Below are 144,179 nucleotides of genomic sequence, written 5' to 3' on the forward strand. Positions count from 1 at the left end.
AGGTTGGAACCCTGCGACGGTTACGGAGAATCGTCAAAGTTACTTTTCTATCAGTTCTTTACGAGCTAAAAATGACATAAACAGAATTTATGTATATTATATTTAATCGATGTCGGAAAGAAGATATTAAAAATAAAAAAATAAAAATTTCTAAACATTTAAAACGGAACTTATATACATACTTTTTGTATTACGCTTTCATTTTCTTAATAATTTCAGTCATTAAATAATTAAACACAAAAATATGAGGGAATACATAATAGGGAGTTAGCCCTACGACGAGAGCCGCGTTCGTCGAATCGACTACCACTCGCGAGCGAGAGTCGCGCTCGGGTTTAGTCGTGCCTTAGAATCGACTACCATTCACGGACGAGAGCAGCGCTCGGGACTGGTCGTGCTTAAAATCGACTACCACTCGCGGACGAGAGTCGCGCCCGGGTCTGTTTACGAGCATGACCTTTCGTTCGACAAACCAAGTTTAATGTATCTTTGTTAAAAATAATCGGAATCATGTCGTGTTTGACATCATTTTAATCGGGAGAGCACAAGGAATCGATTGGTGTTACTTGCGTGAAAATCCGTTTGCGAATAAGAAACTTCAATTTTTTCTATTTAAATCCCTAATGCTATCGTTGTTTTTTATGACGTCCTTGTTCTCGGGCGTCGAGCTCGAACGCGATGGTTTCAAGAATTGGTTTCTCGGTGGCACGTATCAAACGAGGTAATGGGGATAAACCACGGCTCTCGTCCGTGTAGACGAAACGGCTCTCGTCCGCAACATTACTGTATCACGCGCGACTATCACCGTGATCCATATTGTATTTATTGTTTATAACATATTTAATATACAATTATTAACTATTAATAATAAATATGTAATTAAGTTTGTGTAATTTGAAATATTAATTTTAAATTAATCAAGTCAGTGCTATCTATTTACAAGGTGTATTAGTTTCTAATGTATTAAACATACAGAGAAATCGTTTATGTAAAATTTATTCTTTTAAAATATATAAAAAGTAAAATCACTTTGTTAAATGGAATTTACATCATATTTTATGATGCTTATTACATAGTCCGTTATTTTTCAGAATTTTGTAAATTTCGTTATGCGTTTATTAACTGTTAAATTATAATTAATTTGCATTAGATTAACACAAGTTCTTTACACTTTTACAAATCAATTTTTACACGACTTATTTTGCACGTCCACCGTATAAAAAGAGATTCAGGACTACATTAAATTTAGCATTTACGCTTAAAATTCAAAAGCAAAATTTGTCATTATAACTCTTATTAGAAGTTAAATGCATGTGAACTAACATGTGAAGTATTGTATAACAAAGGTATTTAAATGTTTACAATAGTTAATTTTAGAACCTTTCTAAAGCCTTTGTTGAAGCTAAGAAACTCGGACATTTAAAGTCATGAAAATAGTTTCATTACCGGAATACGGTTTATAGGATAATTCTTTTGGAATCAACGCTATTATTCTTTAAGCCTGCAGTACTGTGTGGAATGTTTTGCGATTCTTAGTGATTTTCACTTTCCGCATCGTCTTTCCACATCGTCACTTTCGACGTCTGAAAAACATAACGACACAGCGGGTGGTAGATACCCTTTCTAGAGATATGCATTCTTCAGTTTTCGTGCAGTCTTCGACCAAGTCATAAATGTTTCGAAACGAAAGCAGACTGCTCTTTAAAAATACGCAACGTCTGAATGCTGCACAATTCTTTGACATTTTCTTCAGTCTCGTTTCAGCATCCAAGTAATGCGTTGTGCAGAGCGTTTAGAGAAGAACTTCTAAGAACTTATTTAGTGACTCTTGTTAGATTTATTATTATACCTTAATTAGTGTATATAAATTTTATTAATAATATATTAGTGCTATTTTATAACTTAGTGAATGTATTTCTTTAGTGCAGTTGGTTAAGCGACAATGTTACGTACATATGTAAATAGTCCCAATAAGTTCTGTTACATATGTCGTGTAGTTTTAAAGAATTTACGAAGGTTCATAACAGAACCAATTAAGGTAGCCTACGAAAAGTATTTTAAATGTAAACTGGAAGATGTGCCATATGTTGCCATATGTAATAGATGTGCCATATGTTTGCTAAGGTGGATGAGAAATGGAAAATCTAAACTGCCATTCAATGTACCTACGGTTTGGAGGGAACCGAAAGATCACTCAACCAATTGCTATTTTTGCTTATCCAATATAGATGGATATACCTGCAAAAATAAAAAAACACACATAATATATCCAAATATACCATCAGCTCTACGACCACTGTGGAGTGAAGATGCAACTGTAGCTGCAACAGAACCTGTTAATGTAACTGATCCTGTCGTCTCAACCTTCGCTGGAATTGTAAATTCTAACGAGAACACATCTGATGAAACGGATCAGGAACTTTCATTAAATAATAATATACACCTTATTAACCAACAGGATTTGAATGATTTAGTGCGCGATTTAAATCTACCAATAGGCAAATCAGAACTTTTGGCTTCTAGGTTACAACAGTGGAATTCACTCACAACAGGTGCAAATGCAACCCACTTCCGGAAGAGAAGTGAAGAATTAAAGAAGTGCTTTGTTTCGTGTGAAAATCTGTGCTATTGTCCTAATGTTAACATTTTATTTGACACATTAGGTTTTCAACACAATCCCAAAGAGTGGAGAATCTTTATAGATTCCTTTATTAGAAGTTTAAAAGCAGTATTGTTACACAATGGCAATCAACATCCTTCAGTACCGATTACATACGGAATAAAAATGAAAGAAACTTATGAAATATTCAAAACGCTTCTTGACAATATCAATTGTGAACAATACAACTGGAATATATGTGGGGATTTAAAAGTTATTGACTTGTTGATAAGGCTTCAAAGTGGATACACGAAATATTGTTGCTTCTTATGGGAATGGGACAATCATGACAAATTAAAGCACTATAGTACGAAAACATGGCCAGAAAAGAAAACCTATAACCCAGGACTGAAAAACATAAAATATAAAAGTCTAGTCAACAGAAGCAGTATATATTTACCACCACTGCATATTAAACTAGGAATAATGAAGAATTTTGTGAAAGGGATGGACCACAATGCAGCTGCATTTAAATATATACAGTTGAAGTTTCCAGGCTTATCGAAGGCAAAAATAAAAGCAGGCATTTTTATAGGACCACAAATTCATGCACTCATGAAAGATGAAGAATTTAGCAGAACAATGTCAACTAAAGAAAATAAAGTGTAGACAGCATTCAAAGATATATGTGAAAATTTTCTTGGGAAATATCGATCACGAAACTATAAAATCATTGTGAAGAAACTAATTGAGGCATGTGAAAAACTAGGTTGTAATATGTCCCTCAAAATGCATTTTTTGCATTCTCATTTTGACTTTTTTCCTGAAAATCTTAGTGATGTGAGTGATGAGCATAGTAAACGATTTCATCAAGATATATGCGTGTTCGAAAAACGTTACAATGGAAGAAATACCACGGCGATGTTGGCAGACTATGTATTTAATGTATCTACATTATTTTCAGTATTCTTAGTTTTATTAGGAAATAGTTATGAGTAGACAGCAGATTTTTATGTAAAATAAAATTTCAACAAGTACAAATAAGGAATTGGAATTTGAAAAACAGTATATTTAATGTTCCAAACATTTTAACTTGAATAATACTGTTGATATTTTCTATACTGCGGCATGTGTTATTCGTTTCGTAACTTCTTTGCATACTTAACATTGCCGTAAATGCATAATACAATACCGGAAATTCTCTCTCTTTATGTTGAGCGGCAGTGCAGTGTACACGCTGGCCTACCGCGCCGCGCAATTGAGTACCACTGACGGCGCCGTCCGTTTTACTAAACTATTTCGTTTCCGTATTCAAAACAAAACGGAACTTACAACTTCTGTCGATTCTTTCCGAGGGAAAAATGTCCGTTGCATTGCGTGGTGGGGCCAGATTTTCTCCTAGACCCTTAGCTTTTTAATTAAATTGAAAAATATTTGCCAAAACTGGTGCATTTCGGGTGTCCTTTTGCCTTTGATCTTTGTTTAAACATATTTAAATGTTTATAACCCAGTAATAATGCATATCGTTTTATTCGGGAATGTCCATAGAATAATCTAACACAAAAATCAACTAAATAACTGTAGGATGTTAGACACGTTTAGTTTTAAGCTTATTGTTAGGTATGATAATTTACGACTGGGTCGCGTCGCACGTTAAAGGACTGCAGGCCTGGCGAAGCAAACGGCGCAAGGCATTTTTCCTCGACCAGATGGGGAAATGTCGTTAGGTTTGGAAAACCCACTCAAGAGGCCAAAAGAACGCAAAGCGTGGGGCAGTTGACCGAAAACCTCGAAAGGAGGAACAACCACGTTGTATTGGGCGAAAGGCCATTTTTGTCGCGTTGTTGGTAGATTGTCATTAGGTTATAAGTACGATTGCGGGTGTGTTACATTTCAAATATATTTAACTAACTCTAATTTTGATCGCACTGACATTTGTTTCCTATCATACCATCTAAAATAATCCCACATAACTATTACCGTTTAAACACAATAATTGTTCAAACTTTAAAAATTGCGTTTGTTTTCAAAATCAATTTTTTCGAAAAACGAGGGTGTATAAAATAATAAAATAATAAAAATCTATAAGAGACGAGTATTGAATGTTACAAGTCCAAAAAAAAGTTAGTTGTACAGTGGAAGTTCGACGGCATATCTGCCGATGAACTCTCCGAATTTCTGAAGTCGTACGAAAGCGCCGCAAATTTAATTTCGCGACACGAGTAACAAATCTTCTTGAATACAGTTATCGGAACCAAATTGAAGGGTAAAGCCGCGAGAGAAATAGAATATAGAGAGATCAATGATTTCGACGCATTAAAATCTATATTAGTATCTTTATTAATGGAAAAGCGTGCGAGAGGTGCGGCAGAAGCAGAGATTCATGCATACCGTCAGAGAGACAGAGAAAGCGTTAGAGTATTCGCCTCGAGAGTCGAAAAGTTAGTAAATTCGGTACGCCGACGGGCATTAGCTGTTTTTAGTCTTGGGCTGAGTATAAAATTAATGACGATAATAAGGTCTCGAAAATATGACTCCCTTAATGCTGCTATCGCCGCTGCCATAGAAGAAGAAAGGGCCATAGGCTTTAATACCACGAAAGGATTCAAAAGGTTCGCTAATCATTTTGCCAGTAGCTACGCCAGGCCCGGTGAGAGAATAAATACGGTACGTTGCGAAAGATGCAATAGGACAGAGCACCTAGCATAAAATTGTTACGTTCCGTCTCAACATGCCGCGTCAGAACTTCCCCACACACCATACACAAATCAAAAGGGAAACACAGAGAGTTTCCATGTGTCATTAATGCAAAAAAACAGGGCACGTAATTAGGGACTGCAGAGCGAGAGAACGCGCCAATGATTGCAATTTTTCGAAAGGTTCTCGAGGATTTTCGAGCGGTAGGCGCAATCCCGCGACTCGAGGAGCTAACATGGTCACGAGCCGAGAGATAACTAGCGTAGGTCAGGAAACCTCGCGCACACGTACGTTGACCGAGAGATAAGCGACGAGCGAAGGACAAGCAGCGAGCCGACAGTAGGATCATACCGCGTAAGCACTATTACTTCCGTAAAGAATATCGTAGAGATTAAAGCGCCAGAGTTACTAAGGAGGAGAGCGAACATGATGGTGGACATAGGAGCCGATGTCACATTGATAAAGGTAGGAAAGGTGCTGAGCGAAGTGCGCGCAGAAGACGAAGCGATAGCCATACGGGGTATAGTTGACATGGAAATCAAAACACTGTGCCTAATACAATTAAACGTATAAGTCGGAGATAAAGTTATAACGCACCTTTGTCAATTGGTACGGGACGACTTTCCCATAGAAACTGACGGAATTTTAGAACACGATTTCATGACTAAACATAAAACCGGTATCAAAGTAAACCAATGTCTAGATCTACACGGAACCGATTCCCCCTTCGTAGCAACGATAACGTAATATTGAAACCAAGATCAGCAACTATTATCCTAGTAAAAGCTCGAGACATAAGGAAGGAATTGTTCCAAAACGATCCATAACACCAGGTGTGTTCATAAGAAACATGTTAACAGTACGCAGGAATGGCAGGTGTCTAATATCTGTCCAAAACACCATCTCAGGAGGAACCCTTGTAGACATACCGACAGTAGAACTAGAAAAAGAAGAAATTACAGGCAACGGCAAACCTGCGGTCAGTGACGATCGTGACACACAAATGCACAACGTACGATTTCTGCAAGATAGGGAGAGAGCGCAAATCTTACGCGCTAAAGTTAGATTAGACCATCTAAATAGAGAGGAAAAAGCCAGCTTACTAGAACTGTACGAGAAATACAGTGACATCTTTCACCTAAAAGGAGATAAATTAGGACACACGATCATGGCACAGAATTCAATTTCATTAGTCCAAGGTACCAAACCAGTCAACGCAAAGCCGTATAGACTACTACAAGCGGTTAAGGGATACATTTCATAAACTAGGATTTCTCTTAGGTAAATGTATAACAAAATTTATTAACTAAATCTATACAGTTAATAGTTAAACTTAAGATAACTAACACTAGTATTATGACTAATACAGTCTTTAGAACAGAAAAGAAAAGAACAATAGTCTGTAAGTATTTTCACGAATTGATTTGGTAACTAGCACTGCTTATTTACGGACCGAATGCCCTTCAGTTTAAGATAACGAGGATATGCCAAGGAGCTGGTTGAAGCTGCCTCGGAGTGGTAATCAAAAGGGCCTAGGATCAGATATGTCAGGGCGGTGACATTACCGACAAAATTAGGCAAAAACAGAGGTTTACGCGCTGACGCTTTACGTCCTTATATTGAAAGATTTTGAGATGGAAAAGGACTCATTCGATAGAGGAAGGTTCAATCTAGCTCGCGCTGGTCATTATTTAATCAGATTCTGCTGATGTTCAGTAATATGACTGTTCAAAGTAAAGCAAAAATTGACAAATTCACAGCCATGAAATCTAAGCATTTTTAGCTAATTTAGAGACCGACTCCGGCGTCGGCGTCGGAATCGGCGTTTGTGTCGGCGTCGGCGTCAGCGCTAGCTTTAGAGGAGGCATGACGACAAAACGTACGTAGATCATAGACGATCTTATGCTAAAGCGCTAAGTAATTTATCTATTCATTCTTTGTTCAAGAACGAAATAAATTTCGTGAATAACATGTGTCTATTTTTCATATTACAGTTTTGGGATTTTAAAAAGAAAGTCCGTAAATGGAAGTACGGGAGAAGCCGCGGTCGGGGTCGCAGCGGCAACCGTGACTCTGATGATTATAAATATATTAAATTAATGTATTTTTAGTAACGTCTCCTCTTATTTTGTATATACCCATTTTTTTTTTTTTTTTTTTTTTTTTTTTTTTTTTTTTTTAACGTAGAGAAATGCCTAACGCACACCCCAGGGTGGGGGGATCCCGGGATAGTGTGGGGCTTGCACCCACTAAAACTCCACGGTGGCCATCTTCAGCGCATGAGGGGGACTCCGGGAACTCTTTCGAACACTACCGGAGCCCCCCGCGCTACCTCCGCTGCTACCAGCGCGGCGGAGTTCCTTCTTCGGTGGGGAGTCAATCCTCCTCACGTGGCCGCGGACGCCTCGCGCTACGCGCCCAGCGCCCGCGATCACTTCTTTTTCCCTTTTTGGGATTGGCGCCGCCGAGGGGGCCACACCCTCGACGACGCCCCTTCTGGACCTTTTGAGAGGAGGCTACCGGGTCCCCAACCCGGTGACCTCAGGCCCTGGCGGTCCCGCGCGCGGCTGACGGGCTCAGTAGCCGTGCCCGCCGCGGCATTGTGCGCGGGAACCGCCTGTTGTTGCCGGGCGGGTTAGCGTTCCGCCCGGACGAGGGACGCGCGAGCAGGTCAGGGGGGACCAGCCCCATCTGTGAGTGGGGCGGCACGTAACCGCCGCCCCGCCGCGCCCCTCTCCATTCTGCGCATCCTTCTCGCATCCATCCTGGTCCGCATCCTTCCGCGACATAACTTCCTCGCAGAAGGAGGCGAACGCTTGCCAGGCGCCGCGATCGTAGGCGATCGCGGCTACCACGGCTTGAAGGGAGAGGTCGCCACCCATCTCCCTCCGGAGCGCCCGCCTTTGAGCCGCAAAGGCGGGACACTCTTCCAGCGCGTGTTGCGCAGAATCCAGCTCCGCGCCGCACTGGTGGCACCCGGTCGTCGCCTCGGCACCTATCTTCTCCAGGTACTCTCCGAAGCATCCGTGCCCGGAGAGCACCTGGGTCATTCAATAGGTGAGCCCACCATGCCTACGGTCCAGCCAGCTATCAAAACTGGGCAGGACCGCCCCTACCGCCCGCTGTCGGTCGGCGCCGCTCCGCTGGAGCTGACGCCGTCATATTTCGCGGGCGGATCTTTGGGACTGGCGCTTCATCTCAGCCTCGACCGCCGCGTCCGGCGGGGCGTCCCCAGCCAGGCGGAGGGCTTGCAGTCGCCGATACACATCGGCGCTTGCCTCCGCCTGGATGTCGAAGGGGACGACTCCCGCCAGAACCGCCGCCGTTTCGTGGGGTAGGATGCGGTAGCCACGCACGACCCGGATGGCCATTAGCCTCTGCACGCGGCGCAACTTGCGCCGCGCGCTCCGGCTGACCACCGGGCCGCGGGCCCACACGGGACATCCGTACAGGGCCATGGCCCGCACCACTCCCACATATAGGCGGCGTACCTTCGCGTTGGGCCCCCCTAGGTTGGGCAAAAGTCGACTAAGCATGGTCGACGTGGTCACAACCCGGGGGATCAGCCAGTCGAAGTGCTCCTCAAAGCGCCAGCGGCTGTCGATTTCCAGGCCGAGGTACTTGAACCTTCCCTCGACCTGGATGGGGGCATCACCCACCCAGATCCGAGCCCGGGGGGCATGCCGCGACAGAGGCAGTCCGTGAAACCAGACTACCTCCGTCTTTTGCGGCGAGATCCGGAGCCCCAAGGCTCGGATCCTGGCGACGACCAGGGCCACGGCCATCTCGGCCAGGCGGACGGTCCTCGTCCATTCCCTCCCCACGGCAACGATGAGCGTGTCGTCGGCGTAACAAACCACGCTCGTGCTGGTGGGGAGGGGCCCGCGCAGCACGGAGTCGTACCCCAGGTCCCATAGGAGTGGTCCTAAAACGGAACCCTGAGGCACGCCCCCGCTGAGCATCCTCCGCTGGGTATTTTGTATATACCCAGAGCTAACCCTGACCTAACCCAGACCAAACCGGAAGGAAGAACGAATTGGAAATAATTCGCCACATATACATACAAAGAGATTAGTAAAATCCTTTTACTCTTATTGTTTGTAAGTAAATTAATAGGAAATCAACATGAACTTGTTTTAATTGTTTTTAAAGGCTGGTATCAAGAACGTAGAATGTGTAAAACTTGTAAGTATATCATGTTTTACATTCAAGTTATATAAATTCGAAAAGTAATTTTTATTAAACTGATTTACTTTTGCAGATCAAATCAGAGTTTACACTCGAAATATTTCGGGAGTGACTCGTGCCGCTCAATGCCGCTTACGAGTGATTTGCACCAAACCATAATAGCGTTTTGGCGTTTTAGAAACACGAGAGTAAGATATGACATTTGCCTTCTCTCTCGTCTTTCCGAAGTTATCCGAAGTGATCCGAAGGGCCGAATTCACGTACATACGGCTCGTATAGTAGTGTGTATAGTGGAGGGGGAATCATAGTGTAGCTCCATCTCGCATTCATTAGGCAGCCACATGTCTGTGGATAATTTTATTTCTGTAAAGAAAACTGTAACGGCAGATACCAACCAAGAAATCTCGTAAAGTCACGTGACTATCCTAAGCCCTTAAACTCTAGAACGCCATGCTGTTGCTAGTGCCGTCGTATTTATCTTCGAAGATTGTTCCCTTCTCTTGGAATCGGTAATTTCCCTTAGCGGAGAAGAAGTGTTGTATCGCGCATCCGTGCTTCGGAACTATTGCAGGATACTCGTTCCTAGTGGGCTATGATGTGTTGGTACATGTGCATGATAGTGTTTGCACATGCGTACCAAGAGGCTCGCCTGCTGATAGGTTTGCAGTGTCATCATCCTGTCGCCATCCTGTCGCTATGTTGCTCAGATGATGTCTTGATGTTGTGCGCATGCGTGGATGGAAGGGTCACCTATATATATTTATTTTAATACTTATTTTATTCTTAACGTTGTTAATGGAAATTGTCTAATTAATTAGATTGTTGAAATCGTTGCAAGTTGTTACACTAAGGACAACATCAAAGTCATTCTCAATGAAATGAAAACAAACGTATTTATGTATTATTGTGTTCTACAAGATAGTAAGTTTACTTTCGTCAGTATTTGTCCTAAGTTATCCTTCGCTGAACAGTAGTATTTTTTAAATTTGTTATCAAAATGGAAATGTTTCTGTTAATTTTACTCTTCCAACGGGTTTGGACGACACGATCAGAGCCTTTATTTTATCTAGAATAGCGTATTACAATTTCTCGTATGTTTGTAACGCGGTACACATACGCTCCGTTCTCTTTTGTTTTCTCTACTGTGTTTATACTCTTGTAACGCCCCACGACTCTGTCTCTGTCTCTTCCTATTTCACTCTATCTCTCTCTACTATCGCTGTCTCTCTCCATCTTATTGTAAACATGTCTATCTCTTTCTATTTCTATCTTATTACTGTATATAAGCGCGTATTCTGTTATCCATTTACTAATAGACATTTTTGTATTACGACACACATTATATATTATAGATTTTAATTACATTCTCATATAAGTATAACATATTTCGTACGTTTTCATATTAAAACAGTCACTATTAGAATAAGAGCGCCATTAGAACAACTGCGCATGTGCGAACTCCGACTGGCGGGTATATAAGGAGCTGCGAAAGCAGCAGGAACACACTTCTCTCTGGCATCAGGTTCCGAATAGACGAAGATCTGGGAGGCAGCTGAGATACTCGTCCAGTGAGATCGAGACCGCTCCTTTAGGGGTAGCGACCGTTTTCCAGAGATCAAGAGTATTCGATGCTCCTTTACAGGTTCAATCTTGAGTAACTTTATGACAGGTGCACTACGACGATTCTAAGCAAGTGCAGTACAGGCGACATCTTGGAGGTAGCTGATATACTAAAGATCGAGACCGCTCCTTTAGGGGTAGCGACCGTTCTACCAAATAGTAATTGATGCTCCTTTAATATAGAGTTCGTGCTTGCCGTAAGCAGACGAATCGCTTGCCAACAAGCGCTAGAAGCCATTCCTAGTCGGACGCATTTCTAAGACCGCTCCTGAAGAGTCTTTTCTCCAAGGTAGCGACTGATGTAGAAAGGATAACGAAGGGCTTACGGATGCTTAGGCAATCAAGCAAAGATTATATGTTTCATGAAACCTTGAGACCGCTCTTAGGTTATAGCCACCTATAACTTCGGCAGCGACCAGGGCATACGAGACAAGATCTATTGCACACACACACACACTTACACTGCGTATCGTCTAAAATAGAGGATCCTCTACCGCAATTAATACGGATTAATAATTAATAACAGCATAATTACTCTTGTACACGAATGTAAAAGCTTAGACACATAACCTAATTTCTATTCACGAATTTTAAGCATAGACACATAACCTAACTCTCGCGTTATCGAGATAAATGATAGAAGTATATCGCATAACGATTACGATCAACATAACCTCGTCTGTACATAATAATTAACCTTATTTGTTCTTATAAATATTTAACGAATTAGAATAGGCATTAGTATTGTATTTACGTTAGAATTAGAATAGGGTTTTACTGAATAAATTATTGTCAAGAAAGATCTAAGCTTTGGATTTTAACTCCTTAACCGCACGCCACACGAACCCCACTTTTCGTCCATCGGAAAGCCGCTCTTCCATGGACAACGTAGCATCGCTTTAGGGACGTTACACTCTCTTCGCGAATCCCGACTCGCGACACACGCTGTACAATACAAATGTATCTACATACATATTTCCTAACAGGTTCAAAATTCTTTTGATATGTTTATGGTACGAGACGAGTGCAGGATCGACCTATATCGACCGTCTAAGAGACTAGAACAGCTCAGGTGCTGTACAAATAAAAGGAAATCGACCTCGAAGTGTGGTTACGGATAACGTCATTACTGCAGCATTGGCACTGGTTATCGTAGGCCCTCTTGCAAGCAGTAGATAATTTACAAGAGAACGTGGAATCAGTCATACAACTATATTAAATATTTTATATTGTTATAAGTTCCATCCATACTACATAATATTACATCAAGATTTATACGGAGATAATTTCATCAAACGACTGAACTTCTGCAATTGGATTCGTCAGAAGATAGTTGACAATGTTTCATTTTTATCTAACGTCCTGTTTTCTGATGAAACAACATTTACAAATACTAGCAATGTAAACAGGTGTAACATGCACTACCGGGCACCTCAAAATCCGCATTGGATGAGAACAACGGTGTTTCAATATCCATGGACCCGGAACATTTGCTGCGGCATTATTGGAAATTTTATTATTGGCCTGTACATTTTCGAAGGACGTTTAACTGGGCAAGTTTATGTTAATTTTCTACGCAATGTATTTGTTACGAGTCCAGACGAGTTACGTAAAGTAACTATGAAAGGGCTCGATTCAAAGCTCCTTCCGTTGACCTTTGACTTTGCCTGGAAGTCACCATGTAAGGGCCGATAAGCACTTCCGTTGCACCCAATTAATAGATTTTCTTCGAAATTAATATCTCTCAATTTTCTTGGAAACTCTGCGATGCAACCGAGTCCCCACCATTTTCCCTATAGATTTTTGACTATAAAAAGGCTAAGAAACTCGGTCTAGCGGGCTCACTCGTAATCCAGTTTTGAAGTTAGTACGTGGCTTAGACTGGAAAGCAAGATCGAGCATTAGTTCTCCTTCAAGCAAAAATCTTTGAGTACAGTACGTAAAAACTCACTGTAACGTAGTCTTAACGACGCGTCCCCCGCATACCTCTGTGCGTAATCGAGAGAGAGAGGACTTAGTTCCGCGACACGTAAAATCATAAACACTTGTATTCCTTCGAGTCAACTCAAACGTGTAATTATATACAGTTTTATAAGGTTTGTTAAATTGGATTTAGTTGAATCAAAACCTTTCCTAAATCCAATAAGAAGCGAACGCGTAAACGATCCCACAAATAATATATCTTTACCGCTCGAGATATATATTGTAAATTTAAAAGTTACGAGGCTATATTAACATCTTCGCAATCCTTGCGAAGGTCCTTTTCCTAACCTATAAGTGGCTCCCGGTATTGGCAGTTGCGCACTGGTTCGTCCACATTCGTGAGGTGGCTCCCAACGAGTGCAAAGTTACCCGTTGGTTCGTCCACGAAAAAATAACAATATTCCAAAAACCCTGACCCTCGATCAGACCATCTAGCCCTCGGCTCGTAACATACTACTCCAGTTATGCGAGGAAGTGCCTTTAAATTCACGATGCGTTATGTGGACGCAACATGACGGTACACTTCCGGACTATGCGCTATCCTCTTGAACAGCAATGAACGAAATCTTTCGGAAAGGTAGGTAGGTCGAAGAGGTCCTGTAGTCTGGCCTTCTTGTTTGCCGGAATTAACACTACTTGACTACTTCCCATGGGGTGACATTACAAACTGCGTAATGTCCATTAATTTTACGACACGTGAAAATATGAAAGTCAGAATACGCGAAGCTTGTGCTAAGATAAATGTTGAAATGTTGCGCAAGGTTGGATAATCACTTCAAAAAAGAATTGTTAAGTATATTGAAGTACAAGGTAATCATTTTGAACACGTACTAAACTAGAAATACAACGCAATGGCGTTAAATTATTAATACTTAAAATAATTTCAATCACTTCTTTGACATTTTCTTACAAGTTTGATCTTGAATGACCTTTTGTAGATAGTTTTCAAATTCGACTTAAAATAAGCTACGATACTAGCAAACAATAAAAGTATGGCTCCATTTGAAAAAATGGTCATAACTTTCACCTTATCTTTGCGCGCCCATTGGGAAAAATAAAAGTCCCACCACATAATATTTCCCTCGGTGCTGAACAACTTTCATCTGAAAATTTTTGGCGTATAATCAATATTTTTGGAGATATTCGTCTGTAACGCTTTATAAATTCCACCCTGTATATACAGGATATTCGGCTACATATGGGAGAAACTTTAAGATACGATTCCAGAGGGTCAAAATAAAACGAAACTCGAGAATGATGATTTGGTGTTTAGGGCTTAATTAGTTATTTATAAGCAATTAGAAATTTGGCAAAATCCGCGTGTAATCAGGTACATTGTCTTACAATATCGGTCGTGCAGCAAATGACAGCTGATCGAATCGTAGTGGTAATCATTGCCATTGAAGCAACGAATGACTTACCTGATAGAAAGACAGCAAAAATCGACGATACTTGTTTTGGCTAGGGCTAGATAATTCTGCGATGTGCTTTGTAGAAAATCGAAGGGTATTGTTCAATAATACAAAATGATACATTTTATATATAATATAATATATTATATTATATATTATATAATATAATATTATATATATATATATATATATATATATATATATATATATATATATATATATAATATGATATAATAGAAGGTTACAAGAATATTGAATAATAAATAAACATATGATAGCGATACAGGAAACTGAAGATACATACGGCAAGTTGAAGGAGACAGAGTCGTAATGGAAGAGTGAAAGATGATAACGATGGCGTAGAGGCTAGGAGGCTTAGAAAGGGAGGCAGCGGCATAGCCGCAGGCATTATATCAGTAGAAACATGACCTTCAAGTTAGACCAAAGGAATAATAAATAACAAATACTACAGATATAGGATATAATGAATTATTTATTATATTTTACTTGACATTCCAATACATTATACAGGTAAAATTAACATAAAGGCGTTACTATTTAGTTACTACCTTTATTCGCCTTTTGTAGTTTTCAAATCTGAGCTATTATTCTTAGTTTGTACATTAGTATCCTTGCAAGATACATTATCCACCAATATATCAGGTGTAATGCGAAGTTCTAAAATATGACATACTATGTACAAATAGTTATAAATTACGTAGAGTGTAACAAGTATACGTTTTAATATGTTAAGGGGTTTGGGGTACCCCATTTGGATCACAAAATGTCCTATGACATAGTATTCTATCTGTATTCGTTTTGTAGTAATAAAGCTTTATATTTAGCAGTATATTCTAAAGCGAAGGGCAGCTCGTAGATATTAATGACACAAACACATTTAGAGTTCGTTAACCTAGTGCATTCTGTTGCTTGAGAATGTTGTCTTTGTTTTGGAAGGCCCAAAATTAAGAATATCATAGACACAAATCCTTCAATGGAACTCCTACTGAGGTCATACTGGAATAGCTTGTAGTCTTTTGGTGTACGAGTGAGTTGGTATGTTTGGCGATAAGAATGACCCCCACCTTCGCCCCGAAAACATTAAAAATGCATAGTTTGCGCCACGCTTGTAAGGTGTCTTTAAACCTTTCAAAGATTGCCATAGAAATAAATGAACTTGCCGAGAGCTTTACGTCATATAGATTTATGAAATCATAAATAAGGGGGGCAAGTACTCACTATCGTAGCTTGTGTAACGCCCTATGGTCTTCCCTCTTACTCTATCTATTACTATCTCTCCCTATCTATCGCCATCTTTCTCTATTTCATTGTATTTATTTCCTTCTCTTTCTACTAATACCTTATTATTATATATTACTGCGTATTATGTTATTTTAATACTAATTAATATTTTTGTACTTTATTTTATATCATATACTATAGGTTTCAATTATATTTTAATATAAACATAACGTATGTCGTACGTTTTCATTTACGATGTTGTGTGGTCTTTAGGGATTTCGACCGGAACCGGGGACGAATTCGTGCCCGTGGAGCGCTACGGCACTCTGCTGGTAAAGAAATGAAACAATTTAGAACTCAAACTAAACTGTTATATTTGAACCAAGAGAAAACACGTCTGATCCGGTCAAAGGACTGGGGCGAAGAGAGCGTATCAAAAAATGGTTTCTGACTCAATCTAATACATGTTTGTTAATTTTTGGTATCTTAGTAACAAGGAACCAATTACATAATTATATTATAATTAATAAACTCCAATTCGTTAAAACTATCGTCAGCATTTATTGATTTCTTACTTTCGAGTCTTTTACATCTTGGCGCTGGATATAATTCCTTAGAGAAGGGGAAAAAGGTCAGATTTGAATGTTTAAATAAGTGTTTCTAAGAAGATATTGATTTATTCTTTAGTCTGAAATATTCTGTAGAGTAATCTTCATAACTGGTTTCAAGCATATAAACTTATTCCAACTTCACCTTTGACGCCTTCTCTATTACATTCAATTTGAACTTCGCGCCTTGAAGTTATTGTCACACGTTGTCACACAACAACGATTAGAATAAGACCGCCATTAGAAATAAGACATTACGCATGCGCGAACTCCGACTGGCGGGTATATAAAGAGCTAAGAAAGCAGCAAGAGACACACGTCTCCTTGGCATTAGGTTTCGAACAGACGAAGATCTTGGAGCTAGCTGATTTACTCGTCCAGTGGGATCGAGACCGCTCCTTTAGAGGTAATGACCATTTTCCAGAGATCAAGAGTATTTGATGCTCTTTTACAGGTTCAGTCTGAAGTAGCCTTATGACAAGTGCACTACGACGATTCCTGGTATGTGCAGTGCGGGCGACATTTAGGAGGTAACTGATATACTAAAAAATCGAGACCGCTCCTTTAGAGGTAGCGACCGTTCTAACAAATAATAATTGATGCTCCTTTAATATAGAGTTCGTACTCGCGAGAAGCAGACGAATCGCCTGCCAACAAGCGCTAGAAGCCATTCCTAGTCGGGCACATTTCTAAGACCGCTCCTGAAAAGTCTTTTCTCGAAGGTAGCGACTGATGTAGGAAAGACAACGAAGGGCTTACGGATGCATAGGCAATTAAGGCAAAGATTATATGTTTCATGAAATCTTGAGACCGCTCTGAGGTTATAGCCACCTATAGCTTTGGCAGCGACCAGGGCGTGCGAGACAAGATCTATTGCAGACACACACACACACAATACACTTCACTTTGTACAGAGGATCCTCTACCGTGAATAGTATAAATAGTTACATAACCTAACTCTCGTTCAACGACATATATATAGTATGTCCCACGAAATCCTGGACAGTCGATTATTTGGTAACCTATTAAAGATACAAAAAAAGTTTTTATATGAAATTGAATGGCAAAAGGGGGCTGATTTATTGGCCGTAATAATTTTTTTTTTATCATTATTGTTTACAGAGATATGAAAGTTAAGTTTGGTTTTTTAAATGGGATTATATATTTTTTGTTTGATCAATAAATAGTACGTTTCAAGACGAATTCAGCAAACATTAATACATACACCTTTTTTCAAATAGTTTTTAAGATATTACACGTAAAAGTTTACTGATTTTCGGTACAAGAAAATCTGCGAGATCAGGAAGCACAGTAGGAGGTCTCGATTCTCGACCACACTTAAAATGCTACGGGTTAAACGGGTGCCTCTCGAAACCGATACGAAGAGACTGGAGTAGGAACGACAGGCCTAAATTCAGTTTGTGGCAGGTCAACAATGTGTTAAAAATGCCAAAGCAACCCCTTAATCGTAGATAAATATCAATAGTATTTTCAATTAGAAAGTATGCTTTCCCATTCGATGAAGTACTCACTTAGGTCCAGAAATGCCTAGATCTTTAAAAGCTCAAGGCCTCGTCGAAACCCGGACACTGACTTTAAAGGGGGTGGGTCACTGTTACATCGGTATTTTACAAAATATAAAATCGCGTGTAACTAACAAACCAAGCGTTTCCGAGAATATTGCATACGAAGTTTTCGGTTTATTTTCTTGTCTTCTACCTGCATCTCCGAATTTTACCACGAAATTAGAAACACCCTGTATATACATATACATATACATATACATATACCACGAAATTATTTAAAATAGTACATGTAGTAACACCCTGTATATGTATATGTATATGTATATGTATATGTATATGTATATGTATATGTATATGTATATGTATATACAGGGTGTTACTACATGTACTTGGCGTCGAGATGCTACCGCGTCTCTAGATTTATAAATCAATTCCAATTGTTTGTATATAGTAAATAGTAACTATTGAAGGATAATGATTTGTAAACCATCTTTATTTGCTACATTTTCATCGATGCAAGGGTCACTCACACTAAACCTCTCGTATTGTTTGCAATAAGTGCAAGACGTTGCGAGTCTTCATTAGCAATGTTATTATTTATACATTTAGTGAACAATAAACAACATGTATCGTAACATAATGACAAAAACAATATAGGGATATATGTTTTTCGTAAAACAACTCGTTTTAGGGACCACATTTCGCAGAAAATGCAATCTAACTAGGAATATTATTATTTTGCTTATAATGTAAAAATTCAAAATTCTATTTTAGCCGTATTGTGTGTCCTGGTTCATAGTATTTGCATACAAATTTGCAAAACGATCCATCAGCATGTAGTCAGTGAAAACAATGATAATATACTACTTTTTAATATATTTTTTAAATAAATTCTACAATCCTGCAAAGTTTCATCAAAACCGGGGATTTTCACCTCGCGATGTTCCCTTATTAGTAAGAATCAGAATCTCGGCTGGTTGTGGATTCGTTTGAGTTTTCCTGATGGGCATTATTGTAATATGTGCATACATATATGAGGGAACGAGATAAGCGTGAGCGTGTGCGTGTGCGTGAGCGTGAGCAGTGTGGTGCATGGCGGGAGAGCGTTGCGAGAAAACGTGGAGAGTCACGAAAAAAGGGCGACGCATTTTCTTTTCCCCGTTTTTTGTATTATTGCTTGCCAAGTAAAAATCTCAGTTAGTACGAAAGGTGGTATATCTGAAGCTCTCACACCATCCAATCCTACATATATGTGGCAACAGCGTAACCAAACTTTCAATACGTTTTGGCAACTAAGCCTTTCTTGCGTCTGTATTCGTGTATTTGATGAATCCGCCATTCAGCTGTCAAATTATAGATTACATTTACCGACTGATCTGTATTTTCATCGATACTGATGGTAATATGATCAAATTGATTGAGATATACCATCAACGTTTCTAATAGTAAATCGTTGAACTATTTTTCTGTCAAACCGGGCGTATAACGAATATTACGCTTTACGCCTTCAAGTAGTGTGAAATTGAGGAAAGTCGCATTTCTACGATATTGTGCTAGTTCATAGAAGGGTGTTCTAGTGTGCTATGAGTGAAAAAACCATTAAATCGTGAGATATTTGCAAAAATGTATTGTTGCGAGCACCGGTTATGTCTCCACGACCTGCTACGCTCGCAACGAAGAATAGGAAGACGTTCGAGGAACGGCAGAAGAAGACAGAATTCTGACAGCTGTCAGAGAGTACAGAGCCAAAGCCAAATTTGACACAAGAGCTGTTGTAGCTCGTGTGAATATACGTGCGCTTAGCAGCAGAAACTGCGGAGTCTCAATACCTCCGCGCCGAGCTAAGCGAATTCACAAGAATCGGCAAAACGTGACGGCTTCGGCCACCCTCGTTTTGCCTCCAAAAAAGAACGCGGATCGTGGATACGATCGAGGAACGCAGTGCACTTTGGTATAGCCTGTCCAGCGAACCACACGCGACAGTACCAGAGCTAATTAGTGTTTGAATAAAAAGTAGTCAAGTACACGGTGAGTTCCAACTCTTTAACCTGGCCAAGGACCCAATCATCCTATCTTCTTCCCACCTGACGGCGATCGGAGGTAGAGCACGCTAGCTCTCATCAACGAACGGAAGAGGAGCAACAGGGCTTTGTATATAAGATTAGTCATAAGATTGATTGTAAATAAACGAAAAGTGTTAACATAATTGTGTAATGCCGCGACGATTTCGGGATAGTAGTACGCGCGGAGAGCCGGCGGCGGCTCCCCACAGACGTAACAGTATCTTCAACAGCCATCTTGCTAGTTTACAACAGTGTAACGCCCCACGACTCTGTCTCTGTCTCTGTCTCTGTCTCTGTCTCTGTCTCTGTCTCTGTCTCTGTCTCTGTCTCTGTCTCTGTCTCTGTCTCTGTCTCTGTCTCTGTCTCTGTCTCTGTCTCTGTCTCTGTCTCTGTCTCTGTCTCTGTCTCTGTCTCTGTCTCTGTCTCTGTCTCTGTCTCTGTCTCTGTCTCTGTCTCTGTCTCTGTCTCTGTCTCTGTCTCTGTCTCTGTCTCTGTCTCTGTCTCTGTCTCTGTCTCTGTCTCTGTCTCTGTCTCTGTCTCTGTCTCTGTCTCTGTCTCTGTCTCTGTCTCTGTCTCTTCCTATTTCACTCTATCTCTCTCTACTATCGCTGTCTCTCTCCATCTTATTGTAAACATGTCTATCTCTTTCTATTTCTATCTTATTACTGTATATAAGCGCGTATTCTGTTATCCATTTACTAATAAACATTTTTGTATTACGACACACATTATATATTATAGATTTTAATTACATTCTCATATAAGTATAACATATTTCGTACGTTTTCATATTAAAACAGTCACTATTAGAATAAGAGCGCCATTAGAATTAGAACAACTGCGCATGTGCGAACTCCGACTGGCGGGTATATAAGGAGCTGCGAAAGCAGCAGGGACACACTTCTCTCTGGCATCAGGTTCCGAATAGACGAAGATCTGGGAGGCAGCTGAGATACTCGTCCAGTGAGATCGAGACCGCTCCTTTAGGGGTAGCGACCGTTTTCCAGAGATCAAGAGTATTCGATGCTCCTTTACAGGTTCAATCGTGAGTAACTTTATGACAGGTGCACTACGACGATTCTAAGCAAGTGCAGTACGGGCGACATCTTGGAGAGTTCGTGCTTGCCGTAAGCAGACGAATCGCTTGCCAACAAGCGCTAGAAGCCATTCCCAGTCGGACGCATTTCTAAGACCGCTCCTGAAGAGTCTTTTCTCCAAGGTAGCGACTGATGTAGAAAAGATAACGAAGGGCTTACTGATGCTTAGGCAATCGAGCAAAGATTATATGTTTCATGAAACCTTGAGACCGCTCTTAGGTTATAGCCACCTATAACTTCGGCAGCGACCAGGGCGTGCGAGACAAGATCTATTGCACACACACACACACTCACACTGCGTATCGTCTAAAATAGAGGATCCTCTACCGCAATTAATACGGATTAATAATTAATAACAGCATAATTACTCTTGTTCACGAATGTAAAAGCTTAGACACATAACCTAACTTCTATTCACGAATTTTAAGCATAGACACATAACCTAACTCTCGCGTTATCGAGATAAATGATAGAAGTATATCGCATAACGATTACAATCAACATAACCTCGTCTGTACATAATAATTAACCTTATTTGTTCTTATAAATATTTAACGAATTAGAATAGGCATTAGTATTGTATTTACGTTAGAATTAGAATAGGGTTTTACTGAATAAATTATTGTCAAGAAAGATCTAAGCTTTGGATTTTAACTCCTTAACCGCACGCCACACGAACCCCACTTTTCGTCCATCGGAAAGCCGCTCTTCCATGGACAACGTAGCATCGCTTTAGGGACGTTACAACAGTGTCTGTTTCATGCTTGCAGCTTGTAATTTTAGATTTTTCTCAACGTATAGTGTTTATAGGTGTTTAAATGAACCAGACCACTCTGTGGTGAAGTCTACCCGTAGGTTCTGTAACTGCGAAAAATTCATTTATGCAAGTATCGAGACGTAAAGCGTAATTTGCGAAACCGTTTGTCTCTGCCCCCTTAAAGATTTATAAAAATCTAACCGTAAGAAATACAATAAAATGCATTAAGACTATTTTCTTCTATTCGCCTCCCCAATGTATCCACAAAATGATAAAATCGTCCAACTATTAGTTTATGTGAACTTTAAAACATTATTACTGCAACACAAAGGTAGTTCGTATACTATGTTATACATTTTGTGATCCAATTGGGATATTATGTCATTCTTTAAAATATTTCAACGTATATTCGCTACATCCTGTATAAATCGTTCATTATATCTTTCAAAATATTACCAAACTTTCCTGGTTCCGTTTCCACTGCTTGAATTACAGTTGTTCTCAATTCGTGTTCCACCTCTTGCGCAAACTTGTTTAACTGAAACAGCATTGAAATTGTGATAATTCTTTGAATTTGTACAATGTATATTTTTAAAGATGTATAATAGAGGTTATGTTAATTTGGATGAAATTATATGCCAAAGAAAGAAAAAAGAAAAATGAAAAACCATAAAATATGCTTAAAATATAAAAGAAATGCGTTTCGGTCTATTTTTACATATGACCAGAGTATCATTCGTGTTTCACGAGAAATTTCATGGAAAACACTGCCCACGAAACACCTTTAGAGACACGAACAGTACATCAGGCACAATGGCAGTTATGCCGTAGCCACATAGGAAAGCACATTTATGTCGTAACCTAATTGATGACATAAGATTTATTGATGTAAGTCAAATATTGTGTAAGAGTTGGGCTTAATACAAAAACAATACATATAGTGCAAAAACATTTGTTAATGCTTGTGTGACATTTGTAGGTAGGTGAAAACGTAGGTTCCAAACAAAGTGCTATATTCGATAGTGCAGTGATAACAATAGTAGCTAAAGTAATCCATTCTACATGAAATAATGAGTCGAAAATGTAGAATAAAATCTGTTTCTACTAGAGTTGCTTGAAATAGGTAATAGAGGTACATAGATACCCGATTACCAGCGAAACATTGGAATAGATCTGGATATTTCATGAAATAGGCATAAGAACAGCACTTGATTTAGGGATAACCTACAATACATGTATGTATTATCAAGGCACTTTATTGCAGAGTAATAAAAAAAAAAAAAAAATTAAAATTTTGTTCGGAACGTAATAATAGCAACGACTTCGATAGATTAGCTTGTCTTTTCAATAATAATAATAACATAATCCGTTGTAATAGTAATAGTAACAGATATAATGGAGATAAATTTTGGTTGCACTGTTTATACAGGGTGTTCAGCTACAGATGAGAGAAATTGTAAGACGCGAATATTATTTAAAATAATTTATTTAAAAATTATGTAAATGAAGTGTAGGACTAACTTTTTTTATGTATTCGGTTAAGTCCGACCATAACTACTCAGCAAGATTGTTGGTACAAATGAAAACTAATCGCTAGAACGCATTATTTGCATTTGATTGGTCATCCTGGAAACTTGCCTCGTGGGCCCTCTAATTTGTTAATCGGAACATTCCCCGTTTTGTTCTTTTTTTGTGCGGTCCTTACTTCCACCGATACATGTTAAACAGGGCCTATATTCACGAATCGTCCTATTAACATCGTTTTTTAATCTGTTTTAATATTGCCTCGTATTAGGTAATTTTCCGAAAAGTATCCCCAGGTTTCCTTCCAATTCCTTTTCGAATAATGAATTTAATTTATTAGCTGTGGTAAATCTGCATCACGGGATAACTGTATGAAATTTATGATATATTCCGCTACTAATTTATTGCATGTTTGAATTGATACATTTAAACGAAAACGTGAATACTTTGGCATTAATCTGAACCTAATGAAATCAAACGACGTATTGGAATTTGGCATTCATGAATCATTCCATAACGGCCGTAATAAAATATATCAAGAAAACAGAAAATATTAAATTGTTTGTCTCGGTTGTGCATACGAGCAGCCTCGACACGTAACATTTGATAAACATTAGTTGTGTTTTATTTATTTTTTTCTCATATATCGAATACACTGTGAACTATTCATAACAGGAATTAAAATCAGTAATCTGAGTTAGGATTGTTGCATGCTTTTTATCATTTTTATTGATTGTTAAGACACATATTGTTGGAGATATGGGTTTGCAATTCGCGCGCGTGTACGAGAAGCGGTTGCGTTTTGCGGACGCTGGCGGTGCATGCGTTTTGTCTCTCCGCGTTCGAGTCTGTTGTGGTCTGATCGTCGATTGTTCGAGTGGTTGCAGCGGTGCGTAAATCACATTGTTCGAAACCTACAACTCTAACACATATTTTGAATACCTTTATATTTTCTTAGTTTATGGAACTGCAAGGCCTGCATAAAACATTTGACGACCATTCACGGTTGAGGTTATTACCGTAGGTTCTTCAGTGCCTTGTAGATTTAATTTAAATGTTAATTGACCGCGCGAGCCCCTCTCTACTACTATTTTCCACCTCTACTAAATGTAAGGATTTGGAAGTTTTCCTTGTTAAAGAAAGGGCGAAGAAGGCTCAGCTCAGCTTAGAAAGTTAACCCTGTAACACTCTTTCAATAAACGAATTGTACATTTATCCGAGAACTAGTTTATACAGGATGCGGCATAAATTAGTCCCCACAATTTTTCAGTCCCTCGGATAGTCTGACAGAAAAGTGTTTCCTACCAAAGTTAATCAATATTTAACCAACAAAAAATTGCGGTTTTCTAAATTAAAAAAAAAAATTGATTTTAAACAACAAATCAAGGTTGCCGTCATATCTTCAAATGACTAACTTCTAACTTCATAATATTCTAACTTCATAATATTGTAGGCGACGTCGAAACGAATTTAACGACCTGCTATACGATGACTTTCAGATAACCTTGAAAGAAAATATCGCCATAAATCAGTTGCAGAATATTTGAAATAATTCGGCAATACGTTCTTACGAGACGGGAGGCGAGCAGCGCGAGTTACCGTCGAGGATAGGTATATTTACAAAGAATATAGTGGTGATGTGTTGGTTGGTACACGGACGAAACTGATGTGAGATCAGTGAGCCGTTAGGATTATTGTAGACGAGGACGGGCCTGATGTAAAATCAGGGAGCCTCTGAGGATAGGTGTGCTTGCGGACGAAACTGATCGGTGATCGGTGAGCCGCAGGAGAGTGAGTTTGTGAACGTACCTGATGCGAAATCAGGGAGTCACTAGGATCAGTTTTACAGACGAACTCAAATTAAATTGAGGTGCTATTAAGAAGGTTGGCGAATTCGAACAGACGAGCCTGATGCGAAATCAGAGTGCTGTAAGGAAGTTGGATAATGTACAGACGAATCTGGTATCAGGTGGCTGTAGGAAGTAGACGAAACTGATGTAAAATCAGTTAGCTACAGGATAGGTTAGCTTTCGTGGACGAACTCGAATAAATCGAGGAGCCACTAGGTTGAACGCAGTTTCTTTGGAAGTAAGGGTATGCGGACGAAACTGATGTAAGATCAGAGAGCCGCAGGAAATGTTAGTGAGCCTCGTAATTTTTTAATTATTAAAAGATACAACTTGAGCGGATAAGGGCTTAGGGTAGTCACGTGACTTTACGAGATTTCTTGGTCGGTATCTGTCGTTACAGTTTTCTTTACAGAAATAATATTATCCACAGATATGTGGCTGGCTAATGAATGCGAGATGGAGCCACACTGTGATTCCCCCTCCATTATACACACTACTGCACGAGCCGTATGTACGTGAATTCGGCCCTTCGGATCACTTCGGATAGCTTCGGAAAGACGAGAGAGAAGGCAAATATCAAATCTTACTCTTGCGTTTCTAAAACGCTATTATGGTTTGATCCAAGTCGCCCGCAAGCGGCATTGAGGGGCGCGAGTCACTCCTGAAATATTTCGAGCGTAAACTCTGATTTGATCTGCAAAAATAAATCAGTTTAATAAAAATTATTTTTCGAATTTATATAATTTGAATGTAAAAGATGATATACTTACAAGTTGTACACTTTCTACGTTCTTGATACCAGCCTTTAAAAACAATTAAAACAAGTTCATGATGATTTCCTATTAATTTACTTACAAACAATAAGGGTAAAAGGATTTTACTTATCTCTTTGTATATGTGGCGAATTATTTCCAAATAGTTTTTGCTTCGGGTCTGGTCTGGGTTAGGTCTGGGTTAGGTCTGGGTTAGGTTTGGGTGGGGACAGATCGGCTCGGTAACTCATGCGAGAAAGAAGCGTGAAAAACTTAGAAAAATTTTATAAGTACGTGAATTTTGGAGTGGGGAACCCGGCTTAGAAAATTTTATAAGTACGTAAATTTTGGAGTGGGGGAACTCGGCTCAAAATTTTTATAAGTACTAGATTTTTGGAGTGGGGTAACCCAAAAGTGAATGAAAGTGCGTTAAAGACACTAAAATACTGCGCGAGGAGAAGGACAGATAAATACTGTTAAGCTATAGACATAGCCGCGAGTGCGAGAGAGACGCTCATAGTGCGCGAGAAAAGAGATAGCTTAATACTGCTAAGTATAGGCATAGGCGCGAGTGCGAAAGAGACGCTCATAGTGCGCGAGAAAAGAGACAGCTTAATACTGCTGAGTATAGGCATAGGTGCGAGTGCGTAAAGGACGCTCATAGTGCGTGTGAAAAGAGACAGCTCAATAGAACTGTGCATATAGTGAGCTGGGAGTGAGACAAGGACAGACAGAGGCGACGCTTAGTCATCGAGCGGAGACGCCAAAGGAGCGTCCGCTAGCGACGGGAGTAAGCGACCATCGTCAGTACAAGTGAAATAGAAGCGTCTCGAGTAAGAAATATAATTTCTTTAATAGAAATATATTTTTTCGTAGTCTATGTGGTCAGCGAGGAAGGCCTCGCGCGCCCTTACGAAGTGAACAAGTCCCCCGTCCAGATATCGGACTTGTTCACTTCGTAAGGGCGCGCAGGCCCCATAGGGGTCTGTTTTGACCCCAGCGTGTGGGGTATCATTGGATCCGGAATTGAACGGGGAACGCGATTCCGGAAGTCCCCGCGCGATTAGACTAAAACCGGCGGGGCTAGGACCCAATAACTTAAGGTTAGGTACGCGAAACATGTGTGCTAGGTGTGCATAAAGTTAGGTACGGTGAATACTTAATAAACAGAAGGAAATAGTGTTATGGAAAAAGTGTGTACGTTACTCCCCAACCATATAAATTAAGGACATAGAACTATAGTTAACTAGTGAGATTAATTAAAAGACTTGAATAGAGAGACGGATTGAAAAGAATACAACTGTTACAAACTGCGTTTGATAAAAATTTTTGATCCATATCGGGAAGATTTAAACTGAATAGTGTCGATAATATAGAGCGAGACCTGCTTTCTTTGAACTTAGAAAAGGGGCGATAGCCCCAAAGGAGGTATAAAATGGACGCGTACCTCACCAAAGCTAAGGAAGGAGCGGGAATAGGAAGGGAAAGAGATAGGAACAGGGAAAGGGAAGGATACGATAGGGCGGTGGAAACGGAAACGGAGGTAGATATGACTGACGCGGAGTCGATAATATCGGGTTCCTCCAGAGCCTCAGTCTTCTCTGGTGCGTCGGTAACGTCGGCAACATTCGGGGTAGGAACGACACAAGCGGGGCCTTCCTTATCGACCCCTACCACCCAAAGGTTCCCACCATTGGTGAGTGGCTCACCCTACCTGACGCCGATAGGAACCATCTCAAAAGAAGGAAGGGAAGGAATAGATACAGGCGCGGAAAAAGCAAGCAGAAAGCGAACAAAGGAGGGGGATCGTGAGGATGAAAGCGAAGAGGAAGCGCAGGACGGAGCGAATAAAAAATCGAGAAGAGAGTGGGACAAGATAGGATCCAAAGAGGCGGGAAGATTTATGGTGGAGGAGGGCATAAGTGCCCTGCATAAAATCCTAGAGACACTAAAAGGTGAAGCTAGGGATGTAAAAATCTTCTGTAACGAACACAGTAAGAACGTCAGAAGCTCCATTCGAGAAAAAACTATCCTCCTAGACAGCCAACTAGGGGTAGCAATTACGGTGCTCCGGAATGTCGAATTAACCATCGAAAATGAAAGATTACGTGAGAGCATCCAACTGCGAGAAATAGGGACCCAGTCTTCCCCCCCGGCAACCTGTAAAGGGTGTGAAAAGCCCAGGAAAATGCAGGAAACGGAATCGGAGTCGGAGGAGGAAAGAGAGAGGGGGCCAAAAAGAGAAGAGAGGAGACCGATAAAAAATAAAAAGGCTAGAGTAAACAAGACAAAAGACAGAAAGGAGGAGGAAAGGGAACAGGTTCGGGAAAACGAGAAAAAGAAGAATACAAACGTGGAGGCCAGAAAGGAAACAGAGGGGAGAAAGAAACAAGAGGAGGAGTGGAAGACCGTGGGAAGAAGGAAGAAAGGAACAGAAAAGGAAAGGGAAATGGACGGGAACAGGAAGAACCAAGAAGAGGAAAAGAGGAAAGAAAAGGAGAGGGAAAAGAGGGCGATCAGGAAACCGAAGCCACAGAAACCGCCGAAAAACGAGGCGGTAGTGATAAAAACGTCAGAGGGGAGGACGTTTGCAGACCTCTTCAAACAAATTAAGAATAAAGCAGGGGACAAATTGGAGGGAATCAAGACAGTCAGAAAATCCAGAGGAGGAGATCTGATAATCGAAATGGAGGAGAACGCGAACAGCAGCAAGGTCGCGGAGGCAGTCCAAAATTCCTTGGGGGAGGCCAGTAGGATCAAAAGACTGGCACCCAAAGAAATTTACGAGATTAAAGACCTGGACCCGACGATCGAGAAAGAAGAATTAATAGACGAACTGGTGAAATAGTTCAGACTGGAAGGAGGTGAAAGGGCGTCAGTGGAAGTCAAAACCTTGAGGTTTGGCTACTCAGGCACGAAAACAACGATAGTCAATCTCCCGACCAGCATCTCAGAAAAAATGCAGGATGGAGCCAGGATTAGAATAGGATACACTAGTTGCAGGATAGTGAAAACATTTAATCTGGTAAGATGTTTCAGGTGCCATGCATTCGGCCACATGAGTTATACCTGCCAGGAGAAACTAAGGGGAAGAGAGGTCTGCAGGAGATGCGGAGGGGACGGCCACCAAATCAACAACTGCCAGGCGACGAGATGCTGCATCCTGTGCATAAGGGCAGGAATTCCAGCAGCAAAAGCAGAACATGTGGCAGGGGCGGCAAACTGTCCTCAATATAGGGCATACATAAAACAACAGGCGTGGGGGAGGAACGAAAGGCCTTCCAAATAAAGATTTTACAGATAAACCTCAATCATTGCAGGCTAGCGCACTACTTGCTCGCCCAGACGGTGGTTGAGGTTAAAGCAGATGTCGTCCTAATCGCGGAACCACTATACAATCCAGGAAACTGGATATTTAGCAGAAGAAACGGGGCCGCGATTTGGATCACCGGCTTGAGAGGACTCAATAGCTTTGAGGACGGAAATAGAGAGGAGGAGGATTTCGTGGCAGCAAGAATTGGGAACCTCACGCTGGTAAGCGTTTATTACTCACCTAACATAACTAACGAAGAATATGCCAACAGGGTGAAGAAAACGATGACCTTTGTTAATGAGGAAAAGAGAAAGAGAAGGAGAGTCATTATAGGGGGAGATTTCAACGCGAAATCGCCAGCGTGGGGTTCCAAAGAACAAAATAAGAAGGGGACAATACTCTTGGAGGAGCTACTAAAAGGACGAATCTTCCCCATTAAACCACTGGGAGGACACACGTTCGAGAAGGGGAACGCTAGATCGAATATCGACTTTTTAGCCACCCAGCGAGACCTACAGAAAAGAGGAGACTGTACCTCCAAGGTAATCGACAAAGAGACTGCCTCTGACCATAAATATATTTTATCGACAGTGACGATACAAGGAGAAACGATTCGGAGCAAAGAAACGACGCAGAAATGGAAAGTGACAACGCTAGACACAGAGAAACTGAAAAGAGCCTTCGACGAAAAAATTAGAACGACAGGTCTGGAAGGGAAAAGTAGGTTCACAAGCAAGGAACAGAAAACCTTCCTAGATTCCATTCCGGAGGTGTGCGACCAGGCGATGAAAAAAGCAACGGACGGAAGGAGGGGAGCCTCGAACCCCTGGTGGACTAAGGAGATAGGGGAGGCAAGGGGGAGAGCCCAAAAACTAAGAAGAGAAATGCAAAGAGCCAGGAGAAGAGGAAGGGAAGACGAAGCCGACGCGGTAAGCTACCTCTTCAAAATAGCCAAAAAGAAATTAAATACATTAATTTCAAAAGAAAAAGACAGGCTATGGAAGGAGATTTGCAATTCGGTCGACACAGATATATGGGGGAAACCATATAAGCAGGTAATGAAACAGGCCAGGAGAAATTCACCTCCTGCTGACTTGTCGCCGGAGTTTGCAGGTGAAGTCTTGAAGACCCTCTTCCCACGCCTGGTTAATGAAAGGGACTATACTTCAGAAACAAGGAGAGAAGTAGACAGAATAACGGACTGGAGAGTGGATCATACCTTCCCCCCGATCACGAAGGAGGACATTCTTGAAACTGCGAAACACCTCCATCCAAAGAAAGCTCCTGGACTGGATGGAATTCCCATGATAGTAACCAAGGGACTGGCAAACTACAAGCCGGACTGCTTCGCCGCGCTACTCAATGGAATAATCCACAGAGGAGAGTGGCCTGAGGAGTGGAAAACAGCGAGAACCATCCTCCTCCCAAAAGAAGGTAAGGACCCTGCGACTCCCTCTGCTTACAGGCCAATATGCATTATAGGATCAATACCGAAACTGATGGAGTACGTCCTCCGGGCGAGGTTGCTGGGAGAACTTGGAGAAAAGCCATTTGCGGAAAACCAGTATGGTTTTGTTAAGGGAAGAGCAACAACAGACGCGATGGAAAGAGTGAGGAGAACAGCGAAAAGGGCGACGGAGTTACAGAAATTTGCAGCTCTGGTTACTCTGGACATCAAGAACGCCTTTAACTCGCTGAAATGGGACAAGATCATGGAGGAACTAGAAAGAAGAGAAGTCTCCAACTACCTCGTCCGGATGGTAAGAGATTACTTCAGAAACAGATTTATAAATTATAGTACTCTAGGATCCAGCATAGAACTGGAAATGCAGATGGGAGTCCCGCAGGGTTCGGTGATCGGTCCTACCTGTTGGAACTTGGTCTATGACGATCTACTAAAATTGGAACTACCCGGGAACGCGAAGATCATCGCATTCGCAGACGATGTTGGTATAACGATCGAAAGTAGAACGGTCGTAGACCTAAAGCAAAAAATCGAAGAAGTGATAGACAGGATCCAGACTTGGTTAGGAGAGACGGGATTGGAACTTGCAAATGAAAAAACAGAAATAATGTTATTAAATAACAAGAGAGTCGAAGAGAATTTCTTTTGCAGAGTGGGAGGAGTGGAAATCGCACCCAGTCCGGAGATCAGATATCTAGGGGTAACATTCGATAGAGGCAAAACATTCAGGAGCCACATCACTAAGGTAACAAACAAGGCGGTCAAGACGATGGCCGCTTTGAGCCGCCTGATGGGGAACCAGATGGGGACAAGCCAGAAATCGAGAAGACTCCTATACAACACCATGGAGTCGATAATATTATATGGAGCACCGATTTGGGCGGGGGCCATATACAATCAAATAAATAGAACTCTGATTCGTAGGACCCAAAGGATAGGTTTAGCCAGGATCGCATCGGCGTACAGGACAGTCCCGGTAGAAACCTTGAGCGTTCTTACGGGAATAACCCCGTGGACAATCAAGGTCGAAGAAAGGAGGGACCTGTACGCGTGGGAGAAATATTTCCTGGAGGACGTAGAAGAGAGAAGACGACCGAGGAGAGCGACAGCCACGAGATATGCCGAGGGAGTCTACGATGAGGAGCGTATAACGATCGGCGGAATCCAGATGACGGAAGACGGAACTCCGAGAAGACCCCCGGACATCGTCGAGGCAAACCTAGACATCCCAGAAGGGGAAGAACAAGAGGAAGAGAGAAAGAAACTAAAGAGATGGCTGAGGAAGGAGGCATCGAAGGTCTCTATGGAAAAATGGCAACGACAATGGGAAGGAGAGATCGTGGGGAGATGGACGTTTAGGCTCATCCCCCACATCGAACCATAGAAAAATAGAAAGCACGGAGAGTTAAATTTTTATTTGACCCAGGCATTAACAGGACACGGAGTCTTTAACTCTTTCAGGAAAAGAATTGGGAAGGCTCCGAGTGACGAATGCTGGTACCATCGCGGCATTGCAGATACTCCAGAGCATACACTGGAAAAATGCGATAGATGGGAAACTGAAAGAACCATACTGGCAAATGAAATAGGAATACCCAAGGAACACCTAGACATGGTTACGATAATGAAAAAGATAATCGAGGAAGAGAATGCCTGGAATGCTTTTTCTAAGTATTGCAAAAGCATTCTGAGAAGTAAAGAAGAAGAGGAAAGAAGATTAGAAGAAGAGGGAGAAGAAAATATACCGACAATCGACGTGGAAGAAGATCTGGAGTCCGGAGACGCTTGGAGGATGATGGATCTTTGAAGAAAAGTTGGACGTGCCTTAAAAAGGGCACTGCGCGTCCTCGGGCCCCGGCTGCTCAGCCTATTTAATGGCTGTTTGCAGTCGGGGCGGGTACCGCTTCTGTGGAAGCGAGGGCGGATGGTCCTCGTCCCGAAGAAAGGAAAGCCCGCGGATTCACCCTCCGCGTACCGGCCCATATGCCTCCTCGACGAAGTCGGCAAATTGTTCGAGCGTGTGCTCGCTCGCCGACTCGAGGAGGCGGTGTCCCGCGACGGTCCCGGCATAGCCGACTGTCAGTTCGGCTTCCGTGGGGGAAGATCGACGCTCGACGCGATCGATCACGTCAAATCCCTCACGGACACGGCCGTCTCCCAGGGTGGGGTTGCGTTGGCGATAAGTTTGGATATCGCCAACGCATTTAACTCCCTGCCCTGGGGGGCAATAAGGGTGGCTCTCCGAGAACACGGGGTGCCGCCCTACCTCCAGGCCGTGATGTCGGATTACCTGCGGGACAGGGAAATCGAATTCCCGGGCCGGAACAACACCCAGCGGAGGGTACTCAGCCGGGGCGTGCCTCAGGGTTCCGTGTTAGGACCACTCCTATGGGACCTGGGGTACGACTCCGTGCTCCGCGGGCCCCTCCCCACCGGCGCGAGCGTTGTCTGTTACGCCGACGACACGCTCACAGTCGCCGTGGGGAGGGATTGGGCGAGGACTGTCCGCCTGGCCGAGATGGCCGTGGCACTGGTCGTCGCCAGAATCCGAGCCTTGGGGCTCCGGATCTCGCCGCAAAAGACGGAGGTAGTCTGGTTTCACGGGCTGCCTCTGTCGCGGCGTGCGCCCCAGGCTCGGGTCTGGGTGGGTGATGCCCCCATCCAGGTCGGGGGAAGGTTTAAGTACCTCGGCCTGGAAATCGACAGCCGCTGGCGCTTCGAAGAACACTTCGACCGTCTGGTCCCCCGGGTTGTGGCGACGTCGACCATGCTTGGCCGACTCTTACCCAACCTAGGGGGACCCAACCAGAAGGTACGCCGCCTCTATGTGGGAGTGGTGCGGGCCATGGCCCTATACGGATGTCCCGTGTGGGCCCGCGGCCCGGTGGTCAGCCGGAGCGCGCGGCGCAAATTGCGAAGCGTGCAGAGGCTAATGGCCATCCGGGTCGTGCGTGGCTACCGCACCCTACCCCACGAAACGGCGGCGGTTCTGGCGGGTGTCGTCCCCTTCGACATCCAGGCGGAGGCATACGCCGATGTATATCGGCGTCTGCAAGCCCTCCGTCTGGACGGGGACGCCCCGCCGGACGCGACGGTCGAGACAGAAATGAGGCGCCAGACCCAACGATCCGCCCGCGAAATATGGCGGCGTCAGCTCCAGCGGAGCGGCGCCGACCGACAGCGGGCGGTAGGGGCGGTCCTGCCCAGCTTTGATAGCTGGCTGGACCGTAGGCATGGTGGGCTCACCTACCGCATGACCCAGGTGCTCTCCGGGCAGGGATGCTTCGGGGAGTACCTGGCGAAAATAGGTGCTGAGGCGACGGCCATGTGCCACCAGTGCGGCGCGGAGCTGGACTCCGCGCAACACGCGCTGGAAGAGTGTCCCGCCTTTGCGGCTCAAAGGCGGGCGCTCCGGAGGGAGATGGGTGGCGACCTCTCCCTCGGAGCCGTGGTAGCCGCGATCGCTGGCGATCGCTGCGCCTGGCAAGCGTTCGCCTCCTTCTGTGAGGACATTGTGACCCGGAAGGAGGCGGACGAGCGCGAGCGGGAGGTCGCGGACCCCGCTCGCGCAGAAAGAAGAGGGGCGCGTCGGGCAGCGGGGCGGCGGTTACGTGCCGCCCCAGTCACAGGTGGGGCTGGTCCCCCCTGACCTGCCCGCGCGTCCCCCGGCCGGGCGGAGCTATTATCTGCCCGGCACCAACAGGCGGCTCCCGCGCATAATGCCGCGGCGGGCTCGGCTACATGAGCCCGTCAGCCGCGCGCGGGACCGCCTGGGCCTGAGGTCACCGGGTTGGGGACCCGGTGGCCTCCTGTCAAAAGGCCCAGAAGAGGCGTCGTCGAGGGTGTGGCCCTCTCGGCGGCGCCAATCCCGAACAGGGAATAATAAGTGGTCGCGGGCGCTGGGCGCGTAGCGCGAGGCGTCCGCGGCCACGTGGGGAGGCTATACTCCCCACAGAAGAAGGAACTCCGCCGCGCTGGTAGCGGCGGAGGGAAGCGCGGGGGGCTCCGGTAGTGTTCGAAAGAGTTCCCGGAGTCCCCCTCATGCGCTGAAGATGGCCACCGTGGAGTTTTAGTGGGTGCAAGCCCCACACTACCCCGGGATTCCCCCATCCCGAGGTGTGCGTTAGGCATTTCTCCACGTTAAAAAAAAAAGAAAAAAAAAAAAGGGGGTTAGGTTTGGGTTGAATTACAGTTGGGCGCCTATGATCAAAAAACCTATGATCAAAATTCAAGCATAGTGAAAACGATTTCCAATGAATTTATGTTCGATGAAAAGTATACGTAATTGACTTATCTTTTTAAATGTGTTGCAAATATTATTGCCTCCTTTCTTCGCGTTCTACGGCAGGATTTACGTTTTTGATACTGGCCTGTGAAAAACAATTAAGACAAGTTTATAATGATTTCCTATTAATTCACGTACAAACAATAAAAGTAGAAGGATTTTACTTATCTTTTTGTATCTGTGGCGAATTATTTGCAAATCGGTTTTCCTTCGGATAAAGTAAGAAAGAAACACCTGGAAGTAAAAATTAGTAGGAGAGTGTGAAAAAACCCTCCACCACCCCCGTCAAAGACGGTCCTCATCACTCTCCATATACACTTATTTGCAAATATATACAATTATAACTTGAGGCCATGGAACAGCACTTCATACGCGCTGATTCGCACTGACAAGTGCGATTGCGACTTTCAATTGCAATCGGACAGCACTTTATATGTACTGATTTTCACTCGCTCGGAGGCGGAGTCGCAATACCACATGGCATACTTTTTTACGTATACCATGGAACAGCACTGCATGCGTGCTGATTTGCACTCGTTTGTGCAATTGCGACTTTCGATTGCAATTGGACAGTACTTCATATGTACTGATTTTCACTCGCCCGGAGGCGGAGTCGCAATACCACATGGACCTTTAATTATAATATTTTGTTACCTTTTCTTATCCATCATTAGATGTACTTTGTTTTTCAGTTGTACGTCTAGTTAGTTCTTTTACGTACAGAGGCTCTCTTATCGGCTGGCCTCTATTGTACCTACTATCTACAATTTCTGCTAGCATACAGTCTTCGTAGAACCTCTTCAATTTTTCTTCCATTTCTATTTCCCAGAATTTGTCGTTTCTTTGTACTTTTGTGATTTTCATTCCTTTCGGGGTCCATAAACAGAAGAGAGCATCTTGTTTATTCGTTATGTGCAATTGTCCTTGCACTTGATAATAATAATAATGATTTTTATTCATCTCTTCACCCCGATAAATCCGTCGTATCGCAGGAAGCTGCTGTATTGCTTCGGTAGGCGATAAATCCTTTGCTGATTCTGGACATTTAATTTCAATTATAGTGTCATCTTCCATGAGACCGTCGGGCGTCGCACCCAAATAAGGAATAGGGATTCCCAATTCTACTTCTAGTTGCCTCAAGGCATTCACCTCGTTCTCTTTTCCGTATTCCAGGGAACGTAAATTTTGTACTTGCGGATACATTATACTTTTCAAAGTATTTGTTCGCGGCGTGTCCCTTCGTAATCGGCATATCTTGCCGAAATTAGACGCAGTTAATAATTTCTTTCTATAGGCCATCCATTTTTGACTATTGGCCTGATCGCGAGTTTCCTCTTCGATCTTATGTCGCATCCTTTGCCATTCGCGGAGTGTTGCCATGTGCCTCTCACACTCAGAAGAGTACACTGTCTCTTCCATGTCTGGCTTTTCCGCACTAGGGCCGTAATCCTTGTCGCATGCCTGCTTTTCATAGCGCGAGGAGGATGCTTTCGCTTCTCGTGCATATTTTATTGCCATCTGCGATGCATGTTTACGTCGTTCTTCTAGTTTTTTTACGATAGTTGTCGGTTTCTTGCCCATTGTGGCACTCAATCGGCTCATCGCCTCCTTTGAATTAAATTGGACGACAGCAGCGGAGACTCTACCCTGGTACGAACCTTTTCGTCCAAAGTTAATCCTCTTGCCTCCGATGAATTTAGCAATAATGTTGTTGAAGCTTTCTACAGCATTATTGTTTAATGTATATAACAAACTTTCAGCTTGAGCGAACAGCGGCTGCATCGCCTCCTCAATGCTTTGGTAAATACCCGCTTCTTTCAGTTGCGGAACGTAATTGATTTGGTTGGGGTCAGAATATTTGTTGCAAAAATATGCCAACTTCTGACACTCCTTGTGTTCACCGAAAACGTGGCTCGGTACATTTTTCAAATCTTCCTTCAAATTTTTCATTTGATCAACGAGACTTATTTTCTCCTTGAATCGATATTCTGCAGCTTTGTGTATGCCTGTGCGCAGGCGGAGGGCATTCTGTTTTACAATGCCTCTCAGTTCCTTGTATCGACCTTTTGCAACGATTTCGTTTACTTTTCTACCGAAATTACGTAGAAGGTGATTAGTGCATTCAATTTTCCGAACATGCACCATGTATTCTTTATATGGATCATTATCCAGTATCTTTTTATATACGCTGCTGTCGCCATCGGCAACTAATATAGAGTATATTAGGCCGTGCATTTCTACGCTGCATTTGAATCCCTCCACAATAGCAGCACTTTCCATGCCTGTTGAGGTCTGATTGCGACCCCAATTTTTGAAGCAGCGATGCTCGCGCGCTTCTTCCATCTTCTTAGCTGCTGTGTGGCAAATCATGCAGAATTTATTTTTTACACTGATAAATAATACTTTTTTCGTATGGTATCCAACGATGGCTCTTACACCGGAAGGAGAATTATAATCTCCACCCCGATACGACCTCTTCATCCAGCTGCCATCTGCGACAACTGCGATCCACGGTATATTAGATTCTGGATGTACGTCGCCTCTTGCTATGGCCAGTTCTCTCTCTTCTTTTCCAGCATCTTCCATTTCTCGATGTGCGGCCAGTTCGAAGGCATCGATTATATCATCTTGACATTTCTCGTACATTCTTCTGGACATACACGACACGTTCATGCCAGACATTATCTCTTCTAGTTGATTATATCCGCCGCCTGTTACCATTGTTGTGGAAACAGCGCTGCGATTGATGTCCATAATGCCGTCATTTTTTCGGAGACATGATATGCGCTCGTTCTGATTGCATATTTGGCACTGCACGTTGTAGACTTTCTCAAGTCCGTTTTGTTGGAATCCAACTATTTGAAAATGTTCGATGCCGCAACTGATATTTGAATGTTTTGCAAGTTTTTTTATCTGTTCGAAAACATATGCAAAATCAACAAAGTCTATGCCTTGTGAAATTGGTTGTTCCAACTGTTCTGGTTCTACTCTTTCTACCATCCAGTTGCATTCTATATCAATATCATTTTCATCTTCATTCATTTCTTCTTCGGTTTCCAACACTTCGTCCAGGATCGATGTTTCTGGCATCTCATTATAGACTGGCTGCTCACACTCATCCGGCAGTGGTGTAATTACTTGAACTCTCCTATTGATGTTCAGGGGATGCTCTTCTCGTACATCGAAGTCAACTTCCATAATCTCTTCAATGATTTCGATATCTTTGGAATTTCTTGAATTTTCTCTAGATGCTTCGCCTTTGCCGTAGGCACCGGTAGAAGCACCTGTTTCTATACCGCATACGCTCTGATCGAGTGGTAGATTTAGCGTACCATTATCTACGTTTTCATTCATCGTAAGGTACGCTGCATTCCTGAGGCGTTGTCTGCAAATAAAGTTTGGCTAATGAGCCTGTGGGAAAGGAGGTGTAAATGAAGTCGCTTTCACACATATAGGTTTTTGTCGATCGAGGATTTTATTGATGCGCGTCTTTACTCGCTGGCGTTCTGGAACCGACTCCTCGAACCTTTTTGATTTTCCATAGCCCCTGCCGCGTATCCTCTCTTTCTAACACTCGAGGACTACGCGACAGTTAGGCGGCGACTTATCGCGCTGGGGCAGAACGGCGCCGCGAAATATATACAATCTTAATCTAATTACCGTTCTGCCCGGGCGTGAAAGGCAGCGATTGATATGTCGCCGAATACCGAAAATGTGACGCCATGCGCGTGCATGGGTCGCCACAAGCCATATGTGCATACACAGAAATAGATAAAATATGCAGCAGAAAAGAAAGAGTAAATAATTCTGTTTAAATATTCTGTGTAAATGATAGTCATCACATGCTATACACATGCAGTGTAATTCGAGGGTGAGTTATTAAAATAGCTCCAGGTAAATGATTATAAGGATGAGGAAAATAGCAGAATATATGTATATAAGTAATTTTAAATCGTATATATCGTACGAGAAAGTCAACAGAGAATGCCTTGCGATAGTAAAAAGTTGGCCTTCACTGTAGTAGTGTGAAGGAGTGCAGGGTATTTGAAGTGCCATAAATATTGTTGGGACCAAGGTTACGAGTGAGTTCTGGAAAATGTCCCGAAGACTGGGCCCAGGTTAGAAAAAATCGTTCTTTCATGAGGAAAAGTTTCGAAGTAAGCGCGACGGATGAATAGTAAAATGCGATACACCCATGCTGTCTCTCATTACATTGTGAATGAAGCATACGAGACATTAGAAATATCGTTGAAATGAATGGATAAAGGCAATAGTCACCATTCAATGGTGTGGCGTACAAACGAAAAGCAAACAGTTTCGCTTGATTCCTGTTAAGCTAAAACAGTCAGCCTGTTCAAGGGATTATTTTTGCAATCTGTAGCTGAAGGTCCATGCTCAGGTCACGGGCAGGTCCGTCAATATATTTATGGCTAGAGAAAAGTCAGGATAATAAAACGGTTCGAACGACCTATCCTAAACCCAGACGCACATTGACACGCAGGCGACGCGACGTAGCATAGGGCAGTATAGGCTGTGTAATGGTAGGGAGAGAGAGAGAGAGACAGAGAGAGAGCGCATAATTAGAAGGCAAGCTAGTATGGTATGGACTAAATGACGACTTGAACAGTATAATAAACCCTGGACTTCGAAAAATCCGATTGTTTCGAAACAAAACTCTCCAAGGATCACTTATTGGACATTGCAAAACAGAAAAAAGTTTTCATTTCTAGAATAGTGCAGGTACTATGAGCCATTCACTATGTATAGTGAAGTACAAATCGTAGTAAAAGTTTAATTTACCAGTTTTAAAATATAATTACGAATTTACTTGATTTTCTTGCTTCTTTATCTTTAAAAAATGCGAGATACATATTAGAAGGAATTGTTCGATACGTTTCTGGTCTTTCTGCTATAGAAAGAGAACACAACCAAAGTACAGATGGAAAAGAGATGGACGGCACAATAGGGATGAAGTGAGGACACGTGTTGCGCTACGCATAGCATGCAATATCTGTGTAAAACGTCCGGGATAGTTCTTGATATATTCCAACAATATAAATATTACAATATTCAACAATAAAGAGTATCATGCTATTACTGCATTACAAACTACTGCTCTCATGCGAATCTGTAATTAAAACGTAATTTACCTTTCTCTCCACCTTTTCTTCTTAGACAAACGCTTCGTATTCGTTGTAGGTTGACGGCCTTTTCTCTTTCCTTTCACATAGCCCTTGCCTTGTCTTCCTTCTTCGCTTTCCTGTGTTACTTCCACATTCATTTTGTCCACAATCACACACAATCACACTATATAACTATTCACACGCGATTAACACGAAAGCAGCGTATGTAACAATTCATACGCTATTCGTATTTCAAAGCTCGAATGCTTTGTACGACTTTTCTGTAATGCATAAAGCAAAGAACTGAGCTGTTCCTCCAATGCCCAATGCTTTCACGGATTTGTTTATATTACAGATCGCTAAGATACTGAAAGGAAAACACAAGAGCGTGTTCAAGAGCACAGACACACGCGTCTCTCTGTTGCATTAGTATCAGTGTACAATGACACATTTATATAGAATAGATATGTACGAAAATACGTTTCGGACGGAAATACGCATAGGAAAGAATTGTTTTATTATCCCATGCATATGCATACGACCAATTTTGTTTTTCGGTACTTGGTTTGTAGGTGATCTCTACATCCTTTGACATATTGTACCCCATATCCCCACATTTCATCTCGCTTCATCAATCTAGACCTAACCCAGACCAACATCAATATTTTCCCCTCTGTTATATTATAAATATAACAATAAGGAAGGTAAAGTGATTCTTCTCCACTTGCCTCGGAATGGAGAGAGACTCCATATTCATGCTTGAAAATATCATAAATTTTCAAATTGTCGCGTATGCAAACCTTTACGTGTACCGATGACGTATCGCTCGGGCCATGGTGCAAGTGAGATATAAAATAGTGAGTGAGTGAAAAAGGCGCTTTGAATCCTAGAATCTTATGGGGAAAGTAAGAATCAAGGGTTGTCCAGCGAATTCTCTCCTTAGGTAGGTATGTATGTGTGTGGGGAAATTGGAAAGTGAGGGAAGATATACCGAGTGTCTCATTATATTTCGGTATACCTTGGGTACCCGAGAGAACTTAGCAATACATTACAATAGGACACCCCTTATTTCTTTCCCCCACTTTCCTCCACCTCGCGCGAGGAAATTCGCCAACAACCTTGCGTGGCAAGGTTCTGAGCGACAGAAGAAAAGTGACCACGCAGCAGAAAACACTGTAAGTACCTCTACGTTTACTATCTCTATCTTTTCCACTATATACAAGTTTTAAATTTTATGGTCAAAGGTACATTGTATTTAGGCATATTTCGTGTGAACTAGCATTACTGCTATTGTATTTTTTCGATTTGTTGTGCAAAATCTGCTGTGCCAGCCAAGATGTGTTGGATGTCCGTTTTACGCGCGCTCAATAATTCATCCCTTCATTAGCAGATTCAATAACAAAGTAATGTTATAATTCTCTCAAAATATGCCTAAAGAAAGTACGTTTGGGTCTGCGTTACATGGGTTCCTTTGCATACATTTCTTTGACATACTTTAATTAGTTTAATATAAATTTTGTACTTTGTTGTTTGGAAAAAAAAAATAAGAAATTGTATGTAAAGAATTACGTGAACACACAGCAATTGAATAAAAATAATACCTTCATTATATCTTGTATCTATTTTTAGATGGAAAGTAAGCAAACAGATACGTCGGCGGCAACGACGGCGGTGGCAACGACGCCGACGCCGACACCGATGCAGACGCAGACGCAGACGCAGGCACAGACGCCGATGCCGATGCCGACGCCGATGCCGACGCCGGCGCCGACGACGTCGGCAACGACGCAGCCGCCATCGCTGGAGTCGTTGGTGGCTTTAGAGCAAACTTTTAGGAAAAAGGTACGTAGATCATAGGCGATCTTATGCTAAACCGCTGAGTAATTTATCTATTCATTTTTTGTTCAAAAACGAAGTAAACTTCGTGAATAACATGTATCTATTTTTCATGTTACAGTTCCAAGAGTTAAAAAAAAAAATAAGGAAAGTGACCTATGGGAGAAGCCGTGGTCGGCGGGGTTGCGGCGGCAGTCGTGGCCCTGGCCAGGGTGGACGAGGGGGAGGCAAAAATCTTATTATTAATTATTACAATTAAATAAATTCCTGAAATTAATGTATTTCTACTGTCTCCTTTTATTTTGTATATACCCAGACCTAACCCAGACCTAACCCAGACCTAAGAACATATAAATATTATAAACAATTTATATTCTTTATTTTTAGTTTATTATTGCATGTAGAATCGCTCTTTCTCGATTGTATCAGCTTGTACATAAACTTGTTTTAATTTAATTTTTCATACAAAATACACAGAGAATGTCATCGTTTGATCTTTAAACTCATCCCTCAAAATTTCATAAAAATTTTTGAAGATCTCACCGAAGAATCTCCTTCCGAGTCGAAACGTGAAAGTATCTATAATATCAAAAAGGCTGCTTGTGCCGTGTTGCGCTTGCCGAAGCGTTTCAAGCTTCTTTCCGAATCTTTCCGAAGCCGTCCGAAGCAGTCCGAACCGCCGAGCTCACTTTCTGTTCGAACCTTTACAATGTCACTCGGAATGACTTTTCATGGGACTTCTTGTGGGACATGAACGAAACACGCAGCTCGTATAGTTGCATGTGTAGTGGTACGTCAAATTCTCGAAACTCGCGTGCCAACTCAGGGCAGCACGGGCCTCCTGATTAGGCGCCGCCTGGTCTGTTCAAGCGGAACTAAACTTGTCACTTTTTTACTCTGTTTTATCTCTAACCTCGCAAAAAGCACTGCAAAATCGCGCTGACGCTTTACGTCCTTATATTGGAAGGTTTTGAGATGGAAAAGGACTCATTCGATAGAGGAAGGTTCAATCTAGCCCGCTCTGGTCATGATTTCGCTCAGAACAATCCCTAAATTAGCTAAAAATGCTTAGATTTCATGACTGTGAATTTGTCGATTTTTGCTTTACTTTGAACACTCATATTACTGAACATCAGCAGAAGCTGATTAAATAATGACCAGAGCGGGCTAGATTGAACCTTCCTCTCTCGAATGAGTCCTTTTCCATCTCAAAATGTTTCAATATAAGGACGTAAAGCGTCAGCGCGTAAACCTCTGTTTTTGCCTAATTTTGTCGGTAATGTCACCGCCCTGACATATCTGATCCTAGGCCCTTAAGCCCTTAATTCCGAAGCCTGGTGTAGAACGATGCGTAGCGCGCGCCAGTGGACTGCGTAGCCGGTCCCTACGTGTCCGTATGCGTCAGCCGCGCACTAGGTTCTGTGTGAGTGGGGCCGCGCACGCTCATTCCTGCGTATATGTTAACAATTTCATAGCGTCTAAGCAGTGCATTTCCGGACCATGGTTCCTTTTAGACTTCTTTGTACTCGACGCATACAGCACATTTATGTAATAAAAAATTTTAACAATTTTTTTTATTGTTATAAACAATTTTGCGGCAACTTCTTTTTTTAAATGTCCACCGATCCAGAGGTCTACTTTCACCCCTAGAAGCCGTAACTATTACTTTTTTATACCCTGTACATACCATGCGTATGTGTTCCGTCTCACGCACGTGCGTAGACTGACGTACAGGTAGGGACACACTATTGTCACGTCATGTGTAATCACGTGCTATCGTACAGCCCATGAGATCACGTGCCATCATGGCTAGGAACCACATTTGTATCACGCTGCTAGTGTTACGAGCCGAGGGCTAGATGTTCTGACCGAGGGTCAGGGTTTTTGGAATATTGTTATTTTTTCGTGGACGAACCAACGGGTAACTTTGCACTCGTTGGGAGCCACCTCACGGATGTGGACGAACCAGTGCGCAACTGCCAACACCGGGAGCCGCTTGTAGGTTAGGAAAAGGACCTTCGCAAGGATTGCGAAGATGTTAATATAGCCTCGTAACTTTTAAATTTACAATATATATCTCGAGCGGTAAAGATATATTATTTGTGGGATCGTTTACGCGTTCGCTTCTTATTGGATTTAGGAAAGGTTTTGATTGAACTAAATCCAATTTAACAAACCTTATAAAACTGTATATAATTACACGTTTGAGTTGACTCGAAGGAATACAAGTGTTTATGATTTTACGTGTCGCGGAACTAAGTCCTCTCTCTCTCGATTACGCACAGAGGTATGCGGGGGACGCGTCGTTAAGACTACGTTACAGTGAGTTTTTACATACTGTACTCAAAGATTTTTGCTTGAAGGAGAACTAATGCTCGATCTTGCTTTCCGGTCTAAGCCACGTACTAACTTCAAAACTGGATTACGAGTGAGCCCGCTAGATCGAGTTTCTTAGCCTTTTTATAGTCAAAAATCTATAGGGAAAATGGTGGGGACTCGGTTGCATCGCAGAGTTTCCAAGAAAATTGAGAGATATTAATTTCGAAGAAAATCTATTAATTGGGTGCAACGGAAATGCCTATCGGCCCTTACATAGTGACTTCCAGGCAAAGTCAAAGGTCAACGGAAGGAGCTTTGAATCGAGCCCTTTCATAGTTACTTTACGTAACTCGTCTGGACTCGTAACACTAGAAACCATATTTGTATCACGTTGCTAGGAACCATATTTGTATCACGTTAAACCATTTTCGTGTCATCAATGGAGTGTGAGACATCAAGTAATAGTTTTTCTGATTGGGAGGAAGATATCGAAAATTTAGCAGGATTTGTATTTGCAAATAAACGGCAGAAATCAAAATGGGTGCATGATATAAACACAAAAAGAGAATATTTAGGAGAATATAGTCATTTGGTAAAAGAATCAGAAGAACATCCTAACAGATACCACATGTATTTTAGAATGAATAAAGACGAATTTGAATATTTACACAATTTAATTGAAAATGATATAAAAAAGCAAGATACGCAATTGCGCAAAGCGATAAGCATTCGTGAAAGATTGGCAGTATGTTTAAGGTACGTTTAACATTTTAATTGTAGTAGAAAATAATTTTCATTAATTCATATTATTAAAATATTTATTATTAGCAGCAGTACTTGGAGCAGCATAATCCATTGTAAAATTTGGCGATAATGTATAATTATCTGAATTATTTAATTCCGGATAAGAAAATGGCACTTGTGCAGATTTTGATGGTGTGAGTGTGAATGATCACGCAAGAGAGGTCGTGCGAATCGACAATGTAGTTGTATGTAACCATGCGTCATGTGAGCAAAGATACATTATGTTTTAGTTATTAAAACTATTATTCGTTAAAGAAACTTAGTTTAAGTGTAGTTATTAGTGTAACAATAAAGTGCGTTATTATAAATCATACCAACAATGTGGTAGCAGAGCGTGGTTAGCTCAAATCCAAATCAATGACGGAAAACGCGTCGCTTTCCTATAATAGAAAAGAAGCACTAAATGATAAGAACTATCATGTATGGGCATTGAAAGTGAGTGCCGTATTGCGTGCGAGACGGTTATATAAGCAAGTTATTGAAAATGAGGAACCACCTATTAGCCGACAACCAGAATCTGCTGAAGCCAAGGCTCGAGAACAGTGGGAAATTAAAAACGATGAAGCCTTTGGCATCACTATCACAACCTTGTCAGATGATCAGGCAGGGCAATTTCTAACAGAATCTAGAGCAAAGGTAATATGGAATGAACTGAAACGTATGCATGCTGGAAAAACAGAGGACAGAAGAATAGACCTTGCAGTAGAATTAAGGAACCTCAAAATGACAGGTAATGAATCAGTTATAGATTATATTACACTCGCCAAGAATATTGCCTCTAAAAGCGCTAGCATAGGATTCTCGTTTGAAGAAAGAGAAGTAGTATATTTTTAGGATCAAAATTAGAAGTTTATAAAAAAAAAGAAATAAGTCGGGTATGACCCAATACAATTGTATTCCTAATCACAATGTGAGGAACAAAGTCTGAAATAGCACTTAAACAATCAAACACTCAGCTCACAAAATCAGGTCCGCACACGGAGAACGCTAATTCAACAGTGTCCGCTTCAGCGGCTCGTCCTACCCTTCCAAAAAAAAAAAAACATGATCTAGGGTAGGTATATTTGGTGGGCAGAGGGGCGCTGCTTATAATATCATGTAGTGCGTGGAATACATTCAAAATTTGAGAAAGTTGCAAACTAAGTCAGGTCCAATAAGCTCTGGAGGAAGGAGGGCAAAAGATTGCACTAGATGCAAGCAACGGAGAGCACCAAACGTCTGTTAATTGGAAGAACGAGAAGGCATTGAAAGCATTTACATACAGGAAAAAGGAGACTAATCGAAGTCAGTGTTGTTATATTTGTGGAAGAAATAATCATATTGTAAAGGATTGCTTCTATAAAAATAACAAAAATAATGAGGTAAGACAAAAACAAAAAAATTGTAATACTGGAAACAGGTATCATAGAAAATACAGAGAACAAGCGAGTGTTGCGATAAGGAAAGAAGATGAATATTGCTTATGCACCTGGATCGAGAGACCTGCGAAAGAAAAGGTCGAAAATGAAAGAAGTGCAGCGTGCGATTGGGCATTGGATTCTGGGTCCACATCACACATGACACCCAATATACTGCAAGAGGCAAAGCCTTATAGAACAACTATAGGTCTAGCAGAAAGTAATAGATCTATCGATACTGAAGCAATACAATAGTCATTGTAGTTACTTTTACCTAGCAGAAGGTATGAGAAATCTCTGCATTAATAATGTATTATATGTGCCGTCATTAAGAAATAACCTGCTGTCAGTTAGCCAACTAATAGAATCAGGAAATAGAGTTATTTTTGTAGGGAATATGTATGCCATTAACCCTTTGCACTCGAAGTTTATTTTGAGTCATATTACCAGCAACTCGAAGCCATTTGAGTGAAAAGATCATATTCACATGTAAGTTCATGATATACGCATTGAAAGAAAAGTCATCGTTGTATGTTATTATTTTTTTTAATTGTTTATGGATACAAATGTTAGGATATATAAAAAAAATTATAAAATTATTACATTTTGTAATTTTCCAAAGTGTGATACCTCTCGAAGCAATTGCCAATATGTAATCTTGGCTTCTCTAGACAGGTATCACAAAAATAATGGGTCTGCCGTCTTTCGCCTGGAATTTTTCTATTCGAACACACTACACAATCTTTCTTGGTTCCAGAACGTATAATATGTAGGTGGTTGTTGAGCCTGCCCTCCGTATTTGGTGTATAAGTGTATTCTCGAGATGTGCTGTTTTGTCGAAAATTCCCAATCAATTGGTCCACCAACAATTTTACAAACTTCAAATGTGACATTGGTTTTTCATTATTTATTTTTTTAACAGAAGTGTAAAGTGTAAAAGAAGTCATTTGTCACCAACAACGAAACATCTTACAACTAGTTTTTACGATTTGTTCTTGTTCTTATGTTAAAAACTGAAAACTATTTGCATTGTCTCCGTAGCGGAGCCCTCGAGTTTGAAGAAAAATTTTAAATGGCTCCGCTCCGGAGCCCTCGAGTGCAAAGGGTTAATATGTTTACAACATAACAGCGCGGCGAAGTATCAGGAGCAAGGAGCGAGTAGAGGTGTATCGCCCAGCCGTAGCGAGCCGGTAGACTCGCACTTGTTTTGGGAAAAAGCGTCGTTCGTCAAGGATCGACAGTCGGTCGTTGAGTCGTTAGTCGTCGGTCGGCCGCTGCCTATCGAATAAACATATTTTTACTTTCATTATACCCGAGTTTTATTGAACGAGGCCCCATCCTACATTTTCAAGAATAAAGGTGCAAAGATAATAGGAAAGATGAATACTGTATTAGGAGAAACAGAAGAAAAAGATGGTATGTATATATTAGAGACGAAATTGAAAAAAGGAAATAACTTGCCATGCAAGTAGAGGAAGAGATACATAAACAGGAAGAAACCTTAAATCAAGGATGTAGAATGACGGAGAAGGACAAAACGCTGTGGCACAAATGCTTAGGATATAAAGGGTGTAACAAAAATGTCGCAGTTCCTTAAAAGGGGTGATTTAGGGGGTGATTTGAAACAACTTTTTCCTTAGCGCACTTAGCGAAAATTCGTCAAATGTATTAGACTAAAAATCCACTCTTGACCAGTAACGTGCACGTTGTCACAACCTTCAATATAAAATATTTATATTGGTAATTGTTTAAAATAAGAGCCTCCCCACCGATTTCTTTGAATCTTTTTTATATCATGTATCTTCAGACGTGGAGTAATTTTTCTAAATGAAATTATTGTCGCTCACTTCTCGTTTTCGAGATAAAAATTTTTATATGCTTGAAAATTATGGTGGCAGGCCGAGGGTAGGTAGGAAAAAGGGAGTTTGAGTTGGGTTAGAGCTAGGGCCAGTGAAAGATATGGTTCGAATTGGTTAGAGCTAGGGCCAGGAAAAAAGATGTTTCGGGTTGGTTAGAGCTAGGGCCAGGAAAAGAGATGTTTCGAGCTGGTTAGAGCTAGGACCGGGAAAAGAGATGTTTCGGGTTGGTTAGAGCTAGGGCCAGGAAAAGAGATGTTTCGAGCTGGTTAAAGCTAGGACCGGGAAAAGAGATATTTGGAGTTAGTTAGAACTAGGACCGGGAAAAGAGATATTTGGAGTTAGTTAGAACTAGGACCGGGAAAAGAGATACTTGTTACGTTAAAAGAGAGTTGTATTACGTCCCCGTAACTTTTGACAGTAGTTACTAGAGCCTATATACAGTATGTCCCACGAAATACTGGACAGTCGATTATATTATTTGCTAACCTATTAAAGATACGAAAAAAGTTTTTATATGAAATTGAATGGCAAGAGGGGGCTGATTTATTAGCCGTAACAATTTTTTTTTATCATTATAGTTTACAGAGATATAAAAGTTAAGTTTGGTTTTTTAAATGGGATTATATATTTTTTGTTTGATCAATAAATAGTACGTTTCAAGACGAATTCAGCAAACATTAATACATACACCTTTTTTCAAATAGTTTTTAAGATATTACGCGTAAAAGTTTACTGATTTTCGGTGGAAGATTTAGGCCTGCCGTTCCAACCACAGTTTCTTCGTATCAGTTTCAAGAGGCACGGTTTAACACGTTGCGTGCGGGGGTAAAAAAATGGTCGAAAAAGTTTTGTCCGATTGTATGCTAGCGCGCGGCAACACCGCCGGGTCAATACTTCTCCGGGGAAACGGGCTCAACTCGATAGATCTACCCTGTCGCGCGTCGAACGTGTTAACCCGTAGCATCTTAAGTGTCGTCGAGAGTCGAGACTCCCTACTGTGCTTCCTGGTCTCGCAGATTTTCTTCCACCGAAAATCAGTAAACTTTTACGCGTAATATCTTAAAAACTATTTGAAAAAAGGTGTATACATTAATGTTTGCTGAATTCGTCTTGAAACGTACTATCTATTGATGAAAAAAAATATATTTAATCCCATTTAAAAAACCAAACTTAACTTTCATATCTCTGTAAACAATAATGATAAAAAAAAATTGTTACGGCCAATAAATCAGCCCCCTCTTGCCATTCAATTTCATATAAAAACTTTTTTCGTATCTTTAATAGGTTACCAAATAATCGACCGTCCAGTATTTCGTGGGACATACTGTATATATATATATAGATATAAGCACAATTTTATTTCCGGTTCGGTTCCAAAAGGTCTTAACGGAAACACTCTCGCGCGACCGAATTCGAATTCTTTCGTGGCCCTAGCTCTAACCCAACTCAAAGTATTTCTTTTCCCGGTCCTAGTTCTAACCAACTCGAAATATCTCTTTTCCTGGCCCTAGCTCTAATCAACTCAAAGTATTTCTTTTCCCGGTCTTAGCTCTAACCAACCTAGCTCTAAACAAGCAGTGTTTACCAGACTAAATCGCGTTACGTTAACTTTACAAATGAAAATCTTTATCTTCCCACCTAATAGTAAAAAATATATGTGTAATATAAATATAATTATAAGAGGTTAGTATCATAATCCATGCATCGATTTTGCTCTAAATCTAATAAGATCTTGAGATGTGAATATAAAATTTAGATATAAAGTTTCATTGAAATTCATTCAGTCGTTTGAATGCAATTGGGTTAATAAACATATGCGGTTTTTAAAAAAAAGCTCTTTTTTTATTAGTTAAAACGTAATCAGGGGGTCTTAAAATGAGTTTTTCTGCAGAAAAAAATTTTCGAAATTTTTTTTCATTAGAATACTTTTCTAAGTTGGAAACTGAAAATATCCAGGCAATCGGAAAGCTCGCGCAAGGTGCGTGCCGCTTGCCGCTTGCTAGCGATTGGGATTTAAACATTTCAAAGAATGAGAGAGTGCGCATCACGATCCACCTTCTCTCTCGACCTCTCGAAGCTGCCCGAAGTTGTCCGAAGCTGTTTGAAGCTGCCCGAAGTGCCGAGCTCACGGATACGCGGCCCGTGCGTTAGTATGCGTAGTGGAGGGGGTAATTCTCAAGATTTGCGTCCTCAGTCTGGCAGCACAGCTCACCACCGTACTGGCAGCAGCGGCTCCCAACCGACCGGGAACACCTACCGGGAACAGTGGGTCCTACCTCGCGTTCCGAACACCACAATAGAAGCGCGCCCGGACACTACCTCGCATTGCGCCGTAATAAATCAATAAACCTGTTTTACTCTAAGCTCAAGACTTCTCTCATTCGTCTATTTGAACCCGGCGACCGACTGAGTCGGCATCTACGTTTTCGTCCCCTGCAGAAGGGGAATGCTTCTGGCGTACCGTAGAGACAGTCAGTGATCGAACCGAGAATGTTTCCCTTACCTCGTGTACCCCCCAATCACCCAAAACTGTACTTTCGTACGTTTGCGCTCGACTATAATTCCAACTCAGTTTTCTCGAAAACGAAGTACGGTATCAAAAAAGTTGTTACATGTTTTCGACTTATTTTTTTTTTATTTAAAAACACTGGTTTTCTAGTGAAATTGAAAGCCCAAAAGATAATTTTAAATTGACGTTTCGAATGTTTTTTAAGTGATCGAACCGATTTCACTGGTTGATCGATTCTAAAACATTCCAGAGTCCGTTCTGTTAGTGGTATGCATCGGTCGTTAGATTTCCATTACCAAGACTCCTTGATGACTCGCGGCTGTTGCGTCGCAATGCCAAGACATTCGGCAGACATCTAGGACCAGTACCGCCGTTGTGCGATGCTGATTGTACGTGTTTGATATGTGTTGCCTAGCTTATAACTTTCGACCTTTTACTTCGTCCGACGGAACAACAGCATAGCATGTAAGTTAAGTTTATCAAACTTAATCAAATTTCGTTTCAAAATACTGACGTGAAAAAATTTTAAAACAAAATCAAAACTTTCATCCAATAATGCCAACACCCTATATTTACTTTTTAGTCTTTATACTACTGTACGCTACTAAAGTGACTTTTGTGTATACAATCTACATATGTACTTCGCATTACTAAGGTAAATGACCCAATACCCAGACGCTTAAGATATGATATGTTCCAATAAGCGAATGACCTAACTATGTATGTCCGGACATTTGAATTGCATTCCAGTAACTGAATACTATACTATCTTTTGTTTCCTATTGCTTTTTATTAGGTACATTACAGTTTAATACTAGGTCTACCGACAATAAATGTATGCATTTGTTTCTAAATCATACGAGCACAAATAATGCATAATTAGAGAAAATAGAATTCATGTACAAATATATAGACATTTTCATTTTTATTCGGTATTAGTTGAGAATAAACTTAAAGTTTTCTCAGAATAAATCGTAAATTAAAAATAGCTATACGGTCCATTTTGACTTGTTTAGTAGTTCTAGTGTTAAGCTTCAAATTATTGTAAGTGAACTGAGGGATAGTACTCAGGTAGGAGGGTATGATCCGCTACTAGATCATTTACCTTACACCTACTTATATACACGTTACAAACAATTTAATGTTACCATATAGGCAGAAATAGCTACCGACTGTTTAATCGGATCAATTTTTGAAGATAAGAAATTAACTGGTAAATCACATTAAATTTTTAAAGGAAAACTTAGATGAATTATTAAAAGACATGTTACTTGAAATCATGAGTCGCATGTGGTATAAACGATGGTACTCTTCTTTATTTTAATTAACTAACGAAACAGTTTTCAAATGAGCATTTTTCAAATAAATAGATCGGTCGTGGAGAACCACTTAACTGCCCGTGTCGATTACCAGACTTAAATTCTCCGGATTTCTATTTCTGGGGACATCTACAATTTTTAGTTTACAACAAACCAGTAAATAATGTTCACGAACTACAACAACGTATTGAGCAAGGTTGCCAGCAAATTAGAACGTTACTTAATAGTTTTGAATTATATCGGATACATATTCATATGAACTATTCTCGTATTTTACTGAATTAAATTTGACCCTGAAATTATTCCTACATATTTTAGAGCACTCTAGATATGTTTACACAAAGTTCATGAATTTTTCAATGCAGATTTTTTAAGGACACGTAAAGCTTATTTAACATATACAGAGCATAATGTGTTACGAAACACATATGTCCCCCAAATATTACTAACACTTTATTCGTAATATCGTGATACTTAACCTAACCCAGACTAACTAGGCTGTGAATGACTCTCGACTTCCCTTTGCTAAACATTCAACCCTTAAAACTAATTGTTAGAAGAAAGAAAAGAGAGAGAGGTGTGTGCGTGTGTGCGTGCGTGCGTGTGTGTGTGTGTGCGTGCGTGCGTGCGTGCGTGCGTGCGTGCGTGTGTGTGTGTAACAGACGAAAACCAGATTTAAGGCAGAAGTTTCAACTGGCGGAAAAGAGTAATACAATAGACAGTTGAGTGGTCCGCTTGGGTCTGGCACAGAACGGTCAACCAGACTCCAGCACGGCCTTGGAAAATACCCATAAGCTAGGAAGGCACATACAGAAGTACGACAAACTATCCTCTACATTTCCTATAAATCTGGCCGCCAAATGTTCTACCTATCAAGCATGCTTGCTCACAACCGTGGGAAATTCCGGCCAACATCTGCAAACCTTTCATATTCGAACATTCGTTAAGGCGTAGTGGCAGTACCCTAGCTGTCACGGTAGGGTACTCCAATTTAAGCTGAAAATATTGTGTGACATAATGTCCGATCTGCCTGCGTTTTGTAATAATACTGCTTTAACACGTTCAGCGCCACGTCAGCCATCGGTGGCTGACAACAGACTTTTCGTTTAGGCCGCGTCAACCACCGCTGGCTGACAGCGTACAAATTTCAGCGCTTCTAAGCGGAGCGCGTGGCCTCACGCAGACTTGTTTAAAAATCAGCCTGGCGCTCAACGTGTTACAGTTAACGTATATATATGGTACATTAACTTTCAATAATCACAGTATTTTGTAATACTTCAAACACATTGGGAAGGAATAATATAAGAATACAGTTTTTGTACAGCCTGTTGTATCTCTGACAGCCTACTTTTTATAAAACTTTGACAATCTTAAATGTTTGTGGAAAAAAACACACAGTATGTTTCTAAACAGCGTGGGAAAAATTTGAGGGGTGATTCTACAGATCAAAATAAGACGAAAATTAAGAATAACGGTTTCGTGTTTGAGACCTCGTTTGTTAATTATTAGCGTTTAATAATCTGGTGTAAAGCACCGGAAATGAGCCCGTTTAGTTACTGGGAACTTTGCGGTTGGCAGTTTAGGATATGCTGTCGATTCAAATCGGCAATGAAGGTTACCAAAGACAATTGAAGGTGAAGGTTAGTGTCATAAACCAATTGTGAACATTATTTTAAGTAAATATTCGCAGTTAGTTATTTAAAAATACGAGTACCACGTCGTCATGAAATAGGATATATTTTACTTTTTCAAGAGAACATCAAGGAAACACCTCTAACTTTATCAATTTTTGGTAATACTCGCTAAGAAAAGCAGACTGTTGGCTATTTGTACAATAGGCATAAATGCTGTGGGCGACTTAAGTCATATAGTTCGTTTAATTTTTAATTAATAATTCGAATGTCAAATATTGAAGAACTTTCTTCATCCATCGACTTGGTTTTCGGAGAGCCTAAGCCTTCAGTTAAGCTAAGCGCCTCTGGAAGAAAACGCAGATATGACAATATCAGGTGCTGTGGAGGCCACGGACCTGTCTGGTTGTCCAGATGGGAGGGGAGGTGAACCCCTACGTGGCGCGTCCCCAGGTGGCGGATAGGGGAAGCCTCGGGCCCGGGCCGGTGGGCATGACCGAGAGGTCGTGTCTCCCGCGTCCCGGAACCGGGGTCGGGGCGAAAGCCCCCGCGGACCAAACACAGTGTGCGTGCGTGTGTGTGTGTGTGTGCGTGTGTGTGAGTGAGTGAGTGTGTGAATGTGAGTGTGGGTGGTGTGAATGGGCTGCGGCCGGTGGTTCGTGGATATTCCCGGCAGACTAACCAAGGGGTGGAGTAGTAGCCCCCCAACCGGGGTACCTGGGTGAAGTCTGTACCTAGCCTCTGCGGTGGAAGATGCGTAACAGTAAGTCCTGAAATTATGGCAAAGGTCGTCTGAAGCCGCATGCGAAATGTGGAAAAACCGCTCCGCAGGTACTGACTGGAGCCTATGTCGGGGTTGAAGCGAGCTTAACTGGGCGCAGGTATGGAGGATTACCTGGTCAGTATTTCCTCATACCCCGTGCGACGGGGGGCAAACCGTCGCGCCGTCTAGCCTGAAGTTAGGGTACGGGGCCCTTTGGATGGGTACCCGCCCTCTCGATAGGGGTGACGTTAAACCTTTTGCATCTTATATGGCGCGGGCCTATCCCGTAATATTTTTTGTAGAGTCACCAGGTGTCAATAGGGTTGACCACCCGACAAGCCGCTTCTCGGTTTTGACATCTATAGTTAGGGTTCTTCTTTCCCGGGGAAGTACTCCCACTGCGGTGGGGGTCCCATGATGGGCGAACCGGAGGAATTTTCACTGCCAATATGTCGAACTTAAACGAAACATTGGGGAAGGGGGGTAAGTCGCAGGGCGACTTGAGCAAGGTGCGCAGCTCGTCAGTGGGAAACATCCCAGTGACGGTAGCGTGCGCGAATACAGAGCAGGGAGGCAGTTCTTCCTCGGACGGAGGACTACAGGAATGGGTCGAGAAAGTTAGATCCTCCAGGCCTATGTCCGAGGCAGGGTTCGACAGGGTTGCATCGGTCGAACAACAAACCGATGCGGAGACCACTCCTGCGGATCCGGCACGAGACGCACGCATCAGTTGGGCGCTCGGACAATATCTTGGCCCCAACTGGAATAGCCGTGTCGCTGGGGGGAGTGACGTGGGGAAGTCAGGAGTAGAGGACAGGGACAAAATGTCCTTGACCGCCTCCGATGAAGAAGGGAGTGTTTCTTCCCGTCAGTCCGCGATGTCCCTAAGATCGGGGACATCCGTCGGCGGCCGCAAAAGGCAACTGCCTACGGCGGAGGCCGATGAAGATACGACCGCGGGAGCAGAAAAGAAACGGAGCCGGAAAAAGAAGAGGACGGACACCCTGCCCCCCATCGAATCTCTTAAGGGAGAGTGATGGGAGAGGACACGGGCTCCCTGGGCGGGATCATCAGTCACCAGCTGACAGAAGTTGAGAGGGTGGCGAATACTTCGGGCAACCTCAAGGGGACGTTCGTGAGGACGCTGCGAATGGCTGCCCGCATCGTTAGTGTCGCTGCTGCAGAAATACAGCAGCGAACTGTAGCTACCGCCAGCCAGACAATGCTCGAGGAGCAAAACGTCAGGCTAACGGAGCAAATGCGGGCTATGAAAGCCGAAATTGTAGGGCTGCGGCAGGAGAGGGAGTCTGCCTCTGCGGTTGGGAGAGACCCCACACCCGGCGGCCAAAGAAAGAAGGCCGTGACGGATGGGGAGCTTATGCCCCCGCAACCGTTGCCATCGCCACCCAGCACCGTCGATCCGCCCAAACCGGCGTTGGACCAGGCCTCATTAGTAGAGGCCTTATGGTCCAAAATGGAGACACTGGTGGAGAAACGGTTTAGGGAGTTGAGGGCTGAGATAACCCTCCTCGTGGGCAAAACCGCCCCCCTGACAAGTGCACAGGGGGCGGCACCAATAAATGTGCCAAGGGCACCAGCTGCTGCCGTCATGACACGGCCGCCGCCGACTGCGTCGGGGGAAACCCCAACGCAAAGAAGGAGGAGGAGGAGGAAGGAGGCGAGAGCAAGGGCTCTGGCGGCCGTTGACGGGCGGCGGGCGCGCCCCACTATGACGGCCGCGATAGCGACGCCAGCCCCTCCCACACCGGCAACCACGGGGGGTCCTCCCCCTCCCAAACCTGCCGCTGCCGCGAGAAAGAAAGCGGTGGCTATGTCCGGTAGCCGGGCAAGGAAGCCTGTGGAACCAGCGGCGGCCGAGACAGGGCCGAATCGGGAGCCGACATGGACGGAGGTGCTCGGTCGGAAGCGGAGACCGGCAGGACAGGCCGCTCCCGCTGACGGACCGGACGGCTCCCGTAAAGTGGGGCAAAAAGCCCCCAAACGGCCGACGGGCGCTGGCGGGGCTCATCCCGCTAGCGCCGCAAATGGCCCAGCGAAGAAGGGGGCTCCCCTGGCCCGCCCCACTCGGGCGCCGGCAAGGCCACCGAAAACGACAGCCATAGCGCTGACCGTGGTGGAGGGGGCCGGCGCCGACCTCGGTGATGCCCTCAGACAGGCAAGGGCCAACATTAAGTTGGCCGACCTGGGCATCGCCGAGATCAGGACAAAGCGGGCCGTCACCGGCGGTATTATACTGGAAGTCCCAGGCCCGGAGGGAGCCCCCAAGGCGGATCAGCTGGCGGACAGGCTCCGGCAGCTTTTCGCGGCTACGGAGATTAAGGTCGCAAGGCCGAAAAAGACGACGGAGTTGCGGGTGACGGAGTTGCGGGTGACGGGGTTGGATGACTCCGTCACCCAGCGGGACGTCGCTGTGGCAATTGCGACACATGGAGGGTGTCAGGAGGGGGACATTAAGATGGGCCCCATCCGCCGCTCGCCCGTGGCCCTTGGTACGGCATGGGTGCGGTGCCCCCTTACGGCGGCCCGCAGTTTAGCAGCTGCGGGAAAGCTGCGCGTGGGCTGGACCATGGCCCGTGTCGATGTCCTGGCGCCTCGTCCCCTCCAGTGCTACCGCTGCCTGGAGACGGGACACGTCCAGCAGCGGTGCACTGCGACGGAAGATAGGAGGGGACGCTGCTACAAGTGCGGCGCCACGGAACATCGGGCGGCGGAGTGCCGCGCGTCCTCCCCAAAGTGTCCGCTGTGTGCGGGCCTGGGGAGGCCATCAGGCCACCGGCTGGGAGGACCGGGCTGTGCCCCGGCCTCCAAGGGCCGACGACGTGGAAGGGCACGCTCAGTGGTGCCAGCGGGGCAGGTGGAGGGCGGCCGGGATACCGCTAAAGCCGCCCCTCCGACGTCCTCCGAAGTCCCAGTCGGGGAAGGGAAGGAAAATGTGGTCGCTGCAGAGGACCCAGCCACAGACCCATACAGGGTCCGGTAAGAACGGCCTGGAGAAGGCCATGGAAACGATCTAGAAATGGCTACCCTCCTCCAGGCCAATTTGAAGCGCTCCCGCAGGGCTCAGGACCTGTTTGTCCACACCATGCGGGAGCGATCAATAGGACTGGCCGTCGCTGCCGAGCCGTACCATATACCCGACCTCCCAGACTGGGTCGGGAGTCGGTGCGGCTCGGTGGCTATTACATGGAACTGGCCGCCCGCATCTCCCCCAGTTACCGTTTTAGCGGCGGGGGAGGGTTGCGTGGCGTTCAGTGGGGAAATATCGCGGTGGTGGGCTGCTATGTGTCGCCCAACTGTGACCTCACCTCTTATGAGGCATACCTGGGCGGGGTGATCGCATGCATCGGTCGGTGTATGCCCCGCCCGGTAATCGTTCTGGGTGATTTCAATGCCCATGCAACCGCATGGGGCAGCCCCAGGACGAGCCGGAGAGGTGGGGTCCTCTTGGACTGGGCGGCCGGGCTAGACCTCCGGCTGATTAATAGGGGCCGAGAGAACACGTTTGTGGGGCCGCGGGGGGTGTCCATCATCGACTTGACGTGGGCATCCGCTTCGGCTCTGCGGCGTGTTTCGGGATGGAGGATGGAAACAGGGGTGGCGACATTAAGCGACCACCTCTATATCACAATGGAGGTGGTTGTCGCCGCCCATGCCACCCGTCCAGATGGCCCCTGGCAGCCGGGGGACCGACGGTCTCGCCCACCACCGCGATGGTCCACCAGAAAGGTGGACCAGAACCTCTTGGAGGCGGCAATACAGGCAGCGGCCTGGCCGGAGGTACCGGTTGGGCCCGTCGGCGACGTAGGCGAGGAGATGGTCTGGTTCGCTAGGGCAGTGGCAGCGGTGTGCGACACCGCTATGCCCAGGGCCGGGCCTGCCTCCCGCCCGGGCGCGGCGTACTGGTGGTCGCCCGAGATGGGCGGCCTGCGCGAGACGTGCGTCCGCTCGCGGCGTCAGTATACTCGCACCCGCCGTCGTCGGCGCGCCGACCATGAGCAGGTGGCGCGCTTATACGAGAGCTTCAGCGAGAAACACAGAGCTCTACAGCGCGCCATCAGGGACGCTAAGACCCGGGCATGGCAGGAGCTCCTCGCGGGGTTGAACAGGGATCCGTGGGGGCGCCCATACAAGATGGTAATGGGCAAACTACGCCCTTGGGCACCTCCACTAACGGAGACCCTGGACCCCTGTCTCCTAGAGCGGGTGGTACAAGCCCTGTTCCCTGGCATAGACCGGGAGCAGGATACCGCCCGCCACGACCCCTCGGAACCGCCAGTAACGTGGTCCGAGGAGGAGATGGGGGTAACACGCGAGGAGCTGGCCGGGGCACTGAGACGGACGGCGCCACGAAATGTGGCGCCTGGTCTCGATGGTGTTCCCGACCGCGTATTGGCCCGGGCAGTAAGCGTCCTGAGCTCAAGGTTTCGGCGGCTGCTGGGGGGTTGCCTTCGCACGGGCACGTTCCCCGCAGAGTGGAAGCGGGCGCGGTTGGTCCTCCTCAAGAAGGGTGGACGGCCCGCGGACACGCCTTCGGCGTATAGGCCGGTGTGCTTCCTTGACGAGGCGGGCAAACTGTTCGAAAGAATAATTGCTGCCCGCCTCTCAAACCACCTGTCGACGGTGGGGCCGGGTTTGGCCTCCAGCCAATATGGCTTCCGAGAGGGACGATCTACGATCGACGCGATAATCCGCGTCAGGTCCCTCTCGGAGGAGGCCGTTACCCGGGGTGGGGTGGCGTTGGCGGTGTCCTTGGACATCGTCAACGCATTTAACACCCTTCCCTGGGGAGAGGTACTAGGGGCCCTCCAACGTATGCGGGTGCCCCCGTACCTGTGTAGGATTATCCGGTCCTACCTGAGTGACAGGTGGATAGAGTACACCGGCCGAGATGGCGACCGAAGGAGGCGTAGGGTCGTGCGCGGTGTTCCGCAGGGGTCAGTGTTGGGCCCCTTGCTATGGGACATCGCGTACGACGGCGTGCTGCGGGCCCGCCTCCCCCCCGACGTAGGCCTGACGTGTTATGCGGACGATACGTTAGTGCTGGTCGGGGGGGTGAGCTTTGGGAGTGCCATCCGCTTAGCGGAAATGGCGGTGGCAGTCGTCGTCGCGTCGATCCGTGAGCTGGGCTTACAGGTCGCTCCCCACAAATGTGAGCCCATATGGTTTTATGACCGGCCTCGTCGTGGGGAGCCCCCGCCCGGCTTGCGGGTCAGGGTGGGTGAGTCGTTTGTCAAGGTGAGGGCGCAGATGAAATATCTGGGCCTGACCCTCGACAGCCAATGGCGCTTCGCCGATCATATGGTTCGCCTCGTCCCCCGGGTGGAGAGAGCGGCGGCCGCACTGGGCCGCCTCCTCCCGAACCTCGGGGGACCTGCGGAAGGAGTTCGCCGCCTCTATGTTGGGGTGGTGCGGTCGATGGTCCTCTATGGGGCCCCTGTCTGGGCCCCAGACCTGATGGCCAGCAAACGCAGCATAGCGATGCTGCGGCGCCTACATAGGCGGCTGGCCATCAGAGTCATTCAGGGATACCGCACCATCTCGTACGAGGCGGCGACGGCCCTGGCGGGACTCCCGCCCTTGGAGCTGCTCGCGCAGCACGACCGGACTGTTTACGTCCGGCTGCGCGCGCTCCGGGACAGCGGGCGGCCGCCAGAGGCAGAGGCGGTCCGCGAGGCGAGGCGTCTAGCCCGGCGTGCCCTGATCGAGGAATGGACCGGGCAGCTCGAAGCTGTCCGTGCCTCTAAAAGGGCCGTCGGGGCTGTCCTGCCGCACTTTGATAAGTGGCGGGACAGAGCATTTGGTAGACTCACCTACCGTATGACGCAGGTGCTCTCCGGGCACGGTTGCTTCGGGGAGTATCTATGTCGAATTGGGCGGGAAGCGACGACGATCTGCCACCATTGTGGGGAGGAACGGGACACGGCGCAGCACACGCTGGAAGTCTGCCCAGCGTGGGCAGAAGAGCGCCGTGTCTTGAGACAGGGGGTGGGACACGACCTCTCGCCGGAAGCCGTAGTAGCATCTATGGTGACGGGCGAGAGGCCGTGGAAAGCAATGGCCTCCTTCTGCGAGCAAATTATGTTGCAGAAGGAGGCCGCGGGGAAGGGCCAGGCCCGGGCCACGGGCGAGACAAAGGTCTCCGCCCGCCCCGGCGCAGTAAGGCCCCTAGACACGAGTCACGGGGAGGGGAGCAGTGGCCCGACGCCGGCCCGAACCACAGACGAGGCCTCAGGCCCCCGAGGGTCTGACTGGCAGTGGGTCATTGCGGGGTCGCAGACGGCTTGGGTTGGGGGCCCAAGTCGCCATTGCACAGCGACCCTAGGGGGGGCGGCGGCATGTAGTGTGGCCACTACATGTCGTCGAAGTTAGATGTGCCGCAAGGGAAGGGAGGGGAGTCACCCCTCCCGGGATGCGCTTCGGCACGGCTAGGGGGGTACTGGAAGTGTTCTTCGGAGTTCCCAGTGCCCCCCCGACACGCCTTAGGTTGGCCACCGTGGAGTTTTAGTCGGTAAAAGTCCGACACTACCCCGAGCCCTCCCCAAGGGTTCGGGGTGTCCTATGAAAAAAAAAGGTGCTGTGGGGGGTCCTTCATTCATTCAATGGTATCTTTACATGGTGTTTCAATACTCACGAATGAGAGAATCGTGATGTATGGATATGTGAAGTGAACAGACAATTTACATGAAGATAGACATATTAACCCTTTCTATCTCATGGCAAGTGTTTTGAGTTGGCCTATAAATTGCAATAAATAGACAAGATTATTATTATTGAATTATATTCATTAATTTTAATTGAATTTTGGATCTTGTAGCGTTGTCGATTGTAAAATTTCCAATCAGCTGTTCGACGGTGGGTGACCTTACCTCTCTCTTACTCTCTTACTCTCGTCAGTATGATACTGCTGTTTGGGCAACTACTGCTTGAGGCCTTCATGTGGGCTCATTTTTGGTGCTTTTCGCTAGATTTTTAGATGCTTATAAATAACAAATGAAGCCTCAAACGCAAAATCGTTATTCTTGATTTTTGTCTTATTTTGATCTCTAGAGTCATCCTTTAAGGTTTTTCTGTGCTGTTCAGAAACACCCTGTATATAACACATACCGATGAGGTGTAGATTAAGAGACTGTCAGCAGCCAGCTGTTCGAAATGACCTAATGATTGACAGTGCAGGGAACGTTTACAATAGAAGTCCCATTACAACCCTCTCACACAACTAAATGCAGTAGATCAACTGATGCTTTCTATATATTTGTCTTACAAATACATGCACAAACTACTCTTCGTTTTAAGACATAGTGCTAATTTTAATGCATTATTACTGCGAAATAGAAACAGGTCGAACAGTATGTCATAAGACATTGTTTAACCGAATTTGGGATACCTTACCATCCCTGAAAATATTGAAACGAATCGTTGTTATATCTAATATGAGTATATAGACAAACACATCATCAATCCAAGAGATAAGATTAGTGAAACGATTTCTACAATTTATTCTACACGTTCCTATCTATAATTAACGAAATTGGTAGTAGATTTTTCATAGTAATGATCTCGAATAAAAAATGGACTAGTGTATGATTATAGGATAAAACAGGAATAAAAATTACAACACACCTGCATAAGGAACAACATATATTTCGATAGATTTTTGTATCATAATGTAATATTGTTGAGCTAATACAATTATAAAATAAATTCTTACCTCTTGTATTGCAGCTGGATTTGTAATATGTAGATATTTTCGATATTCCTCATTTATCTTATGCCTTGTAACTAAATAATATTTACAATAAAGTTATTTTCTCATGATATCTTCTAGTAGTTACTATCTTTACTTTACCTGTCATTGCATGTTCATCATTCTTGAAAATATTCATCCGTGTTCGATGTAATTTTTTAAACGTATGTAATACCTGCAAAATTCAATTTTGCTTAGTAAGGTATACGTGATATAAATAATATAGCAATATAAAGCAATTATAAAGACATAGTTTCAGTGATCTTATAAACAGCAATATTTATTTGGTATAATCGTTTTAAAGTCATATAATAAATTCAAGATCATCATTTATTGTTGCCAGTCTGTTGCTATAACATATGAAGTCAGAGACAGACTGCACAAAATTATTTTCGTTTCGTTAAAATGATGAGCCGTAGCTGCTAGCTTGCAACGCGGCCTATTCAACACCTTTAAACTAATTATTATACTAGCGAAATTTCTGAAGTTATTGATCTCTCTTCTAAAAATTCTTTTAACAAGTGCAACTAGCCTTTTATATTCAATGAGATCTTCTAAACAATAAAACTTTTTCCATCGCTTAAAAGCTTCCCTTCTAAGGTGTTTAATATCATTCCTCAACCCACCACGAGACAGGTGTTACGTTCCGAACAGAAAAATTTTTGAATTTCTTCTCTTTTGACCACTACGTCGTATTACGATAATGCTTTGCATTTTGGAAATTCCTGATCGGGCATATTCCGAGTCTTTGACGTCCAAACTTCACAATTTTATTACTGTCTTTACCCGCTCTCTGTTTGAAATCGTCGTCGGGAGTCGACACCGTGTGTGTACATGTGTGAGAACTTGTATGAGTGCTATGTGTGTATGTGTGTGCGTTCTTCTGAAGCCTCGAGAACGTAAACGTTAACATCTTTGTCAAAACGAGAAGTATTATACATCGACGTTCAAAATTTACAGGTTTTCAAGAGCTAGAATCAATGTAATTAGAGCGTATGCGATCTACACCTTTATTGCAGAATTGTATGCGTCGTTGCCTGTAATGCTTGTCAACACATATTGCAAATTGTTCATGGAAGCTAAAAGCATTCGTATCTCGCATCACTAGAGTGTAATGCGTTTTGTAACGCGTCGACATGTTATAGAACTCGAGATGCTTCTTCACATAACGACGATCTAGCATAGACTTTTCTTTTCGTTTTTGATTTAAACTGTGATTTGGCAATTTTTCTATATTGATTTCTGTAACGGCGTAAGTTGCACAGACTACTTCATTTGATGTTGATTCTGATTATATAATAATATTGATTTTGATTTGGTATTCTGGTTGCCTTTGTTATAATATTACCAATTTGTAGTACACGTGCTCGCCATGTATATTCACGTGTGTAACGTCCCCTCCTACGCCTGCGCCATTGCCCTAGACTGATTCACTACTTCCTACACCATATACAGGGTGTAACAAAAATGTCGCAGTTCCTTAAAAGGGGTGATTCAGGGGGTGATTTGAAACAACTTTTTCCTTAGCGAAAATGTAAGATGAGGGTTCGTTAACGAGTTATTTACGAAAAACACCGGCCAATGAGAGCGCGAGTTTGCCGCCCGAGCGACCGCGGTAGCGTTGGGTACGCGCGCTAGATGCTACGGTTGTACTCCGAACAACAAAGTCGTCATACATCGAAGAAAATAGCATTAGTATGAAAACTGAAACCGACATAATAAATAATACCGAGTCCTTTTTTTGTGTATCACTTGAAGTGAATAATTACTTAAAATCGAGGAAAACTACGTGCAACGTAAAAACACGAATATGTAAATTTCTTATTCGCATAACGTATAAACGAAAAAGCAATACAACGAAAAATAAAGGAAGAAGAGGACAAACTTCACCTGTAGTTTGTAAACCTGTGTCACTGGGTCACTGTACCGATCCTGATCATCGACAGTCGAAATGGTTTACGCTAGGGCACGCGTTTAGGTAATTTATGGCTTTGTTGCTTTGGTTTCGAAGGAGACATGATCTCGGAGTGTCCGAACAAGGAAGGTCTGAGGTGCTTAAACTACGTGGGGGGTACAAGGAGCTTCTTTGGAAAAATTCTACCCTACCATAAACCATTTCGACGGTCGATGACCAGTATCGGTACAGTGACCCAGTGACACAGATTTACAAACTACAGATGAATTGCATTTAATTCATTAATGATTATTATTTTTTAAATCTAACGCAGACTACTTTCAACGTTTCTATCTTCAACGTTAATTCTCCAAGTCTCCGTTCATTTCTTTTGTTGCATTGCTTTTTCGTTTATACGTTATGCAAATATTTTCATACGAATGCTATTTCCTTCGACGCATGCCGACTTTCTTGTTCGGAGTACAACCGTAGCGCCCAGCGCGTACCCAACGCTACCGCAGTCGCTCGGACGGCAAACTCGTGCTCTCATTGGCCGGTGTTTTTCATTAATAACTCGTTAACGAAGCCTCATCTTACATTTTCGCTAAGGAAAAAGTTGTTTCAAATCACCCCCTGAATCACCCCTTTTAAGGAACTGCGACATTTTTGTTACACCCTGTATATAAACATCTCTTTCTTTCGCCTAATGCACTCCTTTTCTACGATAGGTACTCTACTCACGTATAACCCTCTTCATTGCGTTCATAATATTTCATTAATTACAACTAACTTCAGCTATTACTTTTGGATACTTTTTTCATTGCACGTATTGTAGAATTTTAAGATATCTAGAGACGCGATAGCGTCTCGACGCCAAGTACATGAAGTAACTGTGTATATACAGGGTCTCCAAACTAAGTGCGGAAGCCGGAAATGGGAGATTCCTGGGCGAGTCTGGTGAATGATTTACGACTCGCGCGAAGGAAAACCCAAGCAATGGTAACCGGTTTGGGGGGCGGAAAGACCCACGAGATCACGCACAGCGCGGACATTAAATTCGGGTCAACACGATGCACTGCACAGGCGTTCCGCACAAGTGCATACATCGTACCGAAAATAACGTCTTACGTCCCACCGTCAGTTCACATCTCAGATGCTGAGATCTTGAGTGAACTGACGCTTGCAGATCCAGACCCTGCATCTGATCGACCACTTGAGGTGCTCATCGGTGCAGAGGTATACGCCAGTATTATTCGACGAGGATTCCGTCGAGTAAACAAAACAGGACCGATCGCACAGGAGACGGCCTTGGGCTGGATCCTGTCTGGGCCGATCGGCGCAGCCAACTCTTCCCCAAATCCCGTGAGGACGCTGCACTGCAGCGTCCTTGAATCGTTGGACAAAGCGATACGGCGATTCTTGGAGATAGAGGAGGTGCCCTCGACCTTGGTGAACACCAAAGCCGAGGACGAATCCGAAGAGCACTTCGTAAAAACCGTCGCGCGAGACGCGACGGGAAGGTTCATAGTTCGGTTGCCTTTTAACCATTCGAACCCGGACGAGCTGTTGGGCGATTCTCTCCCAATAGCTCTCTCCGCGTTGACAAGGTTGAGGACAAAACTGGACCTGAACCAAACCCTCGTGAAGGAATACAGTGAGTTTCTCACTGAATACGAGTCGTTAAATCATATGACTCGGCTCGAGTCAGTCGATAACATGCGACTCTATATCCCTCACCGAGCGGTTATTCGCACGGAGAGCGCTTCGACGAAGCTGCGCGTCGTGTTTAACGCCTCCAGCAAAACAGCGGGCGGACGCTCGCTGAACGACCTCCTCCACGTAGGTCCAAAATTACAGACTGATATCACCGCCGTATTAACGAGGTGGCGTCTGTACGAATACGTATTAGTAACGGATATCGAGAAGATGTTTCGACAAATTCTCGTCGCTAGAGAGGATCGTCGTTTTCAATGCATCGTATGGCGCACCCCCTCGACCGAGCGACTTATCGCTTACGAGTTGAATTCCGTCACATATGGTACGGCGTGCGCTCTGTACCTTTCGATGCGAACACTTCTCTAGCTGAAAAAACAGGACGGTACCCGCTCGCCGCGCCTGTCCTCGAGAAGGACGTCTACGTAGACGATGTGTTTATGGGAGCTCCCGACAAACCGTTGTTGGAGAGAATCCGTAAACAAACGTGCGAGCTCCTACAGCGAGGTGGATTTAACCTTCGCAAGTGGGCTGGAAATTCGTCAGATTTATTACGAAATATTCCACAGAGCTCGCACTCACACGCAGTCGACCTTAATTTGTTTGACGATTCCGAATTAAAGGTACTCGGTCTGCGATGGATACCATCTGGAGATTTTTTCTATTTCAATCTGCAACGGTTTCAGCCGTCTGCAACACCGATAACAAAGCGCACTTTGTTTTCGAAAATTGCAAAACTGTACGATCCCCTCGGCTGGCTTTCGCCAGTCATGATCCGTGCGAAAATTTTGATGCAAGCCCAGTAGGTGGAGAAAATCCAGTAGGACAAGCACGTTTCCGCGGAGACGCTCAAAATGTGGAACACATTTTGTGCCGATTGGAGCAGATTAAACGATTGGAAATTACCCAGATGGATCCGATATGGAGCCGATGCAATCTCTGTGGAGTTCCATGGATTTTGTGATGCATCACTCGCTGCCTATTCCGCCGTCACCTGCTTGAGAGTGACGACGATGAACAATGAGGTGTTTACATCACTTCTAATGGCAAAAACGCGAGTGGCTCCGATCAAAACGCAGTCAATCCCAGTTCTTGAATTGAACGGGGCCGTACTGCTCGCTGAGCTTATCGTGCATCTGAGAAAGTCGCTCTCACTGCCGATCGATCGTGTTGTCTGTTGGACAGATTCTACGATCGCCCTCGCTTGGCTTAAAAAACACCCATCAACATGGACGGTTGTGGTAGCCAACCGCGTGTCAAAAATCCAAACGTCTCTTCCGAGCGCTGAATAGCGTTACGTTCCAACACGCTGAAACCCCGCGGATTTAAATTTGCGTGGGATAGAGGCTGCAGATTTTCTGCAGTCAAGACTGTGGATGTGTGGACCAGGGTGGCTGAGCGGACCGGAAGTGGAGTGGCCAGCGATGTCAGCTTCCGTGGAGACCACTGAAAGCAAGCGCATAGCGCATGCACATGTAACGACTCCGAAACCGGAATGGAAATTTCTGTTCCGATTTCAAACGTGGAGAAAACTGTTGCGTGTAACGGCGTATTGTCTCCGCTGGCGAAAACAAACGCGCGCCGATCAGGGGTCACCCACCAGTCGAGTAATCGAAGCGTCAGAATTGCGAATCGCAACTGAACGTATCGTGCGTCATATACAAGGCACGCATTTCTCAGAAGAGTACCGGTGCTTGAAAAAACGCCGAGAAATCCGTGAGAAATCTCCGCTAAAAAGTCTAAACCCTTTTCTCGACGAAAATGACGTCTTGAGGGTTGGTGGACGACTGTAGAATGCGACGCTTGCATGGGAAACCAAGCACCCGATAATACTGCCGAAACATTATGTGTCAACACTCATAATCCGGCAGTGCCACGTGGATACGTTGCACGGAGGCTTGCAGCTGACCTTGCATACTGTGAGGCAAAGCTACTGGATTTTCGGCTGCCGAAACGCAGGCAAAACCGTTATCAACAAATGCATGCGATGCGTGAAATGGCGAAGCAGCGCCTCCACGCAAATAATGCAGCATTTGATACCGGAACGCTGCAGGCCTGCAAAGGCCTTCGACAACTGCGAAGTGGACTACACGGGGCCTTACCGTGTCCGCGACTCCGCTGGTCGAGGAAAGACGGCTCACAAAGCGTACATCGCGGTGTTCGTTTGTTACGCCACGCGCGCCGTCCACATCGAGCTCGTCCATGATTATACGACGAGCGCGTTTCTAGCTGCACTCGATCGGTTTGTAGCAAGACGTGGTATACCGTCTTGCATTTTCAGCGACTGGGACACCCTGTATATGAACTATGAGAATGCAGAAACGTAATGCAGAAATTGTAATTTAAAAAAGAAGATAAATTGGAGGTCCATTGAACGAATTCCAAAATTTAATGATTTACAAGGGTTTTCACGAAAATCTTTTAAATATAAGAATTATCTACTAATTATTTTTTATGAATGATCGGACAATACTAAATTTTGCACAAGAATATTATTACCGTGTGTAAGTGTCTAAAAAAGCGATAATATAACGAGAACTTTTTATCTCGTTCGCGAAAACCTTTGTATGTTGATCTACGCCTTCGGTTGGAGATTCCGTTTCACTTGTTACGAGCCGAGGGCTAGATGGTCTGACCGAGGGTCAGGGTTTTTGGAATATTGTTATTTTTTCGTGGACGAACCAACGGGTAACTTTGCACTCGTTGGGAGCCACCTCACGGATGTGGACGAACCAGTGCGCAACTGCCAACACCGGGAGCCACCTTAGGATTTGGGTACGTTTTTGTGGACGAACCGACACTCAACTTGGCGAGTATCGGGAGCCACTAGGATGGAATAAAGACTGTAGACGAACCAGCGAGTAACTTTGCACTCGTCAGGAGCCACGGGACGTGGACGAACAAGTGCGCAACTGTCAACACCAGGAGCCACTTGTAGGTTAGGAAAAGGACCTTCGCAAGGATTGCGAAGATGTTAATATAACCTCGTAACTTTTAAATTTACAATATATATCTCGAGCGGTAAAGATATATTATTTGTGGGATCGTTTACGCGTTCACTTCTTATTGGATTTAGGAAAGGTTTTGATTGAACTAAATCCAATTTAACAAACCTTATAAAACTGTATATAATTACACGTTTGAGTTGACTCGAAGGAATACAAGTGTTTATGATTTTACGTTTCGCGGAACTAAGTCCTCTCTCTCTCGATTACGCACAGAGGTATGCGGGGGACGCGTCGTTAAGACTACGTTACAGTGAGTTTTTACGTACTATACTCAAAGATTTTTGCTTGAAGGAGAACTAATGCTCGATCTTGCTTTCCAGTCTAAGCCACGTACTAACTTCAAAACTGGATTACGAGTGAGCCCGCTAGACCGAGTTTCTTAGCCTTTTTATAGTCAAAAATCTATGGGAAAAATGGTGGGGACTCGGTTGCATCGCAGAGTTTCCGAGAAAATTGAGAGATATTAATTTCGAAGAAAATCTATTAATTGGGTGCAACGGAAATGCTTATCGGCCCTTACATGGTGACTTCCAGGCAAAGTCAAAGGTCAACGGAGGGAGCTTTGAATCGAGCCCTTTCATAGTTACTTTACGTAACTCGTCTGGACTCGTAACACACTCATAACAAACACGGTGAATTTGAAGAAGGACTCGTTTTTAGACAATTAGAGTTGAACTCGAACAGGTGAACAACCTGTGTCAGCTGTTCGAATTTCAGGCCCGACGTCGAGTGGGAACGTCGAGTCTGGAAGAGAGAGAGAGAGAGAGAGAAAACTGTCGAATATTGGAAAAAGATAAAGTATGATAAGCGAGCGCCGCGTAGCGGCTAATTAGCGTATTTCGCGCATTCGCGGAGACACGCGCGAGTCTCGTAGTCAGTCTTGTGCCAGTCCTTTGACAGGTAACAGTTCAATCATTAGAAGTATAACCATTTCGAGACTACTTCGAATAGAGCATCTTGGTTTCTCCAAAAAACTCGAAGTACTCGAAGAGCAAAATTCTCACTGACTGAACGATTTTCTCTTGCGGCTTGATCTATTCGTCTGTTCGGCTATCACGTATTATACGTGCGACAGACAAATCAGCTTGCAAAAAAGAGAGAACTTGGAATCGGTGATTTTCAGAATTCTCTGAGATTGCTTATCGTCAGAAGAGCATCGAGCCCATTACTCAGGAGCATTGGTTGACGGGTACATCCAGACAGAGTAAACATAAGTGGTTATCACCTCTACGTTACTCGCGCTTTACTATCCGTTTAGTAGCAACCCCGTGTGACGAATAGATGCACACGGTGCGGTGAACGGTGTAGTGGAGACTCTGGCCGTCACCTGCCTCTGAGCCTAGCACCAGCTAGGGACAGTGCATCTCACAGCTCGCGAATCTCTGCTCCCGCAGTGATTCACACGCAGCAAGCATTTTTATAAGGTGCACAAGATGTAGAGAAGAGGTTTCCTCCTCTCTGTGCATTCGCCTGTCGACGATTCCTTTAATTGTAAAGGAAAGTTGATTATACAGTCCACTGCATTACCTTCGCATTACAGGCAAGGTATTGCTATCCCCTCCACATAGGCTTGTTGTCACACCCTGGAGTCGGGAATCTTCGGTACAGCTTGATTTACACTCTCGCTTACCGCCGCGGTTCCGCCGCTATTTTCTTTTCCAGACGGGGACCAGGGCCCCCTCCACCGACAGCCACCGCAGCCTGCCACGGACGAGGAGCTCACCTCGCCCCACCGTAACAAAAAGAATAAAATAAATGTCGTAATTAAGCCCTTTTCTGGGCCGACTCAAATTTGATTACGTGTATTCGTTTCTTTCAAAACCCTCAAACTCACCCTATCCGGAACCTAGTTAGATCCCTTATTATAAGCGATTCTAACAATAAGAGAGCAACAATTATTGGGCTGAATGATTTTTTAAATGAAATCCTGAAAATCAACGCGTTGAAATTGTTTTGTAATTTTGATATTAGTTATTACTGGCTCCTCAAAATGTTCGTTTTTAAACATAGGAAATTTAACGATCTGTACCCTTTCCTTCATTAAAATAGTACGTTTTTCTAAATACTGTTACACTATATCAAACCGAAAAGAATTGTAAATGTCAAGAAGTTCGTGATTCTTAACATCTTCTACAGGTAAAAGACTGTACGTTATGTAATATATTCTGAGGATTGTATAATATTTTAAAAGTTTTAACAAAATAACGTAATAATTCGTATGAATAATCAATAAACACAAAATATTTTGTATTTAATAAGATAGTTGTAACTACTATAACGAATCGTGTGTTGTTGTATATAAAACGTCCACAGATAGAGCAGCTTACCTGTGAACAGGGAGTAGGATTCGTGTGGCGTGCGGTTAAGAAATAAGTTTCATAGAATATGATTTCTCTTTTGAAATAAAACATGAAATCATTTATTAGGCTAAATGTTCTACAATACTAAGATTCTTAATTCTATTCTTATTGTAATACTACCTTTAGTTTTCGGTGCGATAGATTCCTATCACTTTACGAATTGATACTTATCGCGAAATTCTGTTTAGACAGAATAATAATTACTTTTAATTTGAGCAGATGGCAATGATGATCGGAGTCAATGTGTGTCGAGGAAAGGCCAAGGAGCTACTTGTAGCTGCCTCGGTCAGTAATCGAGGAGCTGATCGAAGCTGCCTCGATTCGGAGGATCCAAGGAGCTGCTTAGAGCTGCCTCGGTTAGGAGTGATCTAGGAGCTAGCTAAAGCTACCTAGACCGAAGGGATCGAGGAGCTGTTTAAAGCTGCTTTGAACGAGGGGATCAAGGAGCTGTTTAAAGCTGCCTTGAACGAGAGAGCCAAGGAGCTGGTTGAAGCTGCCTTGAATGAGGGAACCAAGAAGCTGGTTGAAGTTGCCTTGGTATGGTTTGGAATTTTGGAGAGAATTAGAATTTTAATTCTTATTATTTTCTAGTATTCTTCTGGTGCTGGCGCTGCCCTATTTATACGGGGAAATTGCCTCCCTCTTTTGGGCCCAATGACTAACCTCGATGTAGGGGTAGCGTTGTGTTGCGCCTGCGCGTGTAGGAGTCATCGCAGGATATGCGCTCTCTATTGGTTCCGGGTTTTCGGCGCATGCGTCTGGTGGTGTTTGCGCCGGCGTATAGAGAGCGTTGCTTGTTGATTGGCTCGTACTGTCATCATCCGGTCGTCATCTTCTCGTAAACGTGTGTTCTATCGCACACCATAGAATGTCGCCCTGATGACGTACTGATCCTGTGCGCACGCGTAATGGGAAGCGTTCCGTTGTGTGTGCGCACGCGCGCCGCGTGTCGCTGGCGCGAGGGTTCGATTAAGGATTCGAGGTTAGGGTTTTTCATCACTGCCACTGTTCGAATCTAATTATCACGTGAATGTTAGAAGAAAATTGTTTGTCAGGACTTGATTTCTTCATATTCGAACTCACAGCTGGTTGTTACACTATATACAATGAAAGAAAATTTGTGTATCTATCTTTACCTGTACTGTTTACCACAACTACTAGATTAGTATAAAATAAAAATTATCGAAATCCTGTTGCTTTCCATCATTTCAGTTCACTTAAAGCTCAACGGAACGTGCTTAGCAGAACGCGTGTCTCTCTAGAGCGTTCTCGGGTGACGCAACTATGTTACACGGATAGGCGCTTTCTGGCACAACATAATTTTATTCGACGATACTGCAACCGTCGTGTGAATGCATTTGTTTTAATGTTCCGTCGGTCGTCTTGACGCAGAAAAAGTTGCCGGCGGTTGATCGAAGCTATCCAATAGAAACGTCTATATTTATTTCTGCATGGGCGTAAAAAATTTCGACTGTACACACGGAAACTCCTGAGTCCTCACAGAACATAGTCTACTTGCAAGCTTAGTGTGATGAACATTCACAACAGTTTTATGAAGTGAGCTTGTATAATTTGTATTAACATGAGTGAACCAGACACAGTTGATATTGATGCTGAAAATGTGACCAGTAAAGTCTCTATCATATTAAATGGGAAATTTTTTAGCGTGGTAGAAAACACAAGAAACAATAAAACGTCGACTGTTACAGCAAAGTGTACCACATGCCAGAAACAAATTAAAGGAAGTTTCCGTAGTACTTCTTACTTCCTATTATATTTGAAGTGTGCACATTTCAAAGTATTAGAAAAATATAATGCCTACAAAGATTCGATATCCGAATCTAACATTTCAAAGAGGCGTAAAGGTTCAAATAGTATCAGTATATGTTGTAGCAGTGAAATTACTTCATCGCCTCAAGAATATGCAAATGATTTAAGGGCCTAGGGTAGTCACGTGACTTTTCGAGATTTCTTGGTCGGTATCTGGCTGTTACAGTTATCTATACAGAAATAATATTATCTACAGACATGTGGCTGCCTAATGAATGCGAGATGGAGCCCCACTGTGATTCTTCCTCCACTATACACACTACTGCACGAGCCGTATGTACGTGAATTCGGCCCTTCGGATCACTTTGGATAGCTTCGGAGAGACGAGAGGGAAGACAAATGTCAAATCTTACTCTCGCGTTTCTAAAATGCTATTATGGTTTGGTCCAAGTCATCCGCAAGCGGCACTGAGCGGCACGAGTCACTCGCGAAATATTTCGAGTCTAAACCCTGGTTTGATCTGCAAAAGTAAACCAGTTTAATAAAAATTACTTTTCGAGTTTATATAACTTGAATGTAAAAGATGATATACTTACAAGTTTTACACTTTCTACGTTCTTCATACCAGCCTTTAAAAACAATTAAAACAAGTTCATGATGATTTCCTATTAATTTACTTACAAACAATAAGAGTAAAAGGATTTTACTTACTGTTTGTATATGTGGCGAATTATTTCCAAATGGTGTTTCCTCCGGGTTTGGTCTGGGTTAGGTTTGGGTACATACAAAATAGAAGACGTTCCTAAAAATTCATTAATTTAATATATTTATTTTCTAATTAGTTATAATAATTAATAATTAAATTTTTGCCCCCGTTCCCCCTTCTTTCCCCCCAGCCTGGACCACGGTAGCCGCCGCGACTCCGACCGCGGCTTCTCCCGTACTTTCATTTACGGACTTCCTTTTTAAAGTCCCGGAACTGTAATATGAAAAATAGACACATGTTATTCACGAAGTTTACTTCATTCTTAAACAAAAAATAAATAGATAAATTACTTAGCGCTTTAGCATAAGATCGGTGTCAGCGTCGGCGTCGGCGTTGGTGTGGGCGTCGGCGTCGGCGTTGGTGTGGGCGTCGGCGTCGGCGTCGGCGTCGGCGTTGGCGCTAGCTTTAGAGGAGGCATGCCGACAAAACGTACGTAGATCATAGGCGATCTTATGCTAAAGCGCTAAGTAATTTATCTATTCATTTTTTGTTTAAGAACGAAGTAAATTTCGTGAATAACATGTGTCTATTTTTCATATTATAATTTTGGGACTTTAAAAAGAAAATCCGCAAGTGGAGGTATGGGAGAAGCTGCAGTCGGGGTCGCGGCAGCAACTGCGATCCTGGCCTGGGGGGAAGAGGCGGGAACGGCGGGGAAAATTTAATTATAAATTATTATAATTAAAAAGTAAACATATTAAATTAATGTATTTTTAGCAATGTCTCCTTTTATTTTGTATATATCCAGACCTAAACCAGACCTAACCCAGACCTAAGAACATATAAATATTATAAACAATTTATATTCTTTATTTTTAGTTTATTATTGCATGTAGAATCGCTCTTTCTCGATTGTATCATCTTGTACATAAACTTGTTTGAATTTAATTTTTCATACAAAATACACAGAGAATGTCATCGTTTGATCTTTAAACTCATCCCTCAAAATTTCATAAAAATTTTTGAAGATCTCACCGAATAATCTCCTTCCGAGTCGAAACGTGAAAATATCTATAATATCAAAAAGGCTGCTTGTGCCTTGTTGCGCTTGCCGGTGACTTGGACCTAAGCGTTTCAAGCTTCTTTCCGAATCTTTCCGAAGCCGTCCGAAGCAGTCCGAACCGCCAAGCTCACTTTCTGTTCGAACCTTACAATGTCACTCGGAATGACTTTTCATGGGACTTCTTGTGCGACATGAACGAAACACGCAGCTCGTATAGTTGCATGTGTAGTGGTGCGTCAAATTCTCGAAACTTGCGTGCCAACTCAGGGCAGCACGGGCCTCCTGATTAGGCGCTGCCTGGTGTGTTCAAGCGGAACTAAACTTGTCAGTTTTTTACTCTGTTTTATCTCTAACCTGACAAAGAGCACTGCCAAATCGCGCTGACGTTTTACGTCCTTATATTGGAAGGTTTTGAGCTGGAAAAGGGCTCATTCGATAGAGGAAGGTTCAATCTAGCCCGCGCTGGTCATGATTTCGCTCAGAACAATCTCTAAATTAGCTAAAAATGCTTAGATTTCATGGCTGTGAATTTGTCGATTTTTGCTTTACTTTGAACACTCATATTACTGAACATCAGCAGAATCTGATTAAATAATGACCAGCGCGGGCTAGATTGAACCTTCCTCTATCGAATGAGTCCTTTTCAATCTCAAAATCTTTCAATATAAGGACGTAAAGCGTCAGCGCGTAAACCTCTGTTTTTGCCTAATTTTGTCGGTAATGTCACCGCCCTGACATATCTGATCCTAGGCCCTTAAGAAGTGGTTGAATTTTCTCCTTCTCCTCTGTGATATTTTGAGTCTCACTATTTCTTTTTTCCATATCTAACGTTTTTTGTTTAGGGTCTTCTATTGCGGTGTTTGAGTTTGTTACGTATTTTGGTGGTCTACCCCTTGACGTTTTTTCCTCTTGCGTTCCTTTTGTATTCATCGTCACGTGCTAGCCTAACCTCCCTTTTTGTACATGTGTATTTTTCACTTGTCAAGACTTGTAATTGGTGTTTATACTGTATTATTAATAAATACAAGGTGAACCTTAGTTATTACCCACTTTTTTTTTATTTAACTATAACTGTTCTTTGTATTTCTTTAATTTACCCGCACACGTGCTATAATGCATCTTAACTCCTTCACGGTCCCCCGTGGACTCCTATTAATTGAATCATTTGTTCTTTTAGAAATTATTAATTTCAAATGTAGGAAGCGTAGAGTACAAACAGTTTATAAGAAGAATATTAGAAAAGTTGTTCACAGATGAAATAGCAAAAAGAATGACTTGCAGCGGTGCAGCACATACTTTGCAAGTAAACATAATGACTTCTCCTAATGCCATAAAAAGTAATTATGAATTCTTTATTTTTCTACTTTATATACTATAAATATTATGCATGTGTACATTAATTATTTCTTTATATTACAGATGTTGTACAAACAAAGTATGCTGTAACAGAATTTGAAATACATAAAATTACTGCTGATTGGTAACCAAGATGTACAGACAGAATATTAAACACTAAGAAAGGAATGCAAAAACAAAATAATAACGATATATAACTATAGTTTATAAGAATTTTGATAAGTAAGTGCAATTTAAATCGTTAGTCTATTATAGCTTTAGCATAGTATTTGTATAGTGTTTTTTACTTTCAAGATGTTATAATATTTATTTATTTTTAAGTTCAGTTTTTTAATTTAATTTATTTCTTGTTCTTACCATACAGTATTTTGTATTACAAATAGTTGTAAGTTCTGTTTTAAAAATGTTTTTTTAACTTTTAATTTTTTATATATTACAGTTTAATAATGTAGATGTATAATATATAAGAGCAAAATTAAAATTTATATATTTTTATAACTATAATAATACAGTTTACATTTTCTCAGTTTGCAAAAGTAATTTTATATAAATGTGCCTTTAATGTACAAAGATCATTAGTTTATTTTAATGGTTTTTGTACATTAATGTATATTTATTTGTAATTATTTTTACAAATTTACAATTCCCAGTTCTTTCTAAAATAACATACTAAAGTGTTAACTTAAACATATCTTTATGATGTACAAAAGATAACTTACTGATACTTAAAAAAACTCTTTATGATACCTAAATGGTAACTTCATGATATCTTAATAGTGTCTTTAGCGTACCTAAAACCTAACTTTACAATATCCAAAACGTATCTTTACGATACCTCGAAGTCAACTTTACACTACCGAAAAGCTGACTGTACAATATCTAAAACATACATCGTATAGATACCTTTTAGTTGCCCAAAACAGACATCCATTAGATATCTAAAAGTATAGTTATAAGGTAGCTATAAGATGGACAGTAGTTGTCCATTCGACTACTCAATGGATAACCTCGACGTGTATCCTTAAGATATCCTGTATCTTTCATAGGATACTTATAAGGCACCCTTTGGGTATCTTTGTGCTATCTGGGATATTTTATAACAGTATAACAGTAATATTATACAGTATAAAATACATATCGTACAATTTAAAGCAAAGACTGATTTATAAAGTACTCAATTTATTTGTGTATTAAAACACTATCAAATCAATCCTCACGATTGATTTAACAATTATTAATTTTTTGTTTCTTATATTTATTACTTCAACTTTTATTATTATCATAAGCAAGTACTATTATTATTTTATTTCCATAATTTCTTTAATTTATTTGTTATTTAACGTCAATACTTTACTAATTGTAATCTAAAAAAATAAAAGTAATGAAGTTTAGTATGTGTATGTTAAATATTAAATATCATCAAATTTATTATACATAATATAACAACAACAATTTTACTAAATAAAAATACAAAAATTTTAATACATTTTATTTTTTTAATTATGTGTTAATTATCGATATTTTATTCCCGATATCATGTGTATTGATGCGTATTGATATCAAGTATCGATACAATTCAAGTATATCTTCTCTCGGTGGTGTATAGCGTGACTATGTTCTGGCATTTTGTATCAACAATAGCCCTATTGATTATATTCAGTTCTTATATTTGCACAATCACGTGTGTTTATTTCACTGCACCCTACAATATTCTAACAAAATTCAAGAATTATGTATTACACACTATTTTCTACTACAATGTATTCTGAATACTTTTAATTTCTCTTTCATTATAGTTTCATGTATTCTTTGCAAACTTTACCAGATTCTTTTTTATGTTGTCTGAGAACTTTGTTGAAGATTTCTCCCTCAAAGCCATGATAAATTGTTTAAATAGTTTACTGTCACTACTTTTGTTTATTTATAAGTATTGTTAGATACCACTCTAGTTTAGAAATACTTGTGTACACATTGTTTAGTTTTAGATAAGCAATTCATCACTTCTGTCTATCTTCTGTACATAGTTACGCATCTGACCGTTCAATCTGTTACTCATTGAAACTGAGTTATACGCCTAAACCTTCTATCAATTCCGAATCTTACCCTCAAGCCCTTACTCATCAACTCCTACCCTAGAATACTCTTTACTCCCACTACCTCCAAAAACCAAACTTCCGACCTTATAAAGGCTTGCGTTAAGTTAGAATGTTAGAATCATAGAAATTAAGAATCACAGAAGCACAGAATCAGAGAATCAGAGTCAAGAAAACTTACAATTAATAGTATTTAGAAACTACAGTCTAAGTGTTTAGTTTATATTAAGATTTCGTGTAATTAAGTTTAATCGAATAAAAGTTTTTACTACTAAACATCGGAATCCAACAGTATTCAACTGAACTATAGCCCTTTCCCATTCTAATGTTTTTGTCAAAAACCAAGGCATATTCCTAGAATAGTGATATGAAGCAAAATTCAACATATTATAGACCAATCGATTGACAATATAATTATTTTGACAAGTATACTATGGAAGCACAACACTTTTTTAGTAGGAACATATTTTAACTGAAACAACTCATTGTAAATTCTTCATGTTGCTATTAATACTCCCAACATGATAGCCATTTTTCTTGCATACTGAAATGTGACATTCGATATATTTATTGATTTTTGAATGAAATATTGAATCACTATAAATCTATAAAATCTATGGACTTTTGTTTATAACTGATAAGACAACCATTACTAAGAATTCTTGCAATATTAATACAGAAAGTAACAATATTTTTGATACTAATATGACCCAGATTGCTTGCTTCATAAATACATAAACATAAATAATATCCATTTCCCAGAAGTATACTACATACAAACAGACACTTAAAGAAACCATTTTTAATAATCCTAATTGCATAGGATTACATTGCATAGAAAGCATATTACTATATGCATTAATAAAAGCTCGTACATAGGTATTTATTTTACTAGTTGGCAACATAGAAAAAGAACATCAGTTTATACATTAATAAATTTTTAGTATGTAAGAAAAGTAACTACCATGGTGAGAATATTGACAGCAGTTTGAAGACTTTGTAATGAAATTGTTCAATTACAATACATTTCTGTTAAAAATGTATTGTGCTTCCATAATATATTTGTCAAATAGAATCGAATAATCTACAGTACATTGAATTACATCTTCTGTTTGTATTCAAAGAATGTTCAAATGTGTTTTCTAAAACCTATAATAAACTCCTTGATAAGTAAGATATTTCAATAACATGATAAAATTTAGGTAAAGCAGGACAGGAATTAATAATATTGTTGATTGTTAAAAGAAAATGTGTACTGCTTTCTGTTAGCTTTGTGTATTACATTATCTTTAATTACTTCAAAGATATACTTCCATCTAGTTGTTTCAGATACTTCGTATAAATTGATAAAATAATATCTTAATTTCATAAAATCATTCTTACCTCTCGTCGTAGACTATCTCCCATTTTTTTCACTTTACCAATTCCTGAAAATATATGTGCTATTCAATAGATGCATACATAAATAAATAAATAAAACGAAATGTATAGTAACCTACAGGTTACTATCTAATATCCTATCGAATATCCTAAGTACTTTTACAAAAATTATGCAAAAGTACATACAATCAAAAATGTTAATTTTAAACTTATTACGTACTTAAAATAGGAAAAATGTTTCTCATTTAGCAGTTAGAGTTATATTTCCTATAGTAAAATATACATTATGCTAAAACTTTAATTATTTCAATGTTCAGTTTTTAATGCATAGTAGAATAAACAATAAATGTGTACACTTATTACTTATTTTAATAAATTATATTATGTATTTGTTACTTAATATAAGCTTAATACAATTAAATGTCACTGTAAAATGTTCTGACACAAATGTTTTAATATTATTTCAAATTCATATTTTGTATTGTTTTCTAATACAGTATGTAGTAAGCAATACTTTTGTATTTACAAATTGGGTGAACACAAGTTACTCGTTAAATCTACGTGCCAGTTATTATGAAAGTAATGTAAAACCAAAGTTAGAAATATAGTGTAGGCTGTATGCTTGTCTGTAATTAAACTATTACATATCCTAAAGTTCTAGAATTCTCAAGTCATAATATATATATATATATACGTGTGTATATAAATCGTAAGTAAAATTTTGAATATTGTAAAATATATGTATTACATTACGTATACGTACAAAATGAAGCTAATAAAATTATTATATCGAATAAGATGCGTATACTTACTTTTGATAAATAAAAAAGAATATCCTTATTATCCTTGGAATAATTTCACTAACCTATACGCTACTTTCAACTGTGAAACTCCACGTGTTACATGTATACGCGTATTGCGATTCTCGCCTTTAAGTCATATACAAGGTATTTCCAAACATGTGGAACATTTTTGGAAGTGTTGCGTGGCCTTCAGGGATTTTTTCCTACAGAATTTGCATCTGATCCAGTTATAATTCGATTTATTCAAATTCCTCTCATTATTTTGGGGACAGTTATTACGAAAGTGTCCTTTTTGATTACACTTAAAGCATTGAATTTCTTCGGCGTTAGTTGTAAAAACTTTACCATCTCGAATTATAGGCCGAGTAGATAAAACTTGATTTGATTGTTCATCACCTAGTTCTCGTCCTAGTTCGCACGCAATTTTCGCGATTTCCTCAAAATCTTCCGCTCGTTCTTTAAGAAAATGCAGTCTCAAAGATTGGTCTCGTAGACCCTGTTTAAAATTAGTTATAGCTTCCTGATTTAATAAAGCTATTACACCTTTCAATTGTTCCAGATTAAATTTATCTTTGGCTGCTTGTATTCCTCGATTTAAAATTTCGCGAACCCGAGCTACATAAAAGGCCAACCTTTCCTGGATACCCTGTCGCAGTCCTCTCAATTCACCATGAATTTGACTAATATCGAATGCGGAATCATAGACCTCCTTGAGTAGATTTATGAGTTCATCAACAGTTTCCGGTTCTTCCCGATTTGATATCAATATGTCTGCTTGTCCTATTATCTTATTTCGAATTATGGTAAGAAGAATGACGCGATCAGAAGATTTAACTTGTGAATTAATTTTTTGACATATTTTAATAAATTTGAAAAGTGACGAGGAATCTCCATCAAATTGCGGAATGATATTCGATACTATACGTATAGGAAAATACGAAGATTCCGCAATTTCTTTTGACGCCGGTTTATCAATCGTATCAGAACGAAGTAACTCTCCACTTAAACTGACTACATCAACTCCACCTGAATTACTTGTTCGGGGTGATGAAACATTAAGCGAATTCAGTTGCAACATGTTATTCGGAGTCTGTTCCTCCAGCTTATCTACTAATATATCCTCGACGTCAAAATTTTGAACTTGCGATAATAATGACTTACGACTACGCTTCGCTCGCTTATGCTTCATAAATCTGCGTAACATTTTAATATTTTCACGACTAACTGTAACTATGTTTCAGGACGAATAAAATATAATAAGAACAAATTCACTTTGTTAAAACTAAACACAGTAACTCCGAACTATTAACTATTTATAGTATTTAACTCGCCGAATCAGATGAGATGGAATTCTTGAAATCCAACACGCTCACTCTTTCATCCAACTCCTGGCTCCACGAAGATTGCTGAATCCAGAATCCACGAAGTCCTTATAGTACGATGTTCCGAGAGATGTTTCCAATCGTCCAATAGTCTTCACGAGCCGGCAAATCTGAAGACTGAGATTTCCTTTTCAGCCTTGCGCATCCCACCGCTGTCACCAATATTTGTTGCGTGGCCTTCAGGGATTTTTATTTGGACCCGAGAAGGATTCGTGCCCGTGGAGCGCTAAAGCACTCTGCTCGTAAAGAAATGAAACAAATTTAAACTCAAACTAAACTGTTGTATTTGAACCAAGGGAAAACACGTCTTATCAGTTCACAGGACTGGGACGAAGAGAGCGTACCAAAATGGTTTCTCGCTAAATTTTTATACATGTTTGTTAATTTTTGGTATCTTAGTAACAAGGAACCAATTACATAATTATATTATAATTAATAAACTCCAATTCGTTAAAACTATCGTCAGCATTTATCGATTTCTAGCTTTCGAGTCTTTTACATCTTGGCGCTGGAGATAATTCCTTAGAGAAGGGGAAAAAGGTGAGATTTGAATGTTTAAATAAGTGTTTCTAAGGAGATATTGATTTATTCTTTACTCTGAAATATTCTGTAGAGTAATGTTTATAACTGGTTTCAAGCATATAAACTTATTCCAACTTCAGTTTTGACGCCTTCTCTTGTTGTGTGACAACGTGTGACACTAACTTCAAGGCGCGAAGTTCAAATTGAATGTAATAGAGAAGGCGTAATATATTAAGACGTGGAAAGGCTGAAGTAATAGAACTTCGTAGGAAAAATAATAGACTGAGGACTAAGTTACATTGTTGCACAAAACAAATAAAAAGTTTAAAATCTTTAATTTCTCACATGAAGGAGCGTAATTATACATCAGATAAAGTATCTGACATTCTTAAAGTAAGTAGTAATTAAATTATACTAGTTGTTTAAGATCTCAACTGACAAACATTAGCCACATGTTTGGAAAGGCATTCTGGGCAAAAAGATGTTATACAGGGTGTAACAAAAATGTCGCAGTTCCTTAAAAGGGGCGATTCAGGGGGTGATTTGAAACAACTTTTTCCTTAGCGAAAATGTAAGATGAGGCTTCGTTAACGAGTTATTAATGAAAAACACCGGCCAATGAGAGCGCGTGTTTGCCGTTCGAGCGACTGCGGTAGCGTTGGGTACGCGCTGGGCGCTACGGTTGTACTCCGAACAAGAAAGTCGACATGCGTCGAAGGAAATAGCATTAGTGTGAAAATATTTGCATAACGTATAAACGAAAAAGCAATGCAATAAAAGAAATGAACGGAGAATTGGAGAATTAACGTTGAAGATAGAAACGTTGAAAGTAGTCTGCGTTAGATTTAAAAAATAATAATCATTAATGAATTAAATGCAATTCATCTGTAGTTTGTAAATCTGTGTCACTGGGTCACTGTACCGATACTGGTCATCGACCTCTGGAGTGGTTTATGGCAGGGTAGAATTTTTCCAAAGAAGCTCCTTGTACCCCCCACGTAGTTTAAGCACCTCAGACCTTCTTTGTTCGGACACTCCGAGATCATGTCTCCTTCGAAACCAAAGCAATAAAGCCATAAATTACCTAAACGCGTGCCCTAGCATAAACCATTTCGACAGTCGATGACCAGGATCGGTACAGTGACCCAGTGACACAGGTTTACAAACTACAGGTGAAGTTTGTTCTCTTCTTCCTTTATTTTTCGTTGTATTGCTTTTTCGTTTATACGTTATGCGAATAAGAGATTTACATATTCGTATTTTTACGTTGCACGTAGTTTTCCTCGATTTTAAGTAATTATTCACTTCAAGTGATAAACAAAAAAAGGACTCGGTGTTATTTATTATGTCGCTTTCAGTTTTCATACTAATGCTATTTTCTTCGATGTATGACGACTTTCTTGTTCGGAGTACAACTGTAGCATCTAGCGCGCGTACCCAACGCTACCGCGGTCGCTCGGGCGGCAAACTCGCGCTCTCATTGGCCGGTGTTTTTCGTTAATAACTCGTTAACGAAGCCTCATCTTACATTTTCGCTAAGGAAAAAGTTGTTTCAAATCACCCCCTAAATCACCCCTTTTAAGGAACTGCGACATTTTTGTTACACCCTGTATATACTATAGGTCGATTTGTATTCGTTTTCGAGATATGGATAGGAGAGTAACATAAAACAAGTAATGAAATACATTCAAGTTACTTCTAATTATAATAATTTATTTAGAATCATGCTTTACACTGATTTGTATTGGTTTAAATTCATTTAATCAAACTGTTCAAAATGATCATTTGTTGTTTCTAAAGACATAAATAAGTGTGTTTTCATGGATTATATCCACTGAATATTAGGAAGATCATTGTTAATGGTAAAAACTGACGCAGTATTTCTATCTATATCTTGAAAACGGAAACGAATCGACTTATAACGTATATAACATTTTTTGCTTAGAATGACCCCCTAATCAGGTTGATAGAGTTTGTCAGTTGAAATCTGAAACATTCTTTATATTCATGGTATATTGTACATATTTGGATTTGTGGTTGTATATATTTTTTAAAAAAATATTGTAAAAAAGAATGTATTTTTTACTGTGCGTGTCAATATAGTTAAAACTTCAAATAATTCAATTAGCCTTTTATTTCTGTAAAATTAAGAAACTAATATTTATACTTTCTACATTTCTATCTGAAACATTAAACCATAAGAATGAAATTATATCACTTTTGAAGTATATTTTTTACTCTGTATCAGTAAACTATTTCCCATTGCATGTCTGCATTACATATTCTGTAACTTAAATTTATTAAAGAGAAAATATTTATATACACTTGTACCAAACAAGTAAGGAAAATTATATTTATTCATAAAAATTAATTAAAAATATTAGAAATCTGCTGATTTTACAACAGTTGAGCTAGAGAATCAAAGCAGTAGAACCTGGTAGAACCTAAGTTGAAATAGAATGTCCGTTTCTTAGTTTATACATCAAATAAGTAGCCCCGTCAGTCGTGGATTTAGACACTGGCGACGCCTGAGCGAGGTTTTCAGAACTATGTTTCTAGCAAGTCGGCATAAACTTATTCGTCGTGTTAAGGCACGCTGCACTTGTATATACTTTTACATATATTCTTATTTGCATCCATTTTATAAAAAATTTATTTTATTTGTGAAACAGTTGAAATCATAAAACTTAAACGCTTTGTTTTGCTAAACTCGAGAATTCGAATAACCTCCGCATGGCGGTACCACCCATCGCTTAACACGTCGAATTCGAAATTCCCTGCATCCTCTAGATCTAGTTCTGACACAATCAATGGAACTGCGTGTAGGACTTTACATGTAAATGCGCAGGAACCGTTGGAGATCCCCACAGTTTGTAGTTTGTACCATACCAGGGAACTTACGACTAAAGTCAGAGTACCTCTACGTAGTGTAAGTCACATTTCCATTTTTTTAAAAAGGATGAAAGAAAAGGACAATGAAAGCAGAAGATGAGATCAGAGAAAGGATCTGCGTCGGTCGCTACGAGGTCAAACAACTGAATTTCGAAGTGGTAAACTGCCCACGTTTTGGAAAGATGAACGTTGATGAACGATAGCGTTTTGTCTTGCGATTAACATGGTGGATCTGTTGGAATGAGAATTCGCGGCGCATAACGCAAAGGTAAATGCTGTAAAATCATCGGCAGTCCGCAGTTTGAAGCAGATTACAATGAAAATAATCCTAGACGTTATTACAGCATCGACAGACAAAAAGCACGTGCCAGGATATGAAGCGAAAGGTGATTCAAAGGTTGAGTGAGTCGGTTGAGACCATTTTGCGGAACTCTTCGATGGAATAGAACTTTATTTTACGTATCCTGTAAGATCTTTCTTGGGTAAGTTTTTGAACAGTATTTATTTAGTTTGGCGCACTTTAGACTTGAAGGGTGCACGAGTAATATTATAATTAATATTATCACATTGCTATTCAGTTCGCACATTTTTCTTTATTTGTGCGTTTACAAAGTAAAATATTCATATGTAGGTTTTATTTTATTTGTTATTTGGAATACTTTATTTAAAATGAAGTTATATGGTCAGAAATATATTGAACAGATAAATTATTTCCAAATAAATTCGTTATTTCAAATACTAATGCAAAATGACAATAGTTCTTTTATTCATTATTGTAACTTATAAGATTATTCCATTATAATGATTAGAATTATAAGCTTATTGAGTTATTCCATTTGAAAACTATATTTGTGAATATATTTTTAACAGGTTTTATTGTTACTGTAAATTTTGTATTTTGATATTTTACGATTAGTCTGGTTGTGATATTTCATAATTTACTTGACTTCTTATTATTACTGATAATCAGTTTCTATTCAATAGTCAATAGTATAAGTAGGACAATGTGACGTTTTAGATATTTTAGATGATTGATTCCATTAATAAATACTATGGTTTATGTACTAACAATAATGCTGATGATTCGTAAAATAAACTTATTGAAAATAGAAATGAAATTACATTGCAGACTAAGAGTGAAATAATAAAAGTTATCGTATTGAAGAAACTTATGCTAGATGAGACATGATAAGGCATGTTACATGAAGAGCCAATAATTTACAGTTTATTATACCAAAGAATGGTTATTTGATATTTTGCATTATTATTTGAAATAAGAAAGTTGTTTGTAAATGATATACATATTTGTGCCATAATATTTCAGAATTTGTTTGTTCGTTTATTTTCAAATAAACTTATTTGTTGTATTAGTTATATTGCCCTCTTTATTATCTTTTTTTTAAAATAAAAAGTGTTCATGCCTGGCTTATATTTTATTATGATTCTGTTTTTTTGGTTAAACTTACAATAATGAGCAAGATTTGAGTGTTGAGGTTGTACTTGAAATAAGAAAGCAGTGAGTGTTACATCACACAAATGATATAATGCAATATAGAATTGTAAATTTTGGTAGAAATAAATGAAATTAAAATTCTTTGGCTGAATATCTACAACGTGTACTGGCACAGCCTATAATGGAAAAGTAGTTCCTACAATTACCTTAGGCATAATATAAGAATATAAAGGGTAGCCAAGATAAACTTTAAACATAAGAACTCTATAATCAATATTCACGCCTTTTGTTTATTAGCCAACAACTTTTTCAGAAAAATTGTACATTATTTTAAACTTATTTGTTAGAAACTTGAAACACTGCAATGCTTTAGTAAATATATCAGCTAATTGCTTTTCCAAATGCACAAAACGTAAAACTATTACTTTCTCTATTATTTTTCTAACAAAATGGTATCTTACGTTAATATGCTTAGTGCATCCATGACAGTTTTTACCATTGGCTATTTTGATTGCATTTTGGTTGTCAATACATAATGGAATTGGTTCAACAACTTCGTTAATCAACTTTGATAAAAGTACAAGAAGTATGGATTTTTCCATACTTCTAAACACTGACTATAAGTGATTGAATGATTTTAACTTAAAATATAAATTAAGTAGTTTAATAGGTGATTTTCTACTTTAAAGTTCTATTCATATATTACAAGCACAATCCTTTTCCATTTATAAGAGATAAAAATATTATAGGCAAAAAGTTATTACTTGGTTTATTAAATAGGACTAATATCATATAAAATAAAATGTATGTAATACATTACCACTTATTGATGGTCGACTCATGTTCCGTGATAATTGTAAAATTAACCAAAATAGAATACTTTAAAACTATAGGATATATTTATACTAATATTATATAACTTATATGTAACTTATGCAATAGTAGTATGAATAACACAATAAAACTGGTGTACAGTATCCTAATATCAACTATAAAAATTAACTCAGTAAATTCGCTAATTATATTCGCCTTTGCACTATATCGTTTCTGGCTGTTTTTTTTAGGTAAAACAGAAAAAGAGAAGGCTACTGTTTACAAACAAAAAAGCCCTTTGACTTTGCGGGAGGTACAGGTGGCCTTGCGTGTAGTCCGAGAGGCTACGCTAGAGGCATCAACCGTGAACGTCTTAATCACGATTTTGATTATTTTCTTCATTTCGTGCAAATTTGGGCAGAGAATTGATGTTAAAATAAAGTTTAAGGTTCTCTGAAGTAACGTATAAAAAATCAGAGCGGTGTTTTTTGGTGTCTTTTTTTTAAAGTTCATGAAAGTTGATAAACTTTTAACATAAAATATTAGTATAAATCATTAAATATTGCAAAAAACCGTTCTGCATCAAGATACTACAATGCTAAACACAACTTGTAAAAATAAAATTTATAACACAACAATTCTAGTAATGGCAAGCATTTAACGAAATGCGCGGAAAATTGGACTAAATTTCTAGTGTAATTGTTAACAATAAATAAGTATATTTAGCATAAACCGTAGGTAATATTAAACTCTGTGTACATTTATCAATATCTTTTGATAAAGAAATTTATAGTTTAAATACTTTGGATTTTAAGGTTTTGTCCATTGGACCGTACACTGTGCGTGGCCTTCGAAAATCGGCCGAAAAGAGCAGTTAATTCCCAAGCCTGGTTTAAGTCATAACTGCAAAACATAAGATGCAGTTTTTATATGTTATTTGTATTTTGCATTATCATGTGTTCTAGTTTGTATAATTGAGACATAAAGACTTCTTTAAAGATTTCTTAACTTCTTTAATTTGAGTGAAACTTAGGGTATTGTTAACTGGAATGTGATGTGTTTGTTCTGTTGAATGTGGCGGTTTTAATGTGCTGTGTGGTGTTTTGTTTGTATTTTGTTGTATGTTAATTATTTGAGCTCCTTGTTCTTGTTATTTGTGCATAAGTTTTGTTAGTATGTTCGTTATTCGAGTTTAGTTCTGTGTTAATTCTGTTCAGTATTTCTTTTTTTAACTATGTGTCTTTTATTTTCCTGTTTGCAACTTTGCTTTTAATTTCTTTAATTTTTGGGCATTCTTTATATTGATGTTGGGTACCCATGTTCCCTGCACCTAACGCAAAGAAGTTTTTCGGTATCTATTTTTTCTTCTTTTTTAATTGTGCAGTTTCCTGACTATATTGTATTCTAGTCTTTACCCCGTTTGACTGTCGATTGTCAGGAAATCGCACCGCCTGTAGGGCGTTTCTTGCGTCAGCAATAAGCTGGTCAATATCCGAACCTCAACAAATTTCCAGTGAGGGAGAAGTGCTTGGGCATCATATCTTCCAGCAGTGGTGACCAGTCCTGTTGGGCCATGATGGAGACCTCGACTCGACACTTAGTTACTCATGGTGACACATAACATTCATAGGCGTTGTGGCTCTCGGCAGTTAAGGGACCAGAAGCACTGCCGATTTCGCCTTTGTCTGCCGATGGTATTGCCACGGCATGTATGTTCGTGCACAGTTTCTCCAGTGGTAGAGTCACTGTTTGGCCGATGCTCGCCAAATACTCACTAATCGGTCCTGCAAGTGTCATTTGTTTCAGTTAGACTGATGCGTTGCTGTCTTGGCGGAAGTGTCCTTCCTTATTTTCATTTTGGGCAACGTCGATTTCGGTCGCCGTTAATGCTGTGGTGCAACCATGCAAAAATGCGGAAAAGGGTAATTTCCTCGACAATCGGTCGTCGACCACTTGGAGATTGCGGTACCTCCTCTCAACTAGTAGAGGAAATGTCGAATGATCGAGGTTGTCTGTAGACCTGATCTACGGGAACTGTTCCGACTATCGGACCTACCGAATACATCGATCGCCTATAGGTCGCTGATTCGAATCCGGCTCGAAGGACCACAGAAACTTTGTTCGGAATTTTCCCTGAATGGGTTAATTCTTCCGAAACCAAATTTATACAATGCGAATACAAAGAAACGGATTTATTTATACGGATCGATCAGCGAAGCAGTTGTCTTTTTTCGATACTCGGATCACTCGTACTCGAGATGTTTCCCGAGCGACACGTTTCACACGAGGGGCCGGGGGTCGCGTTCGATCGATATTCGATCATCGTTGCGATCCTCACACCCCCGATCCCCCCGCGAGGCATGAGCTACTCGGTACACTTGGTTGCCCTCGCAGCGGCACAGGGGGAGCGGGAGCGTATAGGTGGCGCCCCCACCATGCGTTGATTGTGACCAATCGTTCTCGGTTTCTATAAGACACACATATATGCAATGATAAAAACAATAAGCGAACCAAAACGTCCTATAACGTTTCTTAAATTCTACACTAGTGAACACTAGTGAAATTTGGATCAAAAAAATTAGGAGCGATTTTTTATTTTTAATGGAATTTATTGTGTCGAAATTGGTGACTTTTATCGTTTTAACGTTTGGGAGTTTCAAATTGGTAATTTCTTCTTCGATTTCTTTAGTTGTAAAACAGTTGTCTAGACCTTTTATTAGGTATGTTTTCGGTTTGATCGACTTTGGTGTATATGGGAAGAATTTAATTTCTCTTTGTTTTAAAATATTAATAATTGCTACGTGTTCACCTAAGTTATCTACTTGTACATAATGTTTATCATTACTTATGCGTTTAATTTTAAAGTTTGTTAATCTTTAAAGTTTCTTTAGCTATTCTGTATGTCGCATGTTGCAATGAATTATATATATTTATGATAGATGGTCTTAGTATATTCATGTTTGAGTTTGCTGCTGTTGCAGTATGAGTAATGATTGCTTCCTGCATATAATTCATTGGCCGGTTTCGACTTGTGTCTTCTATTTCCATTAGGTTATGTCCTGGAACTTCAATTCTGTTTTGTTCGCTGTTCAGCCCCAGTTGTTGGTTTTGGTTTTCCCCCGTTGATTGATGTTTCTTCCTCTTGTTGTTTCTTATTTTTTATTTCTAATTTCTTTTTAATTCTTTTCTCTTTTTTAAATTACCTTCTCCGTCTTATCTTTGTCCAGTTACTTAATGCTAAGTTGTAATTTTATTTCTATAAGCTTCTACAAAATGCCTTCTTTTTAATTGTTTACTTATTTGTGAGGAGAAAGGAGAGGAATGAAAGGAAATAACGTCAGGGTATGTCCACTTTTGTTTATTAATACTAAGGTGTGTTTAATGTTTAATTCTTCTTTCTTGATCAGAGATTTGAGGCTTTCACGGCCCGACATCTTACAGTTCTGACTGTTGAGACTTCCGGGTGTAAACCGTGTCCTTATGGAATTATATTCTCAACGTTTCGCCAGCATTGCAGCTAGTTTCATCAGGGTGTCAAGAGACACACTGATACTGATACTTCTTCTTTCTTCTATGTATCAATATGGTTCTGAAAAGAACCGTTTTATATTTAAATGTTCTTTAAAGAGAACCGAGATTATTCCTGTTCGATTTGATTGTGGCTCTGAAAAGAGCCGTTTGTTATCAGTTTTGTCCTACAACCTTTAATAATTAGTCCAAAACCCCCTATGGTCGATTACAGACGATAATCGATCAGGAATGGATCGCCGGCGGGTGGCAAAATATTCCGGTCTTTTCATCAAATCTTCTTACCACACGGTTTGAGCGTGTGCAACCAAAGATGCTCTCGTCCTCTCTTGCCCAGGAGTCCACCGTCTCTCCATTTCTGAACCATTGCTGCACAATGTAAGATGTGTTGCACCGCACTATTGTGCTGCACCAGGCGAATGGTCTGGAATTCTGGGGAGAAGAACGTCTTCCAGCATGTAGACATAGTCTTGTCCAGTCATCCTTGGCGGAATTTTGATCAACTCCCCAGGCCCAAATGCATTTATTGATCCCCACATTCCGCAGGTAATTCGCTCACTACAGTCATGGGTAATACGTAGCGAGGATCACGCCGCTGATTTCGTGGTCGCCACACGTTAGGCCGCCTGTCTATTGCCGAACAAAACACTTTCTTGTCCACCCAAATAGTAACATCCCTTTCTTCTGCGGTGGTTACTAATTGCTCCAACGCAAAACCAACACGGTTATCACAATGATTTTGCGACAGCGCGATTATTCGCGCTGGCCGGTAACAACACAAACCTGCTTCGTGCAGGCGGCGTCGACCTGTCGCCACGGAAATTGGTAATTTCATTTAGCGGACTACCTCCGCGGGGGGCAGAAAGGGATTATTTACTATTTGTTGGACTAGTTCGGCGTCTTGTTCGGCAGTAGTTTTGCGATGCCTCCCTCCGTCACTGTGGCTGACCACACTCGCTATTCCACCCTCTTGGAACTTCCTGATCCAAAATCGCACAGTTTTTTTAGAACATGCCAATCGCGCAGTAATTTCCCCTACACTAAATCCTCCCTCCCAATATGAGGCAATTTGCGCCCTATCTACAGCGGAAATATTAGGAGCCATCGTGCTAAGTGTTGCGGTTGAAGGTTGGAGGACTAATGATATTCTTGAGGACTTTTTCTGCAAATGACAACGTGGAAAGTCGAGAAGGTATACCAGGTTTGCTAGAGAGTTATAAAATAACACGTGCGACACACCTTCCGTCCGCTAAACCCTGCGCGTTCGAGCCACTACGGCAGCGTCAGCTTCGGCACGTCGAAAATGGTGTATAGTTGATAAACGTACGAAATATGAACGTAACACTTATTCATGGCGACATGGCGAATTCGTGTGTTCACCTACCCACGATGTATATTAGCCATATCACAACCAAACTAAGAATCGAGTCCATCATATTTTGATATCGCTGCCTAGTGAACGAAATTGCTTTTACATATAATGTTTAATCCAGCAAAATTCTATTTCAGTCAAATAAATAAAAGCGTGTGCACCTATCTTGCGTAAGCTACGGAGATAGGTCCCGCCAGTGATTCTCAGACATTAGGGAGCCTGGTTTCCGACGTTGCCATTTTCTGAGGGAAGCCGATTTTGTCGCCGGGTATATGATTGTTGCCAAGTGAACTTCTGAGATTTGCTAGCAAAATTAGTTCTAGATGCATTTTTATGTTATTTATTGTATTAAATTTTTTACCGCGAAGAGAACTTTTTAATAAACGAAATATGTTAGGATCGCTTAAGGGGATCTAACACCGGTTCGGATTAGGTGAGAAGGTGGGTTAACCAAAAGAAATGGTATGCCTTTAATTCGTTTTGCTTGTCCTGACAAGAACAGACGTTTATTAAATCAAAGGTTGTCCAGGGAGCTGAAGGGGCCTAGGGCGATGGTCCTTGGCCTCCTAGTCGGATGGTCCGGTGGCTGTTGAATGAAGTTTTGAATGGTGAACCGCACTCTCTAAATACGAATAGCTCGCACTAAATTCTTCTGTCTCGTATAGACAGGAGGTGGCATCTTTTTTCTGCATTCTATGCCCTGTTGGGCGGATTGCCTCGAACGAAGCGTAGTGAAAACTGAGCTTTGTGAGTTGGGAAGACTACGTTTACTAGCTGGGCTAGTCCCAGTGACTGATAACGGCAGCCTATTTCGACTATGCCCTACAATACAGCGTCCACTCCACACGTATGCATCAATCCGTCACACGCGGGTTTTTTGTGGATACGGGAATAGAGCTGAACTGCGGAGTAAAACCTACCTCTCGATAAGTGTACCTTGCAAGTGTGCTGCTAAGCAGTAGTCATCCAAGCAGTGGTCCCTAATGCTCTTAAGCCGAATAACAATCGCCAGGAATCAAAGTAACTTATTGATTCCGCTTGGTTTTTCAGGCTTGTCACGAAAAACCGCGTCTTTGTATAACGATGTGCTTCGTTTGGGGCACGTGCAATACGCGATGTTCACCTAGAACAAAATAAGCAGACCGTAAAAGACAGAGAAGGCAGCGTTTGTAATCGACTAACATACCTCGAACGTTTTGGTGACCAAAGAGCGCTCACGGAGGTGTACTCTATAGCGGATATATATTTGTTGGATATTATATTTATTGAAAACATATAAATAAAAGTACAAAATATGTGTGTTGATTTTAAATATTAAAAATTAAACACATTTATTTCGCTTCTCTTGATAATTCTTTAAAATTTGGTGAATAATTGGTGACAGCACTTCTCAGTAATTCTTTGAGATGCTGGTTAGTTAATACTGATCGGTGTTTGGATTTCATGAATTTTAAAGTGGAATAAAATGATTCACATAAGTACGTTGTTCCGAATATTGAAATAATTCGACAAGCAGCCTTTTTTAATTCAGGATACTTCGATTCTGATACAAATTTCCAAAATTCGGTAATCGACGTCGACTTATATTTTAATTGTAGAGCTTGACCTTCTTGCATCTCTATTAATTCTAATTCTCCAGATGCTTTTTGGGTCATAATTATACTGGAAATGGAAAACTCACGTTGAATTATGTTAATTTCAAATGGATTCAGAAAAAAATTTAGAGACGATTTAAAATATTTCAAGTCTTGAAATCTATTTTGGAATTCCGTCAATATTCCTTCTAGCTTTTTTATATACTCGTTGAGTTTTTCTTGTTTAATATTGGAACAAATTTTTTTAATTCGAGGAAAATGACAAAATGTTTTATTTTTAATGTCCTTTTGAAAATGTTGCAATTTAGTTTGAAAACTATATATACACTGTGAGAGGTCAGATATTATTTTATCTTTCCCTTGCAATTGTAAATTCAGTGTTTGCAAATGTTCCATGACATCAGTCAAAAACATCAAGTCTTGTAACCACTCGTCATCGTCAAATTTAGAATAAGTTATTTCCTTTTTTTTAGAAATGCAGTTATCGGATCAAACAAATCTACAAAACGATTTAATACGCTGTAGCTAGATAACCATTTAACAATGCAAAAGAAATTGATGTGATTTGGAAGTTCTTCGTCCTTTAATTCTTCAAAGAAATGTTTGAATTGTCGATGATTCGTCTGTACTATAGACGATCGGCTCTCGGCAGTGAGGCTCTCGTGTGCCCCGGGGTCCTATGTATATGGAGATTTTGGTATGCATGGAATGTGGAATGTAAGGAATTTGATATGTCTGAATTTAAGGAATTCGGTGATGTTGGAGGTTCTGTGAGTTGTGAAATTTCTGGAATGTTGAGAAATGTGATTTGTGGTGTATTATAAGTAATTTTTAGGGCTTTTGGAAAAAGGCTTAGCTCTACCTTTGGGAGACAGTGACCGCTAAGGTATGTCAACCCTCAAGTGTCATTGCCGCGAAGGGATGGTGTGAAATTGGAGGACATTACAATATCTTTGTTTTATTACATGCGCCTTGCTCCTTTAACCACTGAATAAGAGATTATAAGAGATACTTCAATACTTTTCAAGGTATTTATAAAGTTTTACTCCCCTATATAAGTATAAATAAATTCACTATGAAAACAAGCAATGCAGTGGCATCAAGAAAGCGTGTGAAGGTACCACGCAAGGGGCCACACTTTCGATCTTGTTCTTATGAGGAGAAATTGCTTACTGCTTCTCTTTTCCAAATTTTTTTTAACTCTTTGTTACATCCAGACTTCACCCGGTCCTCTTTTTCGTCGTCAATACACGAAAAATGCTGATGCATTTCATAATGCTTAAACGTAACAAAAGCATTAGTGCAAGCGATTGCGGCCGACTCAGCCTAGCTGATTCAACATAATATGTAAACGTTCTCCTTCTTGGGAATATAACCCCAAAGGGAATACCATAAGGATGATGAACGACAGCATGCAAGCAGTTGAGTTGTATTTCAGTTGAGTCAGTTAGGTTGCGTCGAGAATCTTTGAACTCTCATTGTCACCAGCGTGAGTACTGTAACATCGTAAAGTCAGCGTGCACGGTAATTGTTAGCAAGAAGCCGTGTAAAGTTAAAACATACTGCGAGTGACATCCGTGAACTCGTCGTACCGCCTTTGTAGTCCGCGTCGAAGAGAATCCGTGAAGTCTGAAGTAGGAAAGCGTGTGGGACACGAGAAATCGCGTAGAGAATTGTACAAGAGGACCACAAGCTACTAGCGACCTGTTGAACCGGCAACGTGAGAGGGGTAATACAGATACACAAAGGAAGTAGGAATTAGTACGTAATTTGTGAATATATGAAACTGTTTTAAATCTAGAATGTGTCTACCAGACCACTACTTCTCCTCTCTTCTTCCTCACTCCTGACTTCCTCATTTCCCAGAAAAGTCAAGTCAGGGTGTGAGCAGGAATCCACAAGATCGATCTCAGCCGCTCCAGAAGATTGTTCATTTGATAGGACGTAACAAAACAACTGGTGTCAGAAGTGGAATACTGTCCCAAAAAATATCTTCTTTTTTCTAAATTTCTACATTGGAACTGCTCATAACTTGATTATACTTTTGTTATCGTACACTTTTGTTGGCGAGGTGTCAACTCTACGATCGCCACCAGTAACTCTTACGCTCCTCTCCTCTGATCTTCCTTCAACCCCTAACATAGTACCAGTCTCCTAAAGTGACTGGTACAGACACAGGGCGTGATAAGGAGTGAGTTTATCGAACGTTAGACAGTATATTGCGATTTCATTCAAAATACATCTCGCTGGAGTATTTCGTAGCAGTAGTGTGCAGCGTATCATACCGTATCTCTACGCATACGAAGATCATGTTGGGAATATCGCGTGAAATAAATGAAGTCCGTTTTTGAATCAATTCATTTAAGAACTTTATTCTGGGATACTTTTGTGTTGGAAAAAATGTTGTGTGCTTAAGAGGAGCTGCAGAGATGTGAACTCTGTGACTAAGAATCTAAGACTGCCTGCCAAGCGGCCTTTTAGGATTTTACTCCCCCAGTTTGAAAAGTCAATGAGAAAACAGGGACTGGAAAATAGGTCTGTTTTCTATCACTACGGTACGGTACAATATGGGCCCAGCCAGGCTCGGGTTGCGTCCTTAAGTTCCTATTCTGGCAGTGCTTGACTTTATGCACCGAACCTGGGTGACCATGTTTGAAAAGCAACTGTTAGTTGGTAAACGACACATTTGGAAAGCTTTCTCCTCTCTGCAACTCCTTTACTATAAGAAAATAGGAGAAAGAAAATATGTCTCTTTGTTACGGACGTAACAACCGTTTTAAAGCGGAGTTTTCTTTTTTTTACGAAAGTTTACCAATATCACGCGATATTACGTTGAGGAACGAAACTGCATCACTGTAAACGAAATTCTCCAACGGTTAAAGAAGCAATATGTTCTGGATCAAGGTTTTTGAGAACTTGAACACCGCCTAAGATGTTCGTGTATGCTACCGCGAGACACGTCGGTCTTTTGTAAGGGCTTTACTGCTCAAACAAGCTGTCATGTTTCTTTAAAAGCTCCGAGTACACTAAGCGAGACATTTGACGAGGCTTTGCAAGCAAAGCGTTATAAATAAATGGTATCTGTAAAAAGAGGCCGTATGAAACATTCTCGTATCCGTTGCCGGCTAGAACGTCTACCATTTATGACTACGATTGGAAATTGTGAAAAAGGCGCGAAACACCTCGTGAAGAAAAGGACTATGATCTGGACTTCGAATATCCGAGAACGTCATACCGAACAATGATATGTTCCTCTTTGAGGAAATAGTTAGATTATGAAGACACTGACGAACCGAAACCATGCAGTTGCAATTGTCGTCAGAACAGGTCGGAAAGTCTATTGATGGTAACAAAACACTGTATCTTGAAAGAAAAATAAAGGGAAATCTAGGTATATAATCCTACAAATGAACGAACGTCCGCTCACCTATGCGGAAGGAGTTGGATGCGTTTTCGTCTCCATAAACGGCAGTCAACACGCAAGCTCAGATGTCTTTCTTGATCAGGTACCTTCCCTGCACATTAAAATAAAAAAGATTTCACAAGCAGCGAGGGGAAATTCAGCGTTGATTCCGTATCTGTGTTAAACTTCTGCTAGAATGGTGAGACATTCATACGAATTCATCTATCGTCAACGAAGACAAAATAAGGTAGAAAGAGTCGTAAGCAAAGTAACTACCTTGATTAATGACAGCTGAGCCTTGTTTTATGGTTCCAGGAAGATGCGATACTCTCCTATCATTATAGCACTTTGGTCACGTCGTGTCATCTGATTCATCCGGTGCCGATTTTAAATTGTAAGCACATGGAAGAAACGTTAAAGTTATAAAACCGTGGCTAAGATATGTCCAAATCATATCTAACGTCCCACCCGAAATTTGAGGAACCAGATCAAGAAAAGGACCATATGGAAATATCTGTGAACACTCGTATGTGAATTCTCTCCGTTCGAAGAAAGCGACCTAGAAGCCTGCAGGGTTGTTGAACAGCCGCCGTGGACGCGTCTAAACATGATTAAGAACGTTTTGGAACTCGTTCATTTGGATAAGGTGATACGCACATGGCGACGCACATAGTCAATGAATTCACTGACAGATTCTTTATATCCGGAGACCGTTTGTGTGAAATTCTGTCTATGGAACACGCCATTCCGATAACTAGTCCGAAACACTATTCACCCGACAGTTTCCCTTCCACCCAATCCAAGAAGAGGAAGTTAGGAAACAAATTCAGAATCTTTAGGAACTGGGAATAATTGTAACCTCGATTTCATCTTATAACTCTCCGTTCTGGGTAGTGCCAAAGAAGGTCGACATTTAGGGAGATAAATGTTGGAGAATAGTGGCCAATTTTCGGAAATTAGATAGCATAACAGAGGATAATCGATTCCCTCTACTACGGATCTCAGACATTTTGGACCGATTAGGAGTAGTTAAACATTTCTTAATATTCGATTTAGCTAACAGTTTGTATCAGATTCTTATGTATGCAGATGACCAGAAAAAAGACTACATTTTCTACATCTGACGGACATTACAGAACAAACGCCGCATGCCTTTTGGTGTGAAAAATGGGCCTGATACTTTCCAAAGGGAAATGAACCAAGTATTAGACGGTTCAATCGGAAAGGAATTGTTTGTGAATATTGACAGCATAGTGATTCATTCAAACACTCTCAAGAAATATGAACATAAACTCAGAAATTTTCTCAGCCGATATCATAGACAAGGTTAAATCCCTTGAGCAGGAGTTCGCTTATTTGAGTCACATATTATAACAACTGATGGTGTGAAACTAAATCGCAAGAAATTCAAGGCTGTGGCGAGTTCCCTGTCCCCACAAATAAAAGGTAGTAAAACAATGTTTGGGCTTAGTAAATTACTATTGTCGACTTATACTAAGTCTGACGTAACATGCCAGACCACTTACTGAGACTAAACTAACTAGTCTAAAGGTCTCTTTTGTTTGAATGGTAAGTCACCAGCAAAGTTTCAAGGATATGCGATCGGACATAATATTGCAAACCCATTCTGCCATACCCAAATTATGATAAACCTTTCATCATAAACACTGACGCAATGGGATATAGCTGTAGCTGCAGTCTTAAGTCAGGGAAAAATAGGGGAAGATCTGTCAATCGGGTATGCCTCGATTCAAGTCAATAAAACTACTCCACTACCGAGAAAAAATATTGCGCAATCATATACGCAATAAAGCATTTTCAAACATATATTTACGGGTGGAAGCTTTCCCTAGTAACTGATGATCTTCGACTTCTTCAGTAGCTATTCAGTATCAAGGATCTGGTGTTACGACTAGTACGCTGGCGAATTTTACTCTATGACCACGACTACGAAACCAGGAAACCTATATAGAAACCAGGTTGTGTTGCAGCCAGCGCGGACATACTATCACAAAATCCAATCGCGCATGGCGTTTCCACTAGTTCCAAGCGACGAAGGCGAAAACACCCTAGGGATCAAACAAGGATCAGGATACACCGAGAAGAGGCAACCCAGACCATTTTACCAGGAACTTCTTTCGTTTCTTGACAAAATAGATGAAAATGACGACATCCTTGTTGATGAAGAACCACTTTTTTCGGAAACTACCTTAGAGCAAAGGACTAATCCCACAATTTTTGGTACCGAAGAACTAAGCATACTGGAATTCCACTTCACAGTGGAAGATATAACACACGAAAACCGTCGATCTAACGTACACATATCAGGCACAGTATCTCTCCAAAGTATCTTAGGACAAAATTCTCAAACCAAAACAAGCGGAACCAAGAAACGAATATCGTGGCTTATACCTTCTATTGAAGATCTAGACGATGTATAGCACAGTAAACTAAGCTCATTCCCGCATCGGAAGTAATGGAATCGGGGAAATAGAGCTACTCCGACGGAAACAGTCATCGTTGGCACATTAAACGATTCTTGACAGCTTCCAAGTATACCTAATAGGTCCGTAATGAAACCCGAATCCCTCAACTGCTCAAGAAAATTCTGCGAGGTAACGATTTCGAAGGGTATTCTTACAGCCATTTCAGAAGACTATGTTCACTTTATATCTACGGACTGAGTACTCAGGTCCAATTTGCAAAACTTCAAAAGCGCTAAGACTTTTTGACGAAGCAAAATTACTATCGTCACACTTGCGTGAAGGCCAAGTCATCACGACACATCATAACGAAGGCAAAATCTTCACCATACTGGACGCAAAATGTTTTTTCCACGGAATAGTTGAAAAACAATTGATATTTTTTATTACGCACTAACATCAGTAGTGCATGAGTCAAAACCAACGGTTCTTCGCATAGTCAACAATAATGATAAGTTTCACAAATTCAATATTCAAACAATCGCCAATTTACTGGAAAGGATCTTTAACGACATATACATCAGAACTGTGGTCTGTGCTGGCGAAATTTGGCAACCACCAGAAGACAAGCGAGAGAATACCATACGATATTTTTACGAAAGTTTAATGGAGGGATACGAGAGCGTAACAGACGCCTACCACCACATCCGTAGCCTTTCTGACTGTCACGAATGTATCGGGATATACAAGATTTTATCAAGAATTGTGGAAGCTGACAGAAGCAAAAACTACTTCGTACTAAAATTCGCGAATCCATGCTGATAGCGGATATTCTCGCAAAACTCTCTTTGACAAAATTGGATTAGACACTGTAAGACATCTTTCCATAACATCTAGTAGGAATAAGCACAATCGTACTATACAGTGCTAATTATCAGAATTTTGTACGGTTGTTACACTACCAGATATTAAGACAATCACCGTAGGCAATGTCTTATTACGATATTTTATAGCGATTTACGGAGCACTGCGAGGAATTTTAACAGAGCGTGGAAGAATAATGTTATTAATAATGTTATACAAAGGATCGCTAGAGTTAATCGTCACCTTTTTTGAATATTGTCCACGAAGAAACGGATGACTCGAGAGGAGCCACATTGTCCTCACCGAATACTTAAAACGTTACAAGAAAAAATCTGAGGATTGGAACTTACTAATACTGTATTTTGTAACATATTCATACAATACATCAGTACACGAGTCTACAAAGTTACGTCCATATGAGATAGTGTTCGGCAAACTAGCTAGAGATCCTTTTACGTCAATGTCTGGTGAAGAATTTCTTATGTACCCTTATGTAAAAAATCAGGCTATTAACGCAATGAAATTTACATTCCAACAAATTACGTTCTAAATTAAACTACGATAAAAAATGTAACCAAGTCATTTTCGAGCGAAGTGATCTCGTTTAAGTACTCGAGGAACCACGTCTAGCAAATTTCGATCTGCATTACGAAGGTCCATGTATTATTCATAGTATTATGGATCTCAATAACATAGTACTAATAGCTGATAACAGGCAATAATTTGTGGAACATTTAGACAAATTAAAATATGCACATATTAAAACCAGGCCGATCGAATGCAATCAAAATTTGCACATACCAGAGCATATTGCTAAAACACACAACTGCGGAAAAATGCGCAAATAGGTCTCGTGACTCAGTAAACGCTATAGGTAAACGCAGTGGTTCTCCACTTTTTTAAAATAATTTATTAAAGTCTAATTAATTCGAGATATCTGTAATCAAAATTGTATCAATAACTAGGAATCTTATTGTGTTGAAACACAATCTAGGATTATATTTCGAAGCGTTATGACCGCTCCACGTTTTGTACGTCACTTGGAAAATTGTAATCGTATTAAATGTTTTTGATATACTAGACCTGATAGACCTGATGTAAGCCTACAACTCGAAAGAGTGAAGGTATAATCAAAATAAGCTTAGAACGCAATTTAGCTGATGCGATAAAGTATGAAGATCTACTGCAAAATCTATTAGGTAAAGTCGGTCAACTTCAAACGCGAAGCGCCCTGCTAGGGTTCATAGGATTCTTTTCGGCTCATTGAGGGAAGACGATGTCGAGTATTATAACCAAGAAATAGATAAAGTTTACAAGAACCAAAAGCAATTGTTATAACTGTTAGCGAATCAAACCCATGTTGTCTGATCGGAATTTCAGGAAATCTATAACAATCTAAAAACTTTATCGAATACCTTAAACACCTTGAACACTAGAATAAAAGAAATAACTTTCGGATTAGTTATTAAATGAACAACAATTTAAATTTGAATTAAAATTGACTGCCACTTCCTGGGCATACCAAATAGGCACATAGACTGATACATGACGGTACTGATCCTACTTATGTATGTAATAATTTTTACATACGTATTATGTAAAAATTATTATACGAAATTGGGAGCATTGCATCTAGCCATAGTAACGCATGGTCAGCTAGTAAAGGCATGTCAACAAATCATGAAAGTTACACCACAACAAGTACAGGGTGTAACAGAATTAAAGGTGGTCTATGTGAAAGGTCGTCTCCTCTTAGTACTCGATATCCCTCTACTAGATAAGACTCTGTTTGACTTGTACTATCTACACCCATGTCCCTCTTTCCAACACGTATCCCATGACATCAGTGTCCTAATCTATATTCCACCCCAAAGTAATTACCTGGAAATAAACCAAGAAGACGAGGAAGTTATCTTGCCGAACAAGAATTACCTCGACGAGTGCAGAAAAGACGATCGTATGTTCATCTGTGAAACCGCACTTTTATTAAAAAGTTTGGAAAAACGCCTAGCTGTGAGACAGATTTGTTAACGCAACCACAAAACATCAAATGGAGAAGATATAACATCTATCCCTTGGCAATCGGCTAAGTTTTCGTAAGATAATTGGAAGCCCATAACAGCTGGATCTTTTCTGCGAATGGCATTAAACCCTTGCAGAACAGATACAACAAGATTACCGGTTAGAGGCGAGTGGATGGGGGAGGAATCTTAAAAATGTGAAGCAGCGATAGGAGCAATGAGACTCAGCCTTGAGATATATCACAGAGATCTAGAACACTACGTTTGAGTCATTTCTCGGAATTGACAACTCACTTTATTCTGGAACTAACGCATCACCATAACAAGATTATACAACATCATCATCATGAAAAACAGCTATTGTTGGCTACACCATAAAGAAAACTCGATAGTACTGCAAGAAATAGAAGGCTAAGCTCAAAATTTGAACTACTGATCATAGTGTAAGCTGAGTTATATATTTAACACAGAAACAAAAAAGAACACTCTGGTTGTTAGTAAGCAAATAGTTATTTATCCTACAATAGTATGACATGAATGATGCAGTATGCTATACATGGGTTTCCAGCTTTAGAAGAATTAATTCTCGTCATTATCGAATGGATTGTTTTGATCCGTTGGATTAATTAACGACCACGGAGGAACGCCATAATTCCTCCATCTTGAAAACGGAACCCACCTTTTAAGCTCGAATAAACACAAACAGTTAGAAAAATCGTATCTCCACCCATCTCCTTAACGATAACTCCCTTTTCAAACGACCTACCCACTATAGATCCATCAATTGCAAAGAAACACATTCAGTCAGTTGGACAGTATCACCACGTGAAATTCCAGAAATTCCGATTTGGACATCGTAGTATATTAAGGGAATCAGCGTTATCACATGTACATCCGATAGGGTTCCCCACTCCCAAATTATAAGCCAAAATTTAGGAATGCAAACATGCTGCGGACAGGTTGTGTATCATCAATCAAAATTGAAAAGTCAAGTACCTTTTGCAGTCGTCAGCAACGATTAACCATGCCATAGTGCCACCAAAGCTCAACAATAAGCGTATAAATTGTATAACCCTGTTTTCATTTAGCATTTAAACCTAAAATTTAAAAAAGTAGATAATATATATTGTTGTTTAGTAGGTAAGATAGAAAATAAGACAGACGTCGAACAAGGGGACTCTACACAAAGTAGACCCGCGAGTCCCCACTATTTTGTGTTTTAAGGAGGAGGATGTTACACCTGGTCTTAGTGACTTCGAATCTGAATTTCGAAACGATTCAAAGCGTTTCAAGACCGTTGAAGATTTGAATAATTTCAAACATGATTCGAAGCCTGAAACTTTTGAATGTCTTTGAAAGTCTTGAAATTTCAACATATGAAATTTTGAAGACTTTCAATTTGCGAATCCTTGTCATTTAAGTATTGAAGTAACTCTAATTCTAGAATATTATTGTCACTTCGAGCAATCTCATTTATCGGCTTGTCGACGAAAGAAAAAAAGTCATCGGTTTCTATATCTTGCACTTTGTTTTGTAAAGATGAAGTCAATCGAGCTCGTAAAGACGGAGTTGCTGTCTGTTTGTGACAAATTGGTCGTATATAATGCTCATATTTTTTCAAGAATTCAATATCTATGAAAGCAAATGGTGGGAGTATACTGAGTATTTCACTTATCTTCGATACTTTGAGTTCTACCGTCAATATTTCTTTTATACTGTCATGTACAGAATTCCATCACGTTGGGCAAGGTGTTTTTGGCGAGTGTCCAATAATTTTGCAGTACATTTCATTACCTTTTGATTCGGATCGATTAGTTTTACTCCATAGAGCTGAACCTTTTAACATTGCAGGCTGATATATTTTCATGTAATGTTCTTCAGCGACTTTATTTGAATCTTTAGCAGCTATCAAACTCAGTGTATGACTACAATACTTATAATGTTTTGGCAAACTGTAATAATTATCCTGAATACCTGCGATGCTTCAAATATTGTCTACACTTGAAACCTGTAATGTTTTATCTTTTTCTGTACATTTCGATTCTTGTTCTTCTATTTCTCAATATTATATTTAAATGCTTTGAAAGTTTTAATGAAATTGCTTCGATTAATTACGCGTAATAGTATACGTAATTTTATCAAAATTTAAATTAAACTGTTTATGTATATCGATGATTATTTCTGCAATTCGAATGTGTGTATGAGGATTTCGACTGTCGTTTAAAATTCGAATCTATCTAATGTATAGTCATTCCAAGGAAACTTCTTCGATAACAAGACATATTTCAGCAGCTGTACAAACATATTTTACTTCTTCTATGTTTTCTTTTATACATTGAAACATATTTTTATATTTTTTATTGACTTTCATAACTAGACTTTTTCTACACATGAATTTCATTTCTGATTTTAATTTACTGAGTCCTGATATTAACTTTTGACCCTTTTTCTTTCTTACATTTCGTCTTTCCAAAAATATCACGCTGTTATCCCTAAGGTCATTTATTCTAAATTCTTTAAACATTCTTTTTAAAATCAATTATTATCGATTTTTTATATTTTAAAGTTTTATTAATTTATATTTATAATTAAATAAAATAATAACTTAATAACCTTATAAATTCATTAAATATTAAATTTTATCCATCCCCGAGAGTCGTTCCAGACGCACCACAGAGCGGGCGAGTTTGACTTAGCTCACGACCCTGGGTGCGCCGGAAATGGAAGCAGACGCCGAGGCAGACGACGTGTGCCCGTCTTAAGCGCCTCTTCACCAGTAGCAGTGCTGAACACCGTGGTCTGGTGGTTTACCACGGTGTTCTCTCGGTCGATGGATAAGGACGCGGGGGAGCCCATCCGCGTCGGTACTGAGAGATCCGAAGCCCTTTGCACCGCAAACTGTAGTTCCTTTCGTTGTCATTGCTTATAACCGATACCCTATTGCGGGTGGGCCCGTACCCTGTACGCCTACGTACTTGCCGTGGTCGTCAGCAATGATCCGTCGCGTTGCCAGCTTACCGTGTTCGTCCTCCGCGTCCAGCAAATTGGCCCTCGCAAGCGAGTTACCAACTACTGGAGCGGAGGTTCAGGGACTCCGCGTGGAGGTGCGGTGAGTGGACTAGAGCCAGTGGGGCGAGCAAGCTCGTCAGGGTGTTGGTAGAACATCAGCTCCATCGGAATTCCCGCCAAGGCAGACGTGCCCGGACGAGATCCTTCCAGCCCTCGTGTCCCCAGCCTGTGTGGACCTGGGTTATGTCGTCTTACCGAGAAAGCCCGGCTAACGGTCCCCCCGACACGCCCCCTTCCTCATCGCTTTACCAGGAGCACGCGTCTCAGCTCTGGGCCCTGCTTTCCCCCCAGCTTCTCTTACCTCTTGACGTTTCTTGCGCACTTCTTTCTTCTTTTTCTTCTTCAGCGGAACCGAAACTCCTCCCCCGAGACGTACCACTCCCTGAGCCCCACTCATGCCGGACTCTTCGCGTTTTCTGTCTTCCTTCTCTTCGCTTTGCGGCAATTTATCCAAGGATGCCCCTGCTTTCCATAGGTCCAACAAGCTCCCTCTTCTTCCACTTTCCTCTTCGTTGTCGATGCGGTATCCCGATTCAGGATTTCTTCTCTTCCCTTCCTTCCCTGAAACTCCGAGCGCGGAAGCGGGTTGAATCCTTTCGCAGGCACCGTTCGTTACGCCTCGTCCCGTGCCAGCGCCTCCACAGGTTCCACCTCGAGGGCCCGAGAAACAACAGTCCCCAACGATGTGAAGCCGCCCACACGCAGCGACCTCCTGATCTCGTCACTCTCCAGGACCGTGATAAACTGAGAGGCCACTAACTTGTCCCGCGTCTCCGCAGGACACTCCGGAAACGCGGTACCCGCTAGCTTCTCCACAACCGAAGTCTGCGACGTCAGGGACTCCCCTCTCCGTTATTGACAATTTTGAAAAAGTACGTATTTCAAGTTAGCTAATTTCTTAGTCCCATAACGGAGCTACAAGGCCGAAACCAGAACATCGTAAACCGATAACTTGGCAGCGGGCAGAGCAGTCAGAACGCACCGCGCCGAACCCTCCAACGAAGTAATCAAAGCCATAGCCTTCCTCGTCCCGTCCCACCCATTCGCCTCTGATACAGCCTCAAACTGTACTCGGTATTCCTCCCAAGACTCTTTCCCATTAAAAGCCTTTGGCTTCACCGCGTATCCCAAACCCAAGACCACACGGGGGTTCACTACTGTTACGTCGCGGGTCCCGGCTGTCGCAAAAAAATGTATCTTTCGCGCTCGCGCCCGATCCTAGCTTAACGAGTAATTTATTCTCTTTGTTTTTGACCACACGGCACGTACCTCCGTGTCTGCCAGGGAAAATCCACTCGCGGAGTAACGATGACTAACGGGACGCTTTAAGGAAAACGCGTAGATAGAGGAACTTACCGTTAATAGTACACTTCCAAGATTCGTTTGCGGATCTCTACGTAGCGCTCGTAACGTGGATCGTCAATGGAGATATTCTCGAGTTTAGGTAAGTTGGCCGGAGTATCGATGGGGGTGCACCTCCAGGAAATGGGTGGTCGTCGCTGCTCTTAGTGATTTCCTCACGTACGATCCTGGGTTGTTGTCCAATGCCCAGTGGATATCGACCAGCAACAGCAGGCTCTCGGTACTGACGCGCGAGACTTCGAAGGAAGTTTTTTTTCGCCCGGCTCTACGAGTGTTAGGCATCTTCTAGAGTCAAAGCTACGTGTCGTGAAATGCTTGGAACGTGCATCGAAATAGTCCGTCGTTTAGGATTCACAGGATTTGTAGAGTCTTTCCCATTAAAAGCCTTCGGCTTCACCGCGTATCCCAAACCCAAGAATACACGGGGTTCACCACCACTCCCGGGCAAAGGCGGAGGCCCCAGCGAAGCACGGTTCGAACTTCTCTGCCATCTGGCGACTCATTGTTTCAAATAATATCTTCTCTAGTTCTTGCATTCAAACCGAAATGGATGGGCAAAATATCTTTTTCGAATGCAGCAATTATTTGATAACAATAATCAGATACTTGCTGTTTGCGTTCCAAGCCGAGTATGCTTTGAATTAACTGATCGGTGCTGCCAGTTGTAAGTTTAAACAAAAATACAACTTAAGCCTGAATTATAGTACGCGATTCACTGTTTCACTAGTGTGAATCTGAGAACAGGAGTTAAACTCACCCAGTTAGTCCAGGTAGAGACTACTCTAACAGTGTTGGGAGCCTCAAACCACTGTCAAGGGGTGTGACCGCATCTGGATCTGCAGGCGCCGAACCTAGAAGAACCCTCTCCGTCACCTTCTTACAGGATCATCGGGAGGGAAGGCCGTCTTGTACGAGAAGTGATCCACTCAGTTACTACCCCCCTCATACTCACACTCGCATGCGTGGCCAAGGGGGGCAGCGTTCCAGCGGGGGCCACGAGGAGGCGGAATCACCAGCGCAAGGCTCGCCCTCTTGCGTGTTTGCATGATCGTCATAGATGACGACAATACGAAGATTCCTTTACCTTTCCGGCACAACAGTGTTAAAACACTGACGTCCGCGTTACCTTTGTGGGTTTCTGTGGTTCTTAAGTTCCCGTTTGATTTTATTTACTCTTCAATTTTCTGATGTGAGTGTCTGTGTTGAAATGCCTTTCTGGTGTAGTCGTTGAACTGTGGAAATATTTCCTTATCGATCAGAGTTTTTAGTCCGCATGGCCACTGATGGCCTTCTGCTTTGTCGACAGCACCCATATTATAATTGTAATCTATAACGCAGGATGGTTTTCTTTTAGGTAATCCCATGCGATAATCCATCCGTCTACTTTCAACCATTTCTGCACTATCATTCACACCTCTTTTGTTTAACCACCGCATTGCCAATAAATTATTGGTCGATTCGTATTCAAATTCTTCACGCATGATTTTTTTTTTCAGTTGCGGCATTCCGACTCTGGTTTTTCTTACACTCCCATATACATTAGTTTTATGTTCATGGAGCAGTGTCTACAAATGCGGACCTATGTTACCAATTATCAGTGATCAACGTATGACCCTTTCTCAGATATGGTCGCAGAAGTGATGACACTGTTTCCAGATTTACGGAGAACTGAATTATTTGTTGTAATATCTGTGTCTTTGCTGGTGTAGATAATGAAATCTAAAGTGTAACTAGTTTTATAATCACAGATGACGAGTGACTTTACTTCAAATCGGCTCCTTTTAGAAGAAACGTGTATTGCTTAAAGTAACATCGATTGTCAACCAACACAATTGAGGCGGTCTGACACGTACCTGAAGAAGCGGAACGTAGTTCTCCCCTTCGTCGACGCTGACCACCTTCTTTGCCACACTGCTAGGGCCGGGGACTTTCCCACAAACGCCGTAGGGCTCCTGTGCGAGCAGCACGTCAATACCCCTGCTTCGCATTAGGGTGTTTACTTCGTCCGTGACATCCCGGGCGCCTCGCATATTATGCTGCAGCAGCCGGAGTCTAAACGTTTCAACGTCGTTCTCGGCTCTAGCCATAATTGGTTCGAGGGATTACCTGCTCCCAAGCGGCCTTGTAGGACGCACAGGTTGTGTCTCTCGTACTGTGGCTGTGCTTCTTACCTCCTGCTTTGCAGGTGGCACAAACGGGAGGTTTGTCCCTGCTTTTGCAGGAGGCAAAGGTATGCCCCTTCTCGGAGCAGTGACCGTACACCTCAGACGACCTACATCGCTTCGATGTATGGCCAAAGGCCTAACATCTGAAGCATCTGACTACGCTGACGAAGTCCCGCACACGGCAGGATCTCCAGTCAATGTAGACTCTCTCCTGGGCCTTCAGTCTGGTTCGCACTTCCGGACTGACTTCAATGACCCAGTTGGCAGCCTCCTTTATCGTCTTTAGACCCGGTTGAAAACCGGGACTTGACGGCAGAGGACACGCCCCTCTGGGCTAAGTCGGGAAGATTCTGCTTCCAGATACAGCGCAAGACCTCCTCCTTCTTCATCCGTTTAGGAACGTCGTACACAATGAGCGACGGGTTCCTTTTGGACAGGAAGGTCACGGAGAGACCCGCTTCTTTGAGCCGGCTATTCCCAGCAATCGCATCTAGATCCTCCTTGCGCACGGTCTCAACGACGATGCTACTAGAGTGGATGCGTCGGACCGCCTTCACGCGGATCTGCGACTGAGCCGATTTCACCAGGGAGAGGACAGTGCGCTTGGTGGCCTCACTGTCCTGCTCCTTACCCTTCGGCGGGAAAATGCGCACCGAATTAGTCGGTAGGCGCAACGCGTCTGGGGCGACTTTGAGGCGGTCGACCTTTACCTTGTCGGCATAGGTCATCGCACCTGACACCGGTTGGGAAGGCGCTGCCGGACGAACCTTTAGCGTCTTCCGTACCACGCTCTCTACGGACGCTTGCGAGCGCTTAACGTCGCTGCGTACCGCGGCCAGCTGCCCTTCGAGAAAGCTGTTCCGGAGAAGCAGCTGTTCTACGAGCTGGTAGAGCGCGTCGGTGTGTCCAAGGATCTTCGAACCGCAACCCTTGCTGATCTTCGACTCCGGTCGAAGACAGACGTTACGAATGTCCGTCACCTTGGACCTCGCATCGTCTCGAATGAGACGTAAGGGTCTTACAGACCCTTCTCTTTGCCCAGGCGCAGTCTAAGACTGCGCCTTTCCTGGCTTGCCTGCCGTTCCAACTTTCGCTTTCACGACAGGCGGTTTTTTGGAGGCGACAGATTTGGCCTCGCCTCCCGCACCCGCGGCTTGCACAGTCTTGGCGGCCGGCTTGCCCTTCACTTTGGCGGGAGAAGACGGAGGTTCCGTCTTTACCACCGCCACCGTATCGGGTTCGGTACGCACCGCTCCCTCAGGAGCGAGCCCCTTCGCCGATTTCGGCGCCTTGGCGCCCGCAGTCTCAGATGCCTTTGGGACATCCGGCGGTCCTGCGTCAGGGGTAACGTGGGAGTCGCTCGTACTCGGAGCGGCTCCCTTCTTGGCCTTCTTACGGCTGGCTTTGCCAGCCGTCGTCCAGCCATCCGACAACCGGGTCGGCAGATCAGGCGTATTGACGCCTTGCTCCACCTTCTCAGCCGCCGATCTCTCAGGGGTCGCTTGGGTTGCCTCAGCACCGGTCGCTTCCCCAGGGGAAGCCTGGGCACCCGATCGGGTGACCATCTTCGCCCCAACATGTAGTGGGTTGGGTAGTTTAGTTTCCATATCCAATGTTCAATTCATCCCGCTGCGCGTCCCAGCCTCCATGGACCCTCATATGGAACTCGGCTAGCCGAGTTAGGACATCACCCGGGGTATAGTCCGCCAACCACGGCCAACGAGTTTCGCTCCTCGTACGACCCCACAACCGACTGCTCGCTAGTTTGCCTCCGTGGTCAGCTTCCTCGCCCGACAGAACTCACTCGTACGAGCCGTGTGGTTGTTCCAAGTCAAGTGACTGGGCACAGGGCTATTTCCCGCCCAGGCGCCCGTCTAGTTGAAATGCAATATGAGAGGCTGTGTGTCAGTCTGGGGACTGTACGCTTCATGCTGTCAACGAGCCCATCCTCGAATCGCCTGGCGTCCAAGCCCCGGTAGCGTGCCGTTTTCCAGGGGCGAGGAATACCGTCCCCATTAGAACCTGCTGGTTGCCCGCAGCGTATTGCTTTAGGCCACCCAGCGCACACCACAACACCCGGGTTTCTGGCGGCGTGTTGCTTTTGCACCTATGGTATGGGTCAATGACCCGATCTTCGAAATGCCCAAGTGCCCAAATAGAACTAATGCTGTGCAGCCGAGGGGGAACCCAACCCCACCGACTACACAGCGTTCCCGGCCGCACAAGGCGGTTCGGCCATTTTTAGGCTGCAACAGTGTGCGGCCCCAATGACCATGATTTGCATTGATGGGGGACGCTTCTGAGCGATAAATCGGTACCACCTCTCGGCGCGAGCCACCTCTTTGAGGATGAGTTCCAGCGGCTCCTCCCGAGTCACGGATACTAGGTTGGGCAAGCCCAAGTCGACATCTCAAGCGACAGTGGGAATCTCAACCGCTCCCGCCGGTTTTAACGCACAGTCAATGCGGGGGTAGAATAATTGAAAATAATGCCTGAATAGAATTTATGCCAACTCGCGGATCCTATAAGGTTTGGTCCGATTCGCAGGGGAACTTTAGCCCGATCTCACAATACAATCGACTTTGGAGAATATGACGTGATGTTGACTCTGAACGTGACGATACAATTTGTACATAACTAAGAGGTTTCTTTATTGCCAGATAAAAGCTTCATTGGAAAGTCTTGGGAAATAGTGTGTATGAGATGCATCCGTAACATCTTCCCCTTAAGACGAAACATCGCGTTTTTCGTGATGCTTTCGCCTGGAAATGAATCTTAATCTCTCCAAGAACATGAAAATAGTGGCTATTGAACGAGCAATTTAATGTGTAAAAACGCGGGTGTAGTGCCATCTTGTTTGTGTACTTATCGTTAATAAGGGTTGGGGTAACGAGGTCTCGTCTTCAAGGACTGGTGAAACTGGGCTGTCCTGGTCATCTGGATGTGGAGACCCTCTCCACAATTGCTTCTGGTTGGTGGAATAGTTACGCCGTGTGAATCTGGCGTCGTTTTAACATCAGCATCGCCTGATTACCGCTATGGTTTCGCCGTTCAGTAATTTTTGTTTTCGCTCCTCATCCAATTCGAAGTATTCTTCGTTGCACTCAGGACATTTAGCAGCTGGTGTGAAAACTGTGAACAGCGTGTTACACGTCTCGCACCCACATTTGTTCGGTGCTGTCTGAGTTGTTGTTAAATCGTGCCAGTCCTCTTCCGTGAAATAAGTTTGTTCATGTTCTTCTAACTTCTCCCAGCATTGTTGGACAGATCCGATGGTTGTCTGCCTCGAAGATCCTGGTATTCCCTCTTTTCACGCACGAGAGATACTGGGTTTGCACGTTGATCATACAGTGACCGAAATAATCTTAGGTTCACACTATTAATGATACGTTATTCCTGTTTTCATGACATATGAGTATGATAATATGTCACTTTCTTTTGCTTATTTATATTAAATGACTCCTTTTAAGATATTTGGCAAAAAACGTGAAGTAGTTTAAGCGTGTAAATTTGATTAACAAATAACAATTCTTTTCCTACAAACAATAACAATTTCTTTGCGAAATAAATATAGGTTCACTATTTTCTTTTTTGTGAAACACAACAAAAATTAAAAAGAATATTTATAAATTTCAAAAATAATAAAAATTCAATATTTTGTTGAACCCCCGTTGTTTTTAATAAGTTCGAAGATTCTGTTTAGCATTGAATCGATTAATTTTTTTAATGTCTCCAATCCAATTTGTGACCACGCTTCTTTGATTCCTTCTTTAAGTTCTGGGACACTTGTATACTGTTTCCCGTTGGAGTACACTTTGTGTGCTAAGAGTCCCTATAGATTTTCTATAGGATTAAGGTCTGGGTTCCTTGAAGGCCGAGGTAAAACCGCAAGGTGAATTTGTTCGAACCAGTCCTTTACGGATTTTGCCCGATAGATGGCAGCATTGTCGTGTTGAAATGTGAGATTTGGTCCACCGATTTCATCGCCATACTGATCTAATGCGAATTCTAATAATTCTTTGTATTTTTTGGCATTGCCCTTTGGAGGAAACCACATTACATTATAAGTGTCTTTCCTTGGTATCCAAATGCTGCCCAAATCATGACACTGCCTCCTCCGTAATTTCGGCTCATTTTCACTTATTTTTTATCACGCAGATCATGGCAATAGTATTGAAAACCATCTGGGACATCGAGATTAAACTTTTTTTCGTCGGAAAATACGATATTTCTCTATTGTTCCGTCCATCCCATATTCTCTTTCGCAAATTTGATTCTTTCAAGTCTATGAGTTTCCGGAAGCGGAGATTTTTTGCTTCTATTTGTATAACGAAGGGTTTGGCTTTCTTTTAAAACTTGCTGTACTCGTCGCACAGCAACTGGTAAATCTAATTTTTAAAGTTGAATTTATTTAAAGTGAAAATGCAAATTTTACTTAACTTTAAATAAGATAAAACATTTTTAAGGCCGAAAGAAAAAGTTACCACTTTTGAAAACTAAAATAAATTAATACTTTGTAGGAGCACCTCTTGCTTTTAGGACGGCCTCGCATCTTTTTGGCATTGACTGAATCAATTTCTGAATGACAGTCATAGGAATATCATTCGTATATAGGAATATCAGTCACAGGAATATCATTCCGCAAACAAATCATTGGAAGTTTTAAACTTTTGTCCAATTCGCCCACGCATGATAGTACCCCACAAATGTTCAATGGGGTTTAAATCAGGCGATTGTGATGGCCACTTTGTCACCTTAATATTATTATTTGCAAACCATATCTTTATGGACTTCGCAGTATGGTTTGTGTCATTATCCTGTTGGAATATCGATCCAGCAGGCATGACCCGATTTGCAAAAGACTTCATAACATTTTTTAAACTGTCTCGGTATTGATACTGATCCATTATACCATTTATTCTGTAAATAGAGCTTAACCCTAAAAGACTAAATGCCCCCATACCATTATACATCCTTCTCCATGCTTAATAGTACTGTTAGAATCGCTTAAAGGAAGTGATCTAACTGGGGTCCGGACAAGGTGAGACTGAGGGTATAGAAAGAAACAAATACACTCGATTAAATTTGAGTCGGCCCTTACAAGGGCTTATATACGACGTTTATTAATTTTAATCAGTTTGTCGTGGGGGCTGGGGGCTCCTCTAGTCCTCGGCGGCTTGAAATGGTTGGCGGTGGATCGGAGGGCCTGATCCTTTGACGTCGGTCAGTGACGCTGGCGTCTGAAAAAGAAAATAGCGGCAGAACCGCGACGGTAAGCGAGAGTGTAAGTCAAGCTATACCGCATATTCCCGACTCCTGGCCGTGACACAAGCCTGTATGGAGGGGATAGCAATACCTTGCCTGTAACGCGAAGGTAAAGCAGTGGACTGTATGATCGACTTTCCTTTACAATTAAAGGGATCGTCGACCGGTGAGTGCGTAGAGAGGAGAAACCTCTTCTCTACGTCTTATGCACCTTATAAAGAGGTGCACGTCGGGTGAATCCCTGCGAGAGCAGAGATTCGCGAGCGGTGAGATGCACTGTTCCTAGCTGGTGGCTAGGCTCAGAGGCAGGTTACGGCCAGAGTCTCTACGACGCCGTTCACTGCACCGTGTGCATCTATTCGTCACACGGGGGTTGCTTCTAAACGGGTAGTAAAGCGCGAGTAACGCAGAGGTGATAAGCACTTACGTTTACTCTATCTGGATTTACCCGTCAAACAATGCTCCTGAGCAGTGGGCTCGATGCTCTTCCGACGATAAGCAAACTCAGAGAATCGTGAAAATCACCGATTCCAAGAGTGCATTCAATCGTTACAGTAATCTCTTTTTTGCAGGATGATTCGTCTGTCGCACGTATAATACGTGTTAACCGAACAGACGAATAGATTAAGCCGCAAGAGAAAATCGTTCGATTAGCGAGGATTTTGCTCTTCGAGTGCTTCGAGTTTGTTGGAGAAATCAAGAAGCTTTATTCGAAGTAATCTCGAAATGGCTATACTTCTGCTAATCGAACTGTTCCCTGTCAAAGACTGGAACAAGACTGACTGCGAGACTAGCGCGTGTCTCCGCGAATGCGCGGAATACGCTAATTAGCCGCTACGCGGCGCTCGCTAATCATACTGTGTCCTTTTCTAATATTCGACAATTTTCTCTCTCTTTCTTTCAGGCTCCCACTTGACGTCGGGCCTGAAATTCGAACAGCTGACACAGGTCGTTCACCTGTTTGAGTTCAACTGTAATTATCTAAAAACGAGTCCTTCGTCAAATTCACCGTGTTTGTTATTAGCGACACTGAATCTCCAACCGAAGGCGACCTTCGGTTGGGCACGTAGATCAACATACAACGGTTTTTCGCGAACGAGATAAAGTTCTCATTATATTAACGCTTTTTTAAACAAGTACCAATGGTATAACAGGGATTAAATCTTTATGACAGGACGTTGTACAACGTACAAACCTAATGCCATCGCTGTAGATTAAGTTAAATTTTGATTCGTCACTTCATAAGACTTCTGCCCAGTCGATTGCAGACCATTGAAGGTGTTCACGTGCAAAGTTTATTCTTTTTCGCATGTTTTTTTTTATACGAATGTCTCCTTTGCAGCAACCCGACCATTTAAGACCCTTTTCTGCTAGTCTTTGTACGGACACTACCATCCACTAGTACTTTATGACGGATTTCTGGAGCTGTTAGTTTTGGGTTTTCCATAGATTTTCGAACTGTGAATCGGTCTGTTCTGTGAATATTAGTTTGTTGTAGTCATATTTTGTTAACCATAAAATTTATGATACTAACCTTTCATTAGTTTTTCTTGGTTGACCCCTATTAGCAACAACCAATGGGTTCTTCTCACGGCAATAAATATGATGAATTGTACCTTTATTCATCTTCAACTGATCAAAAGTGAGTATGTAAAAAACGCTTTCTTGGATAGAAAATATACTTAAAAAGAAGTAAGTATGTAAATAAATAAACGTTTTCTTCGATAGAAAATTCATAATAGATTTTATTTTTAAAAAATTAATCAGAAATACAAAAAGATACAAAAAATAAAAAATTGTATTAAATACAAAAAAAATCTTTTTAAGTGCCACGGCCACGCCCGCCACCGCTACGCTACGCCCGCCACCGCCACGCTACGCCCGCCACCGCCACGACTACGCCCGCCACCGCCACGACTACGCCTGCCACCGCCACGCCCGCGGCAGTGGGCCCTTGTTAGTAGTTGCAGGGCTTCGCCCTGAGCCCGTAGGGCGTTGCCCTGGGTCCGTATTGCTTTTAGCAGAGCCCACTCCTTTTTCTGGCTCCTGTATCAGACGCCGCTTCTAGTATGCCGTGGTACGTGTTCTGCAACTAGTGAAAACAAATTTATTAGTAAAATGTTTTCCTAAAAGTATGCAACTCTTTAAAATGTGTTTTATGTGTTTACTGTCGGTGATAGGAGGCCTTTCTTCTTGTGGTGGCCGTGACGGCGTCGATGTCGGTGTGTCGGCGTCGGCGGTGGAGGCGGCGGTTTTATAACGAGGCAGTTTTAATGCTCCTACGCCGAATAACAACCGCCAGGAATCAAATTAACTTATTGATTCCGTTTGATTTTTCAGGCTTGTCACGAATAACCGCGCCTCTTTATGACGCGATGTCCTTCGTTTGGATCACGTGCAACACGCGATGTTCATTCAGAACAAAATAAGCACACCGCAAAAAACAGAGAACACAGCGTCTTTAATCGACTAAGAAACCTCGAACGTTTGATGACCAAAAAGCGTTCATTGAGGTGTACTCTATAGCGAATATTCGTTGAGTGACTGACAAAGTCAGTCAAATATAGTGTTCAAGTTCGTTTGCAGTTGATCTTTAGAGAGTTGTTTTAGAGAAACAGCAGTTATGTATTTTTCACGTGGATTTGCGATGTTCATTTTGTGATAAATTCCAACGTTCAATTGTCGCATATTGGTATCGTGTAATAAATGAAAAATATATTGCATATTCGATCGAAATTGAAAATGCTTGGACATTAATTTTGACTTAATTCATAATCAGTCAAAGAAACCAATCTACTTTCATGCTGTCTTAATGATATAAATCTGGGAGGAAAAAACTTCTTGCTTTTCAATTTGAATGTGCAGTAGTAATCAGTTAACATATTAACACTACATTTGTCCTGATATATATTGTTTTCCCATGTATATTTTTTCTTTTTGTTCTTTATATTCTTTGCTCGTTATGACACAAATTCTATACCTGTCGTCAAGAAATTGAAAATAGCACCCTTTATTGTTTGTAGTGTAATTTGTGTCCATACTCACTGTTACGCCCTAACTAGACAGCGGTCGTCTCGAGCGGTAGAGGTCAACCTTAGGGGTTCTTGCTCTTTTAAAGTGCTAAAGCACACCTTGAGTAAACTTTCTCTTATAAATAATGTAAGGAGAGGGTGGAGAGTGAACTGTATCGCTTGTTTGGGTTTAACAATTGTATATGTATTTGGCAATTCGTTGTTTACATACCAACTCCTATGATTGTGAGTATGGAGTCGCGGATACCACCTCGCCTGTGTAGCTGATCGCTGGTCCTTCAGGGGTTGCTTCGCGTCGCTAGTTCCTTCGTCTCACGCACTTCCCTACTTTGTTCTTCGCTGAGTTACTCTACGCGGTCAAAAGATGGCGGATTCGAACTGCGCGGAATTCTCAACTATTCCCTTCGACTCTTTACGCCAGGCTTCGGAATTAACTGCTCTTTTCGGCCGATTTTCGAAGGCGACGCCTCCTTTCTCCCTCGCACGTCACTTCTCTCTGCGGCGGCCCTAGTGCTCGGAAGGCCTCAGGCGCGTGCCACAAGAATCGCGCGTCAGGGGATATCACTGACAAAACAAATACGCATCAACAATAGTACCTCATGGGTGATGTGGAAATCTATTGACATAAGTGTCGTCGCCCAAATGCGCTACGCGCGATTTTTGTGGCACGCGCCTGAGACCTTCCGAGCACTAGGGCCGCCGCGGAGAGAAGTGACGTGCGAGGAAGAAAGGAGGCGTCGCCTTCGAAAATCGGCCGAAAAGAGCAGTTAATTCCGAAGCCTGCTTTACGCGATTCACCGTTGCTACGCGTTACGCCCTCACTCTTACGATGTTACAGTTCTCGCGTCGCGGCGATGGTCAGAGATTCGTTCTGATCTAGGGGTTACTGAGCCTGATTGAAAGACTCCAAAGACTCTTGATTGATTGGCTCACCTGCTCTTTATAATATTCCTTTTGGGTCATTCTTCGTAATACCCAAAAGGAAAACGCTTATGTGTTATTTTCTTACATCAGCTCGGCGGTGTCGGTTATACTCGCTCGCATAACAATGTTGTGAAATGCATCAGCATTTCTCGCTTATTGACAACGGAAAAGGGGACCAGGTGAAGGCCGGATGTAACATCACTGAAAACCTCCCCTCAGGAACCTTTCCTTGTAAAATCTGTAACAAATAACAAAAACACCAACATGAATAAGTGTTACTGTATCTTAGTTTGTTGCATACTTACATTATTCAATTGACAGTTTTCTTTCGTTATTTGTTGTTCTTTTTTTATTTAATATGTACATACTGGCGTCAAGCAACTCGCATGATCTTTCGATCCGCGAGTACAATTGCTATTACTTGTAATTGTCGACCACTAATAAAGTTAGTGGTCCTGCGCTTTACAGCGCAGTGGGACGATTGCCAGTAGTAATATTTGTACTTCTTTCCAAGAGAGACCGTTTTCGCTTCTCTAAGCATGCTCTCTCCTCCAGTATAAATTAAGGCTCTCGAATGGGCATACCCCTATTATACCAGCTGGTATATTTCGGTAACATGCACTCCATATAAAATTGGATTAACTGTAATTCCATGTTACTCTTCCAGAAGTTATCATCCTTATCAATTCGACGACATTTAAATCCTCTACGGGTCCACAAACAAAATAGGCAATATTTTCTGTCTGTAATGTGCAGCTCTCCGTGCACCTGATAGTAATAGTGATGATTTTTATTCATTGCTGTTCCCATTTCATCTTGGAATATTCTCCAGACAGTTGCAACAGTTTTGATTGCCTCCTCCGGCGATAAATTTTCTGCTGTTTTCGGGCATTTGATTTCCACAATGCCCTCTTCATCAAAGACTCCATCCGGTGAAGCTCCTAAGAAGGGTATTGAAGCATCGATAAATAGTCCACATTCCTCAATTTGTAGACCAGTATTTTTACTGAGTTCTTCACGGGCCATTTTTTCACATTCCTGCCCGTATTCTACTGCAGGAGCAGTAATTAATTTTAGATATACAAATGACTTTACTGCATTTCCACAGAATTTGCCACTTCTGCGACGGCATACTCGTCCAAAATGTTATGCCGTCAAAAGCTTCGATTTATAATTCAACCATCTCGGATTCTTTGCTTGGCCGATGGTTTCTTCTTGAATCTCATTTTTTCTACTTTGCCAATTGTGGAGTATTTCCATATGTTTTTCCTACTCCATTTTGTACATGGTTTCATCCATATCTGGTTTTTCGGCATTCGGTCCATAATTCGAATGCTTTGCTATGCAGAATTGTTTTCGCGCATGTTTAGAAGTTCTTGTTCCTTTCAGCTTCTCAGCCTTCTTTAAGTGTTCTTTCGTCCTCCTGTTTTCGATGTTCCGCAAAAGTACGGACGGTTTCTTGTTCATTACCGTGTTCAATCGCGACAACACTTCTTTTGTATTATACTGTAAAACAGCAGCAACATATCTTCCTGCGTACGATCCTCTCTTACCGAAATTTAATCTTTTTCCACTCGTGTATTTCGCTATAATTGCATTAAAGCTTTCAACAGCGTTATTGTTGCTATTGTACAGCAATCTTTCTGCATGTGCTAATAATGGTCGAAGTACATCTCTTATTTGTTGATATACTCTTATACTCAGGTTGATATACAATCTTCATTAATTCAGGAACGATGTTTTTTTCATCTTTTTTAATTGTTCCATCGCAGAAGTAATAGTTTTGAACATTCGGCGTGTTTACCGAAGAGGTGGCTTATCACGTTCTGCATGTCACCATATAAATTTTTTATTGTCTCGGCGATTGTTTCATTTTGATTATATCTGTATTCTGCGGCTTTTATAATGTCCGCACACATTCGCCGAATACTGCTTTCCACGATTCGTCTTAGCGGGCCAGGTGGTGTCTCCTTTGCAATCTCTTTCATTTTTTTTTGCAAAAATTCCGTACTGAATGATTCGTGCATTCAATTCTTTTTAGACGAATCTGAGTCTTGTATGGATCAGCATCTACAATTTTCTTATATACGCTGCTGTCAGCATCAGCAATTAACGTTGAATATACGAGCCCACGTTTTTCTACGCTTGTCTTGAAACCTTCGACTATAGCGTCGTTTTCCATAGCCGTTGATGCTTGATTTGTGCTCCAGTTCTTGAAGCACACGTGCTTTCGCTGCTCTTCTTTCTTCTTCGCAGCGCACCGACAAATTTTACATATTTTATTTCTCACGCCGGTAAATAAAACTTTCTGCGTGTGATATCCAATTATCACACCGACTCTAGACATGGAGTCGTACATTCCAGTTCAGTACGATCTGTTCATCCAGCGTCCGTCGGCCACAACAGGGATGTGAGGAATCCCGGACCTGGGAAGAACGTCTCTTTCAATAACCAAGCATTTTTCTTCCTCAGCCGCTGCTGTCATCTCTGCCTCTGCAGCAACAATGAGGGAATTTACTATTTCATCGTGATGCCTTCTAAATTGTTCCTTCGACATACAGGGTATGTTCATTGCTGCAAGAAACTCCTCCATTTGGATATAACCGCCCTCGTTTAAAAATGTTCCCGCAATGGCTGTCTTGTTGGTTTCCATTTTATCCGCTTGGTCGGGTTCACTGTGGATTTCACCTTTGTAATGGCACATTGTACATATTATACTGAGGGTGGTCCTCAAACCAGACCGTTTCCTACCGGTTATTTGCAGGTATCTGATTCCACAATCTTCCCTATTTCTTACATAGTCGCCAATTTTTTGAAATTCGGCAAAGATTTTCTGCATGTCTACGATGGTCAAGCCATTTGGAAGAGACGATTGTTCTTCAGGTTTATTTATAACTGTTTGACGAGTGTATCTTTTTCGAAGATTGTATTTTCTAAATCCGTTCCTTCTTGTCTACTTTCTGCATCACAGACAATTCTTCTGATATTTCGTTCAAACTCGCCATTTCAATTTGGGAGATTGACGATTTTTCTACATGTTCATGATACATTCTTCGGGACTTTTGTCCTCAACATGTAAAATTTGTATCGCGTTTTTCTTTTTTGGAAGGGTCAAGCGCTGTCTCCTTTCACCCCATACTTTTCTATTTGAAAATCTTTTCGTGGATAATGGTAATTTTTTAACGCGATTTCTTTTCACGCCCAAAAAATTTTGTTCAAATCGACTATCCATTTCTTCGTGAATTTCTTCAACAAACACATTTTCTCCAACACTTGTTCTCACAATTTTTTAAACCGCTTCAAAATACACTTTACTTCACTTCAATGCATTTTACTTGAATATACTATGTCTTTTTTCAAAACTTGAGATTATGGCGACGAAGACCGCGACTGCGGCGACGGAGTTTTCCATCCTTTATCAGGAGAGCAATCCATTTCTTCCTTATTATCTGTCATCTAAAAATAAATCAAAGAAATTTTTGTATCCTTTCCTTGAATTATCTCTTGGGTTGCAGTGTTTGCCGCAGGGCCAAATACCCTCGCCCGCTCCCTTTCCGCGACGATGATCGCTGCGGACTATTACACCCCTTTGCGGCCTGCTACTTTGGTAGTCGCAGGTTTAGGTAGGTATCCCTCCACGTCTCCAGGGGCACCCTCGGGTTCCTTTTCTATCCCCAGATACTTGCTTAGTTCTTCTAGCTCTATCACCTCCGGGTCCGTCTGCACCTCCACCCCCATGGTGGAAATGCAGCCCGACCCGGCCTGTGTTTGTACCTCGGCGGTCGGACTTCTGGGGGTTTGGGTCCCGCTGTCCCGCATTTTCGGCGGGTCGCTCACCCTTGCTCCCTCGGTGGTATATTCGGCTGCCGAGATCCTGGAATTCCACTCTTGGAGCTCCGTCGGGAACCCTGGGTAATTCTTGTGGATGTATTCTATAAGGCCCCAGTATCGGATCATCTGGACCGCGACGCGAAGGCCCTCAACTCCGTATAGCTTCTGCCTTTATCCATCTTTCTACGTCATCACATTATCATGTGTAATTCATTTTTTTTTCTCTCTCTTATCCGCCTGTTCCTCCTCCTGCCCCCGCTTCGCTCCTTGTCCTGCTGCTCCTCCTTCTACCTCCTTCCGTCTCTCAGCTTCCTGCACTCTCCTAGACTCTCCGTATTTTCATCTTACCCTCAGAGGCTAATCCGGGTGTTTCCATGAATTAATCTCTGTCATACATTTCGCCAGTTTGTCCAATTTAATTTCCCTTACCTCTTCTGCTTTCAGAAAATATTTCCCTAAGTGTTTTTGTCTCTTACCCATTAACCTGAGGCACCTACATATTATATGTATGCTACTTTCCTCTTCTCGCAAAAGCTACACATCCTCTCTCCCAACTGCTTCATCCTGGTTAGATGCAGCTTCAGCTGCGCATGTCCCGTCAATAGGCCCGAGATCAATCTGCATGTTCCTCTTTCCATTGCTATCAGGTTCCTCGCGTACTTGTATTTCGGTTCTTCTCCTAATATCTCCGTGGCTTCCCTACATCCCTCCGTCTCGGTCCACATCCTTTTCCTTTGCTCTGTGGCCCATTTCTTGATGGCCGTTTTCACCGTTAGAACCGACATAGGTAGATACGGTTCTGCTCCTATTGGATTCTCATCCGACCCCTGGTTTGCTAGTCTGTCTGCCATCTCATTGCCCCTGATTCCTGCGTGACCTGGCACCCAAATCAACGTGATTTTATTTCCCTTATCTGCTAAATTATTTACCTTTCTCTTACACTCCATGACCGACATGGATTTGTGCGTTGGTTTGCTTAGCGCTTTCAATGCCGCCTGACTATCCGAGCAGATAGCGATTCTTCTATACCTGACATCCCTTTCCGTAAGCGTCTCCGCACACTCCTGTATCGCCAGGACTTCCGCCTGGAACACCGTTGCCAGCTTCTCCAGCTGGACCACTCCCTTATCGGCTCCATCTTCGTTTGTCCATGTCGCACCCATGATGCCTTCTTTCCTGGATCCATCGGTGTACCACGCTTGATGGTATTCCCTCAAGCTTTTCTTTTCATCCTCCCAACTTATCTTGCTGATAATCTGTATCTGGAATTTCTTCTGAAACATAAATTTCAACGTTTGACTATCTTGTCTCATGCTTACCAGTTCCCTGATAGTCTCATTTCCCTCCGTCCTCAGTATCGAACTGTGACCAAAGTCCCTTTCCTTCCAAACATTCCACGTCACCAGCCTATGCGCCGTCTTCAGTGCTAGTGTCTTAATCTTAACGTCCAGAGGTTCCACTCCTGCTATCACTTCCGCTGCCCTTGTAGGCGTCGTGCTTAATATCCCCAGGATTCTTTTCAACGCCAGACCCTGCAAACTGTCTAGTTTGTCCTTTACCGTCCGCATGTTTGCTGCTTTCCACCAAGCTATGCTACCAAACGTTAATCTAGGAAGCACGATAGCCTCGTACATCCATTTTGTTGTCAGTGGTGTTAGACCTCATGTGGGTCCCACCACTCTGCCCAGCATCGCTAAATTTGCTTTAGCTTTACTGACCTGCTTGAAGATGTACTTCCTCTAGATGAACCTCTCGTTTAACCAAACTTCTAGATATTTCATCTCCCTGGTGAACTCCAGTGTTTGCCTCTTATAACTCAGATCTGTGATGACAGGTCTGTTTATTTTCCTCGTGAAGAGAATCGTCTACATTTTCGTGGAATTTACAGATAATCTCGTTTGGCTACACCATCCTTCCAGTACCTGCAATACTTCTTTTGCCCTATATGTGACAACCGTTTCATTCCTTCCTGTTACCAGGAAGGTTACATTATCGGCATACGCCAGTACCACTACATCGCTTTTTTCAAGCTCGTGGAGGAGATTATTCACTTACACAAAGAAAATGTTAACTCACCGTTACTCTGCAATACCTGGTCCATATAATTGGTCTTTCTCTGCCTCGTAAAAGTCCCGCGAAGCCGCTTGCTCCTCCCTGCTATCAAACCTGGCTTGTTTTCCAAAAGTACTCGAGCGTCGTTCGGAGCGGTCAATGCGGGCTTCGTCGCGGTGGTAAGCATACGTTTGGGCATTGAAGCCAATTTGCCAGCCCAATGTAGTCATCGCCTTCAGGATTGGTTGGAACCCTTCATTGAAAATAATTCCACCCAAAAAAGTGGCAATTTCCACAATCTGTGGGCCAGAATTAAGGTGTTTCGGTGCAAAAGTCCAGATGAGCGAATTGAGCGACTCATTGTTGTTTTGAGTTTCCGCTCCCAAGCGTCTGGTCAAGTAGATCTTCTCTTGACAAATCTTCATAAATTGGTTTAATTACATTCTGCACTTGTTCTGACAAAGGCGCGTGATTTAGGAGTCTGCACTCTCCAGAAATGGATGTGAATTTAACACTAATCATACCAAGACTTAATATATACCTATTTCTACCATAGCGGGTCAAATGACCCGACTTTATGTTTCATGCTTGAATGTATGAAATATGGATGTTAGGAAGGAAATAAAAATATAAATTAAATTTATTATAATTAAACAAAATAGTATGTTGAGCATTTCTATTACAAAAGCAAAAAATAAAAATTTTTAATTCATGGTTCATCGCATTTTTTACATATAAGTGTGTCCATTGTACATTTTCCGCAAACATATTTTTTACATTTAGAGCAAATTTTGTTGGTTTTATTTTCTTTACAGTATCCTATTTGACATCTCATACGTTTATAAGCATCTGTAGTAGACTTAGGCAACGATCCTTTCGTATTTGTTTCTTGTTTTGGTTGTTCACGGGCTTCTCGAAAATCGGCGCCAAGTTCTTCTGCTAGCTTGAGTAAAAAATCTTGTCTCGAGATATTTTCTCCTGTCGTTTGCTTGTACAAAATCCAGGCATTTATGCCAGCTAAATCAAGGATATTGAAAAAAACTTGGAGAGGCCATCTGCAAGACTTAGATTTTGTAGTAAATTTCCTCGCCATTTGATCGGTCATGTCTACACCAAATTTGGTTTTATTGTAATATGAAACAGTTTCAGGTAAACGTTTATCATTATTTTCTATTTTAACGAATTTATGTTTAGAACTAAGTAAAAGTACTTTTTTTGTTGGCTTACTTTTATAGATTGTAAGAGTACAATTATCTGTTGTAAAAATTTTCGATGAAAATCGTTCCATATCATCTTTCTTTTGCTTCGCAATTAGTGGTAATTCTCTTTTATTTGACCGAATAGTTCCAACTAACGTAGTTTTTTTGGCTAGGAGTTGTGTTGCTAGGGATTTGCTTGTGAAGAAGTTGTCTGTGGTCACAGTTCTTCCGCAACCCGTAAATGGCTCAATGAGTTTGAGTACAACATATTCAGAGAGTGGTACTGAAGAGGGCCTATATTCATCTTTTCCAAGATATGGAAGTGCATTTATGACGTATTTGCTATCGACGTCCGATGCTAACCAAAATTTGATTCCAAATTTATCCGGCTTGTTAGGCATGTATTGCGTAAATCTACATCGTACTTTAGTCGGAAATAGCTGTTCGTCTATAGTAATATTTTCACCCGGTTTGTAACAGTTTTGGCTGTTCTCAATGAAAATATTCCAAATTGCAGATACCATAGCGAATTTATCTGTTTTCAAACGTTGGCTCCGCTGACTTTTTTTATCAAAACGAATAAATCTAAGAATTTCGGTAAAATTATTTCTGCTCATAGTTTCAGAAAAAAATTTAGGCCCCCATATGTTATTCCACAAAAAGGAAATATTCAAATTATTTGCTCCATATGCAGCTCGAGCATATAAAATTGCAATAAATGCATCTAATTTTTTTTTAGATAAACTCCAATCGGAACCTAACACTCTCTTTGCTTCTTCTATTGTGCATTTTCTTATATGGTTCATAATACGGTGGTCAATTATCAATGAAAATGCAGTACTAACTTTACCTTTCATTATATGACGTTTTGCATATCCTGTTGGGCCTACTTCTTGCCTGAAAATGTTATGAAGTGGTGCTCTTCCAGGTGTGCCACCTACTTGCATTTGTTGCCAAACAGATCCATCATTCGCAACATTTTGTTCATTTATTTCTACTTCACTTTCTTCCGAACTTGAAAGTAATCTTATTCTTTTTCGGCCACTACATACATTCACAATATTTTCCTCTTCATCGTCAGAATCTGTAGAATCAAACTCATTTTTATTTGCAACCAATATATCTTCATTTTCAGAAAATTCATCTTCACTAATTTCTGAAAACTCTTCGCCAATATTATTTATATCTTCTAAGAACTTGTACTGTCTTGTTTGCTTCGACATTTTTCTGGGTAAAAAAATGATCTGTATTACTATGGCTATCAAAATAAAATATAAGCTAGGTACTTACCAAGACTTTCAATTTTTGCCACTTTTTCTTACACTAAAAAGCTATTTTCAGTCTAAAATTTGATATTTTCTTGAAATTATTCTGAGCTATTTTCGTTGAACTACTTTACGCAACAGTCTTTGGAAGAATGTGCAACTTACTGACTACAAATATGACTCGATGATCTCATAAAACAAAAAAATTCTCTCCGGGTCAAATGACCCGTTGTGGTAGATATCGGTATACAACAAGGATTACTCAGAATAAACAAAACAAAACAAAACAAAAAAATTTTTATAACTGTACATTAATTACTTAGAAAAAGTCATGAAGTCAAATGTGCAAACGCAATAAAATTATACGTGTATTTTCAATACAAAAGTTCAAAATGGGTCATTTGACCCGTTATGGTATGTTTAGTGTTAAACGTTTTCCTTTACCTGTGGGTTCGGGAATACCCGGAAACAGTTGATTACTTCGCGCCTGGTTTGCCGATACAACTGTCGTGTCTTGTCAAACCTTTTTGCAGTACTCGCCTGCGTTTACCCATGTTTCGTCCAAATAGTATATTTTTCTTCCTTCTTCTCTACATTAACGAATTTGTCTTAAGTAATTTCGACGCCATAAGATAATATCGCGTCGCTCTGTTAACGCATTATTCCTCTCTCGCGCTTTATATCTGAAATTCAAATTTTATAATATTCTGTATAAAGTGGTGCGAGAGTAATTCGGCAGCTCTGGATCGTTATTAATATCTACTAGAATTTTTTTAAGTGTTGGAATCTCTTTCCGAAACCAAAAATCATGGATTTTTCTTCTATATTGCCATCTTTGTAGTTTCGTCGGTGAGTTCGAAGATCGTGGTCCTCTTTTTTTTCTTATTCGGTGAATTAATTTTTCTCTCTTTTCTATAAGTGGTGATTGTTCGAACAATGGGATTCCTGCCTATTCCGGTTTCCACCACTAGTTCCTTCATGAGCGCTTGGTATTTCATTTCCGGATTTCTTTCTTTTTTTGCTGTATATAGGCAAATCAGCATTTTTTTTGTCCGCTTCCAACACATTATGAAAAGTTTTTGAACAAAAATTAAACTCTAAAACTTTATAAAATATGACACTTAAAAAAACGAAAAATTAACTTATCTTTCCTTTAGGATTTTTTATACCGAGTGCATCTGACAAATTTGATAATCCATCCATTTCGATTGTCAAGTGATATTATTAAAGTGAAAATTATAGTGAATTATATAGAATTGAAAATTATATAAAATAATTATAGAATGAAAATTATATAGAATTATTACAGTGAAAAACGAAAAATGAAATTAAATGATAAAACACTAATACTAAATTAAACGCACATAGTAAAAAACATTAATAAAATTCGGCGGGAGAGGAAAGGTCATGTTTCGGATGCGCAGAGGAATTTAGCTTTCATGGCAAGGCAAAGATGAAACGGCGAGTATCTTCCACAGGTGTTTATTATACAAAATACTGGGCCGTGCAGACGGCACGGTAACGGAAGAATACACGGGTGGTCGGTAGTAGTAACAAACACGCGTCCTGACGATTTCTTCACGCGCGGACTCGCTCGTTAGAAAATTCGTAGTGACACCGGAATAGGCGATACACTAGACAAAATGCACAATACTGCGATATTGGAGACGCCCTGGAGGAAACCCGAATCGCGCCTATCACCAACGATACTCCGTGCCCGATAATTAGACTAAAGTAATCTATGCAGCTCGCCCTAAATTCGCTAGTCGCTCGTAGTCTCGTCAGAGTCGCGTGTCGGCAACGAGTGACGAGGCTCGGCACGCGTGCATGGGACTCCCCTGATTCGCGGCACGTCCCTCTCCGCGCAAGCGCTGCAGTCCCTCTGCGTACTCGCTATGGTCCAGGCGTTTATGCGAGGAGCTGCTATGGCTATGACTGCTATGGCTATGTCTATGACTATAGTATATAAGCGGGGCCCTCTGGGCAGGCCGCTCCTCTCCGGCGACAATCCGTATTCCTTCGCATCGTGGAGACTTCCCCAAGTCTTCCCTCCAGGCTGCACGAATGCCCAGCAAAATGGTGGAAAGAACTTCCGTCCAGCGGACGTTCTGTTGACAGCGGATTGCTGGCTTAAATTGACGATGGAACCTTTCCACCAACCCGTTTGCTGCCGGGTGACAGTGCTTTGTCTTCCAGTGTACTGCACCTGTTAACTCAGATAATGCCCTAAACAAATGTAATTCGAATTTTCTGCCTTGGTCGGCTGTTACACGCAACGGGGTTCCGATCCAGGAAATCCACCCGTCATAAACGGCCTGTGCCACGGTCGAGGCCTCTTGGTCCCTGATCGGAAAAGCCTCCGGCCAACGCGTGAACCGGTCGACACATGTTAGGTAGTATCTATGACCTTCTGAAACTGGCAGAATCACAATGTCTATGTGTACGTGTTCGAATCTTCCTGACAGCACATTGAAGCTTCTCGGCGGCGCGGAAACATGTCTACTTATTTTTGCACGTTGGCACTGTTCACAACTACGAGCCCGACTTCGGTATTCGGCTTCAACAGACGTCCACACGAATCGTTCTGTCACAAGTCTTACCGTCGCTTTAATACCTGGATACGCTGGGCGGTGGACGGAGTCAAATGCGGCTCGTCTAAAACGTCTTGTAACGAACAGCCGCGCGGTTCGTGATGACGTGTCACAGATGACCTCTGTGCCCGAGTCGGGTAGACGTACCCGCTCGAGTCGTAGACCGCTGCTCTGATATCTCCGCATCTATACGCCTGCAGCTCGGTGTCGTGCTGCTGACACTCGGCCAAATCTGCATAGTTGAAAGGCTCTGCGACTTTCTCCACCCTTGACAGCGCGTTGGCGACGACGTTCTTCCTACCAACTACGTGGCGAATGTCGATGGTGAACTGCCCGATGAAATCCAGGTATCTGAATTGCCTGGGAGAACATTTCTCGAACTTTTGCTGGAATGCGAAAATTAACGGTTTGTTATCCGTGTAGACAGTGAAGGTTCGCCCCTCCACCATGTGCCTGAAGTGTTTGATTGGCATGTAAATTGCCAACAGTTATATGAGCCGTAATTCTGCTCTGTGTTGCTGAGCTTTTTGGAGAAAAACGCTGGTGGTTGCCAATCGTCTTCGATGCACTGCTGCAGTGTGGCTCCGACGGTAAAATCGGGCGCGTCGCAAAATAAAGCCAGCGGTACGCCGCACAGTGGTCCGGATTGGGGTAAGGTGTGACATTGCCTCGTAACTTTTAATTCGTAAAAGGTATGAACGCGAAACTTAGACTGGACAATGTAGTAATGTCAGATTAAGGATTAGTTAAGAAAAAATACATCAATGTTATTACTATTATTATTATTATTATCGCCATTAGTGTTATAATCATTATTAGTATTGTAACAACCAGTCGCGACCTCATTTGTGAGGAAGTCCGGTGTCGCAAGACATTTCCCCTTAATAATTAATAAATAATAAGCGATAATCAAATTGGAACAGTCGCAGTGGAAGAAAAACCCCAATCGAATCTTCGCGCCAGTGACACGCGGCGCGCGTGCGCACAGGATCGGTACGTCATCAGGGCGACATCCTATGGCATGCGATGGAACACACGCTGACGACAGGATGACGACCGAATGATGACAGTACAAGCCAATCAACAAACAACGCTCTCTGTACGCCGGCGCAAACACCACCAGACGCATGCGCTGAAAACCCGGAACCAATAGAGGACGCATATCCTGCGACGACTCCTACACGCGCAAGCGCAACACGACGCTACCCCTACACCGAGGTCAGTCATTGGGCCCAAAAGAGGGAAGCAATTTCCCTGTATAAGTAGGGCAGCGCCAGCCCCAGGGAGAGTCTTGTTCGAAATTATTGTCTCTTGCAATAGCAAATTCTGTTTTCAACTTTGTTGCTGTATTATCAACTATCTGTTTTAATTTTGTATTTGTATTTAAGAATCGAGGAGAATTACTTTGTTCGTAAAAAGCTCCAATTATATTTAATTTATCTTTAGAATTTGAAAAGATAAAGGTGTTGGAAGTTTCATGAGCATCTGAAATTTTACATTTACTTCTATCAATTAAGTTCATGTCGTTTTTTTTGTATATGAAGGTCATTAATTCCATCAAAATGTTTATTTCTGAATATTCTGTTAATTCTTGGGGAAAAATTATTTGCATCACGGTGATTAATTTTCTTAAGCATGTTGGTCCAGTGTTTTTCAATTGAAAGTTTGAATTCATTTTGTAAAGCTTTATTTGTTGTTTTAAGAGCTTCTTTTGCTCTGTTACGTAATGGAATACAACTTGATGGATTCATTAAATGAATTTTATGTAATATGGAAACTAAGTCTTCTGATGGCGTCATTTCCTTCCTTCTTCAATATAGAACTGTGCCCGTAATTTCTTTCCTTCCAGACGTTCCATACGACGAGCTTGTGCGCAGTTTTCAACGCCTGCGTCTTTATCTCCACGTCCAGGGGGTGTATTCCCGTGATCACCTCCGCTGCTCTCATGGGTGTCGTGCTCAGCGTTCCCAGGATTCTCCTTAACGTTAGATTCTCATCACCGCCAGGTCTTGCGTATTCAGTTGTATAGTTGAGACTTCCATGCCCTTCTTGGTTAGGATGCAGGATCTTGTTCGTCCGTTGTTTAGTGCCCATACTTTACCTACTAGCCCTAATCCTCCCACTCCTCCGTGGGCTGTCTATGGCTCTTGTATCATTGCCACTTCGATTCTATCTCTTGCCATAACTCTGGTGAGTGCTGCTGATGCTGATTCATTATGATGAAGGTTTATCTGGTATGGCTTTTACAGACACGATTGACGGTTTCTGTAAGGAGTGGTTTTAAAAATTCTGTTTTGTTACTTACCTTTTGGTTTTGTATTTTTTTTTTTTTTCTTCCTCTTAATCCTTGCGATGTCGAGACTTGTCGCCAACGCAACCCCACCCCGGGAGACGGCCGTGTCCGTGAAGGATTTGACGCGACCGATCGCGTCTAGCGTCGATCTTCCCCCACGGAAGCCGAACTGACTGTCGGCTATGCCTGGACCGTCACGGGACACCGCCTCCTCGATTCGGCGTGCGAGCACGCGCTCGAACAGTTTGCCGATTTCATCGAGGAGGCAGATGGGCCGGAGCGCGGAGGGTGAATCCGCGGGCTTGCCTTTGTTCGGGACGAGAACCATCCGCCCTCGCTTCCACAGAAGCGGTATCCGCCCCGACTGCAAACAGCCATTAAACAGGCTTAGCAGCCGGGGCCCGAGGACGCACAGTGCCTTCTTTAAGGCACGTCCGGACCGGGGGCGGTGTCGCGCACCCCCAAGCGACGGACGGCGGCAGCGAGCTCCCCTTGCGTGACCCCCAATTCGGCGGACCAGGTGGTCGGGTCATGTCTGCGGGCCCTGGTGAAGCGGCGTCGGGCTGCCACCCTTGCAGCGCGCAAGGTGGCGATTTCGCCCGACCACCAGTACACGGCCCGCTTGCGAGGCTTTCCGGTCCGGGGCATGGCGGCGTCGCAGACCGCCGCCAGAGACTCCCGGAACCGTACTGCCTCGCTGTCGACGTCCGCGACGGGCCCAGCCGGCGGCTCCGGCCAGGCCATCGCGAGGGAGGCGGCCATCAGCGCGTCCTCGTCCATCTTCTTGGCGGCCCATCTGCGGGGCGGCTGTCCGCCCCCGGGGCGACGGGCTGGGTGGGGGTCTTGATGTGCTGCGGATACGTGCATGAGCACGTGGAGGTGGTCGCTCAGCGATTCCACCTCCTCCGCGACCCTCCACCCGGTGACACAGCGCGCGGCGCAGGGCGTCGCCCATGAGAGGTCGACTATCGATTCGCCCTGCCACCGCACGCATGTGCTTGCGGAGCCCCTATTAAGCAGGAGGAGCCCCGCGCCCGCCGCCCATTCCAGCACCGTTTGTCCCCTCGCGTCTGTCCCGGGACAACCCCAAGCCGTAGCTTTGGCGTTGAAGTCGCCCAGGACTAAGGTGCGGCTGACTGGAGAGCGGGACACGACGTCCCTGACCTCGTCCAGCAGCCGCTCAAACGTCGCGAGGGGGTCACTGGACGGGGCGTAGATGCCTACCACCGCTAGGCCGCCGTAAGTTGCCGCGACATACCCGCGGCCGTGCACAAAAGCGCAGAGGGCCGCGGAGCCGTCGGCTATTATCGCGACGGAGCCAAGGTCGTCTCCCGCCCAATTTGGGCGGTCGAGGACACGGTATGGCTCCGCCGCGACTGCCAACCCCACACCAACCTCGGCCAACGTCTGCTGCAGAAGGTCCTGCGACGCGGCCGAGTGGTTGAGGTTGGCTTGGAGTATTTTGGCCGTGGGGGTGAATTTTAGGCCATTTCCATGGCCTCCCCACGGCCGGATCCTCCTTCCATCGGTGCGGGCTCCTCTGCCCGGGTGTTCTCCGCTGGTTGCGGGTCCGTCTCCCTCGGTGCCGAGGCGGCCGGACGCCCCGGTTGTTGGGGGAGGTTTCCTCCCTCGTCGCGGCGGTGGCGGCACGCAGGCTTTTGCGCCCAGCCGATGGTTGGCTGTGCGGCCCAGGTCAGTGCACACCGGGCACTTCGGCGGGGCCGAGCAGTGCCGCGCCATGTGCTCGGTGCTACCGCATGTGTAGCACCTGGCGCGGCGGTCTGCGTCGACTGGGCACTTCTGCTGCACGTGCCCCAGCTCAAGACATTTATAGCACCGCTGGGGACGTGCAGCCAGTGCTTCGACCCTCGCCGAGGTCCAGCCGATCCTCATGCGCCCGGCGGCCATGAGTTTGTTCATGGCCGCGACTGGACACCTAAGCCAAACGGTGCCCAGCCCGGACGCGGATCGGCGGACAATGCCGGTGCGCACTTCCTCTGTGCGGCAACCGGCTATGCCTGCTACTGCGGCCGCCACCGCCTCCGCGGTCACGGACTCGTCCAGGCCGCTTATGCGCGCTTCGGCGCATTTTACGGGCCTGGACACTTTGACGTCCGTGCCGCGGAATACTTCTACTAACCTCTCACTGAGGCGGTCGGCGCATACCGCGCTTTCTGGGCCGGGGACCTCCAGAATGGAGGACCCCGTGCGGCCCTTTCGGTATTTAATTTCGGATATACCGACGTCCTGCAGGCGTACGCCCGCCACCGCGCGCGCCATGACCTCAGCGTAGGTCATGGCGCTGTCAGGGGGCAGGGTCAGGCTGACCGCTGCCCGTTTTGGTGCGCGGGGCGGACGTACGCGCGGCGCCTTCTTGGGCGCATTGGCTTGTGGCGCGGGAGCAGCGCGCGCGCGCTCCGCGGCCGTCGCCCTCCGCCTCTCCTTCCTGCCGACAACCTTTGACCAGGTGTCGGCAGTAGTACCGGAGGAGGCGGGAGCAGTCGTTTTTGGGCCGTGCTGAGGCGGATGCGCCGTCGATGCGGCTTTACAGCGACGTTGGCTGCGGGTCCTCGGAGCTGTCGCAGTGGGCAGCTTCGTCCTCTTCGCGGACGCTGGTACCGCTGGTGTCGCTGCAGCGCGGGCGGCTGGCGGGGTGGCGTGGCTGGCGGCAGGAGGGGCGGCGCGGCGGTTCGCAGCTAGAGGAACAGCGGCCTTGCGCTCCGCTGCCTCCCTTTCCTTCTTTCGTTGCCGCCTCGCTCGCCTCTTTTGCGTGGTGGCCCCCCCCCCCCCCCCCCCCCCCGCAACGGGTGTGGCCGCTGGTGGACGCGGGGGCGCCGCAGGTGGTCGCGCGCGTGCCGCAGCTGGAGCGGGGCACGGTTTGTTGCGCGGCGCCTGTACAGGGCGTGCCCGCGAGACATCGGCGTATGTCGCCGGTTTGCGTGCGGGATGTGGAGGAGGTGGAGGTGGCGGTGGCGCTCCCAAGCGGGCCGCAAGTCCCTCCTCCATCTCGCCGCAGAGGCGGCGTATTAGGCCCTCTACCCCGGCGAGGGGGTCCTGGCGAGGCGGGTCTGGTGGTGGTCCCGCTGAACCGCGGGTGACGGGCCGCTGCCTGTGGACCCTCGGCGATGGGGGCGCCGGAGGTGTTGGAGGCGTCGAAGGCCGCGGCGGCGGCGGCGGCGGTGGTGGCGGGGCCGGAGGAGTTTTTTCCCTCGGTGTCGACGACGAGCGGCGAGCTGGGGATGTGCGGCCCATAAGTCGGGCCTCCAGCTCGACGACGCGCGTATTGAGCCGTGCCACGGCACGCTCCAGCTCAGCCTCACGGTCGGAGACCTTGGCGCGCTTGGCTTGCTCCACCGCGGCCTGGCGGATGGTTAGTGCCGCGACGCGCAGCTGGCGCACCATGGAACCCTTCAAGTGGTTCGAGCACTTGGCCACCTTGAGGATGGTCTCCGAACCCTCGAATATGCGGGCACCGAGATCCGTTGAGGGGGCGTGCCGCATCTCCTCCGCGAGCTCGTCCTCTCGGATCGGCACGCAGGATTTGGAGATGGGCGGCGCCATGAGCGTGGGGTCCTCTGCATCCATTTCCTCCCTCAGCTGACGCTCCTGCAGCGTCAGCTGAATTAGCTGCCTCTTGGCCTCAGCTAGGCCTACGTATTCCCCGGTGGTCGGGGGACGACCGCGCTTCTTCCCCGTTGGTCGTGGGGCGCGCGTCAGCCAGACGGACCGGATGGAACCCGCCGAACTGGCGGAGTCCCACCCGTCGTCGTCCGTAATTCCTACGGACGAGGAACGCCACGGAGACTTCCCGCGGCTGCGGCCGGAACTCGGCCCCGGCAGCCGCTCCAAGCGCACCACAGGGCGCGCGAGGATCACCTCGCTAACGACCCTGGGTGCGTTGTTCGTCGAAGTAGACGCCGGGACAGACGATGTGCCTGCCCCGGACGCCTCTTCACCAGTCGTGGTGCTGAACGCAGTGGCCCGGTGGTCCACCACTGCGTTCTCCCGGTCGATGGATGACGACGCGAGGGAGCCCGGTCGGGCACTCCCATCCGCGCCGGTACTGGGGGATCCGACGCCCCCTGCACCGTAAACGTTATTACCATTAGTCGTCATCTTGCATGTCCGATACCCTCTTGCGGGTGGGCCCGTACCCTAAGCGCCCGTCTATCGTGCCGAAGTCGTCGTTGATTTTCCATCCCGTTGCCAGCTCACCGCGTTCGTCCTCCGCGTCCAGCAAATTGGCACTCGCAAGCGAGTACCAACTACTGGGGCGGAGGTCCAGGGACCCCACGTGGAGGTGCGGTGAGTGGTCTTGAGCCAGTCGGGCCCCCAACTTCGCCGAAATTCCCCTCACCTGGCGAGCAAGCTCGTCAGGATGTTGGTGGAACATCAGCTCCATCGGAGTTCTCGCCAAGGCAGACGTTCCCGGACGAGACCCTTCCAGCCCTCGTGTCCCCCTGTAATTCAACCCAAACCTAACCCAGACCTATGCTGATTATGCTAACTGTCACGGGGGGAGTGATCACCGGTGTGACTCCCAGGCCACTATCAGACTTGGTACGTCCGACTTCACGCCGAAGCATGGAGGTAATAACCCGTTCCTATCCTCAAACCTAGCCTCCGATTCACCCCTGCTTTACTGGCCCGGGCCTATGCAGGGTGTGCCTTCAGCCGGGGGTACGCCCTCATCGAAGTTTGTGCCATGGTTCCTCCCTATTCATAGCTATGAGTGGTGTAAGACGTTGGGCCGACCGAACTTCTCAGACGCAATCGAATCCTGCTAAGGACCCGAACTTGACTTTCGTCAAATCGCTGCGAATTCGTCCTCGATCGGAAAGTCCCCCTAAACTATCCTGACTCTACATTTTTCCCCATGCGCGCGACCTAGGACCAGCTACCCTGGTACCTTCCCCCCTCAACTAATCTTCTCCCCACCCTCACCGTTGTCGAGCCATCTGAATTTCGCCGAAATCGTCTCATCAATCAGCTGACCTTACGTCTTTCGATCGAGCTATTGACGATATCAGCTCCGTCAGTGTTTTTGACGCGTCTCTTTTTCCCAAAATTCCACCCTCCAACCCCCCTTTATGCCCAGAGACACAGAAAGCTCCCCCCCTCCCTTGGACGGACATGCAAATCTAGATCCCCTCCACCCCACGGTATCGACACCCCCATCCCTCTCACCCCCTTCCCCACGTGTGCCTTTACTCCCTATGCTCTAGCTCCCTTTACATCCCTATCTACCTACGATTCCCCGGGAGACCTTCGATCTCAAAATTCGCAGCTCAACTTTTAAAATCTCTACAGTGCTGAGATGAGGTGTAAACCTTCCCCGTCTCTGGCCTCTGTACTTTTTCCCTTTTTCAGGAAGGCATTTCCTTTCGGAATCCCCATGTCCTTTCGGACAGGTAACTTGGATTTGGCTCCCCGTCGTACCGCTCGCCGCCTCCATTTCTCATATTTAAGATGCGCAACGTATGTCGAGTAGAGAGAGAATTTCAAGGACAGACTCCTCGTCCCTATATTCTATGCTTTCGCGGAACTATGGGACAATTCATCCTGGATATTCGTGGACCCTCATCCGCTCCTATGTTTCACCTTTCACAGCTTAACTATGGAGCGGACGATTCGAAGGAGTCGGGAGTCGTCTAGATTTATACTCTGCCTTCCCAAAGGTTCGTTATGATTCTAGATTGTCCCGTGGATCGGATACAAGCTCTACTCCTTGTCTATTCTTCAGCATTGCTGCCTAGATATGACTCAGTTTCGTTAAGGACACGTTTGACTTTAAAGCAGGTGACTCTCTCTACCCTCCCGTTATGCATCTTATCCCTCCTTCCTTCTCCTCGTCTCCCGATTGTTTGCTGGTTTCCAGGTGTATTCATTTCGACGCGTTGACACAATATTCTTGCTAAACGTTTAATTTATTTATTATCTTATAAATACAAATTCTGATTCTTATTTCTTGTACACATAACTCCTTACTCGTTCCTTACATTTATCTATTCATTCATTTCCATAACCTACTTTTGTCATTCCTTATTCTGTCTACTGTCATCGTTGTTTGTCATTCACATGCTCTTGCTGTATACTGTTCCTACTCTCGATTATTCATTACTACTGCCTTCTCGCGCGTATTTTTCCTCGTACACATCATTCGCTCTATTCCTTGTAATCTATTCTAACGTTCTACTGCTGCTTACACTTGGTGTCCCTGTTCTATTTCAGTTCTTATTATTCCTTTCTGCTAATTCTACCTCGATTTTCCTTTCTTTCCTTTCTCCCCGTCAATACAATTTATATTTGCTCTGCTTATTACTAGATATTATCTATCCTCGATTCCATTCTTTACCCGCTCTATTCTACGTTGACATTTCCTATATTTTGATTACTCATCGTACGATCTTTTATCTATGTATTTCTCTTCATACCGTAAATTACTACTGTTATAAATCACATTTTACTCATTCATTCATCCTGACTTTCCTATTTTCTGAAATTTTTTTTTTCTTTTTTTTCCTCTTCTTTTTTTTTCCTCTTCTTTTTTTTTGAACTATCTTCCCTATCTTTACATTATCCTACTCTATCTTATTATTCTATTCTCCCGTCTAGTTGCTAAATCTATGTTCCCCTTTTTCTTAATTCTATGCATCCCTCCTCTTCTTTTCCTTTCCTGATCCTCCCTGGTCCCTTTCTGCCCTCGGGCTGTCCTTTTCCCTTGACTCTCGTTCTCGTCCTGTTCCTAGCCCTGTATTCCCTTCCTCTTTCTCGTTTCCTTCCGCGTCGTTTCCTTCTGCTTCTCCTCCCGTTTCCTGAGTCCGTCCTTTCCTCCTTTCTCTCCAGTTGGCTGAAAACATTTAACACATATCAACACTCTACCCCTTAGTCTTCGTTTTGTTCGTACCCTTTAGTTTTGCGGTGACGGGGGCCCCGACCTCGCCCCCATCGGTGAATCCCCCCAGGATAGCACGATCCTATCATCCCGAAGGATGATCTGAACTTAGTGAAGGCCGTGTCGGCCATCACCCAGTCGGACTCTCCGTTCTGAATCTTACCCTCGGGGACTGATCCGGTTATCTCCACAGACCAATCCGTGTTCCGTGCTCCTCTCGCTTCTTGATTTCTTTGCTTCCACCCTGTCTTATTACTATTATTATATAATTATATTTATTATTATTATTATTCTAAAGGTTTTTTTTTTTACAGTTTTTATTGTTTTCGTTTTTTGTTATTACACCTTATTCTCCTCCTTCATTTCCTTCATCGGCCTCGAATATGTGTGAAGGATACTCTAGCTGCTCCTCCCCCTATGGGCAGCCTCATATCCCTCTGCTGCAGCATCTGGAATGTACGTGGCCCAATTTCAAAGATAAAGTCTCTGCCCCTGCCCAGCGGACCACCTTCCTTCACCAATTTCCAGTCTGCCACCCTTATTGTTGGCGTGTCAAACTTTAGTAATTTTGGTACCGTCTCGCCTCTGATCGGCTGCAGCCCTACCGATGCTATTATTTTTATTTTTCTGTTTAATACCTCCGGGTCTTCGACCTTCAGTAGGTGTCCCGCCACGTCTTCCTCTTTCTCCGTTAGCTTCTCATATAGTTTTCTTGCTCTGTCATCTTTCCCGTCTATTAAGAGACCGCCGTTCATCAACCCCGTCCTCTTTATCTGATGTGCCTGTTTCTTTCCATGCATATCAACGCCACCGCCGAAAGTATCCTATCTGTTTCATTCCTAAGCAACTTATTCGCCGGGTAACCCCGCGGCACCATACAAAATGTTGTACTCCTCTTCGTCTCCTCCCTCTCCCCCTCCTTAACCTCTCTGAGTCCTGTTGTACCTTCTTCTTCCTTCCTCTCCCCTCTGTCTTTTCGATCTTCTCTGTCTTTTCTATTTTATCTACTTTTACCTCTTCCCTCTTTTCCTTTTCTTTTTTTTCTCCTTCTTCTCCTTCTCCTTCTCTTTCTCTTTCTCTTTCTCTTTTTCTCCCACTTCCTTCACCCTTCCTTGTTTCCTGCTCCTATCATTTTCCTTTTGCTCTCCTCCTTCCTCCTTCCTTCTCTTTTCCATTCCTTCCTTCCTCCCCTCCATCTCCTCTTCATTCCACATCTCACCCTTTCTCTCCTCTTCCTTCTTTCTCTTGTATCCTTCTCCCACCTCCCTATCATCGATAATAACGATAATTTCCTCCTTCATCCTCCCGTCATCTCTCCCTTCCTCCCACTTTATCTCTTCTGTTTTCCTACCTAAGTACTCAGTCATTGTCTTGTTCTTCCCCTCCCTGCTCCTTTTTTCCTTCCTTTCTCTCTTTTTCCCCTTCGCCTCTGCAAATTTAGAGGGTAACAACAGTTTCCCTTTGATGAGATCCCTGGTAAACGCTTGTTTTGAAGTAGACGGTCCCTCGTCTTGTGCCCCATTCTCCTTCTCCTTTCCCCATACCTCCACCGACCTTATCCGCGGTCCTGTTTTGAGGTCCTCCTTGACTTTCCTCTCCTCCTTGCCCACGTCCCTTTCTTCTTCTTTCTCCTCCATTTCGATCTCCCTGATTAGGGCGGCCTCTTCTTCTGCCCCTATTTGCATCTCCTCCTCAAAATATTTCGCCTCGTTTATTTGCAGGATGCAGTCGTCTGTTTCGAAGTCCATCTAAAAAGAAAAACTCTTAGAGTAGGAATTTTGCTAACTTACCACTTTCCCCTTCTTCCTTCCGTGCTCCTCCCCTCGTCCCATACCCCTCAACCCTTCCACCTCTTCCTCCTTCCCTCTTCATACTCATGCATAGCCTCCAAACCTTCTACCATGCATTTCTTGTTCTTCCACTCTGTTTGCCTCTCTTCATCATCCTCCGCTCCTTCCTCCCCCATTCTCCCCGGACTCTCTCCTCCTTTTATTCATACACACCCTATTCTCCTCTTGATATACTAGTGTGATTGATATTATTATTATTACACCATGTTTATTGTTTATTTATCAACTTGCTTACTCATTTATTTACCTCATTCTTGCTTACAGCACAATTCCATTCAGTTTATCCTTATTGCATAACCTTATCCTCGCTATTCGCCCTTACTCTTACCCTATTCTTATTCCTTATTTATTCCTAACCTATTATTCCACTATTCACCTATCGTTCTTAACACTTTACAGACCGGTAGCAGTTCGAACATACATACTATGCCCTTTTCACCGCCCACTCAGCCGCAGATCGTCCGAGACACCGGCTCGGTTTCAGCCTAGACTGACGCGCGGGAATATATGCGCTTTTCTTAAGCTCTGGTAAAATTGTACGCTTCGTGTTATTGTAGGGTAACGAAATTTAATAAAATCTTTTACTTTAATCATGTTAGTGTTAAACAATATTTATTTTATCTATTACAATCGTTTTCAGTTTATTATTTACATAAAATATACCATAATCCATATAACAATATTTGTCGAAAAAAGAAGTTGTTTAATATTTTTTTAAACTATGGTAGCGCTCGAAACAGTCACCTTTGTGTAGTGGGACGTTGCAGTATTTACAAGCGAAACCTGTTCTGCTTAGTTTTTTTTTTACTTGCATAAACTCTGCATTGTCTTAGGGGTTTTTTACATCGACCGCTGGTCACTATATTGTTGCGAGCACCGGGTACATCTCCATGGCCTGCTACGCTCGCAACGAGGAATAGGAGGACATTCGAGGAACAACAGACAGAATTCTGACAGCTGTCAGGCAGTGAACAAGACGAGTCCAATATACGAATCGTTTACCTTATATTTGAGCTTAATAATACTGCGTATAGTTAATAATTGTAAATAAACAGATTGTGATACAGTGTAAGCTTAATTCCGATGCCGCGACGCGTTAGAGATTACGGTGCGCGTGGGGAGCCGCCGGCGGCTCCCCCTAAACGTAACAATATTTACCAGTTTATGCTTTCCGAAATTTGCCAGTCTTCCGGGATGATCAAATCGGGATGTGGTTCTTGTGGGTTCGGAATTAGGTAGGTAGATCCTTATCTTGTTCTTCAGTTTCGCAGTCTTCTATCAATGAAAGTGCCGCTTTGTGTAGAAAATTTTTAAATGTAATCTTCTGTCCGTTCAGAGTTGTATATACTTTAAACGAATTAAAAAGTGCACAGTTGATGAAGAACATTACGACACGTTTCGTCCATTTTTTTGTTTTCCTAAAAATGGAGTAATAAGACAGATATTGATCTGCGCGATCTACGCCCTTCATATATTTATTATAATCTATTATTGAAATAGGCTTCTGTACGGGGCAATCTGATGTCGTGCACCTGTTTCTAGATTCCGCCATTTGTGCAGAATGTATTGTCGATATCATGTTTAGGTTCCTTTTGCCATTATTCCATACTTGTAATAAAATATGGCCATTTCTAAGAAATTGATGTTGGCCTCTTGAATGCTTGACCGTTTGAAGTATTTGAGGAAGACCTCTGTTCTTTCGAATCGTCCCGCACACTCGCAATTTATTTTTTAAAAAAATTTTAGCTATGTTGACACTATTATAATAACACTGTTCAACACAGGTCTGATTTTGTAAGCGTGAATAAACATTTCTTATAGATTTCGACGTGCTGATTACGAATCTGCAAACCGTTTTTCCCAGAACGTACAGTTTTTGAAAAAATCAATTTTGAAAAAAATGACAAATTTTCAACTTTGGGATTTTTTTCTGCTTTGACCGTAGTAGTTATTTAGTTGCTCTTTGCACGAAATAATTCTGTGGACTCTCCCGAATAAAATAATATAAATAGTTATTAAATTATAAACATCGAAATAGATTTAAATAACAATTAAAGTGAAAAGGACACCCAAAACACACCCATTTTTGCTGATATTTTTCACTTTATTTCAAAAAGTAAGGGTCTAGGAGAAAATTTGACTATGCCACGCGATAGAGCAAACCTTTCTGCTAAGGAAAGCATCAAGCGAATGTCCGAAATTATTTTTGTTTTCAATATAGAAATAAAATAGTTTGGCGAAACGCGCGGCGGCGACAGTGGTACTCAATAACATCAATGCGTATAGGGACCGCTGAACGGCAGGCGGTAGGCGAGGCGTCCTCCGCGCGCGCCGCTGTCATTGAGTACCACTGTCGCTGCCGCGCGTTTCGCCAAACTGTTTTATTTCTATATTGAAAACAAAAATAATTTTGGACATTCGCTTGATGCTTTCCTTAGTAGAAAGGTTTGCTCTATCGCGTGGTATAGTCAAATTTTCTCCTAGACCCTTACTTTTTAAAATAAAGTGAAAAATATCAGCAAAAATGGGTGCGTTTTGGCTGTCCTTTTCACTTTAATTGTTATTTAAACCTATTTCGATGTTTATAATCTAATAACTATTTATATTATTTTATTCGGGAGAGTCCACAGAATCATTTCGTGCAAAGAGCAACTAAATAACTATTACGGTAAAAGCAGAAAAAAATCCCAAAGTTGAAAATTTGTCATTTTCTTCAAAATTGATTTTTTCAAAAACTGTACGTTCTGGAAAAAAACGGTTTGCAGATTCATAATCAGCATGTCGAAATCTATAAGAAATGTTTATTCACGCTTACAAAATCGAAAAAAAGTCAAAATCTGTCGAACAGTGTAATTATCTTGATATATATGGTGCCACATGTTCTTATACGGTCCAATGACCGATAAGACTGTCTCTTCTAACTTTTTTCCATTAGCGGCATACACGCAAAAGTTGGATACGTATCCTGTACGAGCTTCAGACAGCACTCTAACCAGTATTCCGTATTTTGTGATTTTTGCCGGATTATATGTTTTGATTGACAGTCTACCTCTCCACGGAATTAAACATTCATCTAGAGACAATTGTTGATCTGGTTTATATACGTTGTTAAATTTTTCCTTGAAATCATCAATGACACGCTGGACCTTCACCAGCCTATGCGAATTGGGAGAAATATCGTTATTATTACAAAAATGCCAGCTTTGCATTATTTGTAAAAATCTGTTCCTGCTCATAACCTTCGAGAAGAACGGCGTTTCTATAGATGGGTCTATAGACCAATAATAATCGTAGAGAACGTCCTTCTTTACTTGTCCCATGAGAATGATCAGGTCCAAAAATTTCTTCATTTCAGTCACCGTGACGTCTTTCCATTTTTTCGTTTTTGGTGTAATTCTATATTTTTCCACAATTTGATAATGATACCTATTAGACTCCTTCAAGAAGTGCTCAATCAGGTCACTTCCAATGAATAAATTCACAATATCTATTACGCTTTCGGAGGAACTTGGCATAATTTTTACGCCAGAGCTGCTTTCGAAAGGTTCCAAAATTATATTCTTGTCGTTCGTTGACCATGTATCATTGTTATCTTCAACATTATTATTCATGCCCTCGTCTTCTGAATCACTGTATATTAGCAGTACAAGACGTCGCTTTCGAATG

At 42.6% G+C, this 144,179-nt stretch overlaps 3 protein-coding genes, 1 long non-coding RNA gene and 1 pseudogene across 6 annotated transcripts; all 5 read right to left on the reverse strand.

Moving 5' to 3' along the window:
- Positions 1–15,000: 15,000 nt before the first annotated feature.
- LOC143181649 (complex III assembly factor LYRM7) lies at positions 15,001–80,570 on the reverse strand. 3 transcript variants are annotated; one of them, XM_076382176.1, is made up of 7 exons: positions 80,462–80,570; positions 79,653–79,696; positions 62,409–62,481; positions 62,271–62,341; positions 53,017–53,143; positions 22,249–22,330; positions 15,045–15,177 (listed from the first exon to the last, which is right to left on the reverse strand). In XM_076382176.1, coding segments are annotated over exons 2-7 (378 nt in total). In that variant the 5' UTR covers positions 79,677–79,696; positions 80,462–80,570; the 3' UTR covers positions 15,045–15,176. The 3 variants fall into 3 exon arrangements, with proteins under 3 accessions (XP_076238290.1, XP_076238291.1, XP_076238288.1); XM_076382173.1 differs by lacking the exon at positions 80,462–80,570 and adding an exon at positions 79,870–79,986; XM_076382175.1 differs by lacking the exons at positions 53,017–53,143; positions 80,462–80,570 and adding an exon at positions 79,870–79,986 and having other exon boundaries at positions 15,001–15,177.
- LOC143181686 (uncharacterized) lies at positions 77,623–78,811 on the reverse strand. The gene is made up of 2 exons (XR_013002320.1): positions 77,999–78,811; positions 77,623–77,888 (listed from the first exon to the last, which is right to left on the reverse strand). It is a non-coding gene; the product is annotated as an uncharacterized LOC143181686 (long non-coding RNA).
- A 38,528-nt stretch (positions 80,571–119,098) lies between the features above and the next one.
- Positions 119,099–119,669, reverse strand: LOC143181370 (uncharacterized). The gene is made up of 2 exons (XM_076381753.1): positions 119,633–119,669; positions 119,099–119,589 (listed from the first exon to the last, which is right to left on the reverse strand). The coding sequence occupies exons 1-2, from the start codon at positions 119,667–119,669 to the stop codon at positions 119,099–119,101; spliced, it is 528 nt and encodes a 175-aa protein (XP_076237868.1).
- A 3,199-nt stretch (positions 119,670–122,868) lies between these two features.
- On the reverse strand, positions 122,869–123,936 carry LOC143181372 (uncharacterized). Its single transcript, XM_076381754.1, has 2 exons — positions 123,688–123,936; positions 122,869–123,642 (listed from the first exon to the last, which is right to left on the reverse strand). Exons 1-2 carry the CDS (start codon positions 123,934–123,936, stop codon positions 122,869–122,871), a joined length of 1,023 nt encoding a protein of 340 aa, XP_076237869.1.
- Positions 123,937–124,446: 510 nt separating this feature from the next.
- Positions 124,447–125,094, reverse strand: LOC143181373 (uncharacterized; annotated as a pseudogene).
- Positions 125,095–144,179: the final 19,085 nt, after the last annotated feature.

This window comes from Calliopsis andreniformis, chromosome 7 (assembly GCF_051401765.1).
Source record: "Calliopsis andreniformis isolate RMS-2024a chromosome 7, iyCalAndr_principal, whole genome shotgun sequence".
Taxonomy (NCBI): Eukaryota; Metazoa; Arthropoda; class Insecta; order Hymenoptera; family Andrenidae; genus Calliopsis; species Calliopsis andreniformis.

What these genes read in the sequence shown, in the direction of transcription:
- LOC143181649 (XM_076382173.1), bottom strand. Translation starts at nt 79,894, where the DNA reads ATGAGAAACATTTTTCCTATTTTAA. An exon ending in AAACATTTTTCCTATTTTAA is followed by an intron (nt 79,697 to 79,869) that starts GTACGTAATAAG and finishes ATATATTTTCAG; the next exon opens with GAATTGGTAAAGTGAAAAAA. An exon ending in TGAGCAAGCATGCTTGATAG is followed by an intron (nt 22,331 to 53,016) that starts GTAGAACATTTG and finishes ATGCTGTTTCAG; the next exon opens with TTAAACAAGTTTGCGCAAGA.
- LOC143181370 (XM_076381753.1), bottom strand. Translation starts at nt 119,669, where the DNA reads ATGCCGTCGCAGAAGTGGCAAATTCTGTGGAAATGCA. An exon ending in GCAAATTCTGTGGAAATGCA is followed by an intron (nt 119,590 to 119,632) that starts GTAAAGTCATTT and finishes CTGCTCCTGCAG; the next exon opens with TAGAATACGGGCAGGAATGT.
- LOC143181372 (XM_076381754.1), bottom strand. Translation starts at nt 123,936, where the DNA reads ATGCGGACGGTAAAGGACAAACTAGACAGTTTGCAGGGTCTGGCGTTG. An exon ending in ATGAGACTATCAGGGAACTG is followed by an intron (nt 123,643 to 123,687) that starts GTAAGCATGAGA and finishes TTTATGTTTCAG; the next exon opens with AAGAAATTCCAGATACAGAT.